The sequence below is a fragment of the Stegostoma tigrinum genome, chromosome 2, assembly GCF_030684315.1.
Source record: "Stegostoma tigrinum isolate sSteTig4 chromosome 2, sSteTig4.hap1, whole genome shotgun sequence".
NCBI classification, from domain to species: Eukaryota; Metazoa; Chordata; class Chondrichthyes; order Orectolobiformes; family Stegostomatidae; genus Stegostoma; species Stegostoma tigrinum.
In genome coordinates, this window is record NC_081355.1 from 115193217 (window position 1) to 115337395 (window position 144179).

General features: G+C 40.9%; 3 protein-coding genes across 4 annotated transcripts in view; all 3 read left to right on the top strand.

Annotated features, from left to right (window-relative positions):
* Positions 1-2828: 2828 nt before the first annotated feature.
* Positions 2829-68490, top strand: LOC125460319 (signal transducing adapter molecule 1). 2 transcript variants are annotated; one of them, XM_048547677.2, is made up of 14 exons: positions 2830-3579; positions 25033-25117; positions 30517-30592; positions 30835-30930; positions 39915-40061; positions 40260-40350; positions 50034-50223; positions 50474-50568; positions 50807-50895; positions 55962-56049; positions 58663-58717; positions 59754-59907; positions 61363-61538; positions 64914-68489. In XM_048547677.2, exons 1-14 carry the CDS (start codon positions 3540-3542, stop codon positions 65122-65124), a joined length of 1593 nt encoding a protein of 530 aa, XP_048403634.2. In that variant the 5' UTR covers positions 2830-3539; the 3' UTR covers positions 65125-68489. The 2 variants fall into 2 exon arrangements, with proteins under 2 accessions (XP_048403643.2, XP_048403634.2); XM_048547686.2 differs by lacking the exon at positions 30835-30930 and having other exon boundaries at positions 2829-3579; positions 64914-68490.
* Positions 68491-81257: 12767 nt separating this feature from the next.
* On the top strand, positions 81258-96805 carry LOC125466577 (transmembrane protein 236-like). Its single transcript, XM_048561232.2, has 4 exons — positions 81258-83034; positions 84156-84228; positions 85657-85783; positions 95080-96805. The coding sequence occupies exons 1-4, from the start codon at positions 82781-82783 to the stop codon at positions 95676-95678; spliced, it is 1053 nt and encodes a 350-aa protein (XP_048417189.2). The 5' UTR covers positions 81258-82780; the 3' UTR covers positions 95679-96805.
* A 17177-nt stretch (positions 96806-113982) lies between these two features.
* Positions 113983-144179, top strand: part of mrc1a (mannose receptor, C type 1a) — a 137214-nt gene continuing 107017 nt past the window's right edge. The window contains exons 1-3 of the mRNA XM_059638721.1: positions 113983-114174; positions 115475-115876; positions 121164-121334. Of these exons, the coding sequence (XP_059494704.1) occupies positions 114108-114174; positions 115475-115876; positions 121164-121334 (640 nt within the window). The 5' untranslated portion in view covers positions 113983-114107. The remainder of the gene's footprint in view (positions 114175-115474; positions 115877-121163; positions 121335-144179) is intronic.

The window sequence follows — 144179 nt, forward strand, 5'->3', positions numbered from 1 at the left end:
AATCCCAAGATATTCTACTAGTATATCAAAGGGAAAAGAATAAACAGAAGAGAATTGGGCTTACTGGGACCAAGGGGACAATCTAAGCCTGAAGCCAGGGGACATTGCTAGGGTGTTAAATGGTACTTCACAATTGTCTTCACTCAGGGAAAAGAGAGTTTAGGTGTAGGATTTGGGAAGATGATCTGTGAAATTCTTGAGCTGTTTAAAAAGGGAGAGAGGAGGTATTGGAGGTTTTGGCGGGTTTAAAAGTAAACAAATGTCCAAGTCCAGATGAGTTATATCCCAGACTGCTGTGGGAGGTGTGGGAGGAAATCACAGGGACTCTGACCCAAATTTTGAATTGCTGTTGGCCATGGGAGGTGCCAGAGGACTAGAGGACAGCTAATGTGGTTCCATTTTTCAGGAAGGGTGATGTAGATAAATCAAGGAATTACAGACCAGTGAGTTTCACATCAATCCTGGGGAACTATTGCAGAAAATCCTGATGGAGAGAATTGATCTTCATTTAAAGAAGCAAGGTTTGAAGAAGGATAGTCAGCATGGCTTTGTCAGAGGAAGGACAAGCCCAACAAATTTGATTGAGTTTTTTGAGGAGTTGACCTAGTGTGTGGATGAGGGGAGGGCAGTTGATGTGGTTTATAAGGGTTTCAGAAAAGCTTTTGAAAAGATCCCACATAGGAGACTGATAAAGAAGGCAAATGCTTTTGGATCTAGGGTAATTTGGCAAGATGGATCCAAAACTGGCGGACTGTCAGGAGACACACAGTGATGGGAGAGATTTTTGTATGACTGGAGACCAATGGTGTACCACAGGGATCAAAGCTGGATCCCTTATGGTTTCTAATATAGTTACATACAAGCGATATAGGGGAGAGTGTCGGGAAGATGATAAGTAAGTTTGCAGGTGACACAAAGATTGGTTGACAGTGAAGAAGGTGGTCTTTGGTTGCAGGAGGATATAAAAGGATTGGTCAGATTGATAAATCAGTGGCAGATGAAATTTAACACTAATACATGTGAGGTGATGCACTTTGGAAGAAGTAACAAAACAAAGGAGTACTCAATGACTGGCAGGACATGAGGAAGATCTGAGGAACAGAGGGATTTTGGACATTGGTCCACAAATATCTGAAGGCAGCAGGGCAAGTTAATAGGCACAGAATACCTGCCTTTATCAGTCAAATAACAGATTATAAGAGTAGGGAGGATATGTTGGAGCTGTATAAGACTTTGGATAGGCCACAGATATGCAGTTCTGCTCGCCACGCAACAGAAGACTGGTTGTACTGGAAGAGGTGCAGAGAAGATTCACCAGGATGTTGCCAGGGATGGAACACTTTAGCTATGAAGAGAGGTTGGATAAGTTTGGGTTGTGCTGTACCCCAAGGAAAACATTGAAGGGGGACCTGATAGAGGTATATATTAGGTTAGAAGCCAGCTGTTCCCATCTTTTGAAGGGTCAATGACAGGGGCATAATTTTAACATGACAGGTTTGAAGAGGGATAGTTAGCATGGTTTAGAGGGGTTGTGAGGAAAAAGAATCTTACTCAGAGAGTGGTGGGCATCTGGAATGCACTGCCTGAGAGGGTAGTTGAGGCAGCAAACCTCACAACTTTTAAAAAATACTTCGATGAACCTTGAAATGTCACAACATTCAAGACTATGGGCCTGTATAATTCTTTGAGGCTATTGCATCCAACATGTCTGCACTGGCTCTTCAATGAGCATTATGACTGAATGCCATTTATTTGCATTTACCCCATACCCTCGCACATTGGTTCTATTCGAATTACATCTTCTCTTGAATACCTCATATGACTCTGCCTTCACCAGAATTGCAGTCCAGACCCAAACACCTTGCTATGTGAAAGTATTTTCTTTTTTCACATCACTTTTGCTATGTTTGCCAATCATTTCAAATCTGTGCCCTCTCATTGTCGATCCTTTTAAGTGTGACATCAGCTTCTTCATAATTAGTCTATTCAGATTTTCCCAATTTTGAAAATTTCAGATCTCTTCTTAACCTTCTGTCCAAGGAGAACAGTCCCAAACTCTCACCTGACTTGTGATTGTAATCATTTCTATGCTCCAAAGTTCCTTTCTTCAGAAATATCAGTATTTGGGGAAATTGATTCACTCCGCATTGCAAAACAGTCGGAGAGAACCAGACACAGCAGGAGTCCTGAATATATCCAAGCAGCAGTACTAAAGGCCTGGACACCAGAGCTAATACCTCTCTCTGAAGAAAAGTCACGCTAAACATTAAAACAGGGCTGTAAGAACACACCCACTTATTTACTTTTACACTTTTGACTGTTAGCCAGCATTTAAATTGAGTATTATTCGATTTGCAAATTATGCGGAATGGATTCAAAAAGTCTGCCGTCTTCATATAGAGGCTTTAGTAGCGGGTAGTGCCTTTCTGATTTAAATTTAAATAGGAAAATTTGAAAGTAGTTTCGGGCCCTCGAGCCGAAGAAGATGCAATAAGGTCATGACTGATCCGAAACTTCTCACGTCCGCTTTCCTGCCCTGTTGTTGAAAATACTTATTACTTTCCTTCGTTAAAGCTATAAAATGTATCAATTGGTAATCATTGCGTGTAAAATAAAACTCACTGCATCAAATTTAATGCTAAAATTCAACATTTTAATGTAAATTGGAAGAGAGAAAAATGGGATCAGACTTTTTAAAATTGATTACCTTCAATATCGTCTACTGCTAAAGACAGGGGTTTGTTTTACGTAACCTGCGGGACAGTGTCATTTACTTTTACCGTAATCCTCGTGTTTTGTTCTTTTACAGGGTTTGGTATTTATTTAAAAAGAAAATAATTTATTCCAGTGCGTTTGTAAAGGGAGTATTCGTTGGTATCGTGCACGATTTTCGCACTTTCAGCTGGAAGAGACCCGCTGACCCTGATTACACCGACAGGTGGAGAAAGACAGCAGTATCTACACTTAGCGCTGGAGGCTTTGAGATACGTCGCAGGGCTATATTAGCATTTCGCCGGATTGGAAATGCAGTGAAAGGGGGTGGAGAGGCATGAGTGTTGACAATAAAATGCAAATGCAATTGGTTCGATTCAGTTTTTCTGATGCTTAAAAATACGAACCCGTATTGCATTTATTTTTATGCTTCCCCACCGCTAGTTCAGTGATTTATCACTAATCTCTTCTTTTCGCCATTCCGCTGCAGAGGTGCAAGCGGCCTCTGATTTCCGAACAATACTGCGTTTTGCCTGTGAAACGGATCAGCTGGCGGTAGGGCCGACACCACCAGGCTTGAGGCCGGAGTGGGGAAGGAACGCAGCCGGGGGGCTCGTGCCGGGCGCAGAACGCGGCTCGGGAGGGAGCGCGCGTGCGCCGCTGGGGCCGAAGCTGCCGTTGAAAGTCACTCCGGGCTCGGATGCGGGGCGATTCTTGGCGGAGGAGTGAGTCGGGGAGTGTGAGGCGTTCCAACCGACATTGGAGACACAACCTAGGGGGCAGTTAGACTGCAACAAGCCGCACGCACGTATATACAGTCTTCGGAGATGCCTCTCTTTGCCGCCAATCCATTCGATCAAGATGTTGGTAAGTCCTTTTGCGGGTTAAAATTGTAATCTGCGAATTGCTGGCCTGTGGGCTGTGTGTTCCCAGTGTTTGCTTGGAAGTTGACGATATGAAGGTACGATGCTTCTGTTGGAGAGGGATTCAGGCAGCGTTCGCAGATGTGGGCCTTTTGTTTGCAAAAGGACCGAGTGAGAAATTTGGGTACGATATTTTGGTCAAGTTTTGCTTTCCTAATCAAATCATTCAGCGTCATAAATGCACTTGAGGGGCAAAGAACACCGAACCTGAGATTAAACTGTCTCATTTAAATTCAAGCGGCTCAAATTTTATTTTGCTTTAAATACATCATTTGAAAGCTTCGGTTAAATTTTAAACGTAAAAGTCCAGTTGAAATATCGGTCTTAAAATCACAGCATGCTTCAGGTTCCTTATTGCAGGATCGTGTAAACAATGCAGAGCAGACAGGTTTGGATTGAAAAACGTAATTGATTTTTAAAAAGTGCATAAAGCATTTGTAAATGATATTTTAATATTGATTTAAGGTAAGTTAAATGTAAATTTTTGTAAGGAGTTTGAGAAACTAGAGATTGTGGTGCTTGTCACCTTAATTTTACTAATAATTGTCATGACAAATTTTGCAATTACTCCCTTCCCTCATGGGAGGTAATGGAAACAAGAGATGAACCCCACTGAGCTAACTGCCAAATCGTACTGTATTGTAATTGTAAGATTGAGGCAGATCCTTTTGGAGGTTGCTTATCCTGCCTAAATAAGAGCATGTGCACTTTTCCTACACTTGTGCTGATGAGGAGCAACAATTTTTCGAGTTTTTTTAAAATTTTGGGACAAACTGGGTGGAAAAATTGTGAAACAGCAATTTGAAAAAAGACTTGCAGTAAACTAGTTCCAGTTTATCTAAACAGAAACATGCTGGAAATAGGTTGGCTTCTGTAGAGAGTACATATAAATTAATAATGATTTAAGCAAAGTTTTTCTTGGAACTAGCAGAACTCTATCCATGCCATATAGAAAGGGATAGAACAAAGGGGAGTCCTCTGTATAAAAGGTTGCCCTCATGTCCTTGTTAAACCTTTCCTCTCTCACCTTAAATCTATGCCGCTGCTCTTTGACTCCCCTATCGGGGGTGGGGGAAGACCTTTGGCTATTCACCTTATCTTATGCCCCTTATAATTTTATGATTGTCTCCAAGGTTACTCCTCAGCTTGCACTCCAGGGGGGAAAAGGTTCCAGCCTACCACCTCATAACTCAAACTCTCCAGTCTCGGTAATGCTCTTGTAAATATTTTCTGCAGCTTTCACATTTAATAACATCCATCCTATAGCAGATTGACCAGAATTGTGCGCAGCTTTCCAAAAGGAGCCTCACCAATGTCTTGTTCGGCTGAAACATGATGTGCCAACTCCAATATTAAATGCTCTGACCAATGGAGGCAAGTGTGCCAAATGCTGCTGCCTTCACCCTGTTTCCCTGTCCTGCCACTTTCAAGGAAGAATGTACGTGCACCCCTAGGCTTCTGTTCGACGACACTCCATTAACTGTGTAGCTTCTATCCTGGTTTGTCTTACCAAAATGTAACACCTTACATTTATCTAAATTAAACGACATCTGCCACTCCTTGACCCATTGGCCCAGCTGATCAAGATCTCTTCAATAACCTTTTTACTTCACGATACCACCAATTTTGGTGTCATCCACTTGACTTATTTCATTGATTCAGCGATAGTAGGAACTGCAGATGCTGGAGAATCTGAGATAATAAGGTGTAGAGCTGGGTGAACACTGGGCCAAGCAGCATCAGAGGAGCAGGAAGGCTGACGTTTCGGGCCTAGACCCTTTAGAAATTCTTCATTTCTGAAGGAGGGTCTAGGCCCGAAACGTCAGCCTTCCTGCTCCTCTGCTGCTTGGCCTGCTGTGTTCATTCAGCTGTACACTAGGTTATGACTTATTTCATTGTTACATTGTGGTTTGTGGAATCTTACTGTGTGCAATTTGGCTGCATTTAAGCATGGTATGAGAGTGAAACCAGGAAAATTTGGATCAATAAGGAACATAGTTGCAGTAGGCCATTCCTCCTCTTGAGTCTGCTTTACTATTTTAGATTATCTACTCTGTTTATCAGAGAAACAAAACAAATGCTTTTTGCCTGTTTTCACCAAAGAAATTACTAAAACTGTCCCAGAAATAATGGCAAATCTAGGGACCAGTTAATACAAATTTTAAAAAGAAGTACCAGAAAATTTAATCGGACTTTAAGTAGACTTGAACCTGCCATGCTGAACATACCAGAGTTTTGAATGAGGTGGCTGTGGGGATGATGATGATGAGGTGGCCATCCTTCAAAATTCTGTAAACTCTGGCATGTTTGCTGTGGGTTTGAAAATGGCAAATGTAACCTCACTATTTAAGAAAAAGAGGAAGGAGAAAACAGAACTCTAGACCTGTTAGCCTGACATCAGTTGTGAAGACAATCTTAGAATTTATATTAAAGGATGTGATAGCAGGATATTTTGAAAATAATGGGAGGCAGATTGGATAAAGTTAACATGGATTTATGGAAGAGAAATCATGTTTAGCAAATCTCTTGGTGCTTTGATGGATTGTGCTTGTTGTGTCCTCTATCATGATATTCTTAATAGCAGAGCATTAGGTTAGAAGATTGCAAAGTTTCATTCCCCTCTGAGTTCTGAAATTCTTTCTTACCTTAGGCCTAAATGATTTGCTCCTTATTCTGAGACTGTCCACTAGTTGTAGAACTCCAGACCAAGGGGCAAGATCTTTCGGCACCTGCCCTGTAATACCCTTTACGAATTTTGTAAGCATTTTGCTTTGACATCTCTTGCTTCTATACTCTACAAAATACAGGCCTAGAGTCCTCAATCCCCCCTCATAGGAAAGTCTGCCTTCCTAGGGATGAATCTGGTGACTCTCAACTGCATTCCTGCTGGAGAAAGTATATCTCTTTTTTTTGATGTAAGGGGGCTGAAACTGCACCGAATACACCAAGTGCTGTCTCTCAAAGGTTCTAAACAGTTGCGATAATGGGAACTGCAGATGCTGGAGAATCCAAGATAACAAAGTGTGAAGCTGGATGAACACAGCAGGCCAAGCAGCATCTCAGGAGCACAAAAGCTGAGGGTCTCTGGGTCTAGGCCCGAAACGTCAGCTTTTGTTATTCACACTTTGTTATCTTCTAAGCAGTTGAATCATGTTAGGCTAATAGTTCAGAACTAAAGATTACATCTGTCAAACAGAAATTTCTAGAGTCTTCTATTAAGGAGAGGAGGACTGAGCCACTTAAATTTACAGCTGATCAGAGGGATTCAACGTGGATTTGTAAAATAATAATTCATGCCTGACAAATTTGTTTGAATTTATTTTGAAAATGTGAGTTAGCGGACAGGGGAAGAAATGTCTACGGATGTTACATTTGGACTTCCAGAAGTCATTCGAAAAAGTTCTTCATGGCAGGTTGCTAGTGTATGTTGAAATTCGTGGAATTGAAGATAAGTCAAAGACTTGGTTGGGAGATTGACTGAGCTGCAGGAGACAAGAGTAGGGAAGGTGAGTAGGTATTCTAATTGGCAAGTTGAGGCTAGTGGTAACTAGTATGTCTCTATATTGGTGGCCTGAATTACTCACCCCATTTATCAGTGATTTAGATCATTTGATAGAATACCACACGTCCAATTTAGTTGATGCCGAAGTAGGTGATGTTACGACAGTGTGTAAGTGTTACATCACAAAAATAAGGTGATTCGAAATGAATGGGCACCACAGTGAAGGTGGTGAATGGCTTCAGCACAACTAAGTGTGGTAGCAACTACTCTCGACGTGAAAAGGAGTAGAAAAGAGTTCTTTTGGCAAAGATTGAAGAAGTGGAGGCCCTAGAGACTTGGGAGCCCAGTTACAGTAAAATGTAAACAGCTACAGAAAGTAATCAGAAAAGCAAATGGATTACTGGCCTTTGGAGGGGTAGAAATCATAGTTTGGCAGGACAAAGACACACACAAGATCTGAAATGTTATTAGCAGCTTTGGACTCAATACGTTAAAGATGTGTTGGCCTTTTGAGAGAGTGCAATGAAACTTTTTAAAGGAGTTAGATATAATTCTTGGTGGTCGAGGGTAAAGTCATATGGGAGGGGGTACTGAGTTGAATGATTATTCATGATCATATTGAGTGACAAAGTTGGCTTGAAAGTTTGAGTGGTCCATTCCTGCTCCTGTTTTCTCTTTCTATGACTAAAGATTAAATTATGAGAAACCAAGGTCACAATTTTTGCAACTTAGGAGGTCTATTAGGTATATTTGATCTAGGTTTTCAAGATATTCAAGGCAACAGATGGGATAGATGGAAACTATATTTCCATTGTTTGACGTCTTTAGAATTGAGAGCTGAGTCTAAAAGTCATGATCAGGCCTTTCAGGAGTGAAATTAGGAAATAACTCCACAGGCAATGTTTGACACAAGTTTGGAGCTCTCTTCTGTAAATGACATTTGATGCTACATCTATTGTTAAATTAAAAATTGAGGTCGATAGGTTTATTTTTGTTCTTTTTGCGTTATGGGATATGGAGCAAAGGAGAATATTTTGGATATTATGGAGTTAGGTCATAGATTATAGATCATAGTTTGAGCAGAGACTGGCTTCTGTATAAGGACAGATTTTAACATTTGAAAGCACACTACTGTTACTTTTTGATTTTATGGAATTTGGGGGCTAACCTCACTTCGACCAACTTGTTACCTTGGACATTAACGTAAACTGTGGGAGACATTTAAATCTGTCAATTTATGTGGTTTTCTGATCCCTAAAATTGTTTGTTTTTCTTTGTTCCTTTAGTAATCTTAAGTGCTGTCTTGCATGAGAAACTGAAAACATGAACTGTTAAATGACACGTGCCTCAACCTTAGTACTGTTACTGCTAATCAAGTTGCTTTTAAAATATAACCACTGTTTTGTAAGGAACTGTCATTGTCAACTTGCATGCAATGGGATCAAGAAAAAAGTGAGTGAGATAAATAATCTGATTTTTGTTTTGCACAAAAATAGAAAAGATTGGAAATACTAAGCAGTTCTGATAGCATCTTTGCAGAGGGAAGCAGAGTAACCATCTTGCTACCTGATCTGTAACAGACATCAAAGTCATATTCTTATATTTTTATGGAAAATTGTCACACTCTAGTCTAGCTAGTGCAATCATCACTAGTTTGTGCCAATCATTAACAATTGTTTGTGGTCAGTTTTCAGTGAATTTCTTAGTGAGAAGGTACATGTGAACTCTTGTGACATCAGATCCATGCACAAATCCCTCTTGCTATATATTCAAATAAGACTAAGGTACTTTTAATAGACGTAGAGTCATAGACCATGGGAACAGGCACTTTGACCAAATTCATCCATGCTGACCAGGTATCCTGAACCAAACTAGTCCTGTTTGCTTGTATTTGGCCGACATCCCTTTAAACCTTTCCTGTCCATGTACCTGTCCAAATGTTATAATTGTACCCACGACCATTTTGTCTAGCAGCTCATTCTATACATGCACCATACTCTGTCAAAATGTTGTCCCTCTGGTCCCTTGTAAACCTTTCCTCCTCACCTTAAACCTATGCCCTCTAGTTTTGGACTCCCCCCTATCCTAAAGAAAACCATGATTTGATAATGAGAGGTATAGAGTTAACGGTACTTGTCTTTTCCCTCAGATGGGGGATTTCAAGACTAGGGGACACATTTTAAGATGAGAGGAGAGAGAGATTTTAAAAAAGACATGAGGCAGATTTTTTACACAGGATGGTTCGCATGTGAGGAAGTGGTGGATGTGGGTACAGTTACAGCATTCAAAAGGATTGGTACGTGAATAGGGAAGGTTTGGAAGCATATGGATTAGGAACAGACAGGTGCCACTAGTTTAGTTTGGGACTATGCTCGACTTGGACTGGTTGACTGCATAACTCTGAGTCATAATAAAGTATTGCTTTCTAACAATGTTTAAGTTGTTTGAACCTGTGTTGATTGGCCTCCTGTCATTCATTTGGAACTTCCATGGGCCCTAGAATTCAGAGTATATATCAGTGATTTGGGAGTGAGGACCAAATATAATGTTTCTATGTTGGTAGGTGTATGTTAAAAGAAAGCTATAAACTGGTGTTAAGAGTATTTTGCCAGACTTTGAGTGTGGGCAAGAACATGACAGATGGTATCTATTGTCAGAAAATATTAGAATATCCAACTTTTAAGAGGAACAGGTGTGCAAAATATTTCTCTAAGAACTGAGAGAGTGTAGATGTTTAAAGGGATCAGGGTATCCTTATCAACAGGTCACTGAAGACTAACGTGCGTTTGCAGCGAGCTATTAAGAAGACTAATGGTAAGTTGCCCTTCATCACGAGTATGAGTCCAGAGGAAGCAAAGTATTGCCTCAATTCTGTAGAGTCTTGGTTAGACAGTTAATGGAGTTGTACTGTGTGCAGTTTTGGTCCCCTTAGATTAGGAAGCGTATTAATATCATAGGGGGAGCACAATGAAGGTTCATCAGCATTGTGGGACTATCTAATGAAGGGAGACTCTGATTTTCCAGTCTCTGTTCTCTCGAATTTTAAAGAATCTGAGGTAATGTGAAGGTTGTCGGATTGCTCGCCGAACCGGATGTGTTTGATTGCGGATGTTTCATCACCCTGCTAGGTAGCACCATCGCTGTGTGTCAAGAGAAGCGTTGGTGTTCTGACCTGCTTGTTGTTTATGTGCCTTGGTTTGCTGGGGTGGTTGGCACCACTTCCAGTTCAGTTTTTTTCAGTGGTATGTACATCGGTCCAGTTCATGTGTTTGTTAATGAAGTTCCAGTTGGAATGCCACCAGGAATTTTGATAATAAAATGTGAGGCTGGATGAACACAGCAGGCCCAGCAGCATCTCAGGAGCACAAAAGCTGACGTTTCGGGCCTAGACCCTTCATCGGTGAGGGTTCTGGAATAAATAGGGAGAGAGGGGGAAGCGGACCGAAGATGGAGAGAAAAGAAGATAGGTGGAGAGGAGAGTATAGGTAGAGAGGGGATAGGTCAGTCCAGGGAAGATGGACAGGTCAAGGAGGTGGGATGAGGTTAGTAGGTAGGAGATGGAGGTGCGGCTTGGGGTGGGAGGAAGGGATGGGTGAGAGGAAGAACCGGTTATGGAGGCAGAGACAGGTTGGACTGGTTTTGGGATGCAGTGGGTGGAGGGGAAGAGCTGGGCTGGTTGTGTGGTGCAGTGGGGGGAGGGGACGAACTGGGCTGGTTTAGGGGTGCGGTGGGGGAAGGGGAGATTTTGAAGCTGGTGAAGTCCACATTGATACCATTGGGCTGCAGGGTTCCCAAGCGGAATATGAGTTGCTGTTCCTGCAACCTTTGGGTGGCATCATTGTGGCACTGCAGGAGGCCCATGATGGACATGTCCTCTAAAGAATGGGAGGGGGAGGTGAAATGGTTTGCGACTGGGGGGGTGCAGTTGTTTATTGCGAATCGAGCGGAGGTGTTCTGCAAAGCGGTCCCCAAGCCTCCGCTTGGTTTCCCCAATGTAGAGGAAGCCACACCGGGTACAGTGGATGCAGTATACCACATTGGCAGATGTGCAGGTGAATCTCTGCTTAATGTGGAAAGTCATCTTGGGGCCTGGGATAGGTGTGGGGGCATGTGTAGCATTTCCTGCGGTTGGAGGGGAAGGTGCCAGGTGTGGTCGGGTTGGAGGGCAGTGTGGAACGAACAAGGGAGTCACGGAGAGAGTGGTCTCTCAGGAAAGCAGACAGGGGCGGGGATGGAAAAATGTCTTGGGTGGTGGGGTCGGATTGTAGATGGCGGAAGTGTCAGAGGATGCTGCGTTGTATCCGGATGTTGGTGGGGTGGTGTGTGAGAACGAGGGGATCCTCTTTGGGCGGTTGTGGCGGTGGCGGGGGCGGGGTGTGAGGGATGTGTTGCGGGAAATGCGGGAGACACGGTCATGGCGTTCTCGACCACTGTGGGGGGGGGAATGTTGCGGTCCTTGAAGAACTTGGACATCTGGGACGTGCAGGAGTGGAATGCCTCATCGTGGGAGCGGAGGTGGAGGAATTGGGAATAGGAGATGGAATTTTTGCAGGAGGGTGGGTTGGAGGAGGTGTATTCTAGGTAGCTGTGCGAGTCGGTGGGCTTGAAATGGACATCAGTTACAAGCTAGTTTTTGATATATCTGTTTGGCTTGTGCTGGAATGGATATGCTGTCCTAGTCAAATTCATGTCCTTATTTGTCCATGTATATTGAGACCAGTGAGAATCAGGCGTGTCTCTTGGTGGCTAGTTGGTGTCCATGTATTCTTATGGTCAGTTTTCTTCCGGTTTGGCCTATGTAATGTTTCTCACGGTCTTTGCATACTATTTTGTATATCGTGTTAATTTTCATTGGTTGTGGGAATGTACGGAGTGTGAGAATATCCAAACAATATGCGAATCACCTGAAAATAAAAAGAACCAGACGTAATGCCAATCATCCCAGCAAACCGAGGCATACGAATAGCAGGCAGGACAGAACACCAACGCTTTACCGGAGGTGCACTGACGATGTTACGTAGCCGAGTGATGAAACATCTGCACTCAAACACACTGGCTTGGCGAGGAAGTCTACAACCTCATCCACAAACTGAGCTACAAATCTTCTCAAAAACTTTAAACTCCTGCAGGCGCAACACACACAAGCTGGCCTGCAGATGGGAGGTAATCTTGTTGAACCCTACAAAATACTTGGGATAAGACAGCATTTGATGCAAGTAAGATGATTATTCCCTCTGGCTGAGAGTCTAGATCCAGAAGCAAGAATTCTGGAATAAGTGTAAGCTGTTTATGATTATTTTGGGCTGACATTTTTACTTTGAGAATTGTGTATCCTTTGGAATTCTTTATTTGGGGGATATGGAAGCTCAGTAATTGAGTCTATTCAAAGTAGATATTCACATTTTTTTTCCAAATGCCCCAATGACCTAAGGGGATAACTAGGGCAAATATATTATAATAGATGACCAACCATGATAACTTGAATGGCAGAAGAGGCTTGAGGAGCTAATTGTCTTATTCCGGCTCTAATGTTCCTATGAATTAATGTTTTGAATCTGCTTTCAGCTAGCAGCAGTTTATTCAAGATCCTGCCAGTGGCGATATGGGAACATTAGGAGTAGGCCATTTAGCTCTTCAAGTCTGCCCTATCATTCAATAAGATCATGGTTGATCTGTCTGAGCCCTCAACTCTGCTTTTGTGACAGCTTATTATTGAGCTCAACTCCTTGATATTTCAAGCATCTACCTACCTCACTGAATACTTTATGATCTGGCTCTACAACTGTGAAGTGAAGCATTCCAGACACATGCTACCGTCTGGGAGAAGAAATTCCTTCACATCTTAGTTTTAAATGATTTCCCTTTGTTTCTGTCCCCTATTGTGAAATTCCCGCAGTAGTGGAATCAACACCTCAGCATCTACTCTGTTAAGCCCTCTGAGTCTAGTACACATAATAAGATCACCTTTCATTATAAAAGCCTAACCTGTTTAGCCGTTCTTGATAAGTTAACCACTTCATCCTTGAAATAAGCCTAGTGAATCTCATTTAAGCAGCCTCCAGTGTCTATATAACTTCTTAAATATAGGGACCAAACTGTATACAGGACTCCAGATGTGTCCTTAACAAAAACCTTATACAATTGTAACTCCAAGTCCCTAGCTATGAAGGTAAAATTCCATTTGCCACCTTAATTACTTGCTGAACCTGCATGCTAACATTTTTTGTTTTACTTTGCACAAGAACATCTGATCCGTCTGAAATTGGGTTTGGTATTGTCACCAAATGTAACCTGGCAAAATGTATTTAGGACCTATTCTCAACTTGGTGTCATATGTTTAGTAAAAGATCTACAGCTTAATGTGTTGTTTTCATTAATACAGGAAAAGCTTTCACTATATAAGGAAAGGGTAACTGAAAATATCCTTGGAATTGAAACTTGTGAGCAAGTTTATACTGCAGATTAGCTGCTTATGGAAAAATAGTGCTGACCTTTTTAAAAAAAAACACTTATTGAAAGCACAGTACAGCTCTGTGGAAAGAATTAATTGTAATCAAAGTAGATCTGTACTGTCAACAAATACTAAATCTGAGCCAAACAGTTAATCAGGATCTTAGATTCATCTATCGCTTAATAGTGTATTTATTTGCAGTGATGACAGATTAACTCTTAATGCGATGTTAGGTGTAGAAGCAGTTTGTTTATGACCTTATATGACTGGGTGATTTGTTCATCACCTGTTGGCAACTGAAGGTCGTTAAAAAATGCAAAATTTATTCCTCCAGGTATATTGTAGTTATTACTTGCAGAAACTGTTGGATAAAACTTTTTCTTTTTCTCTTCACTACAGTGTTTGAATTGACAGATTATCCTCTTGACTGACATTGACCTTTTTCTGAACTTTGCCTCTCTTTATGATGATTTGCCCAGCTAAAGCTCTCTGATTCATTAAAGGTTGCAAAATTCTGGAAGCTGAGTCAATTCCACCAGCTCTTGTACACCTTGCAACCAGTTGTGCTGACATTAGCAGATTGTTGAGTTGGCTTTGAAGGTAGCAGGACAAGGTTATAAAGCTCCTTTTGAAAAGACAAAACTTGAGATGTTGAACTTTATAAATGGAAGCCTGGAGTATAAAAGCATGGCAGTTACTGTATGTGTATTATACACTGGTTAGCCTCAGCTGGACCTAATGTCCAATTTGGGTATTGTGCTTTAAGGAAAGATCTTGGGAAATGGTGGAGAGAAAATTTTACTTTAATTTTTGAGGGCCATCAGTTGTGTGGAATGATGAAACCTATTTTGTTTTATGGAGTTGTTATCTGAGATGCATTCTGTGGCAGATGAGATCGGGAATGAGATTGACTGACTAGTTCTTTCAAAGGGCCATCATAATTTGCTGGCTAAGCGTCCACCCTGTAGGTGGTGTGATTCCAGATTTTGAGGTATTTCATTAAAAATGAGGATAGACGAGGATTAATTGGAATACTTTTGAGAGACAAGTGATGTGTGGTTTACATTTTCGAAGAGGGTTGTGAGCAGAGGTCCGCATATGTCTTGGTCTCTTGTTGAAATTTTGGCTTTCAGGGGCTGTTTTTACATAATCAGTAACTCATTAGGTTAGAGATAATGGGAACTGCAGATGCTGGAGAATTCCAAGATAACGAAGTGTGGAGCTGGATGAACACAGCAGGCCAAGCAGCATCTCAGGAGCACAAAAGCTGACGTTTCGGGCCTAGACCCTTCATCAGAGAGAGGGCTCTCACTCATTAGGTTATGTAGTCAGACAGCAATAAAGCCCACTATTTGTGTTGTATGGAGCATTTGGACACTCAGATTCAGAATTAGAACACTTAATATATTATTCTCACTAAACATTAACACTCCATTAAACCTAAAGCCCATCACAAGGAAAGTCTTAATTTCCTAGCTGCTACTATACTTTGGCACTTGACAAGAGGTTAGCAACGAAAGTTATTTTTAAAAAAGAAACTGACACACACACTTGTACACACAACCATCACCCTAATCGTAGCTTATGTAAACCTGAGGTCACAGCTAATGTGTTTCCATTGCATACGCACAAAACTAAAACATTTTAACCAGACAGTTGGCTGCATATCTGATTTCAATCCTAGATTTAAATATGACAGTTGATACAGTAGTTATTATATTAGCTTGCATTACATTTTCCATGTACTGTGGTTCTCGAACAGATGCAGCCTTACAGCCGTGATTCTACTTTCATTTGCGAGGCGTTCATTCCTCAGTCGTTTCACATTTTCTGCCTCCCCGTGAGCGTTCTTGACACGGCAGCCTCTCTCTCTTTCCTGTTCACACCCCCCACTATCAGCCATTTCATCCTGTTTCTTCCTGTTCCCCCTCCCCTTAAACCTTGATGACTCGACAATGTTGAAGGCTAGTGAAAAGCTAGAACTCTGAGCAATACTTTCTATGAAGAAAACACTACATCAATGATCTCATGTTTTGGAAGCACAAAATTGGATATTGTAAAGAAACAGGAGTGAACTAATTGCCACATGGAGATGAATTTCTAAACAGTTGACCAGTTATTCACAAAACCTGGAAGGTAGCCTTAGTGGAGAGAGAGTCTCATCTGATGTTTCATATCCTGTCCAACAGAGTTCAGGAAAATGCACAGGGAGCTTGAATTCCTCCTCCGAGAGTTGAGCACAGTCTAGTGGACTGTGAAGCCATTATAGCAGTTATCTCCAGATCAGGAATGAAATTAGATATTTAATGGGTTGGGGAAAGAAGTCTGAGATCTCATGCAGATAAAGTCATTGTCATGGGGCACAAATGTGGTTTAACTGATTAATATTCATACGTAATGTAGTGTAAGTGATTTGGAAATGATGTAAAATCACATGAGCAAATGGTAACAGTCGCTGTCTTTTACAGTCATGGCAGTGGTGAAATCTAGAGCTGTGTAGATTTTAACCTTTTTTTATTAATGTTGACCCTGCATCAAAAAATTCTGCAACGGTAATTATTTTCTCTTCTGTTCCCAACTAAAGCATACAGACCTTGAGTTTTTGATGAAAGGTGTTTCTGCCGTCAGAACCCTGTTCCCACTAAATTGTTACTACAGCTTCCTTTGCTGATATTGTGAGCAGTTCACTCTCTTTCTTTGGTTCTGTTCTGCTGACTTTTAATTCTGTCGTCATCACCCATCAGGAGGGGAAAAAGCAACTCCTGAACTCATCTTCCTTAAAAACTACTGCCCCCATCTCCAACTTTGCTCTCATTGAGGCTGATTAAAATTCTAACAGAACTGGACTAGGTAGATGTGTAACAAACACTCCTCTAAATGCCAGGACAGTACAGAACCAGGGTAGAGGGTTTAGGACTAAGATGAGAAATTTCTTCTCGCAGGGAGTGGTGGTCCTATGGACTTCATGATTACAAAGTAGTCAAAGCCAAAACACTACATGATTTCAAGAAGATTATAACACTTGTGGCTAAATTGCATGATCATCCATGATCATAATGAGTCGCAGTACAGGTTTGAATGGCTTGATTCTGCTCTTTATTATTTTCTGTTTCCAGCCTATAGAAATTAGTGCAGAGACTTGAGATATGAGCTTGTAAGCTATCTGTTTAAGTCATGAATCATGCATGTGACACTTAGATTACATAAGTTATTTTGCAGTTGTATGCCCATGTGGAACTTACTCGCGCAGAGATAATAGCAGGATGATATTAGCAAGTGCCCATTGAGTCATGTTCTTGATCAATTTTGCAGGGCAAGGGAAAATGTGATACTGCACACCTAACAATTACAACAATCATGATCTGACCAGGCAGAATACCTTGTGAACAATGTGTGGCACTTGAGCTATATAGGAATAGGTTGTTTATGTAATGTAGTGATCTAAGAAACTTTGTGTTGGAATTCATCAGAAATATTTGTAAGAAATAAATAGTTTTTTCTCTGAAAAATAACATCTCATTTTGCAACCTGAAACATTTGTTCTTTATAGATGTTTGACCAGATTTATGTTGTGAAGAAAAATGTTGCACAGGACTACCATATTATTTCTGTTTAGTAAGAACGGTTGGCAGCTCAAGGACACTGATCAGACTAAATAGTCATGACGTTGGTTCAGTTGCATGGAAGATTATGGAAAAAGTTAAGAAGTGGGCTCAGCAGAGGTTATTGAAATTTCCACAACAAGTAATAAGACAGAGCATAGTAAGGGTCAGAAACCGAATTTCAGACACAGCAGGTAAGACAACTAGAAGTGGGACAGTCAGTAAGAAGGGTGTGTACTTAAATGCACTCAGCTTACAAAACAAAGTAAGCAAAGTCGTAGCACAGATTGAAATCGGCAGGTACGATGTTGAGTATCACAAAAGACATGGTTGCAAGAGGATCAGGGCTGTGAACTAAGTAGCTAAGGATACATTTCCTATTGAAAGGAAAGGGTAGAGGGTTTGGGGTTGCCTTGTTAGTAATAAATGAAACTAAATTAATTGCAAGAAGTGATATTGAGTTAGAAGGCAGAGAGTCTGTGTAGGTAAGAGTTGAAGAACTGCAAAGTAAAAAAGACCCTGATGAGAGTTGTGTACAGGCCTTCCAGCAGGAGTCATGACAAGGTGGGGGATGGGGGTGTGGGTGTGGGGTTGGAGGAAGAGTGAAGAGATATTACACGAGAAAGGTAACTTTTCTATTACAGTAATTGTGGGGGATTTCAATGTGCGGGTGGACTGGGAAAATCAGGCTGCTAGTGGATCTCGAGAAAAGGAATTTGTGGAAAGTCTAGGAGACTTTCTTTTTTGGAACAGCTTATGATTGAGTCCACTGGGAATGGGCATTACAGGGTTTGGTGATGTGTAATGAGGTAGATTTGATAAGGAGCTTAAGGTGAAACCAACTTGAGGAGGCAGTGATCATAATATGACAGGATTTGCCTTGGAATTTCAGAAGGAGAAGATTAAATCACATACAACAGTATTACAATTGAAGAAAGGTAACTACAAAGACATCAGGGACAAACCTGCCAAGTTGATTGGAAGGGGAGCCTTGCAGGGAAGATAGTGGAGCAGCAATGGGAGGAGTTTCTGGGGGTAGTTCTGAAGACGAAGCAGAAATTCTTCCCAAAGAAGAAGAAACGGAGTAAGGGGAGGACAAGGCAACCAGGATGGACAAGGGAATTTGGGGGCAGCATAAAAACAAAAGAAGATGCATATAATGTGGTGAAGATTAGTGGGAAACCAGAAGATTGGAAGTCTTCAAAAAAACCAGTAGAGGATAATTGGGGGCAGAAGATGAATGAGAGTAAGCTAGCTAGTAATTTGAAAGAAAATTGCCTGAGTTTTGCTTTGGTAACTAAAAGGTGATAGAGAGTCCAGAGTGGACATTGGACTGCTGGAAAATGAGGCTGGAGAGGTAATAATGGGGAACGAAGAAATGGTGGAGGAACTGAATAGGTACTTCACATCAATTTTCAGAGGACGATGCCAGAAGCATACCACAACTTCAAGTGTAAGGGGACAGAGGAGGTTGTAGTGGCCATCACTAAAAAGGTGGTACTGGGGAAGTTGAAAGATTGGAAGGTGGATAAATCACCCAATCCAGATGGACTACACCCCAGAATTCTGAAGGACATAGCTAGAGAGATTGTGGAGGCATTGGAGGTGATTTTTCAGGAATTGCTGGAGTCAGGTGGGGTCCCAGAGGACTGGAAAATGGCTAATATAAAACCCCTGTTTAAGAAGGGAGGGAGGCTGAAGATAAGAAATTAGCTGGGAAAGTGTGAGGTTATTTACTTTGGCAGGAAGTATAGAGCCATAGACCATTTTTCCAAACTGGGAAAAGCTTGGAAAATCTGAAGGGAATTAGGAGTCCTAGTTTTGGATTCGGTTAAGGTCAACATGAAGGTTCACTTGTGGTTTGGGTGGCAAATACAGTGTTGGCATTTGTTTCAAGAGGGCTACAGTACAATAGCAGAGATGTCCTGCTGAGCCAATATAACGCTCTGGTTAGACCATATTTGGAATATGATGAGCAATTTTGGACTGTATCGAAAGGAAGGTGTGGTAGTGTTGGTGGAGGTCTAGATTAGGTTTAGAAGGATGTCCTAGGGGTGAAGGACTTTTCATATCAGGAGCCGTTGAAGACTGAGTCTGTAGTAGGTGGCATTTGGAATGACGGGGGGGGGTGGGTATCATTGACATTCTCAGAATATTGAGATGTCTGGATAGAGTGGACATGGCGAAGATGTTTCCACTGGTGGAAGAGACCAGGACCTGAGGGCACCACCTGAGTGATGTCTTTAGTAGTGGGATGAGGAAGAATTTCTTTAGCTAGAAGGTGGTAAGTCTGTGGAACACATTGCAGAAACTGGAAGCCAAGTTGCTGAGTGTATTTAAGACTAAGATTCTTGATTGGCAAGGGAATTGAGGGTTGCAGGAGAATGGGATTGAGAATAACGAATTGGCGATGATTGATTGACAGAGCAGATTCGATTGGCCAAATTGCCTAATTCTACTCGTGTCTTATGGACTTGTGTTTTAAGTAAATAGCAAAGACATCAGAACAGGGTTGAGGGGAAATTGTTTTTCATGATGGGTTCCCCTCTCCCCACCCCAAAAGCATAAATTGGAGCTTTCCACTCCCGAACATTCAAGATCTCTTCCTACTTTAAGGACCCACAACTTCTATTGATCCACAATGCCCTCCACTGCATCTCTTGCATTTTGGCTGTCAAACCCCCTTCCCCACCCCTAACAAAAATTAGGACAGAGTCCCCCTGGTTCTCTCATATCACTCCACCAGCCTCTACGTGCAGTGTATCACCCCCATCACTTCTGCCACTGACAGTCTGACCCCACTGCCTTTCATAGGGACTGGTCATTCAGTGACACCTTCATCTGCTCCACACTTCCCACTACACCTGACACCTTTTCCTTGCAACTGCAGATGGTGGCACACCCACCCCACACCTCCCCTCTCACTTCCATCCGAGGTCCGAGACAAACTTTCCAAATCTGAAAGGGGTTCGTTCACCTGTACACCTTCCAGTCCGGCCTCCTGTATCCGTTGCTCCTGATGTGACCACCTGTACGTGGGTGACACCAAGCGCAGGCTCCGGGACTGATTTCGTGGAGTATATGTGCTCTATATGCTGTAATTAACAACATCTTCCGGTTGCTAAACATTTTAACTCCCGCCACTCCTTTGGTGACGTGCCCATCCTGGGCCGCCTCTAGTGTCACAATGATGCCTTTTGCAAACTGGAGGAACAATGCCTCATATTCCACCTCGGGAGCTTTAATGCCTGATGGCCTCAACGTAGAATTCACCAGTTTTAAAATATCCCCATCCCTGGCCTCATCCTATGACCAACCCTCCCGCTCATCCCCGCCTCCTTGACCTGACAACCTTATCCAGCTTTTTTTCTCATCTATCCCACTGACCAATCCCCACCACCTGCATCCACCTACCAGCCCCACCCCGCCTCCTTCTATTTATTTCCAAGCTCCGTTCTTCCCGTCCAGTCCGGATGAAGGATGTAAACCTGAAATGTTGACTTCCCTATTCCTCTGCTGCCTGACCTGCTGTGTTCTTCCAGCTCCACGCTGCATTGACTGACTGCAGCATCTGCAATTCTTGCTGTCTCCAAGTGACAGGCTTATTATTTTTTTCAAAGTGAACTGGGAACATATTACCGGCTAATGATTTCCACCTATAAGAAACGAAAGGGAACTGGAGCAACTGAAAGTGCAGATTCATTAGGTCAAATAACTGCTTTGTATGCTGTGGTACGAGTGGATACTTTCCACCGTCCACCCCACATAACAACCGAGGCAAAAAGCAGAAAAAGAACCACAGAGCCAAAAAGGGAATAAAGTCTTGAAAATTCCTCTCTTCAAATCCACCATGCAATCACATCTAATCCAGGAGACTGCATTAACCATATTATGCCAGCTGTTCAGTTGGTTACCTTTTGTCTGACGTGATATCTATCTTAACCAAGAACTAGTTGGTCCAGCTCCTTAATAAAGGCTTTATACAATTAGCATGGACTACAAGCTGGCAATGTATTTCAAAGATTCATTATTCTGTGGGAAAAGAATGACTGTCTAACTGCGGATAACCCCTAGCCTGACCTTAGACTTTTATAGATTAAATGAGAGAACACAGGCCACGCAGCGTCAGAGGAGTAGGAAAGTTTGACATTTCAGGTTGGGACCCTTCTTCAGAAATGGGGAGGGGGAAGGGAGCTCGGAAATAAATAGAGGAAAGGAGGGTGGGGTTGGGGAAAGTAGGTGAGTGCAGCTAGAGAGTGGTGAGGATTGGTCAGTGAGGTGAGAGGTGCGGGTGGGTAGGAGAGAAGATGGACAGGTTGTGTAACGTCAAGGAGGTGGGGATGAGAGGGAGGGTTGGTCCTGGGATGAGGCCAGGAATGGGAAAATTTTGAAACTGGTAAAATCCAACTTAGGCCATTGGGCTGTAGGCTCCTGAGGCAGGGTATGAGCTGCTGCTCCTCCGGTTTCCGGGTGGTGTTATTGTGACACTGGAGGAGGCCCAGGATGGACATGTCACCAAGGGAGTGGGAGGGAGAGTTAAAATGGCTGGCAACTAGAAGGTGTTGTCATTTGTCATGAACACAGCGCAGGTGCTCTACACAGCAGTCTCTGAGCCTCCGTTTGATCTCACCGATTTTAGAGGAGGCCACATTGGGAGCATCAGATGTTATTGACCACATTGACAGATGTACAGGTGAACGTCTGCCTGATGTTGGACCTGCAGGAGAGGAAGAAGTGAAAGACTTTTAGGCCATCCACATGGGGAATGCAAGTATACAGGGATTGGACGGCCATGGGGAAGATGAGGTGTTGGGGGCCAGGAAATTGGAAGTCTTAAAGGAGGTGGAGGGTATGGGTGGTGTCCTGGACGTAGATGGAGAGTTCCTGGACTGGGGGCAGAAAGCAGTCCAAGTAAGTGGAAATAAGTTCAATGGGGCAGGGGCAGGTGGAGACAATGGATTGGCCAGGACGCCAGGTTTGGGAAGGAGATAGGTAGGGCGATGTGGGGTTGGGGAATGATGAGGTTGGAGGCTGTGGGCGGGAAGTCACCTGAAGTGATGAGATTGTGAATAGTTTGAGATGATGTTTTGTTGGTGAGTGATGGGGTCATGATTGAGGAGGAAGTTCTGAGGAAGGGTCACTGGATCTGAAACGTTTTAACTTTTTTTTTCCCTTCACAGATGCTGTTGGACCTACTGAGCTTTTCCAGCAATTTCTGTTTTTGTTTCCTGATTTACAAACTCCACAGTTGTTTTTCAGTTCAATCAAATGTTTATTGAAAAATTAAGGCTAGTTATGAGCTATTGTTATGTAAATGAGAGAGTTTCCTTTAAATAAATATTCCATTTATTTAAATGGAGCCATTTTATGAGCTATTATTATTTATTTGTAGTACACATTTGAAAATGTCTGTGTTCAAAGTACTTTGGCGTACATGATTAAATGTTTTGAGATTAAAGATGCAAAAAATCTTTCATTTAACAAATTTAAGAAACAATTATTACAGAGCAACAAGCAAATTAATGTCTAAATAAATCTTAGTCCAAAGATATTTAAACTTAGTTTTTGGAGACTTTCATCCCGTTCATACTCTAACCTTTTTGTCGCAATAGAATACTGTTGCAGCAGAAATTGCTCTGATTCATCCTTTTAATGTGCACTTGTTGAAGCGGATACAAAACCTATTCTACAATTTGCATGGAAACCTATTTAGCTGCTGCAGTTTCTGTTGGACTAGCGCTAATCATTGTAACTTAAAAGCTCGTCCCCTCAAAACATAAAAAGGTACTGTCATTAAATCTATATTAGTGACAACTTAAAGAATTGTGGATGCTAGAGATATGAAACAAAAATAGAAATTGCTGGAGTTACTCATCAGGTCAAACAGCATCTGTGGGAAGAAAGTGGAATTAATATTTGTGGGGGTGGCGGTGGGATGCTTTTGGTGGTGCAAACGAGGGTCAGGGTGGGGGGTGGTGAGAGAGAGAGAAAGATACGAAAGGGATAGATAAACAAGGAGTGGAGATAGCATAAAATTGTTAGAAATAGGTACCTTGGCCTAAGGGATTTCAGAAATGTTCATTATCAGAGGTGTTTGGTTCAGGTGATGAAGGGGCTATTTGATGCTGAGAAAGTTGTGGCTCTGTTTATATGATTAATCAAGGAAGAGGCTGTCAAATTGTCAAGACCAGGATTTAAAACTACAGATAAGTCAAACCCTACATGGGATTGAGAAGGCCATTCGCTCTGCTGTTTGAGACTGTAATAGCATGCTTTTGGGATTAATATGAATATATTTTTACTGCATATTTTGAACTCTTTAAATGCATCTAATTTGTAAATAATTTGGGTTATTCTAATGTTTTTCTTTTATTTCATGAAATAAGCTTCTGTTTTATTCTTATGAACAAATACTGAAAATTTGGCTTCATTTCAGTGAGACCACCTCACTAAAAACCAAAAGAAATGCAAAATATGTTCAACCCACATTTCATTCTGAGATTCGATTTGTCCACTAATAACATTAGCTAGATCTTAAATTACTTCTAGTCCATTTTATACATTTTTACGTTGATCTTAAATGTTACTGCATCATGCTCACTATCGCTGAAAAGCTCCCTAAAATGAGTTTCAGCACCAGTTCTCTTGCAGGACTTGAACAGCTGTCTTAGGTACATTTTCACCAGCACTCTTAAGCCTTTCACAATCGGTCCATCCTACTTTAATATTGGGAAAATTGAAATCCCCCACTGTTGTTACCATCTTTTCACACTTTTATTCAAAGATTTGTCTACATGTCTGTCCTCCTTTTGTCTCTTGCCATTCACAAGAGTGTGATTGCTCCCAAAATCAAAAGGCCTCATTTGCGGGACCTTTTTGAAGATACCACCCCACCGTACTGCAGTAATTGATTCTGTGATCAATGTTGTCACACTCTCATCCCACCCTCCCCTGCCACCTTTTCCACCAAGTATGAGGATTTTATACCATGCAGTACTGAGCTGTCAGTCCTATTAATCTTTCAACCATGTCACCATGATAGCAATAATGTATTAATCACCACCCTCCATTCTTCTGCTTTTCATGCAAGACTGTGTGCATTAAAATAAATGTCATCCATGCACCCTTGTTCCTTGGTTTTTCTTCTATAGTTGTCCATGCATCACTTTGTACTGCACTTGTACTCCATATCCCAACCCCAGTGTATCACAGAGTAGTGAACCAACATGCTGCCACTGTTGTACTCAGTCTTACCATAAACACAATGGTCCAGACATCACCGTCACTGAATGGAACCTGACCACTGCAGAAAAGACCAAACAGAGATGTTGTCATAGTGTTATCACAGTCAGGAGTGATGTGGCCTGAGTGTCCTGAACGTAGACTCTCACCCATGTCAAGTGTCAATCAAGCAGCAAACAAGGAAACCTCTTGCCAGTTGCAACATCCTCCCCACCACCACCAAGTTTCCCTCCAAGCTGCTTGCCTCCCTCTGGGAAATATATCATCATTCCTTCACTTACTGGGACAAAATGCTTAACATTCTTCCCCAACACTGCAGCAAATGGCCTGCAACAGTACAGTTTTCATCTACTCTTCTCAAGATGCAACTAGGATTGAGCAATAAATGTTGGTCCAGCAAGTAATGCCCCATCCTATGTAAGTTGTACCTCACTGTTTCACTTGATGGCTCAAATTGTTTTTTGTATGCTGAGTTTTATATATGTACGCTGCAGTTGCTATTAAAGGGGATTCTAGTTGTAATATGTTCAGATATTTTCTAATTGTGTTTTTGGAGTATGTGACCGCAACAATTTTTGTGTTTTTTTAACAATCTAACAGAGAAAGCAACCAGTGAGATGAACACTGCAGAAGATTGGGGCCTCATCCTAGATATCTGTGACAAAGTGGGACAGTCTCGTACTGGGTGAGTATGTTCTCTTCTTGAATACTGCAATTGAATTGTGCAGAATTTGCATCTGCCTTGCAGAGAGAATTCATGAGTAGTTGTGTAAGTAGAGCGTTCATCATCTGTTTGTAAATTAAACAGTGCCATGTCAAAGAGTTTGTGTAAAAGTAGGGTATAATCAAGTATAGCTCAGCAGTACCATTCAGTTGAATTGTTTGTTTTTTTATGTAGTGTGTTTTGATCTGGACTGTACGGCTTGAAAAGGAAGGAGGAACTGGAGAAGATGATTGGAATGCACAAATTGAAATAAATGGGTGTGAGTTATTTGCCAGTATAGAGATGTGGCTACAGGGTGACCTTATTAACTCATTAGGGATAATTAGAAATGGTTAACACTTCTAATGAGGGATGAGATCAGTACTTTGGTAAGAGAGGATCTTAGATTGCAGGGTCATGATGTAGAATCATCTTGGGTGGAGTTAAGAACTAGCAAGGCAAATGTTGGTAGTTGTGTACAAGTCACCAAACATTTTAATGGTAATGTATAAATTGGGAAATTAGGCCCTGTAACCTGAGTGGTACAGTAATGATGAGTGACTTGTGTTCATGTACAGATCGGGCTAATCAAATCAGCATGCACTGTGAGGGATGAGTTCCTTGGAATAAGTTTGAGATGGACTTATGGAGCACCAGGTTGTGAAGCATTGAGTACTTTGGATCGGGCTATTTTTGGATTTATTGTTGTCGGTTCCGCATGGTAGACTGGTTAGTAAGGTTAGATCACATGGGATCCAAGGGGATCTAGCCAATTGGATACAAAATTTTCTTGAAGGTAGGAGACAGGGTAGTTGCAAAAGGTTGTTTTCAGACTGAAGGCCTGTGACCAATGGTGTGCTGCAAGGATTGATTCTGGGTCCACTGCTTTTTTTTTCAATTATATATGATTTAGATGTGAATGTAGGAGATTTGCGGATGACTCCAAAATAAGTGGTGTAGTGTGTGGTGAAGGAGGTAACCTCAGAGTATCAGGGGACCTTGATCAGATGCTCCAATGGGCCGAGGAGTGGCAGATGGAGTTTAATTTAGATAAATATGTGGTGTTGCATTTTTGGCAAGGTGAATCACGGCAGGACTTAAACAGTTAATGGAATGGCCCTGGGGAATGTTGTGGAACAAAGAGATTTAGGGATGCAAGTGCATATTCCTTGAAAGTGGAATTGCAGGTAGACAGGGTGGCAGTAAAGGTGTTTGGCACTCGTACATTGAGTGTAAGAGTCTGGGTTTCATGTTCCATCTGTCAGAACGCTGGTGAGGGCAGTTTTGGAATATTGAGTATATTTCTGGTCCGCCTTCTTTCGGAAGAATGTTGTTAAACTTGATAGGGTGCAGAAAAAGTTTACAAGGTTGTTGCTGGGACTGAAAGGTTTGGTTATGCGGAGAGGCGAAAAGGCTGGGGGTATTTTCCCTAGAACATCGGAGACTGAGGCTTATTGAGGTTTATAAAATCACGAGGCATATGGATAGGTTGAATAGCCACGTTCTTTTACCCTGGGTGGGGGAAGTCCAAAACTAGAGGAAATAAGTTTTTAAAGGTGATAGGGTAAAAGATTTATAAAGGACCTGAGGGGTAACTTCTTCATGCAAAAGGTAGTATATGTATGAAATGAGCTGCCAGAGAAGGTGGTGGAGGGTGTTACAATTAAACATTTTAAAAGGCATCAGGAAAGGTATATGAATGGGAACCTTTTGGAGGGATATATGCCAAATGCTGGCAAATGGGACAGTATCAGATTGGGATGTCTGGTCAGAGGCTGTTTCCTTGTTGTATGACTGACTCTGCAAGGAGGGGTTAATTAATAACCTTGCTGTGAAGAAGCCTTTGGGAAATAGTGAACATTATCATGAGCAGTGACTAATATGATAAGATTTCACATTAAGTTTGAATGCATTGTAGTTCCTTCTGAAACTTTGGGTCTGTGATCTAAAAGCAAGGAAATTATGTAGGTATGAGGAGCAAGTTGACTAAAGTGAATTAGGAAAATACATTAAAAGATTTGACAGTAAACGGGCAATGGCTAGTGTTTAAAGACTATATGGTCTACACAAGATATACATTTCTCTTAAGGCACAGACACCCAAAGACAAAGGTACATCAAGGGTAGTTAATTGTGGTAATGAAAATACTTAAGATTACAATAGATCAGAGGAAGTCATCCCAGCAAAGGTGGTAAGCCTGAGCTTTGGTAGTATTTAGAATCCTGAAAAAAGATCAGCCTTTTTCCCCCTAATGGAAAAGAGAACAATAAGTTGGACTAGCATGGATCATGAAAGCAGTCTGGAAAAGCTTAGTTTTAAGTATTCAATAGGAAACAGTTAACCAGGGCAAATGTGTGCCCATTGCACATGGAATCAGGAGAATCCTACAAATTTTGGAAAAGTTCCTGTAGATTAGAATGTAGCCAGTGCTCCCACAATTGCAGCATTGATAGAGGAGCACCATTGGGTATCGTATATTTGGATTTTCAGAAGACTTTTGATAAGGTCTCTCACAGGAGGTTAGTAAATAAAATTAGAACATGTGGGATTGGGGAAATAGGCCAGTATGAATTATATATGGTACCAGACAGAAAACAAAGAGTAGGAATAAACTGATCATTGTCGGGATTGTGGGAATTTGCAAGGATCAGTTATAAGTTCACAGCTGTTGGCAAATTCTGTAAATAATGTGAATGTGAGGAACAGTTATGATTCATCCACATTTGATGATGCCAAGCTGTGTCAGAATTTAAGTTGTGAGGAGGTGAAGTGAATGATCTAGAGCATGGCATTTGGAATATAATGTAATTGTGAATTTATTGATTTTTCCTACCAAATTAAGAAAGGTAGAATATTTCTTTAATGGTGAGAGGTTGGAAAGCGCAGGTGTCCAAATTTGGATGACCTTGTTCATTAGTCACTTATATCAGCATATAGGTGCAGCAAGCAATTTGGAAGACAAATGATATGTTGACCTTCATTTTCAAGGGAATTGCAAGCATACAATAATGATGTTGTCTTGCTGTAATTGAGCCTTTGTTAGATGTTGCTTAAGTATTGTGTACAGCTTTAGTCCCTTTACACAAGGAGGGACTATAATGGTTCGTCAGATTAGTTGAGACTGATGATATTGAAGAATATGGAGATCTGTAGAAAAGTGGCATTATGGGAGATGGTCATCCATGCTCACTCTGAATAGTGAAACAGGCTTGACAGGCTGAATGGCCAACTCCTGTTCCTGTGTTCAATAAGATAGAAAAGTAAAAGAAACAAGTTTTGAAGTCTTTTTGCTACTCCAGATTCAACTGTAGTTTTCAAAAAGAATTGGGTGTTTAGGAAGAAAAAAGACGAGAGAGAAGCAGGGATTTTGGACAAACTAGGTAGCTCTTCCACAGACCTTGCACAGGCCTACTTGCCTGAAATTTGTTGTCTTTGCTGTGTAATTCGAAGACTTATTTGGAATTTGTATCTATTTTACATTTGTTGCTTTTTTTGTTCTGAAAGTGGTATTTTCTTTTACTGACTTGCTCTCACTTACATCGACTTTCACTTGCATCTCTCCTTACTCATTTCTGCTGTAATCTCCTTGTTTGAGCTGTGTCCCAAATTCCAGCATGAGATCCGTGCCAGGATTTTCTTAAGCCCTGCTCAACATCATTTAAATAGATTTATAATCATGTTTGCAATTATTAAATGTAACTCCTAACACCTCCTTGCAGCTAACAGTTCTGCCTGTCAGTTACTTTGATTTCAGTGCACATTAGCCGGTGGAATTCAGGAACTCTGGGTGAGTTTAGTTTACAGGATGTTATTTAGTTACCTGAGTGTAATCCAGTGAGTTAGACTGGCTGAACCTGCACCTTTCAGCAAATGACTTTTTCAGGCAGCAGAGAGACTACCTTGGTACGTCTGAACAGAATAAGTTTTTTTTTCCTCCCCCCCCCCCCCTCTTCCCCCCCCCCCCACCTTTTAACATGGATACTGACACGTGAGAGGCACTGTTTTGAGCTGGTCATTCCACAGCTCCATGATGATGGTATTCTGCAAAATTAACATGTTATCTGGTCAAAACATTCAGCAGTCACAAAATCGGAGCAGGACACTGACTGTGAAGGAACTAATAATATGTAGGTGCAGAGGACTGTCTGAGTAAGGTATTTGAATGTTCTTGACACATCTGACTGACCTTTACAATTGATTGTTATGGTTTTAAGCTGTTTGATCACTGACTGCATGTGGTTCTTTGCTCCCTTTTTGTTCAAGGCATGCGTTGCTTTGTCTTTGTTTGAACCCTGTAGGTGACTTAACATGAAAAGGTATACTTGCAAAATTCTGTACATGATTTGTGCTGTTACCAATATCAAGTCCCCATGGTCCAATCCATTACTATGTATGTAAATTAGTATATGATTAATGAAGGTGTCCGTCACCTATCCCCAGACAGAAAAGCAAAATGGACTTCAGAACTTTAATTTGGTCTGTCTTATTCTCTTATCTTTGCTATATTTCTCCTTCTACCACCTCATTTCCCTGTTCATGTTGAGTTCTATACAAGCTCACTTATCACGATACATTTCAAAACACTTACATTTATACACTTCATTCTCTTAATTTTTCTCCCTCAGGATCAAAGCTCAGATCGGCGCACTGGCTCAGTGGTTAGCACTGCAGCCTCACAGCGCCAGGGACCCGGGTTCGATTCCTGCCTCGGGTGTCTGTCTGTGTGGTGTTTGCATATTCTCCCCGTGTCTGCGTAGGTTTCCTCCGGGTGTTCTGCTTTCCTCCCACAGTCCAAAGATGTGCAGATTAGGTGGATTGGCCATGCTAAATTTCCCATAGCGTTCAGGGGTGTGTGGGTTATAGGGAGACGGGCCTGGGTGGGATGCTTCAAGGGGCGGTGTGCACTTGTTGGGCCGAAGGACATGTTTCCACACTGTAGGGAATCTAATCTAATCTAATCATAACTGAGTCCTTTGCATCTTTTGGTCTTCCCCTCAGCCACCTTCAACTTACTGACAAGAAATTTAAGGCACAGTAGTATTCAAGACTATTCGTTTGACTCCAACACTATACAATTCATTATGTCCTCTTCATTAAATCTTAAATTTCCATTTGTTGATTGCTTCTCTGCAATGCTTGGATATGTTAGGCACTGATTCTGCTAGAGTCTTTTGTTCTCTCTTAGTTCCATCGTTCATGTCATTTGTGGATTATGTATGATGTATGTTTTTCTTTTAAAATCTAATTCTCTGTATCAAATCGTAACTATCAATTCTTCTTGTCCAGTCAATTTGAATTGGATTGAGTTTGTTTGTTTAAGTTGGAAACATTTTGTACTTTCTTTCAATTGATTTACTTACTCCTGTATTATTAATCGTTAGGCCAAAAGATTGCTTGAGATCTATTATGAAAAGAGTGAATCACAAGGATCCGCATGTTGCTATGCAGGCACTAACTGTAAGTACTGTGCTATTTATTCTTTCCTCTGCAACAGCTTTGCCCCACTGCAAAGTTTCTCTCCTTTATAATGAAGTATTATTTGTGTCTTAGGGTTGCTGAACTTAGACATCCCTTGTTTGTTTTTTGGTATTTTACACCATAATGAGATAGCACTCATTGCTGTCGAGGTGGTGCTACTTTCACTGAGTGTGTATGTCGTAATTTTGAAATATGTTCACGATTGAATTATTTCTTCAAAGCTGCTCGGAGCTTGTGTGTCAAACTGTGGCAAAATCTTTCACCTTGAAGTTTGCTCAAGAGACTTTGCAAGTGAAGTAAGCAGTGTCTTAAATAAGGTAAATATTTTTGTACTACTTGATGCAATTATTTTACTTAATGATGCCAAAAATTTGCTATAATTTATGATCAGTTGTGTTTATATTATATCAGAAAAATAAGGCAGTGTCTCTGATAGTAGGAACTGCCGATGCTGGAGAATCTGTGATAACAAGATGTTGAGCTGGATGAACACAGCAGGCTAAGCAGCATTAGAGGAGCAGAAAAGCTGACATTTTGGGCCTGGACCCTTCAGAAATGGGGGAGGGAAAGGTGATTCTGAAATAAATAGAGAGGGAGAGGGAGGTGGATGGAAGATGGATAAAGGAGCAGATAGGTGGAGAGGAGACGGACACATCAAGGAGGTGCAGATGGAGCCAGTAAAGGTGAGTGTAAGTGGGGAGTTAGTGTGGGGATTGGTCAGTCCAGGGAAGATGGACAGGTCAGGAAGGTGGGATGAGGCTCTAGAGGGTGGGGTTTGAGCTGGGAGGAGTAGATATGTGGGAGAAAGGAGGGACAGGTCAGGGAGGCAGGGACGAGCTGGGCTGGTTTTGGGATGCGGATGAGGGAGGGGAGATTTTTGAAGCTCGTGAAGTCCACATCAATACCATTGGGCCGCAGGGCTCCCAAGCGGAATGAGTAGCTGTTCCTGCAGCTTTTGGGTGGCATTGTTGTGACACTGGAGGAGGCCTAGGATGGACACCTCGTCTAAGGAGTGGGAGGGGGAGTTGAAGTAGTTTGTGACTGGGAGGCGCAGTTGTTTGTCACGAACAGAGTGTAGGTGCTCCACAGGGGTTCTCCAAGCCTCTGCTTTCCCTGATGTAGAGGAGGCCATATTGGGAACAGCAGAGATAGTATACCACATTAACAGCTGTGCAGGTGAACATCTGTTTGATGTGGAAGATTTTAATGGGGTCTGGGATGGGGGTGGGTGGGGGTTGTAGGGGCACATGTAGCACTTCCTCCAGTTGCGGGGAAAAGTACCAGGTGTGGTGGGGTTGGAAGGGTGTATGGAGCAGACAAGGGAGTCAGAGAGAGAGAGTGGTCCCTCCGGAAAGCAGAGGATGGTGGGGGAAGGAAAAATGTCTTTGCTGGGGTCAGGTTGCAGGTGGTGGAAGTGCTGGAGGATGATGCGTTGGGTCTGGAGTTTGGTGAGGTGGTACATGAGGATGAGGGGGTTTCTGTTTTTGTTGTTACTGCAGGGAGGGGTGTGATGGATGAGTTGTGGGAAATGCGAGAGATGCGGTCGAGTGTATTTTCGACCACTGTGGAAGGGAAGTTGCGTTCCTTGAAAAATGAGGACATCTGGGATGTCCAGGAATGGAATGCCTCAACTTGGGAGCAGATGCAGTGGATACGAAGGAATTGGGAATCGGGATGGCATTTTTGCAGGAAGGTGGGTGAGAGGAGGTGTATTCTCAGTAGCTGTCGGAGTCGGTAAGCTTGAAATGGATATCGATTTCCAGGTGGATGCTAGAGATGGAGACACAGAGGTCCAGGAAGGAGAGAGAGGTATCAGAGATGGTCCAAGCGAACTTAAGGTTGGGGCGGAAGGTGTTAGTGAAGTGGATGAACTGTTTGAGCTCCTCATAGGAGCACGAGGCGGTGCCGATATAACGGAGGAAGAAGGGGGATAGGGCTGGTATTGCTTCAGACGAGGGATTGTTCCACGTAGCCTACAAAGAGGCAGGCATAGCTTGTGCCCAAAGATGTGTCCATGGCCATCCCTTTTGTCTGAAGGAAGTGGGGCAAATTGAAAGAGAAGTGGTTGAGGGTGAGGACGTGTTCGGCTAAGCAGACAAGGGTGTCAGTGGAAGTGTACTGGTTGGGCCAGTGGGACGGGAAGAAGCAGAGGACCTTTAGGCTGTCTGCATGAGAAATGCAAGTATGTAGGGACTGGACGTCCATGGTGACCTTGAAGTGTTGGGGACCAGCGAATTGGAAGTTTTGGAGGAGGTGGACGGCATGGATGGTGTTACGGACATCGGTGGAGAGTTCCTGAACCGGGGGGAGAAATTGGAGTCGCGATAAGACAGTGTATCATTTCTGTTGATCTCTTGTTAAGCTGATCCTCTTTTTGTAATGCATTTTCTGATCCTTACTTGAATATTGTTAAAGACTGCTTTCTCGTTACCAGGAATGTCATTGTCTGTTTTCTACTGTAGTTAGTTTCTTATTGTTAAGTGTTGTGTGAAGTGAAGATTTAAGAGTAGGGACAGGCTAATGAAATTATTTATTTCTGGTTCTATAATAGTATCCTATGATGCCCCGATCCAAATCTCTTTTGAATGTGAAGATTAAGTGGTGACTCAGTTCCAGGGATCTGGGTTTGATTCCAGCCTCTGGTGACTGTCTGTGTGGAGTTTGCATATTCTCCTCCTGTCTGCGTGGGTTACCACAGGCTACTCTGGTTTCATCCCACAGCCCAAAGATATGCAGTTTAGGTGGATTGGCCATGTTAAATTGCCATAGTGTCCAGAGATGTGCAGGTTAGATGGATGTGCTATGGGAAGTGGAGGGTTACAGGGAAATGGTAGTGGGATGGGCCTGGGTGGAATGCTCGTCAGAGGGTTGGTGTGTATTTGTTGGGCCGAATGGCCTGTTTCAACACTCTGGATTCTATATGATTATCAATAACGAAAAGAATTTTGAGAAGAAATTTCCAGACATTTTCAAAGTAGCCAAGGTATAACATTAATTAAATTATTTGCATTCAATCGTGACAATACTAGTTAACAGGTTAAAAATTGAATTTGAATGTGACAGCTAAAATACGGTCAGGAATTTATTTTTGGGACAGGAGTAGTTGCACTTATTAGAAAAGATTTGTTTGTTTTCTCTGACATCATTCCCTTTTTGTCGTCATATGCATCCATTCTTCATATCTTTTAGAGAGGAATCCATTCTGTTTCCCTGTTCCAATCAGTATTGCGCTGAAGCAACTTCTGCATGTTTTACAGTGGTTTATGACTTTGCTTGATATGTCATGGATAATTTTTAAAACTTCTGGGTAGGAGTGATAAAATTGTATTGTGAATTTAAAATAATATTTTTATTATTAAGGAAAGTATCTTTCCTCTGTCCACCCCTAAAAACAAGTTAGAATTGTATGAGTTCTGTTTCTGCATGGCAAATTGGCTCTTCTAGAGTCTACTTTCTAGGAATTCATTATCTCTCAAGGCTACAGAAGTCTGACCTATGAAGGAGTCACAAGAAATTTGTAAATCATCTGAGTATTATTTGGAACATAGCATGCAGTGACTGAAAAAAATTAAATGCTGTGGATTTCAATATTTATAGAATTCAGAGCACATTTAGTGCTTTCTTGCTTTGTATATGCTTAAGACACTCCTGTACTTATGAATATGTCTCTCAATTTGTCAATATTTCTGGGAGAGGGAATTGCCTTCTTCAAACAGAAGTTGAAGCCGTTGAGTTAGTTCCAGCTCTTTGGTAAAGCCCATTAATTGCTGTGTCGTGGCTTTTTATTGCACTCGCTGAATAAATAGAATATCCTTTTATTGTCACGCATACTCCATTGTAGAAGTTCAGTGAAAAGCTTTTACAAAGTCTGCATCTTATGGTACCATCTCAGCTCCACATATCTACACACAAATCTTGATACAAAAGAAGCATAAAAGCATTTGTATTACTTTAGAGCTTAAATAACTCTCTCAAATGGGGGGGCGCGGGGAACATATCTAAGACGTTGTTAAAGGCTTGACATTACTATCACTTAAAAAATTTCAAATAAACATTACATGTGTAGCTGAATTCCCATTGCTCTTAGAGTTTCACAATTTTGATCCGATAACAGTGAAGGAATGATGGTATAATTTCAAGATCGGAAGATCCATGGCATGAAGGTGAACTGAGTGATTTTTCCCATGTTTCTGCTTTGCCCTTTTGCCATTTTCTTGATAGATTTTAGAATTTGTGGCTTTGGAGGCTTGGTGAGTTGTTGCAGTACACCTTGTAGATTCTATGCACTGTTGCCACTGTGTATTGATATTAGAGAGAATGAAGGTTAAGCATTGTGCCTTTAACTTCTCTGAAGCATTGAGACTCTTTTTGGTAACTATTTGAAACATGCTAAATAAGTTTTCATCCTATTTTTAGGACCTACAGAGCACACCAAAGCATTTACAGGACCTCCAGAATTAATCATTTATTTCATTTTGCCTTAGACGTTCCTCTTTTGGGAAACCCAGTTGGTGCAATGGAAACCATTAGGAAAGACCTATTCTATCTAATCAAAATACTAAGCTGTACTATGATAATAAAATGTGGAGCTGGATGAACACAGCAGGCCAAGCAACATCTCAGGAGCACAAAAGCTGACGTTTCGGGCCTAGACCAATAGATGAAGGGTCTAGGCCCTAAACGTCAGCTTTTGTGCTCCTGAGATGCTGCTTGGCCTGCTGTGTTCATCCAGCTCCACACTTCGTTATCTTGGATTCTCCACGTCTGCAGTTCCCATTATCACTAAGCTGTACTATATCCACTACAGACATAAGCACACTGTATGTGACTGCCCCAGGAAATCATATTAGGGCATGGGAGATCTTTTTTCCTTTTATACTAAATCTGGTTCTTCATTTCAAGTAGAAGAACCTGTCCTATTCTTCTTTTTAATTTTGGAGTACAAATCTGTCTTTCAGTCCCTTTTTTTTGAATTAGTTACTGTTTTGAACTAGAGCATTCTTTGTTTGTTTCCTGTTTTCTTTGCTCTGCTGCTTTTTGCTAAAATTCGAGTTCCAAACAAAATTTTATGTATAACGGAGTGGACGCTATCACTTCATTTATAACCATAGAAACTAGGACAAGGAGTGTGCCAGTTGGCCCTTCGAGCCTGCTCAGCTATTTAACACTATCATGGCTGATTGTCCAACTGAATTGCCTAATTCTCCTTTTTTCTCCCCATAACCTTTTCATCCCTTTGGCCCACGTGCCAAATCTAGCTACCTCTTGAATACACTCAATGTTTTAGCATCATCTACTTCCTGTGGGATGGGATAGTGTAGGGGGATGGGCTTAGATTAAGTCACAGGTCAGCACAACGGTGAGGGCCAAAGGGCCGGTTCTATGTAATGAATTCCACAGGCTCATCACTCTTTGGGTGAAGAATTGTCTCCTTATCTCTGCCCTCAATCGTCTACCCCGAATCCTCATACTGCGACCCCTGGTTATGGACACACCCACCATTGGGAACCTCCTCCCTGCACCTACCCTGTCTAATCCTGTTAGAATTTTATAAGTCTCCATGAGGTCTCCGTCATTTATCTGAACTCTAGGGAAAGCAATCCTAACTTAGTCAATTTCTCCTCATACATCAGTCCAGCTGTCCCCAGAATCAGCCTGGTAAACCTTTGCTGCACTCCCTCGAGAGCAAGAACATCCTTCCTCTGGAAAGGAAACCGAAACTGCTCAGTGTTCTAGCTGTGGCCTCACCAAGGCCCTGTGTAACTGCAACAACATATTCCTGCTTCTGTATTCAACCTCCCACACACTGAAGGCCAATGTACCATTTGCCTTTTTTACTGCCTGCTGCACCTGCATGCTTTCCTTCAGTGACTGGTGCACAAGAACACCCAGATCCTGCTGCACTCTCCCCTCTCCTAATTTACAGCCATTCATGTTATAATCTGCCGCCTTGTTTTTGCTTCTGAAGTGAATAACTTCACATTTATTCAAATTATACTGCATCTGCCAATGATTTATCCACTCACCCAACCTGTCCAGATAATACTACAGGATCTCTGCATCCTCATCACAGTTACCTGCTCCCACCCAACTTGGTATCATCTGCGGACTTTGAGATATTATACGTTGTTCCCTCATCCAAATCAATATAGAATGTGAATAATTGGGGTCCCAGCACCGAACCGTGTGGCACCCCACTAGTTACAGCCTGCCAATTTGAAAAGGACCCATAAATTCCCACTCTGTTTCCTCTCTGCCAACCAGTCTCCTATCCATCTCGTATGCTTGCCCCAATCCTGTGTGCTTTCATCTTGCAGAGTAATCTGTTATGGTGGACCATTTCAAATGTTTTCTGAAAGTCTAAATACACAACAACTGGGTCTCCCTTGTCAGTTCTACTGGTTACAACTTGACAAATCTGTTGAAATGGAATAAAGCATGATTTCACCTTCATAAATCCATGCTGACTCTGTCTGATCCTGCCACTGCTTTCTAAATGTTCTGCCAGAAAGTCCTTGATAATGGATTTGATCACTTTTCCCGACTACCGATGTTAGGCTTACTGCTCTATAATTCCATGTTTTTCTCTGTACCTCCCTTTTTGAATATTGGAGTGACATTAGCTACCCGCCAGTCTGCAGGAACTGTTCCAGAGGCTATAGAATCCTGGAAGATAATCACCAATGCATCCACTATTTCTATAGCTACTTCCTTAAGTACTGTAGGATGTAGATTATCAGGCCCTGGGGACTTATCTGCCTTGAATGCCATCAGTCCTACACAGCCTTCTGTGGTGGAAAATTCTGCAGTTTTGCAATCCTTTGAGTGTGGCAACTTTGCCTCATCCTAGCCCTAAACAATTCACCCCACATCCTGAGATTGTATCCCCAGATTCTCAACTCCCTACCCAGGGGGGGGGGAAAAAAAATCCTCCCTACATCTAGTTTGTGCTATTCTTTTGAAACTTTGCATGTTTCAATCAGATCCCCTCTCATTCTCCTAAAGCCTATTGAATACAGGAATCAATCTCTTCGTAGGACATTCCTGCCATCCCTGTTATCAATCTAGTAAACTTCTACAGCGCTCCCTGTATGCCAAGTCTATCCTTTCTTAGGTACAGAGCCCAAAAGTACACACAATACAACAGTTGTGGTCTCACCAAGGCTCTGTTTTTTTTAAAAAAAACAGCAGTAAGACATCCTTACTTCTAAATGTTTAAACCATTTTGCCTTCCTAATTGCTGGCTGCACATGCCTGTTTACTTCCATTGACTGGCATATAAGGACATCCAAATCCCTTTGTATCTGCAAAGATTGCCTATAAAATCTAATGAGACAGTGATCCAAGCTACCCCTTACTCTCCTAGCCTTTTTTCCTTCCACTGCTCGGCTGCATTCTGTAAGTGAACAAGACCATCCTGTGATATTTGTTGGTATCCTGTGATATAGTCATAGACATACAGCACGCAAGTGGCCCGTTTGGTCCCACTTGTCTGCACTGACCAGACATCCCAGTCTGACCTAGCCCCATTTGCCAGCATTTGGCCCATATCCCTCCTAAATTGTTCCTATTCATTTATCGAAATTGTACTCTCCTCTATTACTACTTCTGGCAGCACATGCCATGCAGGCACCACCTTCTGCATGAAAAAGTTGTTTCTCAAGTCCCTTTTTAAATCTTTCCCCTCTTGCCTTAAACCTATACCCTCTGGTTTTGGGCTCAGCCACCTTAGGCAAAAGACCTAGACTATTCACCCCATCCATGCCCCTCGTGATTTTATAAATGCCTATAAGGTAATCTCTCAGCCTCTAATGCTCCAGGGAAAATAACCCCATCCTATTCAGCTTTTCCCTTTAGCTGAACCTTCCAACTCTGGCAACATCCTTAAATCTTTTCGGAACCCTTCTCAAGTTTCACAACGTCCTTCCTACAGAAGGAGGACCAGATTTGGATGCAAAATTAGAATTGCTACAGTATAGTAGTAGCAGGCCATTTGGTCCATCTAGTCTACACTGATCTTCCAAAATGCATCCCATCCAGACCTGTCCCGCTGCTCTAGGCTAATCCACTTAGCCTGCTCATCTCTGGACACTGTCAGCAATTTGGAATGGCCAATCCACCTAACCTTTTTGGACCATCGGGGGAAACCCCACACAGACACGGAGAGAATGTACAAAGGTTAGTTTTCAGACGTTTCGTCACCATTCTAGGTAACATCATCAGTGAGCCTCCGATGAAGCGCTGGTGTTATGTCTATTTATCTGTTTAGGTTTCCTTGGGTTGGTGATGTCATTTCCTGTTCTTTTTCTCAGAGGATGGTAGATTGGCTCATCGGAGGCTCACTGATGTTACCTAGAATGGTGTCGAAACATCTGAAAACTAACCTTGCAGCTCAGTGAGCAAACTCGCATCCAGAAACTCAACCTGAGCTACAAATCTTATCAAAACTCGCTAGAACGTACAAACTCCACACAGTCACCTGAAGGCAGAATCGAATCCGGGTCTGTAATGCTGTGAAGCAGCAGTGCTAACCACTGAGCCACCATGCTTACCCAACTATTCTAAAAGTCACCCCACCAGTGTCCTGTATAGCCACAACGTGATATCCAAACACATTTACTCAATACACTGACCAATGAAGGCAACCATGCCAAATGCCTTCTTCACCACTCTGTCTATCTGTGACTGCACTTTTAAGGAACTATGCATCTAATATGTTAGATAACTTATTCCATAACCTGAGCTTAACTGCTATCAACCATGGTAGAAGGGTTTGAGCTATAGGGAGAGGCTGAACGGGCTGGGGCTATTTTCCCTGGTGCATCAGAGGCTGAGGCTATTTGGCCCATTCAATCCACACTGACCCTCGATGATCTTTTTATAGGGGTTTATAAAATCATGAGGGATATGTATAGGGTAAGTAGACAAGATCTCTTCCTGAGGTGGGGGAAGCCCAAAACTAGAGCGCATATGTTTAAGATGAGAGTGGAAAGATTTAAAAGGGACTGGAGGGGCAACTTTTTCCACACACTGAGAGTGGTGTATATATGAAATGAACTGCCAGAGGAAGTGGTGGAGGCTGGTACAACTACAACATTTAAAAAGCATCTGGATGGTTATATGAATAGGAGGGGTTTAGAGAGTTATAGGGCAAATGGAACTAGATTAATTTAGGATATCTGGTTGGCACGGACAAGTTGGACAGCATGGTCTGTTTCTGTGCTGTACACCTCTGTGACTAAGATATATTAATGACCATTTAGTATGGCTTCTTTGTGTTCCATCTTTATTTTCATTTCAGGGTCACCCAAAAGTCTGTGAAAAACTAAAAGCTCTCATGGTAGAATGGGCAGAAGAATTTAAGAATGACCCTCAACTTAGTCTTATATCTGCTATGATAAAAAACCTGAAAGAACAAGGAGTTACATTCCCTGCAGCAGGTTCTCAGGTAGCTTTTTTTTAATGTTTGTATTGGCTAAATAATTAATTCACTGTAGCTTAAGCTCACCATTTGTCAGTTGTTGCTGAGGGAAAAAGAAACTGTCAAGGTACATATTTGAGACCTTGGTTTAAGTTTCTTAATCCATTTGTTTATTAATATCTTTGTTAGCAATGCTGTTTATCTCTAACCATATTGTTGAGATAGGCTGCAGAACAGGCAAAGGCGAGCCCTGCTCTGGTGGCAAAGGATCCAAATGTAACTGCAATCAAAAAAGAAGAGGAGGACTTAGCGAAAGGTGAGTTTACTCGAAATCCGAGTGCTGCATCAATTTAGATAAACATAGCTTGAGGTTTACGTTTTTAAAAAAAAACATCTTGAAGGTAGATAGCAGCATGACACAGTTTTATACCTAAGTTGTTAATAGTTGATCCAAAGCAACCTGAATTTATTTAGTATGTTTAAATATTGAAAAGCCCCAAAATGCCTTGTTTAAAGAGGATACCATGTAATAACTGGGTTAAAAATGTTACAAGAACGTATTTGAGGAACGACTAAAGATGTAAGAGTTGAGGATATTTTTAAATTGGGACAATGAAGCAAGTTCGAGGTACATGAAGGGCTTCCTGAAAGGTAAGATGATGGTTGACAATGTTATTGTATCAAAGTTGATAATTATCCTGAATCTGAGCTTTCTATCACTTATTCATATATTCAGAGGAAGATTCAGCATAACAATTAAGACAGAGTCTGTAAAATTACATATCTTTGGACTTGATACAGAATATTTATATCTTGGATTTTTTATGAACGTAGTGGTAAGGAACAAGAGTAGGCCCTTCAAGCCTGCTCTGCCAATCAGTGAGATCGTGGCTGTTCTGATTTTAACTCCAACTCTATGTTCCTGTATATTCCTGATAACCTTTCATCCCTGTAGTACTTGAATCTATCTACATCAGCTTTTAAAATCTAAAAATTCTGCATCTACTGCTTTGTTTCTCCATCTCTATTTTAAATGGTCACCCTCTTACTTTGCCATATTTGACCAGGTGACTGTGGTCTACTCTTTTTCCCATGGTGTATTTAGGTATTGTCTCTGTTTTATCCATGGCTTTCATTATCTCGACTGTGTGGCCTGTTGATACCCTGACTCCCTGTTTTCTGTACATCTGTGTTTCCTCAGTTCTGACTTTTTCCACTAGTTAGTTCTAAGGAAAAGTAATCCTCAATTTACTAAGACTGGTTCAAACTAAGTTTACATCCTGCCTTCTGGAGGTTTTAAAAAAAATTGTGGATGTTTGGATTTAAAAGAGCAGAAGTTAGAACAGGGAACTGCACTGGAGGAATTGAGGAGTATGGCCATTGAAGAGTTTTTTTTAAACAAGGTTTTAAAATAAAACTACCAAAGGCGAAAAGTCACTGGGTCCCAGAGTATACTCTGGTGATGGGTGACCAGGTCTGAGCCTGTGAAAAGATGCTGATGGCAAGAGTTACATGAGGAAGGCAGGACTTGCTAGGTGAGCAACAAAAGGATTATTTTTTGTTTTGAACTTTGTCTATTAACATACTGGTAGTTGCCTGACATAACATATATGGAGTTGTTAACTTGACATGGCAACCAATCTTTACCATTGTGTAAATGAGCCCTATATATGAAGGGAGAGATTCCAGGCCATGGTGGAATGTTTTGGCATCCATAAAAACGTATGTAAATTTTCACAGCCTCAGGATGGCACAACGCACTTTGCAAACAACAGATTTACTTGTAAAGTGTAACCATTGTCAGAAGCCCAGCAGCTTGCTTGATCATAACTCCCACAACAGCAATGTGAAGATGACAACATACGTTGATTTTTTTGATAATTTTTTAAAAAAAAATTATTATTCACAAATGGGATGAGGACTTCACTGGCTAGGCAGCATTTATTGCCCATCCTTAATTGCCCAGAGGGCAGTTCAGAGTCAACCACATGGCTGTGGGTCTGGAATCACATGTCGGCCAGATCAGGTAAGGATGACTGCTTTCTTCCACAAAGTGAGCCGGGTGGGTTTACTCCTGACAATCAGCAGTGGATTCATTGTCGTCATTAAATTCTTAATTCCAGATATCTTATTGAATTTGAATTTGAATTCGAATTCCACCATCTGCTGTGTTGGGATTTGAACCTGGGTCCTCAGCATTTTTTTCTGGATCTCTGAATTAACAGTCTAGTGATAATACCACTGTGCCGTTGCCTCCCCAAGAAAGGAGTAAATATTGTCTAGGATGTCAGAGATAAATGATGCTAGGACACAACTTAACAGTAAGGAAGCTGTATACCTGAGGGGACAGATAGGGTTTAATATCTCATTCAAAAGAATCTACCCTTCCTTTAGTTCTCAATTTGAACATCAGTCTAGATTTCTGCTCGGATCTCTGGAGTGCAACTTGGAACTTGAGTGAATAGGCTTCCAAGTGAACCAAGACTGACACTGTTCCAATACATTGGTCACCTATTTGTTCCAAGCAACTGCACCTAACCTATTTCATACAACAAATTGCTTCTATGTATTCTTTCATTAAAAGAAATAAATCTAACCTGCTTCCATTGTCTGATTGGGTTGCATATTCTGTAAGTTCATCAATTGCACACTGAAATAATTATTTAACATGTTAAAAGTTTCTGCGTTGTCAGTGATGAGGCAATTATTTATGGCCTATCTGCATTTGCTTTAGAGGAAGCAATGGTGCCTTCTTGAATCTTTCCAGGCCACCTGATTTAGCTACCTCTTGCCTCGGAACATGACACTGTTGAACATCTCCACCTCAGCTTCATTGATTTGATAGGGGCATGCTCTCCTTGCTGATCGTCGACTTTAGGAAGCTCTTTAGTTTTGCTGATGCCAAGGGAGAGTTTGTTCTCTCTACACCATGTCACCAAGCACTAAATCTCTTTCTTGGATTCTGCCTCATGACTTTTTGATATTGGGCCTACAAAGGTTATGTCATCAGTGAACTTGTAGATGGAATACAGAAGAAATGTGGCCACACAGTCCTAAGTGTAGAGGGAGGAGAGTAAGGAGCTGAGTACGCTGGTATTGAGGATTGTAATGGAGGAGGCATTGTTGTCTATCCTCACTACAGTCTCTAGATTAAGAAGTTGAGGATCCAGTTGCAGATGGCAGAGCAGAGACCTAATTCTTGAAGTTTGGAGGTTAATTATTTTGGTTTGGATTATAGTGTTGAAAGTGGAGCTGTAGTGAATAAGTAGAAGCCTGACATAGATAACCTTATTATCTAGATGTTCCAGCGATGAGTGCTTAGAAGATAGCGTCTGCTGTGGACTTGATGTATCACACTGTATTAAGCTTCTTCAATCTTGTAGCTGCAGTCATCCAGGCAGAATGTCAATGTCTGGGTTTGTTTAGAAACTCTAGAGTCTTGTTAGTTCTCAGCTTATTGGAATATTGCTGCTATATGACCACTTTGGTAGTCAGAAGAATAAATTGAGGCTTATGATGGAAACTACAAGATAGATTTCTTGAGCAGTTACATTTTTAAAAATGTAATTTGTGGGACTTGGGCATCGCTGGCGGGCTGGCCAGCATTTGTTTCTTGTCCCTCGTTCTTCTTGAGAAGGTAGTGGGGAGTTGCCTTCTTGAACTGCTCTAGTGCACGTTGTAGATTGATCCACAATGCCTGTTAGGGAAGCAATTCCAGGATTTTGACCCAATGACAGTGAAAAAATTTACAAAGTATTTCCAAGTGAGGACGGCAAAAAGCTTCAAGGGGAACTTAGAGGTAGTGGTGCTCCATGAATCTGCTTTTGTTGTCTTTCTAACTAGAAGTGGTACTGGATTTGTAAATTGCTGTCTCTGGATCTTTGGTGAATTTCTGCACTGCACCTTGTAGGTAGTATACACTGCTGCTCCTAAGTATTGGTGGTGGAGGGAGTGGATGTTTGCGGATGTGGTGCCAATCAAGTGGGCTGCTTTGTCCTTGTTGCTGTCAAGCTTCTTGAACGTTGTTGGGGCTGCACCCATCTTGGCAGGTGGGGAGTATTCCATCACACTCCTGACATGAGCCTTGAAAATGATAGGCTTTGGAAGTCAGGAGGTGAGTCACTCTGCAGACTTGCTAATGAATCTAATATGTGCACTTACAGTGAGCAGTATGTGGAAGATGGAACATAAAAGATGCTAAAATGTGAGGCTGGATGAACACAGCAGGCCAAGCAGCATCTCAGGAGCACAAAAGCTGACGTTTCGGGCCTAGACCCTTCATCAGAGAGGGGGATGGGGGGAGGGAACTGGAATAAATAGGGAGAGAGGGGGAGGCGGACCGAAGATGGAGAGCAAAGAAGATAGGTGGAGAGGGTGTAGGTGGGGAGGTAGGGAGGGGATAGGTCAGTCCAGGGAAGACGGACTTCACCTGCACATCTGCCAATGTGGTATACTGCATCCACTGTACCCGGTGCGGCTTTCTCTACATTGGGGAAACCAAGCGGAGGCTTGGGGACCGCTTTGCAGAACACCTCCGCTCAGTTCGCAACAAACAACTGCACCTCCCAGTCGCAAACCATTTCCACTCCCCCTCCCATTCTCTTGATGACATGTCCATCATGGGCCTCCTGCACTGCCACAATGATGCCACCCGAAGGTTGCAGGAACAGCAACTCATATTCCGCCTGGGAACCCTGCAGCCATATGGTATCAATGTGGACTTCACCAGTTTCAAAATCTCCCCTTCCCCCACTGCATCCCTAAACCAGCCCAGTTCATCCCCTCCCCCCACTGCACCACACAACCAGCCCAGCTCTTCCCCCCCACCCACTGCATCCCAAAACCAGTCCAACCTGTCTCTGCCTCCCTAACCGGTTCTTCCTCTCACCCATCCCTTCCTCCCACCCCCAGCCGCACCCCCAGCTACCTACTAACCTCATCCCACCTCCTTGACCTGTCCGTCTTCCCTGGACTGACCTATCCCCTCCCTACCTCCCCACCTACACCCTCTCCACCTATCTTCTTTGCTCTCCATCTTCGGTCCGCCTCCCCCTCTCTCCCTATTTATTCCAGTTCCCTCCCCCCATCCCCCTCTCTGATGAAGGGTCTAGGCCCGAAACGTCAGCTTTTGTGCTCCTGAGATGCTGCTTGGCCTGCTGTGTTCATCCAGCCTCACATTTTATTATCTTGGAATCTCCAGCATCTGCAGTTCCCATTATCTCTCACATAAAAGATGCTCCTTTTCAATGTATTTAGACACTATAATGGTGGTGATTTAGCCTTGTGGCTTATGAATTGGTGGGCTGATTTCATAACCACATAGGTATAGCTGTTAAATTTCTTTTCAGAGATTTGTAGAATGATTCATAGTTATAATTTCAAGCCCGATTTGTGTACATTTAAGAAGTTGACGTTTAAAGATGCTTGAATTAAATTTAATGGACTGACCCCACCCCATCTGAAAACTACAGTGATGTATTCCTATTCAACTATGTGATGTAAGAACATAACTAAGAGCAGGAGTAGGCAGTTCACCCCCTTGAACCTGCTCATCATTTAATTCAACCATGGCTGATCTCATCACAGTTTCCACTCCACTTTCCTGCCCATTCCCCTTTTGACCAATTACTAATTTAAAAATCTTCTATCTCCTCAAATTTATTCAGCGTCCGAATATCCACTGCACCGCGGGGTAATGAATTCCACACATTCACTACCCTTTGAGAGAAATCATTCTTCCTTATCTCAGTTTTAACCTAAAAGGAGGCAGATTTAAAACAATGACTCGCAATGTAGATTGCCTCACAGGAGGAAATATCGGTTCCAAGTCAACTTTGTCAATCCCCTTCAGCATCTTAAATTCTTCAATTAGATCTGCTCGCATCCTTTTAAAGACTAATGAGTATAGTCCTAAATGGCTCAAACTCCCCTGATAAGACAAGCCTTTTGTTTCTGAAATTTATCTATGAACTTTGTCTGAACTGCTTGTAATGCAATTATATTCCTAATCAAGTAATAGCACCAAAACTGTACACGGTACTCCAATGATTTTTCTCCCCAGTGCCTTGTCCAATTGCAACAACATTCCCCTACTTTTATATTGCATTCCTTTAGCAATAAATGCCAAACTTCCATTTGCCTTCCTTATTAACTGCTGTATCTGCATGCTAGCTTTCCATGACCCATACAGAAGCTCACCAAATCTTGAAGTTCACTTTAGATAATTTTGCTTTTTTGTTCTTCTGACTAGAATGGATAACTTCGCTTTTACCAACTTAAAACTGCCAACTTTTGGCCCATTCAGCTATCTTGTCCACATCTATTTGTGAATGTCTTAATCCTCCATTGCAACTAGCTTTCCCACCTACTTTAGTGTCATCTGTGAATTTGGTTATAGACATTCTATACTTACAACTATGTCTTTAATCGAGATTGAAGATTTGTAGCTCGGGTTGTAGATGAGGCTGTAGACTTGCTCGCCGAGCCAGGGTGTTTGATTGCATATGTTTCGTCACCCTGCTAGGTAACATCGTCAGTGCACCTCCAGTCAGTTGTTGGTGTTCTGCCCTGCTTATTATTTATGTGCCTTGGTTTGCTGGAGTGGTTGGCATCACTTCTGTTTCTGTTTCTGAGGTTTGTATATCAGATCCAGTTCAGTATGTTTGTTGATGGAGTTCTGGTTGAAATGCCAGGCCTCCAGGATGTCCCCAGCATGTCTGTTTGGATGTGCTATTATGGATGTGTTCTCCCAGTGAAATTTGTGTCCTTATTTACAGTTTGTATTGAGACCAGTGAGAATTGGTTGTACCTCTTGGTGGCTTGTATATCTCTTTGTTGTCAGTTTGCTTCTAGTTTGGCCTATGTAGTGTTTCTCTGTCATTGCATGATAGTTTGTATATTACGTTGGTTTTATTGGTTATGTGTATGAGATCCTTCACGTTCATCAGTGGCTGTTGCAGGGTTGTTGTTGGTTTGAGGGCTACCCTGATATCTGGGCGTCTGAGTAGTCTTGTGGTTATCTCTGTACGGTAGGGTGATTAGTCTGTCTGGCCGTGTTGTGTCGTCTTTTTGTGGCCTGCCATGGAGGTAACAGTGGATTGTGCTTTTTGGGTATCCATTCTTTTTTTTTGTATATGGCCTGTTTGAATAATGCCCTGATGCAGCTCTGTTTATGGGGTTGGAGTGGTTGCTGGAGTAATTACGTATCTGGTCTGTATGGGTGGCCTTTCTGAATAGGCTATTCTGGATTTCCCTGTTATTCTTGCGTTCTGCCGTTCATGTCTAGGAAGGGTAGTCTGTTATTGTTCTGTCTTTTGTGAATTGGATGCATTGTTTCCACACCTCCAAGAATTCCTGACCATCAAGGACAAGAGAATAGAAGAGGAAGAGGTAATGATATATCTGTCGATTGTGAACAGTGCTGTTACATCAATAAACAACCTAACCAAAGAGACAGTTGCCACACTGCTGGACCAATCAGGAAAGCAGGTACCCCATGACGCCAATGGCATCGACAAGAACAGCACCCTGAAACTACTGGATCTGTGCCTGTCAACCCACTTCAATTTCAACAACTGAAGATTCAAACAAATCAATGGAACATCAATGGGATCCCTAATATCAAAAGCGTTAATGCAAAGGTTAGAACAGACAATGCTCTCATTATACAACCCAATGACAGATGTTAAATTGACTCGTCTATTTTCCTACTTTCTCCCTCCCTTGTGAATAAAAGCTTTACTTCAGCATTCTTCCAATCCACTGGATCCTTTACATAATATTCCAAAGTTTCCCGGATTCTAAGTAATGCATCTTCGCGGCCACTTCCTTTTATAATCCTAGGGTGTATATCAGGCCGTCAGATTGTGGGGATTTGTCTGCCTTTAATCTTATGGTCAGTGTGTTTTCCCTAGTGATGGCAGTTGTCTTAAGTTCTTCCTTTTCAGTAATTTGCCATTACCTGTTAATGCAGGGATGTTTCAGTGTCCTCCACTGTGAAAACTGAGGGAAAATATTGATTTAGTGTCTCTGCCATTTTTGTGATCCCCTCTATTAACTCCCATTTTTCTCTAAGGTCATGGTTCCCAATCATTTTCAGCATAAAGGCACAACACAATGAGACGAAACAGCACACCATGTTTTCATGCTGGATGTGTGGTATTGGGTGTGGTTTTGTGGCACATGTTGCTCTGGATGCTTTTGCTATGCAGGCGATTGAGGCCGCTTGGGTCAGCAGATATTGCCTTCTATAATTGACACCGTGGCTCCAGAAGAGATTGGAAGCACAGACATGGCCTCAATACTCTGCTAAAGCATGCTGCCTCTTGTGAATTTCATGGCACGTCTCAGTGATCGTCACTGATCATTCCTATCTGTATCTATTAGTGCGGTTAACTTATTAATTTTATTCCAAAATCTTTGTGCATTCAGATACAGTTTTTTTTTTTTACATTTTGTCTTGATATCAGGTTTCCCTACTCTTGTACAATTCCTTGGTGCAATATGATATTTACATACTCCTTTCATTTTGTGGTAATTATCAGGTTCATCACTAACCTGCACGCCTACCTTTGTCCATACAGATTAAAAAAAAATTTCCATGCAGCTGAACCACCCTGCCACAACCACCACCAACATTCTGTTTAAATCCTTGATTACTGTAGATGTAGGATTAAGCAGCAATGGTCCTTCTAAGTGGCACATGTGTAGCCACTTTACTGTTTCTCACCGCACCAGTTGCAACTTCCACTTTTGGTTCCAGAATTCACTGTCCTGAAGCTTGGCAGCCTGTGCTGTCTGAGAGAGAAAGCTGTTCGCCAGGACTCTAATCACAGCATTGTTCAAGTGGACTCCATCCCATTGGAATAGCTCCCTCTTTCCCCAGTACTGGTACCATTATCCCATGAATTTAAACCCAATTCACCCACTTTTTGAGACATAGTTATCTTGTATTGTTGCTGTGCCATTTAGCTCACAGCTCAGTTAGTAATCCGGATCCTTTGGTGCTGCTTGTTAATTTTACTACTGAGCTACTCATATGCCCTCAGCAAAACTTCTTTTCTTATTCAATATGTATTTTTGGTACCTACCTGTATCATTTCACCTAGGTTCTTCTGCAGCTAAGGTGAGATATCCTGAACCCTGGTACCACATAGGCAGCACAGCTTTCAGTATTCTTGTTCCAGGCTACAGAGAATAGTGCCTATTTTCCTAACAATACTATCTCTAATTATGACTTGTTCTCCACTTCTCTTCTCTTCCCCACCCCCCCCAAAAAAAAACCTCGACTTGAATTGCTCCTTGTCCCAGTGTGCATTTCAGCACTGTTTTCATGGGGATCAACTAATTAATGCCTATCAGTATCCCCAAACACCACTTTCAGGTTAAAGTTTGCATCTCCTTTGCATTTTCCTAAAATGCCCTTTGCTAGTAGACCATAGTGCGTTCTTTGCTTCTTCAAAGAATGTCTCATTAGAACCCTGTGTGTGCTAATATCAGCAAGAAAGAATGGTCACTAAAGATTTAAAAAAAAACTTAGCATTATTTATTACCTGCAGCATTAAAACTCCATTACCAAAAGGATTTGATATCCTTGCTTTACACTGAAAGATCTTGTATCTCCAAATGTGCGGTTAACTTATTAATTTTATTCCAAAATCTATGTGCATTCGGATACAGAGTTTTTTTTTACATTTTGTCTTAATATCAGGTTTCCCTACTCTTGTACAATTCCTTGGTGCAATATGATATTTACATACTCCTTTCATTTTGTGGTAATTATCAGGTTCATCACTAACCTGCACGCCTACGAAACACTTATGCAGTGTTACTTACTATTGCCACTTGTAGGCTGAACACAAGAACAAAGTGTCTAAATTGAAAGTTTTACATTTTTGCAGAGACGTGGTAAAGATTTTCTCCACATAATCAGTAAGTTATGGTGAATAGAATGTTTCTAACTTTTTAACACTCACTGTCATTTGCTTTGTTTATTTTTAGCCATTGAATTGTCATTGAAAGAACAGAGACAGCAACAGACTGCAGTCTCTAATTTGTATCCATGCTCTCCAAGTGTTGTGACTAGTAAACCTGAAGGACGCAAGGTGCGAGCCATCTATGACTTTGAAGCTGCAGAAGATAATGAGCTCACCTTTAAAGCTGGAGAGATTATTACTATATTAGATGACAGGTAAATGGAAATGAATCGGGAAGGACTATTCTGAGTGAACCAGTCTTAAAAACACGTTAACTTGTAATATAGCCTCCTAGAAATTAAATGCAATTAAAGTTTGGTTAGCAAATTTATATAAATTGGAGCATGCACAAAAAAGTCAGTAAGTAAATGAAACAGAAGAGTGCATTAAAATACCGATTTAAAACAGTTGTGTTTTGAAATATCATGACACCAAATTATATAACCCTTCACTCATTGTTAATAGTGATCCAAATTGGTGGAAAGGTGAAACATATCAAGGGATTGGATTGTTTCCATCAAATTTTGTGACTGCAGACCTAACAGCAGAACCAGAGTTATGTGAGTAATGAAAATGTATTAGTTAGTGCGTTTATAGTTGCTTATCGAATATAAAAATGTTCTAAAATTTAGCATTACCAATAATTCTGCAAAATAGTATTGATAAATTTCTTCCGTTAATAAGATCTGCACCTGAAAGTATGCTCTCCTTTAGTTAAACACAACTGTGGAGTTTAACAGTATGTTTTACATAATTATTTATTTTGGCTGTTACTAAAGGATGATGTATTCTTCACAGTGAAAATTGAAAAGAAAACTGTACAATTTAGTGATGAGGTTCAAATTGAGACGCTGGAACCAGAACTTGAACCTGTTTATGTTGAAGAAGTAAGTGTACGCTATTCTTAACTATAATATTGATGATATTCATGCAAAACTGCAGCCACTTGTATTTGTGTGTCTGTTTATCTGTCTGTTCGAGATATGCATAGGAAAGACCTTTCAAAACAGCATCTTGAGAGAGGTAGGTCTTAAGGAGCATCTTGAGGGAGGATGGAGAAGTGGAGAGGCTCAGACAAGTGTTGAGGTTAATAGCAAATCTTAAACCTTCATCAGTTGAAGACACATCTCCCCGTTGAGAGCAATTAAAATCTGGGATCAGCAAGCATAAGATACACAGCTATCTGGCTGGATTGGAGAACTGTGGAAATTGTTCAGTTGGCAAAATCAAAACAAAAGCTGTAAGTGATGTCCTGTTGTTTAGAAAAATGAATGCCGTGCAGAGCTTAGAAGGTGATTTGCTTGTTTCCTACTGTGACGTAAACCAAAGTTGAACTAACCATGACGTCAGCAGAACTTGAACTGTAAATTTTGTACCCAGTTCTGATTTTGATTGTAGATATGCGTAATCCTTGTACTGAAAAAAAAAAAATCTTGTGGGTCATAACAGAATGCTCCTTTAGACAGTTGTGCCAGAATTAATTGAATGTTTCAATTTAGATGGAGATTCTTGCAATGTTTGTTTTAGGACATGTTGGAAGTACTAAATTTAATTGTCTTTAATATTTTGCTCTGCTTATCTACTTACAAGTTTGGAAATTGTTGAAGTATCTCCTGCACACTTGATATGTCCGTTCGGCTCCGTAAACTGTCTCATTCCTTCTTAACAATCTTGTCAGTCTTGCAGCATGTAGAATGCCTGAGCTCTAGCATAATTTGACATGCTGTAGTTCAACAAGGAAGGAGGATATATGCTGGTTCTAGTTCACAAAACAAAGCGAGGTGAAAATAAAGGAATAGTTAACTGCTGCTTAGATTCAGTTATTGGGCAATTAAAGCACAGTGTAAAAGTTGTTTAAATCGCTCTTGCATTTAAAATTAGAAAGGCAGTTCAGAGGAGGTTTACTTGAGACCTGGAATGAGAGAGTTTTTCTAATAAAGATAGGTTTGACAAGCCAGGCTTGTTTCCACTGAAATCTAGGATAGTGCGGGTGATTGATATGTATAAGGTTTTGAATGGCCTTGACAAGGTGGATGTGGAAAGAATAGTACCTCTTGTGGATCAGCCCAGAACTAAGGGCACTGTTTTTTAGAATTTAGGGACTGCCCTTTCAGGATAGAAATTAGAACTTTTTTTGGTGAGGTTTGTGTGACTTTGGCAATCTCTGCCTCAGAAGTTGGTGGAAGTACGGTCATTTGAATATCTTTAAGGCAGAACTAGTTAGATTCTTGTTAGGGAGGGGAATGGAGGGTTATCACAGCAGATAGGAATGTGGGATTTGAAATACAGATGGATCAGCCATGATCTTATTGAATGATCGCGCAGGCACTAGGGGTCAAATAGTCTATCTCTGCTCCTATTTCATGTGTTTCTATGAGAAGGAATGATTAAATAGATGTAAAAAAGCTAATTTCCACTAGGGCATAAGCATAAAAATTCAAACAGAATCTCCAATCCCTGTTGTTTAGTTATTAAAATTCAAAGAGTTCAAAACTAAAACAAAGCTAAATTAACTGCAGCATAGAGTCAGGCCTCACTTAGGTTTAGTCTTAGTATTCTTTCCTCAGTCTGAAGTTGTACATTCAAGGTCCATTTTAGGCTTGACTTCATTGCAATAGTGAGGGAGTGCTGTATTATAAGGAATCCCGATTTCTGGATCATATGGAATTATTAACAAGATCTAGATTTTCCCAAGGTTCTGAAACTAAAATCCTGCAAAACAAACAGCACCAGTCAGGTGTGGACTTCCTTAGCATTGAGGAAGACTTTACAGCAACCTTCTCTAACAATCCAAGTGCAGACAAGATTGCAGAGGCTCCTTCATGTAACTAATTAAGGGGAAGAAGGTTTTCTTTCATGTACGCCTGGTCATCAGATATTCTCACATAAGTGCCTCTATGCACAAGGCAAGAAGGTGCAGTTGAAACAGTATGAACTGGACTTATAAAGACTGTTATATATCCCTGCTGCTTTAGAAGTGTCTGTCTGACAGCAAGACCAAGATAATTATATCTGTTTTTCTCTGCCCTCCAAGCCGGTCTGAGCAAATAATACAAATCCCTTCAAGATCTGGTGGCACCTAGCATCCTTTTTAGCAGGTTTACAAGATGCCTTCAGGCAATAAACATTTTACAGATACTCTGCTAAATTTAAGCTCTTTTCACTAACAATATAACAGGTGGCTATTTAAAACAAAACACTGTTCAACTGTAGATAACAAGGTGTCGAATTGGATGAACACAGCAGGCCAAGCAGCATCAGGGGAGCAGGAAGGCTGAATTTTCAGGCCTAGATCATCCTTCACATTTTCTGAAGACGGGTCTAGGCCCAAACTGTCAGCCTTCCTGCACCTTTGCTGCTTGGCCTGCTGTATTCATCCAGCTCTACGCCTTGTTATCTCAGATTCTCCAGCATCTGCAGTTCCTACTATCACTGTTCAACTGTAGTTTTGTAATGCACTATGCATGTCAAGGTTGATTTATAAAGGTCATACCATAGGCTGTGTACTGTTGAAGTAATTTTTGTGAAATGCTGATGCTGCATGTCCACATACGGTTAAATGATTACACAACAAATAACTAAATATCGTGTAGGTGTGACTGCTGAGAAGTAACATTTTGTCTCTTTTTAAATATGCTGACCATTGTTTGAAATGTAGCATTGAGTTGAGTCTCACCTTGAATTTGTGAGCAAATTTAAAACAGGTTGTACAGAACGTAATATATCTTGATCGCAGTAGATGTATCATTATTGATGTCTGCCTTGCTTAACACAACTGGGCCCTTCGTAATTTGTAACCGAATGACATCCTAATCCAATGTCATAACACCATCAAACTGTTGAGTGTATTTATCCACAGAGATCTAAAATGGGATGTGCCTATTCATTCTGCTGTAAAATGAGCTGAAGCCATCTGCATGTGTTTTCAGGAGCTGAAATATCATTACCGCTCCAGCAATGATTGTGTAATCGTTTTCATTTCATTTATTCAACTTTTTAAAAAAAAATTCACTCACTTATTGCCTTAACCACCTTAGCTCCTTCCCTTGAGAAAGTGGTAATGAGCTGCCTTCTCAACTGCTGCAACCCATTTCCTCTAGGTCGGCTGTCACTGCAAATATATTGGAATATAGGACATCAGTGTGGTCAAATGATGTTACAAAGTAACAATGTAAAGTCCTTTAACTCATTCACTGAAGGCTTGCAAAGTCATTTTTGACTAATCACCACAGTAACTCTGATTTTTCTTTTGACTTAACGTGATTGCGGTCTTATCACACCTTGAGAACAGATGCAGTTGGTGCACTTCCTTCATAGTATTGCTGCAGATTTGTGGTTTTACTACTTGGAATGACAAAGATTTCGCAGTTACTGCTGTTTCACAGGAGCTATCTGTATGAAATTTTAAAACCGTTTACTGAGTTGAGACGTAAAATGATAGTAGTCAAGAATACTGTAATGCCACATTTCAAACTACAACAAGCAAACTCTCTAATGACTGTTAACCATTGAACCTTGATAGTACAAATACCCTAATCTAATGATCAGTGTACTTCGTTCTTTCTATTTTTTATATCACTTATTCAAAATAACTTATTTAGCTTCAACTGTTATCTGTGATATAAGTTGATTTTGAAATAAGCATCGTGTAGCCATTTTAGGGCTTTGGTTTTTCTGTCCTTTTGTTTGATATTTCCAACTTAACCACAAAGTATTTGACCTCAGTTTTTAAGGTGTTAGTATCTTGCTCTGGATTACAGAGGAAATAGTTTATCTATATTCACTTTTGTATTTCTCATCATTTTTAGTATTGAATTTGGATGAACTCTTAAGTCTGTTATCAGAATATTTGGGGAAATTATGCAATCTGTTAACCCTGTAAGCCCTGATTAATTTTAGTGAATCTGATCTGTTTCCTTGCCAAGGACATTAGCTATCCTCAGGAACTATATACGCAAAACTGATGCAGCTTGGATCTGACAAATGCTGTGTAGCTGAAATGTTACTTTCTCACTTTTCCATTCCAAGCACCGTCAGATAATGCCTGATTTTTCATTAGTTATTTCGCTTGTTTTCTTTGCCTTTGGGTCAGCTTTTAATGATTGTGTAGATATACAATTAAGTATTCTTGATCTTTCTAATATTTCACTGTTAAGAAAACTTGTCTGTGATTCAAGTTGGGTGACTTCATGCTTTTCCATGTGGAATTTCGTCTGTGATCATTTTGTTCATCCCTTAGTACATCCCTTAGTACATGTGTTTTTGTAACTTCCTTTGACAGATGCTGCTGTATCTCAAGACTAATTGTCATCTGTGCACTTTGATGTTTGACTGATCTGTTCTCTGTGAAAAATACTGGGGAGAATTTCTTATCACAATTTGTCAATGAACACTTAATCCACAAGCTTTGTCTCTTCTCTCAATAAATCATTTCATAAAGGATGCATCGCATTCTCTTAACTCTTACTCATAATCTCCTGCTTTGAATCTTACCAAATCTTCTGGAAATCTGTGAAGACCTTGTCCTAGTCATTCCTTAACCTTTGTGTTAGTGACTTCTCAAAAAAAAAGGAAATTCAAACAGATTATCCACAGTCGACCCTTCTCATTTAGTGTATTCTTTTGCACTGGTTATTCAATTAACCTAATCAAGAGGTAAATCTTGTTATCTCTGATTAAACTTCAGCAAATTTCCTAGAATTAATACATGGACAGGTCTATAGTTAAGTTTGTTTGCCTCACTCTTTCACTCACGCTCTTTTCAGTAATGGTGTGATGCTTGTATGCTCTCAATCCAAATACATTATTCTTTAACCTAGAAATTTTCAAAGTGATGGTTTAGCTGCAGTTTACTTGCTGACCTATTTTGGTACTGTGTATGGTGGATGGGCTTTTGTCTGTCTCAAGTTCCATTATTTTCTCTGGTACTACAGTGTTTTATTAATTTCAATAGGAAAAGATGGATCAACTATTACAGATGTTGCAGAGTGCTAACCCCACAGATGGTCAACCAGATTCACAAGAACTGCTTCATCTAGAAGGTGGGATGGCTCTATGATTTCTGTTATTATTTACTCTGTTCCGTAGTTCATTAGCAAATCATAAAATAACAGTGTGTTTAAATAGAGCGTTTTGCAAATGATGTACCAATACTGGCAATATTGATTTTAATGTAGCATTTGGTGTCTGAGTCCAACACAATTCGACCACATAAGGAGGATATTAATCAGATGACTGCACACTTTGCTGTAAGAGTTAAGAAGGTGGACCAGTTTAAAGAGAACAAAGCGTGGTGCTGGATGAACACAGCAGGCCAAGCAGCATCTTAGGAGCACAAAAGCTGATGTTTCAGGCCTAGACTGAAGAAGGGTCTAGGCCCGAAACAACAGCTTTTGTGTTCCTAAGATGCTGCTTGGCCTGCTGTGTTCATCCAGCACCACGCTTTGTTATCGCAAATTCTCCAGCATCTGCAGTTCCCATCATCTCTGAAGGTTTAAAGAGAATTTGTGATTTGGGGACTAGGCAGTTGAAGTAATGGTTGCCAGTGGAGGAGTAATTTTAAATTGGGGATATGCAAGAAACTTGAATTGTAGGAATGCAGAGATCTTGGCAGTTGAGAATAAGTTCTTCCAGCATTTATAACCAGAGAGATGAGGAAAGAAGAGGCCATCAATGAGACCAGAAATGATAATTTTAAAATTAAACTTCTTGACCAAGAGTCATCGAAGGTTAGCAAGTATAAGGGCTTTGGGACTTGATGTGAGTTAGGATATGGACAGACAGGGTTTTTTTTTGGATCAGCTGAAATTTATGGAGGGTATAAGATTTGAGATTGCCAGAAAGAATTGGAATAGTTAAGTGTAGAAGGGGAAATGTGTGGTTAGTGGGAGGACATGAGTGATGTTACTGAGCTGGATTTAAATTTCAGTGATGGCCAAAATTTCATTGTAGGGTTAAATAGAAGGATTAATTGTGTCTAAAACTGAAACAGACAATGGCCAGTGAGAATGATTGATAGAATTAGTGTTTAGTGGCTTTTGGAGTGGATCAAAGTCTATGGCTTTGCTCCCTCCTATATTTAATTGGAATAATTGTTTATGCAGTACTGGATGCCATACAGGAAGTGTGACAAATCAGAGGCAGTCTGGAGAGGTCCATGTCATCAACTTCATGCATGGAACCTGAAATTGTCATTTTGGCTGATATCTCCGGGGGCAGCGCATAAATGAGACATACCGACAAACTGAAATCCCAGCACAGATTAGGGGGAGCACGGTGGCCCAGTGGTTAGCACTGCTATCTCAAAGCCGGGGACCTGGCGTCAATTCCACCCTCTGGCAACTGTCTGTGTGGAGTTTGCACATTCTGTCAGTGTCTGCGTGGGTTTCCTCCCAGATGCTCTGGTTTCCCCCCCTCAGCCCAAAGATGTGTATGCTAGGTAGATTGGCCATGCTAAATTGCCTGTAGTTTTCAGGGGTGTGTAGATTAGGTGGGTTATAGGGGAATGGGTCAGTGTGGACTTGTCAGGCTAAAGGGCCTGTTTCCACACTAGGGATTCTGATATTCTATCATTATGCTCGTTAATGATTATTTATATAATATTTGTTATTAATGATCTGCAAACACGAACAGAGTGTAACATAGCAAAATCTCCATTGATACTGACATAGATAGGAAAACGGGCTGTGGTGAGAAAGTAGAGTTTACAAATGGATATTGACTGGCAAGGAGAGTGGGCCAGAATCTGGCAGATGAAGTTTAGGGATGTGGATAAGTGCGAGGTTCTGATTTGGTCAGAAAAATAAAAAGGCAAATTATTATTATTATTAAAAAGGGCAGATTCAAAGTGTGTCAGTGCAGAGGGAACTGGGCATCCTTCTGTCTGAATCACAGGAAGTAGGTATGCAGGAGCAGCATGTAATAAGAAAAGTAACTGGAATCCTGGCAATTATTACAGAAGGACTGGATTATAAAAGAAAAGTAGTATTGTCAGAATTATAAAAGGCATTGGTGAGACCACACCTGGAGTATTATTCCCAGTTTTGGATCTCCTTACTTGGCACTGGAGGTAGTTCAGAGGATGTTCACCAGATTGATTCCAGGGATGAAAAGGCTGTTGTATGAGAAGTAGTTGATTAGCTTGGGCTTCAGAAGAATGAGTGGGCATCTGATTTTGAGGTATACAACATGTTAAATGGGATTAGTAAAATGGATGCTGAACATGTGCTGCCCCAAGTAGGACAGCATCAAACAAGAGGGCATAGATATAGTGAGAGATGGTTGTTTGAAAATTTGAGCTGAGGAGAAACTACTTCTCAGGATTGTGAATCTGTGGAATCAGTTAATCAGCACATTTAGGAAAGAAATAGAGATGCTTCCGATGAAAAGCAGGATGAAGGGCTGTGTGGAGTTGACAAGAAAGTGGAGTTGAGATCAAGATAATTTCAGCCATGGTCATGTTATAAGGTGAAGCAGGCTCGATGGGCTGAATTCTCAATGCCTGTTCCTAATTTCTGTGTTCCAATTTATTACCATTAATTAGTTTTAAACTTTTCCATTGCTCTGTTTATTCAATGCTGATCTTTTCTGCCTCACCGTACCTTGCCAGAAGCAAGTTTAGAAAAATATTTCTCCCATCTCTTAATCTTTCCCAGGTATCTGTCATCAAATGGGACCACTCATAGATCAGAAGTTAGAAGAAATTGACAGGTAAAAGTCTTATTTTCACTGTTTGTTCGTTTCGTGCCATGCTGATGCTAACTTATATTTTGCATATAAATAACGTACGTACTGCATAAGTCCTCAAGGCATGACTGTGCTATAGCAGAATGACCAGAGCAGGGTGTAGGAATTTGCTATGAAGCCCACGTCCTCAGAATTTCAGAGGTTTTAAAAATAAAACTTCCAAACGTTAAAATACTGATGGTAGATGGTTGCTTTTTGGACAGAAGGCCTGTGACGAGCACTGTGCTGCAAGGATAGATGCTGGACACACTGCTTTTTGTCAATGATACAATTGATTTGGATGTGAGTATCGGAGGAATGGTTAGTAAGTTTGCATATGACACCAAAATTGATTGATTTTTGTAGTGGACGGTAAAGGAGGTTATTTCAAAATACAGGAAATCTTGATCAGATGCAAATCAGGAGCAGAACCAGAAGTTTCTGGAAAAGCTGAGCATGTCTGGCAGCATCTGTGAAGAAAACTTAGAGTTAACATTTCGGATCCATGACCTTTGGTCCTGTGGAACGGTCACCAGACCCAAAACATTAACTCTGATTTTTCTTCACAGATGCTGCCAGACCTACTGAGCATTTCCAGCAACTTCTGTTTTTGACCTCGTCATTTTGCTTCCTATGCCCCTTTCCATTGCCCTGTTTTTATCCTGGTGGCAGAGGACTACCTGAAGATAAGACTCCCTAATGGCTGCCAATTGGAAAATCAGCAACAGAACATTCTGTTCTCAGATGGATGTGTAAGTTATTGCAGTGAAGTTGTTTGTCTGGACTCATTCAATCTCCTCTGAAAAGTAGATGTCCAAAGATTGCCTGGTGCTTGTTGCCTTTACGCAGATGATGCTGTTCCATGAAGTGTGATGACTGGAAGAGACGATTGTTTCAAAATCTCATTTCACCCCCTTCTGTCTGTGGAAGGGAGCTTGAAAACCCTCAGCTCCACCAATTTTTCATTGTACATGCTGCAATGTCCTAGACTAACTTTTGTGCCTGTTTTTTGAAATTGCAGGAAACACTCAGAACTATCGGATTTAAATGTGAAAGTGATGGAGGCTCTATCCTTGTATGCTAAGTTGATGAATGAGGATCCAATGTATTCCATGTATGCTAAACTCCAGAGCCAACAGTATTACATGCAACCAGCTTCTGTAGCGGTTTCTCAGGTGTGTTCGAAGTTATTTATAGCAACGAAAAAATTAGTGTGGCAGTGCATTCTTGTTCTTGCTCCACTAAGCATTTTTGATACACTTTTTCCTGAGCACTTAGTTTCTTTTCAGGTTTTAAATAAAATATCATTTTAATTACCAAATTAGCTAATCTGATTTTGTGCTTTTACCGCACCGACTGTCAGACACGAATATCCAAAGCAATTTGGGGAGAAATGCTTGAACAGCAGTAATTCTTTTTGTAAGGCAGTTGATGGTTTTGAAACTTAATCAGTTGACTCAGTGGAACTGCTTTCTGCCTGTATCCTTTTGTACTGACTTGGATCATAATAGCTGGATCTTTCTCCTCCCACTTCTTCCAAGAAAAACATTCCAGCCGTTTTAATTTCTTCACGTAATAGATCTCCTTATCCCTGGCATAATTCTGGAAAATCTCCACTGTATCCCCTCCACATTCTTGGTAGTCTTGCTGAAGTCGACTGCACAGCACTAGGCACCATACTAAACTGAGGCTTAGCCAGTCATTTATCAACATTTAACTTCCTTATTTTTGCCCTCTTGTCTCTGTTTATAAACCCAGAAACTGAAATCTTCATTGTTTTGTGTTAAGAACTGCATCATCTGATCCATTAGCCCACAGAGCAACCAGAGTGACAGATACTTCCATGTTGTCAACTCTAGTTGTCATCATTGGGGAAATTCTTTTATCATTGTTTTGCAGTCTTTTAAAATGATAAGTTATATTCTTGTATGCACTAATACGCTATCAAGCACTTCATGCATTGTACTTTTGAAATAGAATTACTTAACTGTTGGCAAATATGGCATCAAACTTATGCAAAGTAAGATCCCTTCCACATTATTGTTTGCTTAAGCTGATTTAAGGGATGCTGTTTGAATGTTTACCACACCACTGGAATATGCCCTACTCTTAAAATGGTTCCAGGACAGCCATTGGAATGGGCAGGTACAACATTGGCTAAATATTTTATCTGAAAGACTACAGCTCATCCAGTGCAGCACACTTTCAGTACAGCATTGAAATGTGAGCCTAGATTATTTTCCTATTCCTATTCCTCATATGGTTATGAATACGACCTTCTGAGTAAGGTGAGAGTGCTTCCAACTCTGCTCATTGAGACATATTTTGGTTGCCTTTGCTTGTTTTTAATTTTGTTCTGTTGTTTCAATTTATAGGAGTGACATTTTACCCAAAGAGGCACAGCTGGCACCTATACAACTCTGTAATGAATCCTGTAACCTAATTGTGCTTGGCAGCCTGAGTCCTTTGCTGCTGCAAGTTCTCTGTTTACAGGCTAGAAATGTTTACTGTTCAGAAGACTCCATTCTTTTGCAAAAAAACTTTAAAAATGCTGCTTTCTTAGTATACTTCCATACTAAAAATAGATTTTAAAATGTTTCTGTTTAATTCTACTTAATCACTGCGTGTAGGTATATACAGGACAGCCTCCAAGTGGCGCATATGTAATATCTGGAACACCTCAGTTGGCTTCAGGCCAAGGGTACAGTATTCCATCAGATCAAGTTCCATCTCTCAGTCAAGCTGGTCTACCTCCAACTGTTAGCCCAGCCCTGTCCAGCCAGCAAGCTCCAACATCATATACCAGGTAAGTGATAGTTATTATGCACCATCTGTTCTAACCCATTTCCATCTGATATTTTTCATGTCCATTGCAAAACTAAATAGCTGTGAATCATTTTCTGGCATTGCATATGTTAATTGCTAATTTGAAGCTTTGTGCAGTAATATGAATATTATAATTATTTCCTTTCAAACTCTTGCAAAGGTTTTGTGTTTAAAAGAAAATGTCTAAATACACCCAATAGCCAAGTTCCATACCCATGAAGATAGCCTCAAATGTGATCTTGGGATCATGACGAACTACATATGACACCACCATGCTGTGCTGTATCTGTAAAATCTTCCTTGCTGTCCTTCCTGTTTTGACACCATCCCCTTGATAAGTTATGATCTCTCTACCTTAATTAGTTTGTACAGTTTTGGCTAGACCCTTGGCTTATGACTCATACCTATTATGTTATTCCATTCGTTTGGTTTGACTTCAGCAACAACTTATTTTTAATGTTTTATGATAGACTCTCTGCTTCATTTAATCGCATTATTATAAGTCATCCCTTCATTTGTTATTCAGCTATTGACACTTTACTGAGACTGTCAGACGCTCTTGGTCACTTGTCAACACCTATTATTTGGCCTGTTGGACACTCCGCTCGCACCATTTTTCTGATCTTTTGATCTCTCTGCTTATGAATTTCATACCTGTGTGCTTCTTTCTCGCTTCACCTGATGAAGAAGCAACACTTCAAAAGCTTTGATTTCGAGTAAACCTGTTGCTCTATTACCTGGTGTTGCCTGGTTTCTGAACTTGCCCATCCCAGTCCAACACTGGCACCTGCACATCAAATTTGTGCAGTCTTGTAAATATCTTCAGCTCCGAATAAAAGAACCTCTGATCCATTTGTTTGGGTTATTGACTGTATATTTCTGGTACAATGCTCTATTAGTAATAAAAGATAGAACATAGAACAGTACAGCACAGAACAGGCCCTTCAGCCCACAATGGATTAATTTTAAAAATTAGTGACTTTGTTTAAATACAGCTGGTTTTAAGGATGCCACTAATTAAATTAAAAATAAAATATACAATAAGTGCTTATAATTTAAAGTATATTAATTACCGTAAGTCTTCAGGTACTGAAAATGTGTAATTGTAAATTCAGATCTAACATCCTTGTGGTTTGTCAGCTTCTTACAATTTTATATTCATAACTTGAGTGAAGGAATCAAAAGTGTGGTTGCTAAATTTTCTTAAGATGCAAAGATACGTAGAAAAATGAGTTGTGAAGACAGCGTGAGACTGCAGAGGGATATATACTGGTTAAGCGAGAGAGCAAAGATCTGGCAATTGTGAGAAAATATGAAATTGTCTATTTTGACAGGAAGAATGGTGAGAGATTGTAGGACTCTATGCAGAGGAATATGGGTGTCATGAATGAATTGGTGTTCATTGTGAGAAGAACTGAATGCAAAAGCAGGGGTACTTGTGCATGAAGCATAGAAAGCTAACCCATGTGCAGCCAGTAATCCGAAAGGCTAATGGAATGTTAGCCCTTATTTCAAGGGCCTTGGATCGCAAGAGTAGGGATGTCTTAATGATAACTATACAAGGTGCTATTGAGGAAACATCTGGAGCACTGTGAGAACAAGGTGTAGAGCTGGATGAACACAGCAGGCCAAGCAGCATCAGAGAGCAGGAAAGCGGATGTTTCGGGTCGAGACCCTGCTTCAGAAATACTGAGAGCCATTTTGGTCCCCTTATTTAAGAAAATGTATTATTTCATTGGACAAATTCAGAGAAGGTTCACCAGGATGATCCCGGGATGGCTGGATGTTTTATGAGCGAAGATTAAACTGGTTTGGGATTCTACTCACTGAAATTTAGAACCATGGGAGGTGATCTCATTGAAACATATAGGATGCTTAATTGGTTTGACAGAGTAAATGCTGAGAGGATGTATCCCCTCACTGGAAAAGTCCAGGACCAGAGGTCACTGGTGGCAGTGTCTGGAGGGCACTCAGAAGGGGAGCAGGTAGTGTGAGACCAGGTATATGGCTCCAACTCAGATGTGATGGTTGTGGGATTGGTGACAAGAGGGTCGGTCCCTTAACTGAGACTGCAGGGCCCATAATGGAGATCCCGGCAAATGTCACGCAGACTCTATTGCAATAAAATCTTCATATATTCAGTGTTTCCAGATGATGCTGGAGCATGGTGATGCTTTTAATGTGAAAAAATACTTTTCTCTTTCTTTTTATATACATGTGATTCTAAATCTAAAAGCTAAATAGTCTCAGAATTAAGGAGTACCAGTTTAAGATTGAGATTAGAAGGAATTTCTTCTTTGGAATTCCTCGCCACAGAGAGCTGTGAAGGCAGAGTCCTCATGTATATTTAAAGCTCAGATTCTTCAGCAGGGGGAATCAGTAGGTCACTCAAGATTTATGGGGAAAAGCCAAGAAAGTGGATGTTAGGAGCACAGAACAGTTTCGAAGGGCTGAGCTTGACGGGCCTACTCTTATCCCAATTTTTATGGTCTTCTATTCCCTCAAGAAATGGAGAAAAGCTGTTATACTAGTTCAGCAAATCGATCCATTGCATTTTCTTTGCTAGGTGGCATGAGGTGTGTGTGTGTGCGTGCATATATGCAAGTGCACGATATACATTTCTAGAACTTGCATTTTTCTTGTGAATTCCAGTAATGTGTTGCTTCTTGCGGTAAAATAAGTGTTCCTATACAATAAATGAAAAAACAACATAGGATTAGCATTAAATTCTAGATTCCTTTAGATAGTATCATCGACCAGAGATATTTATGAATTTATTTGGCCAAGAGGGAGCTCTGAACCTTCCAAAGTGGTTTTGAAGATAGGGAGCAGGTAGAGGAAATTTTGAGCACAAGGTCCTGTGCTGTCACTAAGGGCTTTTGTGGTACAATGGTAGTACCTCCTGAGCTAGGAGACCTGGATTTCAAGTCCCACCTATCCTGGTGATAGTAAGAACCGCTGATGCTGAAGTCTGAGATAAGTGTGGAGCTGGAGGAACGCAGCAGGCCAGGCAGCATCAGAGGAGCAGGAAAGCTGATGTTTCAGGTCAGGACCTTTTTTTTTTAATGAAGAACGTTTCCGACCTGAAACGTCAGCTTTCCTGCCTCTCTGTCGCCTGGCCTGTTGTGTTCCTCCACTACTTATCGTAAAATGGTGTTATAACATCTCTGAACAAATTGATTAGAAAATACACACATCCTATCACTGAGAAACATACTTGACACTTCAGTTATGGGATCATGTCTTTTCATAAGATAACTATTAACATATTTACTATGTATGTTAAATAGAATGCAAGTATTGTAATGTGATGCAAAAGCAGGTAATTAATTGAATGTTTTTTTTTCTTCTTTAGTGCAGTGGACAGTACTGTGAATGCAAATACATACCTAACGCAAGCATCTGTCTGTAATCAACCTGTCCCTTCAAATGTTGACATGACTAGTTACCAAAGTACTGGCCTAAATGGACAGCAGATGCCAAACTATAGTGTTGCCTCAGCAAGCCTTGGGCCACAGTCCACCAGTCAGCAACAATCTTCTTACTCACAGAAAGCACTTCTATAGAGAAATATGATCTCTCCCTCTCATCCATCTTATCCTTGACATTGGCTAGGAACAAATAGGTAGTAGTGCAATTTACAGGAATTGAAAAGTCATCAATTTGCGCAGACTGCACCGAACTTTTTTTATAAACAAATCACCTTGTGCTGAAGGAGTACGTATGATAACCTGCCCCAGTCAAATGTTATGTTGTCACAATGACTGCAGCTATTTACAATGAACATAACTTCCTGTTTTTTGGGAGATTGTGGGACTGGTTGTTAGTTTTGTGTACGTGCATTGATTTATTGCATTAATGTTAAATTTGATAGCTATAAGTAAATGTGTGAACATAAACTGCTGCAGGTGGTATAGAAATTAATTCATGGTGGTTTTAAATTTAGATTATTAAAGTTTTGTAGTAATTTTAAGTTATATATGTATATTATAAAATTTGTTTTTCCCTACGATGTGAAGAATGAAATCTATGTAGTCTCATTTTGCACTTTGTCAAAAGTGACCTCCCAGATACCTGCAGTGATCTTTCTCCTTCGGACCAGAACGATTTCCCAAGTAAATAACCTGTTGCAATATTTTATGCACCCCAGTAAGCCCACTTTGGTGTTTAAAATGGAAACTATACTGCTAGCAGTACTAGAAAGATAACTTTATATGCAGTATGCATTTTTTTAAATAGCATAAGCTTTTGGGTTTAATTTCTCAGTGGAAGGCCAGAAGATTGACTTATGAGCCACTTCGCAACTGTATGTAGTTCAGCAGTACTCTTCTGATTTTCTCATTCTGTTATTTCCTCAGGGTCAGGCAGGTAATTACTGTTGTGATTAGAAAGTACTTATTTTCTAGAAGGAAGAAACTATTCTACTCCCAAGGTAAAATGAATGTGACAAAGTCCAAAATGAAAACTGGAATTTCAATACAGCTGCTGGGATGTAAACCTCCTATCAAATATATATGTATATAGTTCTGGTGTTGCTGTGGTGGTGCATGGAGTTTTCTTTTAACATAGGACTCCATTTTACTGCCAAAACTCCCAAATCCCAGCTTTGAAGCAAAGCCTGCTGTTGATACCTGGTCAGAATTGAAATAAACTGTGTGGAATTAAAAGTTTGAATTGATACTGTGATTCGATAGCTTCTGCAGTGATGGTTGAAAATGTTTTTAGAGGACAAATCGAGGAGTTAAATAACACCAAAGGAATTTTAATATGTCCTATCTTTATCTTGACCAACCGTTTGAAAGTTGTTGAATTAAAAGAGTTGGAGTACGATGGCTATGAAGACACGTGGCAGATTTTCCCATAGTCTTTAGGACTTGACAATTTAATACTGAAATGGTGGGCAAACATACATTCACTCAGCTACACGTTTCTGTGAATTGGCCATTTTTGTTCAGAGACCAGGTTTACAGTCCACTCAAAGCTGGTGGACCATTAGCAGACCCTCCTGCTTGGAATTTGCAGCACTGCAACAGCAGTGGGCGGGCAAGGGAGGAAAATGGAGGAGCCCCCTCTCCAACTTTTTATTCAAATGTAAAATAAAGGTCTGTGGCCAGGCCATTCATCAAAATGCAAATATAACCCATCTACAGGACAGCCAACCCATTGGGATGGCGGCAAAGCATTAAAAAATCTGGCTAAAAATTGAATATCCTTCTCATTTACAGTCTTCACTAGGGCTGTTGTATTAGTATTTAGTGCATTCGTGAACTTACTGGGTAATGCGAAGCAGGACATTCAGACTTGTATGTTGGCTCATTGCGATCTTTTCTTTTATCATGTTTAGAAACTTTATCTGAAAGGTAGGTGTTTGACATAGTCTTTTGACTCTAGAGATTCTATCCTTTTTAAAGACACTGCCTTCATGAAAAAAAGTACTTGATGTGACCTTGTTTCAGAAGGGACCAAAGCAGTGCATTTATGCAAGAATATCGCAGTCGGGTAACACAGTGATTTCATCTCCAACATTATTATTCATTCTGTTTGCAAGTGATTTTTAGAAAGATGAAACTTACATGAAGATGGCACTCTTTTGATTCAGTACTTTAAACTGGAGGTGTGACTTTATTTTGCAAATGGTGTATTTAAGCTTTTTTAAATGTCTTGAAATAAATATTTTGTTAGGTTTTCTAATGTTCAAAATGATTACATTGTTCACTTCAATGCCGTACAATGTCAAATTTAGTTGGAAGTGTGTGTTAGTTAAAGTGCAGGTTAACAGATGTAAGCATTAAGTTTTTCTGTAAGTGCACAACAACAGTACATTAATGGTGCATAATTTTACAAATTCAGTTGAATGTTTATTTAACACTAATCAGAGAACACGAAATGCTAATTAATTTGTGCTCTGTTGCCCATTTATAAAAATCATTTTCAAGGGTACTTGTAAGAAAATAAGCAAAGATCCATGTATAAAATGTGAAAACATTTGTGCTAGAGAATGCTGAAGTATGTTTCAACAATATTTTAAAAATTTGAATTTAAGAAAAAGCTGTAAAATGACTAGAACTTGTGTTTGTATTAACTTTGACTTGTTAGCTTTCAAATAACTCATAACAGAATGCCTGAATGCAAAAATTCCAAGACCATTCTATCATAACATTTCTTATTCTATTGCATGTCATGAGTTTTAAAAAAAAAGAAAAAATATCAGTAATCTTCATTTGGGAGATAATTTCACAGTTGACCTGTGATCAACCAAGAATAGTTTAAATAAATACTGAAACTCAAATGGTACTGGTGTCAATTAATTTAAATTGTTTCATAGGTCAGTACTCTAGTTCCTGTTTTCTGCGTAGACTTCAGTAGAAATATCTCCAAAATGGTTTAATGCTTCCTTGAAAAACATTGCTTTTATGCTCCTTTTCATTTTAAACTTTTAGTTTACCTGGTCATAATATAAACCATCTTAAGGTCACCACCAAATGTGAATTGGGTAATCAGTTCAACCCCACTTATATTTAACAAATGAATGCAGTGTGTTGCTTTGGTATTTTTAACTTTTTGTAGAAATTCATTTAAGTTGGGTCACAAGTCATACTAAGTATGTAGGCTTGTGTTCTTTATTTTTGCCACTGTTTTGACCTTTTTTTAATACCTAAAGCAGGAGCTGTGAATTTTGGTTCATTTGTCTTGTATTGCCTCCTCTTAATTGTAGGCATCCAGTCTTTGGGCCATTGCTGTATGAACTCCAAGTTGGATTTGGTTTGGATATTTCTGCACCAACGTATTGCTTATTTAACATGCAGTACTCAATGAGCAGAAATATCCTCCAGTCGGGCACGGTGGCTCAGTGGTTAGCACTGTAGCCTCACAGCACCAGGGACCCAGGTTCGATTCCCGCCTCAGGCGACTGTGTGGCGTTTTCACATTCTCCCCGTGTCTGTGTGGGTTTCCTCTGAATGCTCCGGTTTCCTCCCACAGTCCAAAGATGTGCAGGTTAGGTGGATTGGCCATGGTAAATTGCCCATAGTGTTCAGGGGTGTGTGGGTTATAGGGGGATGGGTCTGGGTGGGCTGCTTCAAGGGGCGGTGTGGACTTGTTGGGCTGAAGGGCCGGTTTCCACACTGTAGGGAATCTAATAATCTAATAACTTTGTCTTTGTTTTTGGTGCTTACTCTAAATTTTGTTTCCTTACCATTGATGCCATCCCTACCACTGACAACAGGCTAAGATCAAGCCAGTCTGTTCACAGTCTTGATATCACGTTTGCTCTTGAGATGAACTTGCAACCTTTCAGTTATGCCTTACTAGGACCACCTATTTCCACCTCCATAGCGTTATCCAAATTTGCACCAGTCTGAGCTCATCTATTGCTGAAAACTTCACGCATTCATAATTTTTAGGCTCAACTATTCCAATACTGTTGCGGGTCGGTTTCCCCACGTTATACTCTATAAACTTGACATCATGCAAAAGCCTGCAAGTACCAATTCCCCTACTCCCTGTCCTCACTGACTAGGTTCCTGGTCAAGCAACACTTGATATTAAAATGATTGTCCTTCTTTTCAAAGTATGTTCTGTTCTGATCTCCGTTACCTGTTGCAGGCTCCCAGTTCTCCCAAAATATCTACATCCTCTAATTCTTGCTTCTTGTACAGACCCAATTTTAATTGGTCCAGTATAGGTGTCTGTGCCTCAATTTGCCTAGGCCTCAGGTTCTGGAATTGCCTTTGTGCTTGTCTACCTCTCTCTTTCTCCACCTTTTTTAAGACACTTGTTCCTTTAAAGACTAATTTTTGGGTCAGACTTTTGACTGAATATCTCCAGATTCTATTCCACGATTTGTTAATATTGCTCCCCTGAAGCATTTTTTTCCTTCATTGTATTAAGGGTGCTAAATAATTATAAATTATTTTCATGAATAATTAGCAAGTCATTTGATGCATGACTGCTTATATTTAGCTTGCTTCAACTAATTTGTTGAAAGGTCTGTGAAGGAGGATTTAAAAAATATATGTCAACATTTCACCCTCCATTATTAGCACTTGCATGAAGCCAAAAGTTTTTTAACATTTTGCTTCACGGTGGTGTCTTGGCTAGCATGCATTGTTTGTCACTAATTGCTCTAGAAAAGGTGGTAGTGAGCTGACTGCTTAAACAGCTGCAGCCCTTTTTGGGGCGTACAGTGTGGAAACAGGCCTTTTCAGCCCAACAGGTCCACGATGATCTTCTGAAGACCATCCCACCAAGACTGTGTTTTCCCCACACACACACCACCCCACCCCCCCCCCCCCCCCCCCCCACCCCAACTTTTTCCCATATTTCCCATGGCTAACCTCCCTAGCCTGCACATCCCTGAACACTACAGGCAATTTAGCATGGCCAATTCACCAAACTTGCTTTGGACGATCTTTGGACTGGGAGGAAGCCAGACCGCTCGCAGAAACCCACGGGGGGGGGGGAAATGTGCAAACTGCACACAGACTATTGCCCAAGGGTGAAATTGAACCTGGGTCCCTGTGCTGTGAGGCAGCAGTGTCAACCGCTGAGCCACCGTGCTGTCTTTTTCTTTTGCACAGTGTGGAACAAGCTGTTCGGCCCATTTGAGTCCTCACTGATTGTCCGGAGAGTATCAGGTTAGGGAGTTGACTCTGGGTCCTATCTCTGTAACCATGCATTTCCCATGTCTAACCCACCTAACTTAAACATCTCCAGGCACTACGGGCAATTTAGCATAACCAGTCCACCTACCCTGCACATCTTTGGACTGTGGGAGGAAACTGGTGCACCCAGAAGAAACCCCCACACATGGGGAGAAAGTGCAAACTTTTCTGTTAGAAAGGGAATTTCAGTATTTTGTATCACTAAGTCAATGATTTGGCTCACTCTGTCTGAACCAGATGTTCCCTGGTGCATAATTCCTAATGCCAGCAACAGCGGGATGTAGAGGAACGAGACTTTTACAGATTTTTGGATGAGCTCAAGTGTCGATATTGAGACCAGTGCTTTTTCCTGATTTGTATTAATGATTTGGATCTTTGGTGTTCAGGAGATAACTGCAAACTTTGCAGTTAACAACATGAAATTTGGAAGACTTGTAAGCTGAGGACTGTGTAGAAGTACCAATTTGATGGAATTGGTGGATAGGTGGCAGATGAGGTTCATCTGAGAATTGAGTTGATGCACTTATTTGGAAAAACTATTAAAGACAATATAAAATAGGCATGCAGGAGCAGCGAGTCCTGGATGTGTGTTTGTGCAGATGATTGCAGGTAGAGCGAGCAGTGAGTAAAGTAGTGTTCTTCGCTTCCTTAATAGGGACATAGAATGTAAAAGCAAGAAGGTGACAGTGATGTTTGACCACATGAGCTAGAGTACTGTGTCCAGTTCTGGGCACCACAAGACTGGCTGAATGACCTCTTACTACATTTTATGGGTTGGACTTGCCCAGTTTTTCTGTGGACTATATGTATGTGGGCAATTTGGCCCATCATATGTTGGGTAGATGCTAATGTAGCTGTTCTGGAACAGTTTGGCTAGACGCACAGCTTGTTCTTGAGCATGTCTCCAGTGTGTATGCTTAAATATTTTCGAAGCCCATAGCCATTGCAATATTCAGTGCTTTCAGCCACTCTCTGGGTCATGTGAGGATAATCAATAATCACTGAAGACTGGCATCTGAGATTCTGGGGATCTCAATAGGAGGCTGATCATCCACGTGGGACTTCTGGTTGAAGATGTTTGCAAATGCTACAGTCCAGTATTTTGCATCGATATGCTGGGATCCTCCATCATTGAGGATGGGGATGTGTGTGGAGCTGCTGCCTCCTTTACAGAGGCAAAGCTATAGATTTTGATGAGGGCAAAGTCAAGTAAGTTCTTCCAATTTGTTCCCTCACCCTCTTCCAGTAACTTTGGCTTTTATGACTCGAACAGTTCAGTCATTAGTTATGGATGTAAGTTTGCTTGCTGAGCTGGAAGGTTCATTTTTTGGACGTTTCGTCACCATTCTAGGTAACATCAGTGAGCCTCCGGTGAAGCGCTGATGTTATGTCCACGTAAATAGAAAGCGGGACATAACACCAGTGTCTCACCGGAGGCTCACTGATGATGTTACCTAGAATGGTGATGAAACGCCTGAAAATGAACCTTTCAGCTCAGTGAGCAAACTTGCATCCAGAACCTCAACCTGAGCTACAAATCTTCTCACAACTTGCTAGTCATTAGTTATGCTAATAAGCAACTCAAGGATTCAAATTTATGCACTGCTGTCTAATTGCCTAATCGATTCCTGTAGCCATGTGCACCCACACCACTGGAGGGAAGAACATACCCTGGAATGTGCTGGTGACGTATAGATTATAGTTTATAAGGAATAATTCTGTGAAAATGACTATCAGGCTGTGTTTTCCTAATATTGACATGAGCTCCCAGATAATACCATTAACTGTGTAAGCCTGACAGGCCTCTGTTTGCCAATATCAGTCCCTATAACTAGGGTGATGCTGGCTCGTCAGTCAGGTTTTGTCCTTTTTCTTTAGACTTTGTAGTAGTTTTGATTAAAATTTGAATGGTTTGCTGGTCTATCTCAGAACACTTAAGAATCAACCACATTGCTCAGAGTTTGGATTTACCTGGTCTGGCCTACATGTAAGGACAACAAATTTCCTTACTGCAAAGGACCAGATGAGTTTTTTTTAAAAATGACAATCTAATGGTCACCATTCAGCTGGTTTTTAATTCCAGATTTTATTGAAATCAAATTTTATCCTCCTTTCTCAGATTTTAAACTGTGTCCCCAGAATATAAACTGAAGCGCTGTATTACTAGTCTAGTGACATTATCACTGCTGTTGCCTTTCTAAAGGGTTTTGAGCCCAAGGTACCTCAGTGGCTGATGCTTCAGTGCAGTGCAGAAGAGTGCTGCGGAATTGAGAATGCCATCTAGTGAATGAAATATTAAAACAAGACCCTGTGTGCCTGAACAGGCGAACATGAAGGAACCCATGGTATTATAAGGAGTGGTGCAAATTTTGCGCTGTGTTCTAGCCAACATTACTAAAACAGATTATCTGGCCTTTATCCCAATTTGTTTATGGAGCCTTGCTGTCTGAGAATTGATTGTTTGCTTGTGGCAACATGAAGCTGGTCATTGAGAATTTTCAGTGCATCACCAGATTAATTAGATTATTAGATTCCCTACAGTGGGGAAACAGGTCCTTCGGCCCAACAAGTCCACGCCGCCCCTTGAAGCATCCCACCCAGACCCATCCCCCTATAACCCACATACCCCTGAACACTGGGCAATTTACCATGGCCAAGCCACCTAACCTGCACATCTAGTAATTGGTCCATCTGCAACTCCTTCCTCTTAAACTGAAAATCTTGAGCAAGATTCCCTCATGGTTTGAAACCTATGCTGAGGTAAGATTATTTCTTAATTTTGTGAAACTTTACAAACTAAATTAGCATTGATGAAATCTTAACTACCCAGACTGCACAAGCTCAAATTTAAAATTTTAATGACAAATGGTAGTCTCCCATTTTCTTTCTCATCAATTTTACTCTTGCACAGTTTATCAAAAATAGAATTAAACAATTTAATCTGTTTTTAGATTTAGTTTAAGCCTATTCAACTTGGAGTGGGAAAAACACTCCACTAAATTCATGATTTTCCACAAGTTAAAGTTGCAATGCTGATAAATAAGAGTGGAAACACTAATTTTTTTTAATGCAAAATTCCAGCAATATTCTAGTTCCACAGTTGTAAATGGGGAAAAGTTTATTTTTTGAACTGCTGAACAATTTGCTATAGGTGTGTATTAGAACAGTTCATTGTCTAAATAATCAACATTTCTCATACCTAATTGCCTTTTCGGGGGGCATTAAGGTTCAATCATGTTCCTTTGGGCTTGCAGTTACATTGAGGCCAGACTGATGATCACTGTCATTTTTTTTTCCCGCAAAAGACATCAATGAACTAAATGAGTTTTTAAACAGTAATAGTAACCACTAATACTGTGGGTGGCACTGCTGCCTCGCAGCACCAAGGACCTGGGTTCAGTTCCACCCTTGGGTGACTGTGTCTGTCTGTGAGGAGCTTGCACATTCTCCCCGTGTCTGCATGGGTTTCCTCCTGGGTGCTCCAGTTCCCTCCCACAGTCTAGAGATGTGCAGGCTAGGTGGAGTAGGCATGCTCAATTGCCCATAGTGTTAAGGGACGTGTAGACTAGGCTGGTTATAGGGGGATGGGTCTGGATGCGATGCTCTGCAGGTCAGTGCGGACTTGTTGGGCCGAAGGGTCTGCCCCCATACTGTAGGGATTCGATGATGAGACCAGCTTACTTTTAACTCCAGAGTTATTAATTAAATTTAAATGTGACCAGCTGACATGTCCATTAACCTGGCCTCAGGATTACTAACCCAGTGACATTACTACAATGAGACCATTTTTCCCCCCCCATCTGAAAGGCAACAAAAAAATTACTGAAGATATAATAGGAACTGCAGATGCTGGAGAATCAGATAACAGGATGTGGAGCTGGATGAACACAGCAGGCCAAGCAGCATCTTAGGAGCAGGAAAGCTGACTGGTCTAGGCCCTTCCTGCACCTCTGATGCTGCTTGGCCTGCTGTGTTCATCCAGCTCCACCCCTTGTTAACTCAAATTACTGAATTAAGACTGTAAGACATAGAGACAGAATAGGCTATTTTCTCATCAAATCTGTTCCACCATTCAATGAGATGACAGCTCATCTAATTATCCTCAACCTCACTTTTGTGCCTTCTCCCCATAAACTTTGATTTTCTTACCAATTAAAAATCTGCCCATCTCAGCCTTGGATATGTTTAATGATACAGCCTTAACACTGTTATTCTTGATAAATAATAAGTGGCTTCAATGAGAACTTGAAGTTGCTAGTGTTCCCATTCATGTGCCATTGCCCTTCTAGATGGAAATTTGTTGTAGGTTTGGTGAAGGAGCTTTGGTGAACTTATGCAGTGCATCATTTAGATGGTAGACATCACTTCTAAAAGTGATCGAATGTTTGTAGATGTAATGTCAGTCAAGCAAGCTGCTTAGTCCTGAATGATGTCCAGCTTCTTGAACATTGGAGATGCACTCATGCAGAGTATTCCATCATACTCGTGACTTGTGGATAGTGGACAGGTTTTGGGGAGTCAGGAGGCGAATAATTGCTGCAGAATTCCTAGCCTTTCAGTCTAGTTCAATTTCTGGGCAGTGGTAACTTGTGGGATGTTGATAGTGAGATTCAGTGATTGTTTGCCCTTTGATATTAAAGGGTGGTGGTTAGGTTGTGTCTTATTAGAGATGGTCATTGCCTGGCATTTGTATGGCACAAATATTACTTGCCACTGTTCAGCCTAGGCCTGGATATTGTCCAGGTCTTGCTGCATTGGAACATGTACTGCTTCAGCATTTCAGGAGCCTCGAATGGTAATGAACGTTGCACGTTCGTTGGCGAATATCACCACTTCTGTATACAATGGAGAGAAGGTTACTGATGAACCTTGGACACAACCCTGAAGAACTCTTGCGGAGATGTCCTTATTTTGAGATGATTGAACTTAACTACCACAATTTTTCCTGTTGTGCTACGTATATCGCCAGCCAATAGATAATTTTTCCCACTATTCCTGTTGACTCCAGTTTTGGTCGAGCTCCTTGATATCAAGGGCTGTCACTCTCCCCTCACCTCTTGTCCATCGTTGAACGAAGGCTGCAATGCAGTCAGGAGCTGAGAGGCCCTGGTGGAACCTAAACTGGGTACTCTTGAGTTTGTTAGTGCTGTTCAGTTTGATAGCACTGACACCTTCCATCTCTTGCTGAATGGGGTGGTGATTGACCAGGAGACAATAAGGACTGCAGAGATAATAAAATGTGAGGCTGGATGAACACAGCAGGCCAAGCAGCATCCCAGGAGCACAAAAGCTGACGTTTCGGGCCTAGACCCTTCATCAGAGAGGGGGATGGGGGGAGGGAACTGGAATAAATAGGGAGAGAGGGGGAGGCGGACTGAAGATGGAGAGTAAAGAAGATAGGTGGAGAGGGTGTAGGTGGGGAGGTAGGGAGGGGATAGGTCAGTCCAGGGAAGACGGACAGGTCAAGGAGGTGGGATGAGGTTAGTAGGTAGCTGGGGGTGCGGCTTGGGGTGGGAGGAAGGGATGGGTGAGAGGAAGAACCGGTTAGGGAGGCAGAGACAGGTTGGACTGGTTTTGGGATGCAGTGGGTGGGGGGGAAGAACTGGGCTGGTTGTGTGGTGCAGTGGGGGGAGGGGATGAACTGGGCTGGTTTAGGGATGCAGTAGGGGAAGGGGAGATTTTGAAACTGGTGAAGTCCACATTGATACCATATGGCTGCAGGGTTCCCAGGCGGAATATGAGTTGCTGTTCCTGCAACCTTCGGGTGGCATCATTGTGACAGTGCAGGAGGCCCATGATGGACATGTCATCAAGAGAATGGGAGGGGGAGTGGAAATGGTTTGCGACTGGGAGGTGCAGTTGTTTGTTGCAAACTGAGCGGAGGTGTTCTGCAAAGCGGTCTCCAAGCCTCCGCTTGGTTTCCCCAATGTAGAGGAAGCCGCACCGGGTATCAGGACTGCAGAGACTCTGGTTTACAGTATAAGTGTGAGGCTAGAAAAGCACAGCAGGTCAGACTGCATCCAAGGAGCAGGTAAGTCAACATTGCGGATCAAAACCCTTTGCCAGGTCTGGTAACTGGCTAGGTTGGTTTGGCCTGCTTTTGGTGTACAGAATGTATCATTATAATTGTCAGGTAGATCCCAGTGTTTTACCTTAATAGAATAGTTCGACATCGTCATTGTAGAGGTATTCTCATTGTAAATAGTTTCTTATCTGGTGTGTTTATTGTCTTTTGAGTCCACATTGAAAACAATTAGATTTCCCTTGCACTATGAACCTTACTTTTTTAAGCAACATCTCAAATTATTTTGCTAAGCTTTCAATTAAACTGCTCTCAAAAAAAATTACTGCAGTGTGTGGCATATCTGCCTGGCCTCTGCCCTTACACTGGAAAGAGAAAGTAGAAAATCTGACATCAAGGCTAACGCTTGATACTTGGGCAGTGGCAGGTTTAACAGTTCAACTGAAATTCATGTAATTCCTTTCTACTTTTCTTTTGCAGGTGGTAACATGATCTACAATTATATACCATTTGTATATGCATTTTAAACAGTGACTCGTACTCTACTACTTAACAGAAGCATTACTAAATATTTGACAGTGATCCACGTAAGGAGAAATCGGGGCAGATGACCAAACATTTGGTGAAAATGCTAAGCTTTGATGGTTTAAAGGAGAGAATTTGGGGCAGCACGGTGGCTCAGTGGTTAGCACTGCAGCGTCACAGCACCAGGGACCCGGGTTCAATTCCCACTTCGGGCGACTGTCTGTGTGGAGTTTGCACATTCTCCCCGTGTCAGCGTGGGTTTCCTCCGGGTGCTCAGGTTTCCTCCCACTGTCCAAAGATGTGCAGGTTAGGTGGGTTGGCCATGCTAAATTGCCTGTAGTGTTCAGGGGTGTGTGGGGGGGATGGGTCTGGGTGGGATGCTCCAAGGGGCAGTGTGCACTTGTTGGGCAGAAGGGCCTGTTTACACACTGTAGGGAATCTTAAAAGTGTACAGGAGTTTGTGGAGGAAGTTTGAGCGCTTGGGGCTCAGTTAGGAGAAGACACTGCTGCCAGTGATACATCTGTTCAAATCGGGAAGTATGAGTTATTGTAATTGAGGGAGCCCAAGATCTTCTAGGTTTGTGATATTTGAAGAATTTGAGTTGGGCAGGGTAGATGCCATGGAACAATTTGAACCATTTTTTCCACTGTCCCCTACTAAGCACCAGGGGTAAGAAACCTGTTTTTAACCCTGATCTACAAAAAAACCCACGATAGTTGATGTCTTTGTATCTCAGTAGTTCAGAACTGATTTAGTAATGGGTACAGGTCCACTGAGTGTAATTGCCAGCCTGTTTCCTTTTAACTTACAGGCCGATGTTTTCTGCCCTGTTTCTGTGACTAGTAACATCAGCTTAAAACTTATTCTGCATACGTGCTTGAATGTTGTGCTTTCCAGATGTGCTGAGTTGGAAAAGCCTGCTTTGGAGTGAATAAACAGGATTATATTTTTTGAATTCTGAATATTTCCTTATCTTAGGAATTTGGGACTGGCGTGTTTAAAATGTAGTATTTTAAAAGTGATTTTTGCACAAGCTTAAGCAGAGAAGCAACAGAATTCACATTTAGTGCACAAGAAATAAACAGAAGAATCAACAATTCAGTCCTTAAAGCCCGCTCTGCCATTCAGTGAGACCATACGTGGTTCTCCCTGCAACACCAGTCTCCTGTACTACTCCTGCATCCCTTGATGGTCTTAACATATAGATACCTGTCCATCTTTGGCTTGAAAGTACTGAACACTGAGCTTAAACTACCCTCCTGGTGCAGGGAATTCTACCAGTTCAGCACCCTTTTGCGTGAAGATGTTTTCTCTGCATTTCAGTCCATGGCCTGCCCCTTTCTGTATCCCTGACTGTGTGTTCCTTGGTTTTAATCACCCTAGCCATGGGAAACATCCTGCACTTCACAAATTCTTGTAAAAAGGCTTCATACGTTTGTATGAGATCACCTCTGATTCTAAACTCCCAGAGAATATAGGAACAGTCTACTTAGTATTGTTTTAAGAGGATATACTTCTTCCCAGGAATTAGTTAACCTTTTTGAATTTGTGCAATGTTATGTATATTTGGATAAGTTAAGTTTGTTTAATATTTATTGGTTATAAGATTTATTAGTTATAAGAGTATCACACCTAGTTCTTACATTGTTTGAAATAGTGTTTTTTTTGTTTAAAAGTATGTTGTCATCCTCTTGTGAATAAATATTATGGTAAACAAACAGGTTCAATAAACCTAAAGATCTAATCAAACTGGATTTCATCCCTGAATTAGTTAATCTTTTTTGAATTTGCACTATGCTAAGTATGTTTTTGGATCAGACTAAGGAGCAGTGCTTTGAAAGCTTGACTTCAAATAAACCTGTTGGATGATAACCTGGTGTCGTGTGACTTCTGACTTTGTCCATCCCTGTCTAACACTGGCACCTCCACATCATGGTTAAAAAATAGTGCTGGAGAAGTAAATAAACGTTAAATTATTTCATTTGGTCAAGGGTTGGCTGGAGTTATTTGTGTTTATTACCTCATTAAACATCTTCCTCCTTGAATTTTGAACTACCTTTACTAGTCATCTTTAAATGAAACAGAATAAAATGAATGAAGCAAAAAACAGGTATTACTGTTTTCTGAGAAACTACTTTCCACCAACCCCTGGAGTTTTCAAAGCAAATATTGCCTAAAGATTTTTGTTTCCTTTCAAATTTCAATTTGCGTCATAGCATCATACACAGCACAGAAACAAACCCTTCAGTCCAACTTGTCCATGCTGATCAAGTATCCTAATCTCAATAACATGGTGGCTCAGTGGTTGATTATGATCCTCACCTTGTTTCACTTTCAATTCCACACCCATATTTTATTCCCTGCATTATAAAACAATAACTTGTGGAATTAAAACTAGATATAGTTTGGACTATGGGTCTGACGTTTCTCACCAGTGGACGCAATTTCAGCTGTGTACAAGTGATAAGACATTAATATCCAAAGTATTTCCTTATTATGCACAATCTTACATTTTTGTTTGCTGCACAAAGTTACTCGTGATTTTTAGCTTGAATCAAATTCTGCTTTTTTACTTGAAAGAATGCAAAAAAATTCTAAACAAAGAGTAAACACAAGGCATAATGAGCTTCAGTTTTGGCCTGAAGCCTGGGCAGAGAGTTCAGCATCAATTGCCTGCTGAACATTAGCTTTAACTTTGTTTACTTCTGACTCTGGCAAACAGAGGGCAGTGTTTCAAAACTTTCTCCATGCAGAGAGTCACTTGTAGATGTCATCCAAACAAATCCATTTTCCCTGAAGCACATTCTCAGTAGATATCTCATGCTGTACTTGGGTTGCTCACGTGAATAGAATTACCCTCACCAGAATGGGTGGGAACTCTTAAGCATATCTGAGGCAAATTGTGAAATGCTCAGAGTTCAGTCATTTTTTAAATGGCCTCCTGTGTTTTAATAATTTGATGATTCCCCACAATTTTAAAATTACCCAATTGCCCCAAGTCAGAAAAATCACCAACAATTATATTGTGGCAATGAAAAATTTGAACATGAAGGACAGGGCAGGTTCATTCTGTGTCTCAAATGGAGCTGGATCTAACTAATCAGGCTACAAAGTCGAAATCTTGGCATCTTCAATTCAAAATCAACAGTGCACTAATTGGTAAAAATGGCTGGGACCACATGCAGAGTTGGCGAAGTTATTGTTATTCTCTTTGGCAGCGTGGTATGTTTTCTAAATGTGAAGCTGTGCTAGGGACATTTATATTGATCATCTATCCACTAATTTGTAATTCCACCCATGTCACATCAAATCAAATTGCAATAAACAACTTTCAATAACATTTTGAGATATTTTAGACTGTAAGATTGGGCATTATGGAAATTGGGAAGAGGATTTAATTATATTGCAGGGGCAAGTGAGGTGATGAGATTTACCCCGTGTGGGGGTAGGAAGCACAGAGGGCAGAGAAAGTTAGTATGGGAAGATGAAGTGGGTAAGAACACTGAGTGGACATGATGCACGCACCAGTGGGAATTGCAGTCCGTGAGTTTTGGTGAGAGGCATGTACAGTGGCAGAGTTAGAGTGAATGCTGGCCTTGTGAGTGAGGTAGCTGAGTGAAAGTGGTGGAGAAGTCAGCGAGTGACATTAAGAGGGTATTGACACTGGTGGAATGGACAAATGTGGGCTAATGTAATTTAATACAGAACAGTGTAGATTGACACATTTTGATAAGGATAACAAGGGCTAACATATTCTCAAGAATATGCTTCTCAGAGGTGTGCATGAAACAGAGACCTGGAAGTACAAGTGTTGAAAAATTAAAGGTCAGATTGTGAAAGCGGTTAAAACTGCTTTGATCTCAACTGGAATATTGCTTTGAGTGCTGGACACCATTCTTGAAGAAGAATGTGGAAGTAATGGAGAGAATGCAGACCTCAGCGAAGTAAAGGTTGAGAGAATATTTAGTAGCAGCGTATAGTTTCAAACATATCTAGACAGAATAGAAATCTCTTTCCATTGTTGGAAGGGTTAAGGACTGGAGAACAGCTCAGGGTATGGTGCATTCAAAAGTGAAATGGATAATCATCCAAACAAAAAATTTGTAGGGTAATGGGGAAATTAACAGGTAAGTAGGTTTATCTAGCAGACAGCCAGCACGAAAACAAAGGGCTAAATGGCCTCCTGCATTTAAATCATTCTATGATTCCCCATAATTTTAAAATTACCCAATTGCCCTAAGTCAGAAAAATCACTTAAAATTATATTATGGCAGTGAAAGATTTGAACAAACTATTTTCCAAGTTGACTTTCAATCCCAAACAACTTGGTTTCAAAGTCATGAATTTCTGATCGTAATCCAGAAATGATAACAATAGGGATATGCTTTAATTTGCAGTGAAATATGGATTTAGTCATGGAATGTTTTAGATCAAGCAGGGGTTGACACCACCCCCCCCCCACCCGAGAAACTAAACTGAAACACCCCAAATAGGACCACCTCGTCCGATTAATTTGTTAAAAAGAGTGTGAAAAGGTGAGTAACCTGTCTTTCAGCAACTTCTAGTGGTTACTCAAGTAAGCCCCTGACATTATTTATCTAACTCTAACAGTGAGCAAATTAACTAAATTATTAACAAACCTTCTAACTACTAACTATTCCTAAATAATGTATGGGAACACGCCATTTGGCCCAACAAGTCCACACCACCCCTCTGAAGAGCATCCTACGTAAAACCATTCTCCTACCCCTGTATTTCCCACATCTAACCCACTTAACCTAAATGTCCCTGGGCACTATGGGTAATCTAGCATGGCCAATTTGATCTACAATGTGCATCTTTGGCCTGTGGGTGGAAACCAGAGCACCTGGAGGAAGTCCATGCAGACGGGGGGAGAATGTGCAAACTCCACACAGTCGCCCAAGGGCGGAAACAAACCTGGGTCCCTGGTGCTGTGAGAATATCCTCCCTAAATGCAACCCTTATGTTATCCCTAATCAAAAATGCCACTCCCTTTCCTCTCTTGCCCACCTTTCGAACCTTCCAAAGCATCAATACCCTGCAACATTATGCTGCCAGTCCTGTATACCCCTGAGCCACATTTCTGTAATTGCTATGATATCCCAGTCCCATGTTCCTAAGCATGCCCTGAGTTCATGTGCCTTACCTGTTAGGCATCTTGCATTGAAGTAAATGCAATTTATTCTGAATTTCACTTTATTTATTTTTTGGAAGGAACACCCATGTCCAGAGATACTTGAAAAAAGACAACAAAGGAAGCAGCTATATAGGCTATAGGTGGGCCAGACTGCATTGTAGGTTTCTTCCATTTGAATCACTGCTCCTGTGGTCACCACCTTTTGTTTGTGTTCCTCTGTTTTGTAGAGATATTTCTTCTACAAAGTTCCAAAACAATGCCATAGCTTATAAAACAGTAACTACTGCTAGAATTTGAGGAGATCAGCTTCCACACTGAAACATCTCAAAAAAGAAGCAGCTCTTACAGCCACAATTTCTTTTGCATCCTCCATCTTGGATTACCCAGAATCCATGTTCACATTTTGAACACACTCGTGAAATCATTATTCATTGAATTATTACGTCTATGGAACACCTAACAAATTGCTGTTTATTTATGAGAATGGGGAACTCTATATTTGTTGGAAACTTGTTTACCAACTTTTCTAATCCTTAATATCAGGTTTTCATTTTATTTTCCTGAACACTGTGGTGTTAAAAACCTGTTTATCTATAAAACAATTATTTACTTGATACATAATTCAAAAAGTTAGTATGTTACTATGAACCTTTCAAAGACCAGCTGGCAATTTAAGTTATTCAATAACCTTTTTATGATGCAGAAAATGACATCCTCAAATCAAGGGACAATAAAAATCTATATTTAGCCTGTAACTATCATAGTCTTAAACAGATAAACCCAATGCAGACCACAAGGAAGGAGCAAAAATAGTGTACATTCATTACAGCTGAGTGGAGTTCACAACAAAGAAATGATTTCAGTAACAAAAATTAATTTTTTTGTATTTGAAGTCCTGCAGTTTGCTGCTCTATGTGTTCCCACAATTGTGGTTGCAGAGCACTTTGCCTTCATTTTCATGGAAAAAAGTGAACCTGTGGATTTTACATCGTATCAACTTATATTGGCCTGTTCAGTGGCTTATGTTGCGTGTGTGTCTTTGATCATCTGGGTTCCAGTGAAGTTTCTGATATTCAAGAAGCACATTCTGTCTGAAGTGAAAGAATGGTAAGTGTTTGGAAATTACTGTAGTCAAAATGTATGACACACACAGTTAGAAAATATTTGGTATTTATTGCCTTATCCATTCCACAATTAATAATCGAAGGCAAATTCACAGGTGACTCCCCATATGACTCTCATCAACATATTTTGTTTTCTCTGAAATGCTTGCTAGTAAAAAACGAAGGGGAAATCTTGTAGACTTTCATTTCTGGATATAGGTTTAAATCCACAATGATGGGATACATGTTTTATTTTTCTGCTCAGTATTAAACTAACTTAGCTAGTGTTCTTAACTTAGTTCTGAGCTGAGTGTGTAACAATAGTTTAATACAAAATTGAAAGTTTTTAATTGTGTAGCACTTTTTTCTGCACCACTGAAGATGTTTATTTTGCTGTTGAGGTTATTATTTAGGTTTGTTGTTTGCAAGAGCCAAGATAAATTTTAATGTATGAATTCACCACATAATCACTGTCTTAGTTAATGTCAAGATGGAACATTCTAAGAAGACAATGTTCTTTGTTGTTATAATTATGGACTTTTTTTTACCATTTAAGTCATCCAGCTTGACACTAAACTTTAAATTATGGGTCTGTTGTTAAATTCTGACTTGTTCAATGGAAAGCTGGCACTTCATTTAATTTTCTGTGAGAAAATCGGCTGCCATGTTGTCACATATCCATAGTTAATGCAATTCAACAGTGGGGTGCCTCAAAAAAATGTAAGAATGTGATTAAATCATTAAGGAATTAATTTTTTTTTAAAAAAATCTTTCCTTTTTATTGAAATAAATTTAAAAATCATAAGTTTACAATTTTGAAAGTAAGGCCTGTTGCTCCTTGTTCAAGTATAATAATTAATGAAGCTTGCAGTGTCAAGTAGGTATTATGTAACTTTTTTGTTTAGTTTACCTGTCCGCCACATTAGCATTTCAGAAAGTTTCGGCTGATGAGTTTATAAGCTCCGTTGTGAGAACATTTTTGTTCAATTTTATTAAAATTGCTATCCTACGTTTTTGAGGCAACAGGTCAATAAAATTTATTGAATAATTATCTGATAATAACTGTGCCATTGTGGTATACCAGGATTAATAATATTTTTCAGAGGTTTTATATTTATGTTTCAGGCAACCAGCCTTGCTCATGCATCTGATTTTCACCACGTTACCTTGCTTTGGGTTTATAATTGCCGGTTCTCAGGTAATGGATTCTAAATTTTTCTCATTATATTGCACTATTATCTAAAATTCAACCATTTTCAAGAAATATACAGTAAACACAGGAATTGCTGGGGAATATCAGCAAGCCCGGCAGGATCTGTGGAGAGACAGCAATTAATGTTTCAAGTCGAAGTTCTTCAGAACCTTTAAAGTTTTTGAGAAGATTTGTAGCTCGGGTTGTAGATGAGGCTGTAGACTTGCTCGCCGAGCCAGGGTGTTTGATTGCATATGTTTCGTCACCCTGCTAGGTAACATCGTCAGTGCACCTCCAGTCAGTTGTTGATGTTCTGTCCTGCTTGCTATTTATGTGCCTCGGTTTGCTGGGATGGTTGGCAATACTTCCAGTTCTATTTCTCAGCAGTTTGTACATCAGGTCCAGTTCAGTGTGTTTGTTGATGGAGCTCCATTTGAAATGCCAGGCTTTCAGGATGTCCCTGGCATGTCTGTATTTAGTATATGCTATTATGGATATGTTGTCCCAGTCAAATTTGTGTCCTTACTTGTCAGTGTGTATTGAGACCAGTGAGAATTAGTTGTGTCTCTTGGTGGCTGGTCGGTGTTCATGTATCCTTATTGTCAGTTTTCTTCCGGTTTGGCCCATGTAATGTTTCTTCACAGTCTTTGCATAGTAGTTTGCATATTATGTTAGTTTTATTGGTTGTGGGTATAGGATCCTTTACATTCGTCAGTAGCTGTTGCAGGGTGTATGTTGGTTTGTGGGCTACCCTGATACCTAGGGGTCTGTAAAACTTGTTCCCTTCAGAAAGACAGTCGAAGCAATATCTTACATAATATCTGCCATACATTATTGATAACATTAAAACTAAATCTGATTCCGGGGATGGCTGTTCTGACATATGAGGAGAGATTGATTAGGTTAGGATGGTTTTTGCTGGTGTTCAGATGAATGAGGGGGGTTTTAAACAGACTTATGACAATCTAACAGGACTGGACAGGTTAGATGCAGGGAGGATCTTCCTGATGGTAGATGTGCCCTTAACCAGGGGGTCATAGTCCGAGGATATGGGGTAGACGATTTAGAACGGAGATGAGGAGACATTTTTTTCACCCAGAGAGTGGTGAACCTGTGGAATTTGTTACTACAGGAATTCGTTGATGCCAAACATTGAATTTATTCAAGAGGCAACTAGATATAACACTTGGGGCGAATGGGATTAAAGGATATGTGGAGAAAGCAGGATTAGGCTTTTGAGTTCGACAATCAGCCACGATCGTGATGAATGGCAGAGCAGGCTCGAAGAGCTGAATGGCCTCCTCCTGCTCCTATCTTCTATGTAAGAATTTAAGTCAGATTACACCACCGTTTTAATGCAGAAATATCTCACAGACACAGGGGTTTGCACTTGCATTAATGCTTTAGGGTGATTTATCTTTTTTTCTTCAAAAGGTACAGTCTGACCCAAAAAAAATGAAAACCTTTTCAGATTTTCCTGTGTCCCTGGTCTTAATGTGCTTGATTGTTGTGGATATCATTGAACACCTACGTAAATGGCGGCTGACTGGAAACATTGATGGTAAGCAATTGCTAGGTCATTTGCCTGATTAGTTTTGGTTAAAAAAAGCAGCCCAGATCTTTCCAGTACTAATGAACTATCTTACTTGGTACTGTAGGGGCAGTAAAATCTGTGAGGGGGAAATTGTAGTCAGATGGAACATTTTTCAGTTCCTGCCACCTCTTGGGGTGAAATATTTCTCCTTATGACCCTCGATTCTTTGCCAATGATTTTGAACCTATTACTTTTGGAGGAAATGTGTTTTTGTACAGTAGACAGAATAAACTATTAGCATCTAATAAGCATCTTCAACTTTTCTGTTCCAAAGAAAAATTTTAACTATTCCCAATCTCTTCTGACGACTTAAATCCATCATTCCTGGTAAAATCCTCATATCCTCTCATGTAAACGTTTTTTTTAAGATTTTACATTTTTCATGAAATTTGGAACTGCCCGCAATACCTCAGCGATGCTAACCAATGAGTCATTAAAGCTGATCTGACTCCAAGTAACACGTACCATTCTAATCAACTTAGCTACTTTGAATGTCACCTTTAAGGATTTGTGGATATGAACACCAAAGGCCCTCTGCTCATCTATATTTTCAAAATAGTGCCATTCATAGTAAAGAGTTGTAACAGCTTCATTTGCCCAATGGACATTATTTCTCATGGTGAACTCCACTTTCTGTACATTTCACCATCCTAAAGCCTATGACTGTTCACATTAATATGTATTACTTTCACATGTTTTACATCATTTGCAAACTTCATAATATTGCTCCTGACCTTGAGTTGTTTACACCTGTTGGAAAGTACAACATATCCTTATAGAATGCCACTGCAAGCCACTTGGAGTATGAACAGCATCAACCCAGTATCATCATTTGTGTCTTGTCTGTGAACACATTTTTTGACCATACTTGCTCCTTGATTCAACTGTCTTCCATCTTAATGAGATTCTAATGTGCCACTTTGCCAAATATCGAACAAAATTCCATATGTACTATACATCATACTTCAGTGATCAAGTTTCCCTCATTCATTCAAGAGAATGTGGTATTGCTGGTTAAGCCAGCATTTATTGTCCATTCCTAAACATTCAAACAATTTAACAAACTTTAAACATTAGTGACTTTCTATTTCTTCAGTATTACTCACATATCCAGTAAGGATTGAAATATTGTGCCTAATGACAATTATTTTGGCCTTTGCTACTAACATACGCTCCACCTGGATGATGTGACTCATCAATGTTTGTAATGCTAATCTTTTGAGTTCACCTTCCTTATTGCTCTCCTATCTAACACTTGCCACTCCTGTTTTACTATAATATTCATATCATCCATTTCCTTGTGATGACATACAGAATGCTTATTTTTAAGACTTCAGCCATACTGCCTACCTTTAAATGAAGGTTTCCCTATGGATTCATAATGCATCTGATTTATTTCCAAAATTTGTAACCCATAATAATAGCACATGAAAATGGTACTGAACTAATGATTCTGGAGGAACGCTTTTGAGGCATTGTACAGGATTTTCTGGACCCACCTAGGTCTTCTCAGAGGCCAGGTGAGGAAACCTAATTGGGCAGGAGTCAAAATTTAGTTTGCTGTCAGTGGATTAAGGTTTTGCTATGAAGAGCTCAGAATCTTTCAGGAGGGTCAGGTTTTGCTGCCTTTATCATTGAAACCTGTTTTGCATTCATTAGCAGAGCTATGGATATCATTAACACTCCAGTCCATTGGAATAATGCACATGGGAAAAATCTTCGGAGCCAAAACCAGGATCAGGTCATGAAATAGTTCAGTCATATGCAGTTTGACTTGTTGATGTTGCACATTTACAGTGTTAAAGATGAAGTCTAGTTGATGGGCAGCCATACTGATGAGGGAGAATGTAACAATCTGCTAGTAATTATAAAAGAACTGATTTGTGGTATTCAGTCGGGATTAACGTGAAGTGCTGCATCTGCAGGCCAAAAGAAAATAATATGTTTAACACAATAATTTGTTTTTAATTCACTTGTGGGTCATGGGAGTTGCTGGCTGGACCAGCATTTATTGCCTGTCCAGAGTTGCCCTTGAGAAGGTGCTGGTGAGCTGCCTTCTTGAACTGCTGCAGTCTACCATAGGTTGCCACACAATGCCATTAGGGAGAGAATTTTAACTCAGCAACTGTAAAAGAATGGTGATATATTTCCAAGTTAGGATGGTGAGTGACTTGGAGGAGAACTTGTAGGTGGTGGTATTCCCATGTATCTGGTGCCCTTGTCCTTCTAGATGGAGGTGGTTGTGGGTTTGGAAGGTCCTGCCTAAGGATATTTGCTGAAGTTCATCCTGCTTTAAATTCTGCTTCCACACTTTAAGTACTAGAAAAGAAAATCCTGTCCATAGGTTCAATTCCCACTATGGTAGCTGAAACATTTAAGTTCAATCAACTAAATACATCTGGAATTAAAAGTCTTGGTATTGGTGCCCAAATATTGGATCATCTTAAAACTCATCAGGTTCATCAATATTGTTTAGGGAAGGAAACCTTCCATTCTTCTCTGTTCTGGCCCATATGTGACTCCAGACCTATAATAATATGATTGATTCTCAGTTGCCTACCAGAATGGATGTGGGAAAGGTATGATATTGATAAAGTCTCCTTATTAATATCGGGTGACATGCCAGGATTAGGAGAACTGTTCAACACTAATCAAACTACAGCCAAAATACTCATACTGATGGAATTATACCTTAGAACCCAGGTTTCCTTGTCAGACTGACAAGATTGTGCGGCAAAGTGGAGTATATTAAGGAGGGAGTAACCCTGGAAGTACTCAACATTTATTTTGAATCTGATGAAATCTCATGGCATTAGAGCAAACCTGGGAAAGGAATCATCCTGCTAATCACCTTTATCTGAAAAATCTGCTTTTATGTTGCAAAACACTTGGAAGATGCACTGAGAGTGGCTAGGTTGCAGAATGTGCTGTGATGGGGGACTTCACTGTCTAACACCAAAGGTATTTCAGTATTACATTACATACATATCTGCCATATTATCTTTTGAAGGTGGTCTAGAGGACAAACACAAGGGAATCCCTGCTTAACCTTGGCCTGACTGCCACACATGCATTTTCATGACAGTATTCTAACATGTGACTACTTCTCAGTCATAAAGTTTCATCTACATACTGAGGATACACTCTATCACCTTGTAACGCATTATCACTGGGCTAAATGGTATAGATATAGATCACATCTCGGAGGTTACAACTGGGCACCCATGAAACCCTGTATGCCATCAGCAGCTTCAGAATTGTATTCAATCACAATTTGTAATCCCATGGCCTGGTATATCCCCCAGCATGCCATAATCATCAAGCCAGATGATCAATCCTGGTTCAGGGAGAAGTTTAAGAGAACATGCCAGGAGTACCAATAGGTTTACTCAAAAATGAAGTGCTAACCTGATGAAGCTACACCATTACACTTGCAGAGATGGCAGGAACTGCAGATGCTGGAGAATCTGAGATAACAAGGTGTAGATCTGGATGAACACTGCAGGCCAAGCAGCATCAGAGGAGCAGGAAAGCTGCCGTTTCAGTTTGAGACTCTTCTTCTCTAGGCCCGAAAACGTCAGCTCTCCTGCTCTTATGATGCTGCTTGGCCTGCTGTGTTCACCCAGCTGTACACCTTGTTATCCCATTATACTGCATACATGTTAAACAGTGCAGAAAGCATATGATAGACAGTGCTAAATGATCCCACAACCAAATGATCTGATCAAAAATCTGCAGTTCTGCTCCATCCAGTCACAAATAGTAATAGATAAAGAAACACCTAAGAGGAAGAGGATGCTTCACAAATAACTCGATCCTCATGGGTGCCAGTGCTCAATAAGTCAGTGCAAAAAAATGGCTGAAACCTTTACAATTATCTTCAGCCACAAGTACCAGCAGAATAGTCCATCGCGGCCTTTTGCCAAGGTCACCAGCATCGCAAATGACTGTCATCAACCATTTCAATTCACTCCACATGACACCATGAAACAGCTGAGTGCACTGGCAAAGATTGCAGACCCCAACATCCCTGCTCTGGTATAGAAGACTTCCTTCCATCGAATTAGCTTATCCATAGCCGAGCTGTTCCAGTCCAGCACTGGCAATGACCTGACTGTCCAGTCCACAAAAAGCAGAACAAACCCAATCTAGCCACTTATGAATGGTCTCACCAATTCCCTGTAAAGCTGTAGCATAACATTTTGACTTTTATATCCTATTCACCCTGCAATCAATGCCATTATTTCATTTCCCTTCAAAATTACTTGCTGTACTTGTGTACTAATGTTCTATGATCCATGAAGTCTGACATCAAATGCCTCCACCTCAAAGCTCTGTAAACATTCAATTGAATCAGCAAGGATTTTTTTAAACAAATTATCCTGTTGATGCACAGTAATAAAGTATGATAAGATGTAACATACATTGCAAGACCCTCTGCAGTATATGAAAATCGTATAATTAAACGATACTACAGTGGCTGACCTGATGATGTCCTGTGTTTGGAGTAGAATTCCGATAGAATTTGAGAGGGAGCTTGCAGAAGCACTGCAGAAAATATGATTGCTGCTGGCATTTCAAGGTGTTTAACTGTAGGAGCTCATGTGGCTCTCTTAAATAATTCAAGCAGAAACATAGTGATAACTAGAATTAATTTGAGTTGTGTTTGCAGTGCAGTGCTGGGTTTCCTACTATAACAGGGATTAGATGCTCAGAGCCTACATGGCTCATATGGCAACCAGCTACTTTTGTGACTTCTGAACAGATAGAGCATTGTTTTCTCCATTCTAAGCTATTAATAAGACCCAGCTATTATCCAAATCTTGTAATAACCACAGCAATTGGTGATGAGTGTTTTTTTTAACTGGTTCATGGGCTGTGGGCATTGCATTTAATGTCCCGTTCTTGTTGCTTTTGAGAATGCGATGGTGAACTGCCTTCCTAAACTGCTGTGGGCCTTGGAGCAAGTACACCCACAGTGATGTTAGGAAGGAAGTTCCAGAATTTTGACCCAACAGAAATAATGGAACAATGATATGGTTAGCCAAGTCAGGATGGTATGTGGCTTGGCAAGGAAATTGCAGGTGCTGGTTGTCGATGCCTCTGCTGCTGTGGTCATTCTAGGTGATGGTGTTCATGTGTTTGGAAGGACATTATTTCGAGGAACTCCCGCAGAAATGTCTGGAGCTGAGATACCAGACAGACAATAATCATAACCAACTTCCTCTGTACCAAGTATGACAGCAACACAGGAAATGTTTCCCTCTCATTCCCATTGACTCTACTTTTGTAGGTGATCTTGATGCCATACTTGGTCAGATGTGGCACTGATGTCAAGGAAATTGCTGTCACCTCATATCGAGAATTCAACTCTTATGTCCATGTTTGAGGTTTTAATGAGGTCAAAGCAAGACTCTTCAGGTACAGGTCCAAGGGATGTCTTGCTACAGTTCTACAAGGAATTAGTGAGGCCTCACTGGAATATTACGTGCAGTTTTAGCCTTTTTACATGAAGAGAGATGCACTTGCTATAGAGGGAATGCAGCAACTGTTTACAACTTGTTTTCTGGGATGGCAAGATTGATCTATGAGCAGCGATTGATTCAGTTAGGATTGTATTCACTAGAGTTTAGGTAGGATCTCTTAGAAACCTACAGAAAGTCTCACAAGCCTAGACAGATTAGATGCAGGAAAGGTGTTCCTGATGGCGAGGGAGTCCAGAAGTAGGGCAGCACAGTGGCTCAGTGGTTAGCACTACAGCCTCACAGCACCAGGGACCCTGGTTCGATTCCAGCCTTGGGTAACTGTCTGTGTGGAGTTTGCACATTCTCCCCGTGTCTGCGTGGGTTTCTTCCGAGTGCTGCAGTTTCCTCCCACAGTCCAAAGATGTGCAGGCTAGGTGAATTGGCCATGCTAAATTGCCCGTAGTGTTCAGAGGTGTGTGGGTGAAAGGGGGACGGGTCTGGGTGGGATGCTCAAAGGGACGGTGTGGACCTGTTGGGCCGAAGGGCCTGTTTCCACACTGTAGGGAATCTAATCTAATCTCGGGGCCAAAACTTAAGTGGCATACTATTTAGGACTGAAATGAGCAGAAATTTATTCATCCAGTGAGTGGAATTCACTGCTGTATAAAGTGGTTGAGGTCAAAACATTGTGTTTTCGTGAAGGAGGTAGTCATAGCTCTTGTGGCTAAAGGCATCAAGGAGTATGGAGCAAGGACAGGAGCAAGGTATTGAGCTAGATGATCAGCCATGATCAGCCATGATCATATTGAATGGTAGAGGGAGTTTGAAGCCAATTTGCTACCATCTTCTGTATATCTATGAGGTCATGAACTGAGTGGCCATAGTAGAATTCCTGCTAAGTGTCAGTGAGCAAGCAGTTGCTAAGCGAGTGCTACTTTATAGCACTGTTGATGACACCTTCCATCACTTTGCTGATGATTGACAGTCAGCAGATAGGGCAGTAATTGGCTGGGTAGGATCTTTTGTTTTGTATATAGGATGTACTTGCAACATTTTCCAAATGGTGAGGTAGAAACCACTGTTGTATCTATCCTGGAACAGCTTGGCTAGGATTGTGGCAAATTATGGAGTATACATCCTCATTATAATTGGCAGAAGTTTGTCAGGGTTCATTGTATCCAGCGCCTTTAGCCATGTCTTGACATCAGGTGGAGTGCATTGAATTGACTGAAGACTGGAATCTGTGATGTTGGGGACCTCTGAAAGATTTTGAGATGGATTATCCACTTAGCATTTCTAGCTGATGATAAATGAAAATGTTTCACCATGATCTTTTTCACTGATGTGCTGGCGGTTCTGTAATTGAGGGTGGGAATATTTATGGAGCCTCCTCCTCCAGTGAGTTGTTCTGACTACCATCATTGATGACTGTATGTGTTTGGACTGCAAAGTTTAGATCTGATCCATTAGCTGTGGAATCACTTGGATCTATCACTTGGCGTTACGCATTTTGGCATGTAAATAGTCCTGTTTTGTAGGAATTTAATAGTTAGGTATTTCTGGTATTTATCCAGGTATGCCTTCTTAGGCTCCTCATTGAACCAGGGTTGATCCATTGACTTGATGAAAATTGTAGAGTGGGGGATGTGCTGGGCCATGATGTTGTTAGAGTACTATTCTGCTACTGCTCCTGGCCAACAATACTTCATGGATGACCAGTCTTGAGTTGCTTGAAGCCTAACAGCAATGTCCTTTCAGACTCATCCTGCTTGCTCAGTAGTGCAGCTGCCAAGCCACTCTTGGTGCACATGGAAATTGCCCACTCAGTGTCCCTTCTGTATCATTAACATCTTCAGTGCTTCCTCCAAGTGATTTTTAATTTGGAGTATTACCAATTTATTGGCTGAGGGGTAATCACCAGGACGTTATCTTGCCTGTGTTTGACCTTATACTGTAAGACTTCCTGGAGTCCAGAGTCAACATAGAACATAGAAAAGTACAGCACAGTACAGGCCCTTTGGCCCACGCTGTTGTGCCGTGGAATAATCCTAATCCAAAAGTAAAATAACCTAACCTACATTCCCCTCAATTCACTGCTGTCCATGTGCATGTCCAGCAGTCGCTTAAATGTCACTAATGACTCTGCTTCCACCACTACCACTGGTAAACTATTCCATGCGCTCACAACTCTCTGCATGAAGAACCTCCCTCTGATGTCTCCTCTATACCTTCCTCCTAACACCTTAAAACTCTGACCCCTCGTGGCAGCCAATCCTGCCCTGGGGAAAAGTCTCTGGCTATCGACTCTATCCATGCCTCTCATTACCTTGTACACCTCGATCAGGTCACCTCTTTCCTTCCTTTTTCTCCAGAGAGAAAAGTCCGAGCTCAGTCAACCTCTCCTTGTAAGACAAGCTCTCCAGTCCCGGCAGCATCCTGATAAACCTCCTTTGCAACCTCTCTAAAGCCTCCACCTCTTTCCTATAATAGGGCGATCAGAACTGGACACAATATTCCAAGTGTGGTCTCACCAGGGTTTTGTAGAGCTACAGCATAATCTCGTGGCTCTTAAACTCGATCCCCCTGTTAATGAAAGCCAGAACACCATAAGCTTTCTTAACAACCTGGGTGGCAACTTTGAGGGAGCTATGCACTTGAACACCAAGATCCTGCTGTTCCTCCACATTGCCGAGAATCCTACCTTTAATCCTATATTCAGCATTTAAGTTCGACCTTTCAAAATGCATCACTTCACATTTATCCAGGTTGAACTCCATCTGCCATTTCTTAGCCCAGCTCTGCATTCAGTCAATGTCTCGCTGAAGCCTGCATTAGCCCTCGATACTATCAACAAAGGTTCAGAACTGCTCGGGCAATCCTCTCTTGACCATATACAGCTATGCTACCATCTATGCTGGATTTGGCCTGCTGGTGGGACATGCCATATCCCCGGATGGTGATGGTAGTGTCTTGGACAAAATAAGGTATGGTTCCATGAATATGACTAATGCCAGGCTGTTGCTTGGCTGGTCTCTGAAATAGCTCTCATTTTGACTCATGTCCCCAGATATTAGTAAGGAAGACTTTGCAGAGATGACAATTGTCATTTCCGGTGCCTTAGTTAATGCAAGTGGTCTGCCCAGATTTGCTGGATGGATACAGCAGGCCAACCAGCATCTTAGGAGCACAAAAGCTGACGTTTTGGGCCTAGACCCTTCCCGAATTGTCAGCTTTTGTGCTCCTAAGGTGCTGCTTGGCCTGCTGTATCCATCCAGCTCCACACTTTGTTATCTCGGATTCTCCAGCATCTGCATTTCCCATTATCTCTGCCCAGTTTTGCTCCTCTTATTGAGGTTTTTTAGCAGTTGATACAATTGAATGACTTGCCAGGTCAGTTCAGGACCTGGTCAATTAACAGTCAAACACATTGCTGTTGGTATGGAGTCACATGTAGGCCAGACCAGGTAAGCAGGGCAGGTTTTCTTCGCTAAAAGGATATTAGTGTTCAAGATGGTTTCTTGTGACAATTGACAATGGTTTCTTGGGCTTCATTAAACTTTTGATTCCAGATCTTTATTGAATTCAAATTGTACCATTTGCCATGATGGAATTCAAGGCCAGGGCTCCAGAACATTCGAAAGGGAAAAATGAAAATTATTTTTCACTTGTATTTCATCACTTTACAAACGGTGAAGATCTCTGATGCACTGGGTTGAAATTATACTGTAGAATAGTTAAAGCCTATCTGTTTTATTGCAGTTCATTTCATGTTTACAAATGCCTTTATTGTGCTCCCAGGTACTTGTAGAGATGGTGATTTTGCTTCCAATGGACCTGTGCTCACAAACATAGAACAAGTCTCAACTGTCTCGGCACATCAGAACAGACCACATGAAGAAAACCAGGCACCTCCAGGAGTGACAGAAAATGAGTTTGCTTCATCTGTAGCACAAAATAAATCTCACAATGTATTGCAGTATGAATATTCAGAAATTACTGAACACAATGTTCCAGACTGTCTCAAAGTTTTAGCAGTGAATGATTACAGAGCTAAAATATTTGTAACGAGTATTATTAATTGGTTGGATACTGTAGAGTTAGTGAGAGTCGCAGGCCTTTCAAACGTGTTCTTAACAGGATGGATTTACCCTATATATATATTCAGCTATTTGTCACTTCTAAGAATTATTTTACATTCAGCAAATCCATTTTTACCTTTGTTGACAGTTGTGTTTCAGGATTTCCCATTCCTTTTTATTCGTATTAGCATAATTGGAGCTATGGGTTTTGTAACTCCAATTTTATACCCATTAAAGAATATTATTGTTGTTGTTACATTTATTTATTTCAACTATGTGACAAAAGCTAAATGCCTCAATCGCACACAGCGATTTTAAAAATTGCAACCCGATTGTTTAATACTGTGATTTAATATTCATTGTACAGTTGTATTTATACTTTGCTAAAAGGCAATGATCTTATTTGATTGCTTTGTGGTTTGGAACGTTAAGTAGTGCAGCATTTGTTCAATTTATGAATTCTGACTCTCAGGTTGTGGGAAGGAGCTGAAAACACCAGTGTCTCCCCAAAGCAAAAAGGAAACTTGAAATGAGATATTACAATACTTGGTTTGATTTTTTTTCCAAGATCCTAAATATTTTCTGCAATTGTCATTGATTGGATTTGATTGCTTTTTGCTGTCTTCTACAATATGAGTCCACATATAATATTTCTGAGAAACATGACCTGAAAAGGTAATGTGTGAAGAATGAAGCAACAGGATGATATCTCGCTTGAGGTGGACAAGTGGTCTTCTCTCTCAAAGAAACAATTAGTTGTGACAGGGAGTTCCTTTTGATAAGCTGTTGTACTTTTGGTGAGAGTTTTGTGGAAACCTCAGCTCCATTTCTTTGCTATAGAGAGCAAGAATATACCAGACCTGCAGTGCTCAGTTGAGCTGGCCCTACATCATGTTGAGATAGTTACGACTGGATTGGGCTGGTCACGTGACCAGAATATCTAATGTTTGCTTACCAATGTGGATCTGCAACGGAGAGCTTGAGTGTGCAGTGTCCACTCATGATGGCTTAGTAAAATGCTACAGAGGTATTCTCAAGGTTACACTGAGGAGTATTACTGTTGACAATTTACTGTTGCGACAAGCTCCCAGGATCATAGTAACTGTTGCAACTATACAAACACTGGTGCAGCCTTTGTTGCGAGCAAGCACATGTCAGAAACTGAAAGGATATTCAAGTACAGAAAGTCCTGAACCAAAAGCTCATCTAAAACTGTCTGAACTATAGTATCCAGTTCTATTTGCAACTGAACCTTCTGGGGTAAAAATCTACTTACCACCAGAACCTGACTGATAATGGACTGGTCATCTTTGCCCCAAATATATATTGATATATTGATTTGTCCGTGGGTGACTATTTGTATAGCAGTTCATCATGCATCACATCCCATTAAATACTTGTTTTTTAAAGTATTTTGTATTAAGATCATCAATGATGTTATTCATCTGGACAAATTGTATTTATTCCAATAAATGGAAATAAAACCAAATTTCCAAAATATTGCACTTGTCTTCCATTTAAATTTTTTTTTGAACTGCAAGCGTAAGTTAATTAGGATGCTTTCTGAACCAGTGTACTCCAGTTTTTTGCCCTCCCAATTATGGGTCATCACACTAAACAAGGTCACCTTCTAAAGGTAACACAGTGTGGAGCTGGAGGAGCACAGCAGGCCAGGCAACATCAGAGGAACAGGCAAGCTGATGTTTTGGTTCGGGACCCTTATTCAAGAATTTCCTGCTCCTCCGATGCTGACTGGCCCGCTGTGTTCCTCCAGCTCCACACTGTGTATTCTCTGACTTTAGCACCTGCAGTTCTTGCTCTCACCTTCTAAAGGTACTGTCCATTAGCTGAACAAAATGGTATGAACCAAAGGAATATATAATGGTCAATCCAACCCATTTTATTCTATCAATTTTGCTAGCGAAGCACTTCACTGGCAAACGTGAATAGGAGTAAAATCAGAAGTTGCTGGAAAAGCTCAGCAGGTCTGGCAGCATTGTGAAGAAAAATTAGAGTTAACATCTCAGGTCCAGTAACCATCAGAAGTGGATGGGAGTCGTGGCTGTTGCTGCCTCTCTTTACTCCAGGATCACCTATGTCCCTATATTGCTTAAGTGACGATCATAAAACACACAGAGAATAAGTCATACAGCCCCTCAAGCTTATTGCATCATTAAAATAGATCATGATTGACCAAACTCCCTCAACCCCCCACTTGCCCATCATTGATCATGTTCAGTTAACAAAAACTGGCAGAATGCAAAATCCAACCAAGGAACTTGGTTGATCTATGTAGTAATTAACCGTCAGATAAACTATGCGTTATTAACCCTTCACTGTCCACCAGTATTATTATTATGTTGCACTGACACTTCAGAGTTTAGAGAATTGACTTTAACATTCACAGCCTCTTCTCATCTTTGACTAATCCTTCTGCAAATAACAATAATACGCTCTCTGGAATGATGTAATATATACAAGTCAATTTTATTTTGTGTAATCAACATAGACAGATAATAATAAAGTTTAATTCCCTGCAAGGTGTTTCAAAGGTAAGTGCAATCTGTATCTAATATCAGCCTTGGCTGATGAATGGAGCTCTGCTGGATGCAGCACTGTTTGTCCAGGGATAGGACACTAAGTATGCAGGATTGAACTTAAGAACATATGGACTAGGACCAGGAGTAGGCAATTCAGCCCTTTGAGCCTGCTCCACCATTTGTCACTATCATGACTTATCTCATGTTGATCTCTATTCCACTTTGCCACCCACTCCTATAACCCTTCAACCCATTATTTAATAAAAAAATCTGTCTATCTCCTCCTTAAATTTACTCAATATCCTGGCATTCGGTGCACTCTGTGGGAGTGAATTCCACCAATTCACAACCCTTTGAGAGAAGTAACTTTTACTCATCTCTACTTTAAATCTGCTATCCTTTGTCCTAAAACTATGACTTCTTGTTCTTGAATGCCCTATATGTGGAAACGTCCACCCTACATCAACTTTGTCAATCCCCTTTACCCTCTAATCTGCCAAAATTAAAACTCCCTTCATTCTTCTAAACTCCAGAGAGGATAATCCTAAACTGTTCAACCTCTCCTCAAAAGACAAACCCCTTGTCTCCAGAATCAATTCAATTCTTCTGAACTGCCTCCAATACATCTATATCTATAAACTGTGACTTTTAAATAATACGTCACAGGGCTTTATAAATCTGAATCAGTCGTCCTGTGCCTCTTCAAACATATGGAAACGCCTGGAAAAGGAAGATTGAGAAGCGGCATTCTGATCAGCAAAAGAATCATCTCAAAAATCCTGTGGACAGGGACTACTGAATGGCTACCTCATCCTCCCCTCCGTTCAAAACGCCATGGTCTATCTGTGTGTAGTGTTGAAGGTTTATAAAGTGGTTCAAGTTTTAACTAGTTGAATTAAGTGTTGACTGTTACTAACTATTTATCAGTAGTTATATCATTAAATGTGCTATCATCACTATTTTACTCAGTTTGTTACAGATGGCACATATCTTTGTGGAGCATTGTGAAACATCCCCTTCTCTTACCATTAGACCTATTTTCCATTTCTATTTTGCCGAACTATGCCTTCATATCTTGCATGATGTCACAGTACCGGTGTTGGACTAGGGGGGGGCCACGTCTGAAATCACACGCACTGGGTTACAGACCAACAGATTTACTTGAAAACACAAGCTTTCGGAGCCTCACTAGAAAATCTGCAGGGCTGTGAGAGAAAAGTGGAGAATTGAAACTGTCTGATGTGCACTTGATAACGAAGTGCGGAGCTGGATGAACACAGCAGGCCAAGCAGCATCTCAAGAGCACAAAAGCTGACGTTTCGGTCCTAGACCCTCTGATGAAGGGTCTAGGACCGAAACATCAGCTTTTGTGCTCCTGAGATGCTGCTTGGCCTGCTGTGTTCATCCAGCTCCACACTTTATTATCTTGGATTCTCCAGCATCTGTAGTTCCCATTATCACTGATGTGCACTTGAGTTGGCATCAACACGGTAGGATGAATAATGTCCTTTTACACATTAACCACTCTGATTCTGTGGACAGCAAGTGCTAACCAAGAAGATACTGAATGCAGCACATTGCAGGCATCTGGCTGATCACATTGATATTGAGTAACATGGGTCCCAACAGTCACAAACCCAGCAGACTTCAGTTATAAATATGGGGGCAGATTCTAAGGATCTGTTCCATTGATGATAGTAAACAAACTGGTGTTATGAATGCATTTATATTTATGGATTATGAGAACAACAAGTTCTAAGATCTTGGTCATTGCCAGGTTGTAAAGGATTTAACATGACTTTTCAGAACACTAAAGTCAAAAAATCAGCAGAGCTGGGATTATCTGCTACTTACTAATGAAAAAATAAATTGCTATGAGAGGAAAGTTTTGAAAAGAAAGTGAAGAGTGGACTAAAATTGTTAGATAAACAGATTGAGGTTTGGAAGGAAATAATAAGGTGCAGAGCTGGATGAACACAGCAGGCCAAGCAGCATCAGAGGAGCAGGAAGGCTGACGTTTCAGGCCTAGTCTAGCCTATAATATTTGGTGCAACAAAAAAGTTTATGTTTGAAATAATTTGACATAATGTATATAATGAAGGAGACGGCAACACTACAGTTAAGAGCATCCAGTTAGAGCAATGTGCTTTTTTCATGATTCAGACATGGGCAAACAGGGTTAAATTAGTAAAGGTAACTTAATGATAGCAAGCATTTAGTCACAAAATGTGTTGTCAACACATGGAAGACTTTCCAGGTCAAGCTTGAAGTGAAAACTCTGGACCCAATGAAGAAAAAATTACGATTTACAATGGGAAACTGTGGATTGCTTCTATATGGACGCATTAATATGGGCCAAATCGTCTTCCTCATTCAAAATATCTTGAGATCTTAAGAATTAAAGGCATAGCCAAAACTATCAAGGAGCTGAACTGCATGGTCTTTTCTTTTTACTACTGTGCGTTTCTACAGTTGCTTTATTTCACATACAAAGATATGAAAAATATAATTTATCCACATTTAAACCTTTCGGCTTCCCCAGCTCCTTCTCCTTACTGATGGCCACTATGTTTACCTGTGCTCTCATCTCTGGGACGCTGCTGGTGTCTTTCACTCTGAAAACTGTTACAAAGTACCTATTCAGCTCTTGGAGACAGTAAGGACTGCAGATGCTGAAAGCCTGAGTCAATAAATGAGAAGCTAGAAGAGCACAGCAGGTCAGACAGCATCCAAGGATCAGGAAAGTTAATGTTTCAGGCTGAAACACTTTGTCAGCACTGCAGAGGGGAAGGAAGCACAGAAATAAATAGAGGGAAGGGCTGGGGCTGGAGGTTAGGGTGGGTGGGATGGAGATACATGGATGCAGATGCGGGGTTTATTGTGGTTGGTCAATGGGAAAGGTGGAGCGGATAGGTGAGTAGGAAGATGGACAGGTTGGGGACAATGGATACAGGAGAGGAGGTTAGATGAAGTGCAGGTGAATCTCTGCCGGATTTGGAAGGATTTTTTAGGGCCTTGGATGGAGGTGGAAGGTGTAGGGGCCAGTGTTGCACCTCCTACAGTAGCATGGAAAGGCACCGGGTTGTGGAGGGGTTGACGGGGAGCTGATGATGGAGATGCAGAGTGAACAGTCCCTGCAAAAAGTGGACAGGGTTGGGGAGGGAAATATCTTTATGTGGTGGGGTCTGATTGTAAGTGGCGGAAATGTCAGAGGATGATGCACTGCATTTGGATGTTAGTGGAGTGGTGTGTGAGGACAAAAGGGACTCTAATCTTACTTTTGTTTTGGGGAGAAAGTTCGAGGGCAGAAGCATGGGCAATGGGGGAGATGTGGTTGAGGGCATCCTTAACAATAAAGGACAGGAAACAATGGTCTCAAAAGTAGGAGGATATCTGGAAGGTCTAGAGTAGAATGCCTCATCCTGCAAGCAGATGTGGTGTAGGAGGTGGAATTGTGAGTACAGGATAGAATTATGGCAGGAGAGTGAGTCAGAAGAGCTGTAGTCGAGGTATTTGTGGGAGTCAGAGAGTTTGAAATGGATGTCTGTGTTGAGTGGGTTACCGGAGATGAAGATGGAGAGGTCCAGGAAGTGGAGGGAAGTGTCAGAAATGGTCCAGGTCAATTTGAGGGTGGGGTGGAAGGATTTGGCAAAGTTGATGAACTGTTCGAGCTCCTCGTCGGAGCTTGAGGTAGCACTGATGCAGTCATCAATACAGTGGAGAAAGAGGTGAGGAATGGTGCCGGTGTAGTCGTGGAAGGGGGCTGTTCCATGACTCCTACAAAGAGGAAGGCATAGCTTGGGCCCATGCAGGTGCCCATGGCCATCCCTTTGGTTTGTAGAAAGTGGGAGGAATTGTTGAGGGTGAGGACCAGTTCCGCCAAGTGAATGAAGTGTGTGTGGAGGGGGACAGGGTGGGTCTATGGGACAGGAAGAAGAGGAGGGCTTTCAGGCCATCCTTGTGGGGGATACAGGTATACAGAGACTGGCCGGGGAATTGAAAATTTTGGAATAGTTGGAGTGAGTGGGTTGCATCCCAAATGTGGGTGGGGAGTTCCTGGACCAAAGAGGAAAGAATGGAGTCGAGGTAGGAGGAAATGAACTCAGTTGGGCAGGAGCAGGCAGAGACAATGGGTCATTTGGGGCAGTCGGGTTTATGGATTTTGGGTAGGAGATAGAAGCAGGCGTTGGGGGTTGGGGAACTATCAGGTTGGAGGCTGTGGAAGGGAGATCTCCCGAGGTGATGAGGTTGTTGATGGTCTGGGTGATGATGGCCTTGTGATCAGAGGTGGGATCATGATTGAAGGGATGCTAGGAGGAGGGGTCAGCGAGTTGGTATCTGGCCTCGATGATGTAGAGGTCATTTAACCATACTACTACCATGTCCCCCTTGTTGGGGGGTTTAGTGGTGAGGTCCTCGCATACCACGTCAGCAACCTCTGAATACAACACACCATCCTCTGGCATTTCTTGATGTGGTCTGCTTTATATTGAGGAGACCAAGAGCAGGCTCAGGGACCGGTTTGCAGTGCATCTTTGCTCTGCATGCACCAACCAACCCAGCCTTCAGGTTGCCATCCACTTTAACTCCCCATACATTCTCTTGGTGACGTGTCCATCCTTGGCCTCCTCCATTGTCAGAGTGAGACCAAATGTAAACTGGAGGAACAACACCTGATATTTCATCCTGGTAGATTACAGCCCAGTGGCCTGAATATTGACTTCACCAGCTTCAAAATCTCTCCTCCCCCAACAAGCCCTTCTTCCTACTCATCTATCCACTCCACCCTTCCCATTGAATGACCACAATACTCCGCGTACCTGCATCAGCAGCTTCTAAATCTCTCCAACCCAAAACTATCCATCTTCCTATTCACCTATCCATAAAGGAGAATGCTGTACAGGTACTGATTAAGTCGAAAGGAGATGCTAAACAGGTTGAAATCTTTTAAAGGTAACTGATCCTCTGGGTCAGATGGGATATATTCAGTGGCTGAGGGAATTTAGGGTACAGAGCAGACAAACAATCCTTCAAACGTCCTGAGATATGGGCATGGTAAGAAAGGACTGCTGCAAATGGTGCATCTCTTTTCAAAATAGGAGCTGGGGCAAGGAAAACCAATGAACTGCAGTTGGATTAGCCTGACATTATTGATGCAAACGCGACCTGAAGACATTTCTAAAAAAAAAATTATTTATGCATTTGTGGGATGTGGGAGTTGCTGATTGGCCAGCATTTCTTGCCCATCCCTAATTGCCCTTGAGAAGGTAGTGGTGAGCTGCCTTCTTGAACCACTGCAGTCCTCCTGCTGCGGGTTGATCCACAATGCCATTAGGGAGGGAATTGTCAAAGAAAAAAGTAAGATTTCACTTAGAGAAGCATAAGTTAATAAAGGACAACCAGAAAGTTGTTTCTGACTGCCGAATTGGCTGTATTTCATAAAGTGACAGTGGGTTCATGAAGGTTATGCAGTAGATATTTTACATGTGGCTTTTCATTTGGCATTGACAAAATATTGAACATTAAGATATGCTTTAAATGAGGGAACTAAATGTAATATCTGCAAATTTGCAGACAACATGAGGAGGACGTGGAGTTGCTTCAATGAGATTTTGGATAAGTTGAGTGAATGAGCAAATACATGGTGGATAATGTGAATAAATTTGAGGTTACCTGCCTTGTTCGCAATACCAAGAAGGCGGATTCCTGTTTGAATGGTGATAGTTTGGGAGAAGGAGGTGCAATGAGACCTGGATGTCCTTGTACACAGTCACTGAGGGAAGCATGTAGGTGCAGCAGGTGGTGAAGAAGGCAAGTGGCCTATCGGCCTTTAGAATGAGAGGATTTGAATACAGGAACAAGAATGATTTGCTGCAATTATACAGGATCTTGGTGATGCCACATTTAGAGTATCGTGTGAAGAAGGATGTTGTGGCTATTGAATGAGTGCAACTGAGCTTTACAAAGGAAGTTCCCAAAGACCAGGGAGTTCAGAACCAAAGTCTTAGGATAAAGAGTAGGTGATTATGTCTGGGGTGAGGAGAAATTTCCTCACCCAGAAAGAAATGACTCTGTGAAGTTCCCTGCCACAAAAAGCAGTTGAGGCCAAAACATTGAGTGTTTCCAAGAAGAGGATAGATATACTTTTTATGGCTAAGGACTTCAAAGGGAAAAGGGTGAAAACTAGAAGCTGGTGGCACATAACAGTGAAGAACATGATCTCAAAGGGATGGTGATAACCTGGCTATTTATCGGCAAAAGGATTTGAGGTACATTCTAACAGTGAGTAGTGTTGTCTGTTTGGATAACCAAAACCAGAGAAAAGTGATAAACTGTTAGACAGGCCCATCCTTTTTCTCTTTTATTCATTCATGGGATGAGAACATCGCTGGCTAGGCAGCTTTTATTGCCCATCCCTAATTGCCCTCTGGGCAGTTAAGAGTCAACCACATTGCTGTGGGTCTCGAGTCACATGTAGACAGGACCAAGTAAAGATGGCAGTTTCCATCCCTAAAGAATATTGGTGAACCAGATGGGCTTTTCAAACAATCAGCAATGGATTCATGGTCAACATTAGACTCTTGATTCCAGATATTTATTAAATTCAAATTCCACCATCTACCATGGCAGGATTCAAACCCAAGTTCCCAGAACGGTATCTGGGTCTCAGATTAACAGTTCAGCGATTATGTCACTCGGCCATTGCCTCCCCATCTTCAGCTACCATATGGTATTTTGGGCACTAGATTTTAGGAAGGATGTCTTACACTGGACTTAGAGAAGGTGCTGAGGAGGCTTATCAGAATGAATGAAGGATCAGGGAACTTAGTTATGTGAAGAAATTGGGTAAATCAAGATATTTGTAGTTACAGAAGAAAAGTTAAGGGGAGATCTAATAGAGATATACAAAATCATCAGGGGTTTTGACAAAGCCAGGAGGAGAAATTGTTTCCTCTGGAAAGTAGGTTGGCAATCAAAGATTACAGGTGTTAACAGGTAGTGAAGCTAAAACACAGGACTACTTGTTATGCCAGTACTATGTGGTAACCATGACTAAGCAATTCCACAAAAAATTAATCAAGTTTAAGCTCTGTGGCCCTGCCATATCTAGTCATGAATGATAGTGGACAATTAGACAACTCAGTGGAGAAGGATGCTCTACAAATATCCCCATCCTCAATAAGATTGGAGACACATGTGTCAGTATAAAAGACAAGGCTGAAGTTTTTGCTGCAAGCTTTAGCTAGAAGCGCTGAGAAGGTGGTCCATCTTTGTCTCCTCCAAAGATCTCCATGATCTCAGGTGCCAGTCTTCAGCCAATTTGATTATCTCAACATGATGTCAGAAGCAATTGAAGGCGTTGCAAAGTTAATGGCCTGTGACAACATTCTGGCGATGGTACAGAAGACAAATGCTCTGGAACTTTCTGCTCCCCTATCCAAGCTCTTCCAGTACAGTTTCAACACTAGCATCTACCTAATGTGTGGAAAGTTGCCCAGGTATGTCCTGTACACAAAAAGCAGGGCAAATCCAACCCTGCCAATTAACCCCGATTAGTCTATTCTCGATTATCAGTAAAGTGATAGAAGGTGTAATCAACAGTGCTATCAAACATACTCAATAATGATCGATTCAGGTTGAATTTCACGAAGAATGATCAGTTCTTCATCTCATTTAAAGTTTGGTACAAACCTGGATAAAAATATTGAAATCCAGAGGTGAGGTAAGAGAAACAGCCCTCAACATCAGATCCACATTTGACTGAGTGTGACATAAAGGGGTCAATGGGAATTAGGAGAAAATTATTCTGCTGGTTGCAGTCATACTTGGATATTGTTATGGTTGTTGGAAATCAGTCACCTGAGCTCCAGGACATCTTTGCAGAAGTTCGTCTGGAACTCCTAGGCTCAAGCATTCACAACTGCATCATCAATGACCTTCCCTCCATCATTAGATCAGAACTAGGGATGTTCACTGATAACTGCACAATGTTCAGCAATATTTGCAGATCCTTATTGAAGCAGCCATGCCCAAAAGCATCAAGTTTTGGGAAATTTCCAGGCCTCCGTTGACATTTAGCAAGTAACTGCCTGGCACCTGTGTGGCACATCTCTGATGATCAACAACACATGAATACAATCATTGTCTTTGACTTTCAATGACATCGGTATCATTGAAACTCTCAGTATCAACATATGGAGGGACTACCATTGACCAGGAAATGGTCATCACTTTCTGCTTGTATTCAGCAAGAATATGCTGTGTTGCAATTGCCAATCATTAGTTCCTCTCTGATAATCAACAAAATGGTAACTTTGATAAGCTCATCTGTCAGGGAGCTTCTGTAAATTGGGGTCTGCAGGTATGATGGCATAGAGTCATAGAGATGTACAACAGATCCTTTGGTCCAACTTGTCCATGCCGACCAGGTATCTTAAATTAATCTAATCCCATTTGCCAGCATTTGGCCAGTATCCCTTTAACCCATTCAGATGCCTTTTAAATGTTGCAGTTGCACCAACCTCTACCACTTCCTCTGGCAGCTCATTCCATACACAAACCACCCTCTACATGAAAAAGGTGTCTCTTAGGTCCCTTTTAAGTCTTTCTCCTTTTACTTTAAACCAATGCCCTCTAGTTCTGGATGCCCCCACTCTGGGGAAAGATCTTGCAAATGCAATGCTTTCTTCACTATTCTGTCTACCTGGGATTTCACAGTCAAGGAAATATGAGCCTGGACTCCAAGTTCCTTTTGTTCAGTAACACTCCACAGGACCTTACCATTAAGTATGTAAGTCCTGCCCTGTTCTTCCTTTGCAAAATGTAGTAGGTCACATTTATCTAAATTAAACTCAATCTGCCTCTCCTCAGCCCATCGGCCCATCTGATCAAGATTCTGTTGTGCTTTGAGGTAACCTTCTTGGTTGTCCACTACACCTCCAATTTGGTGTCATCTACAAACTTACTAACCATACATCCTATGTCCACATCCAAATAATTCATATAAATGATGAAAAACAATGGACCCAGCATTGATTCTTGTGGCATGCCGCTGGCCATCAGCCTCCCGTCTGAAAAGCAACCCTCCATCACCACTCTCTGTCTTCTACCTTCAAACTAGTTCTGTACCCACATAGCTTGTTCTCTCTGTATTCCATGTGATCTAACCTTACTAGCCGGTCTACTAAGAGGAACCTTGTCAAAATCCTTGTTGAAATCCATATAGGTCACATCCACTGCTCTGCCCTCATCAACCCTCTTCATTACTTCTTCAAAAACTCAATCAAATTAGCGAGAGCTGACTTCCCATGCTCAAAGCCATGTTGACTATCCCTAATAAGTCCATCCCTTTCCAAATACGTGTCAATTCAATCCCCCAGGATTCTCTCTAACAACTTGCCCACCCTTGGTCAGGCTCCCTGGTCTGTAGTTCCCTGGTTTTTCCTTATCACCTTTCTTACATAATGGCACCACATTAGCCAAGCTCTGGACTTTCGGCACTTCACCTGCAGCAATCAATGATACAAATGTCTCAGCAAGGGGCCCAGCAATCACTTCCCCAGCTTCCCACAGAGTCCTCAGGTACACCTGATCAGGTTCCAGGGTTTTAACTACCTTTATGTGTTTTAAGATGTCCAGCATCTCTTCCTCTATAATATAGACATTTTTTAAGATGTTGTTATTTATTTCCCCACATTCTCTATCTTCCATTTCCTCATCCACAGTAAACAATGTAGTATTTATTGCACTCATTGAACGGTATTCTGTATATGCAGTGAATGCAATAAACATTACATCAGACAAACAGGGAGGAAACTGATGACCAGCGTACACGAACGCCAGCTGGCAGTAAAAGGACACAACAAATATTCAAGATAATAAAATGTGAGGCTGGATGAACACAGCAGGCCAAGCAGCATCTCAGGAGCACCAAAGCTGACGTTTCAGGCCTAGACCCTTCATCAGAGAGGGGGATGGGGTGAGGGAACTGGAATAAATAGGGAGAGAGTGGGAGGCGGACCGAAGAGAGAGATTCCCTGAGGTTGGTCCGGAGGGAGGAGGGTAACTTCTTCAGGTTGGGCATCCCTGGAAGAGGCTTCGCAGTGAGGTTAAAATAGTATCAGAGATAATGGGAACTGCAGATGAACAACAAATATTCACTTGTCTCAATACACACAGACAATGAGGGCCATCAGTTTGACTGGGACAAAGTGGCTATACTGGATCAAGCAAAGACCAGACATACAAGGGACTCCATTAACAAGTACGTTGAAATAGACCCTGTATACAGACCGCTGCTTAAACAACAGAACCTGAAGTGACAAGACCATCACACCAGAGGCTCATATAAATCCAGAAGGAAGCATAACACTAACACTTCAATTAGAGGTTGCACTGATGATGTTGCCTTGACTGGTAGTGAGTTGTCTGCACACCACAGGACAACCAGCTTGGTGAGCTGACAAACACCTACATTATAAGGTACTCTCTGGCCTCTTGGACCCTTGGGTCTTCCTCACACCATTTTATTACCTTGTGGCCGAGTGCTGTAATCTTACGTTTTCACATGTATAATGGAGATGGAAACTGCAGTTCCAATATCTAATCTCCTAGTAAGCTTGAAAGTAATATCTCATTCTGTAGTGGCAAGAAACATTGACTCAATAGAGCCAGCTTGAGGCCTTCATTTTTCTTAAATAAAGTTCTTACTAATTGTGACACACTCTCAGCCTTCCCGCTTATGGTGAGGACAGTGAAACAAGCTGATGAGCATGAAGAAAGACACACTAGCCTGCAAAATTTTGAAAAAGTGTATTTTAAATTATGATCCATCATCTGATGCTACTCAATGCCCAAGATCCCATGAGTGAAATAAATTCCTTTGAGGAATTGCATAATTGCATCTGCTTTGATACTTGCAAAATAGTGTCAATCCTTCATGTAATCAATAACAATAATGAATATTCTTCCCTTGAACTTGAGTAATTCCATTCCCAGATATTCCCATGGTTAAAAAAGGAGAAGGCAATAAGGGTTTCTTCCATTTCTGACTGTTTATAGCATAAGGAATGCTGTGATGTTGGAGTGTAATGTTGGATACTTTGAAGAATATCAAGTGGAATGGCCTTTGGGATGTCTAACCTGATCTCAAAGACTAGTAAATCCTCAGTGAGATTGAGGTGCTCAGGCCATTCAAAGTACTGGTGTAATATTACAATGTTGGCTATAGTTTGACCATCTTTCCAGGCAATGTTTCCAATTTGAAGATAATCAGTATTCTATTCTCAATCTTGTCTTATTTCTTGTAACTTCCCTTCAGTAACTGGTAGCTTCTGAGTGATTAATGATATACAAGCTTCATCCACCTTAATGAAGTCCAAGATTTCCTGTTCAATTCCATTTCTTACAATTCTTGTGAGTGTTTCAGCTGTCTGGTATTTTCTCAGTAAGAACTGCTGAATGAATTGTACCTCATGAGTCTTAGTCTAAATCACCAGATTCTGGGGAGCAACTTAATCACATCTTTCCTGTGCAGAAGAGTGACTCATAAGCTATAGTCAGCTTCAATATTGAACTGCAATCCCATTATACGATCTGAAAAAAATTCACATGCGTTTCTGAGGAAGGGTCACTGGACATGAAACAATAACTCTGTTATTTCACCTTCACAGATGCTGCCAGACCTACTGGGCTTTTCCAGCTACTTTGTTTTTGCACATGCCCATGTTAATATTAAAACCATGTCCTATCTCAAAACATAGCACCTGTTCTGGCTCTGTTGATGATAGTAAGAACTGCTGATACTGGAATCAGATAAAACACAGTGTGGAGCTGGAGGAACACAGCAGGCCAGGGCGAATGAGAAGAACAAGGTCAGATCGGGACCCGAACACCAGCTTTCCTGCTCCTCTGATGCTGCCTAGGCTATTGTGTTCTTTCAGCTCCAACTGTGTTACCTGGGTCTGTTGATGGCGCAAAGGCACAGTAGACTTTTCCACACTTGGAACAGCACTGCTTCCAGTTCAATAGATGATGCTGCTGCTGCCGCTGCTATAGTGATGTCAGAATAAATGGAAATGGACTAATATTTTTGAACAGGTCAAGACTCGCTCAATCTTTTCAAAAAAATTTTGTTGGTCCAAGTTCCAGCAATATTGTTGATCTTGTCCCAAAAACTGTCACAGGGCTCAAAGACATCTACCAAATATTCTAGAAGCTGCAGTACCAAGACGCAATATCAAGGAATCTTTGAAGTTCTGTGGCATTTCTACATTATGTAAATTCTCCTAAAACTTTTGATCCAATTCATTTGACTCTCATTTATCAATAGGGCTTAGTCCAACATTTTTTATGACTTTGCAGACAGGTCTGCCTCTTTGCTCATATTTACGTTTCCACGGATTCATGAAAAATTACAGGGAAGGGAACAATTTCAAGATGTAATTAGTTAAAAAGTGCCCAAAGGAGTTATGGATGTAGTCAACAATCTGGATTCTTCATTCAGAGGTCATTGCTAGAATCCAGTGTTAAAATCCTATTTGGCAATTAGGGTTTTCTTGGCTAGTTTTGGATAAGCTTTCATGCATTGGGTTAATCTAGCCTTCTACTTCATTTAATTGAGGCAAATTGAGTGGATTTCATGCTTCCTTTGAGCTTTTTGTTAGAGAGAAGAAGGTTAAGAGGTGACTTAATAGCGATATACAAGATGATCAGAGAATTAGACAGGGTGGACAGTGAGAGCCTTTTTGCTCGGATGGTGATCGCTAGCACGAGGGGACATAGTTTTAAATTGAGGGGTGATAGATATAGGACAGATGTCAGAGGTAGGTTCTTTGCTCAGAGAGCAGTAAGGGTGTAGAATGACCTGCCTCAACAGTAGTAGACTCGCCAACTTTAAGGGCATTTAAATGGTCATTGGATAAACATACGGATGATAATGGAATAGTGTAGGTTAGATGGGCTTCAGATTGGTTTCATAGGTCAGTGCAACATCAAGGGCCGAAGGGCCTGGACTGCACTGTAATGTTCTCTGTTCTCTGTTCTATGCGGAAATGTTCCTGCACCTATCACTGTGTCCACCCTGTTGCTCGTGGCTTTGGGCCTTTGCTCGCTGCTGACAGGTCTTCAGATTTGTAGGTCACCTAGCTGCTGTTGCTCCTGTAACATTCATGTAGGAGCAAATTACTGCAGATGGTGGAATCTAAACTGAAATCAAAAGATGCTGCAGATCACAGTGAGTCAGGCAGCATCCACGGAGAGAAAGCAAGCTAATGTTTCAAGTCTAGACGAAACATTGGTTTACCTTCTCTCCTGTAGCATTCATGCTGTCGGAGTGAATGTTCAGAAACAAAAACAAATTTTTGGAAAACCTCAGCATGTCTGGCTGCACCCGTGGTGAGAAATCAGCATTAAAGTTTTGGATCCAGTGATCCTTTTTCAAAACTGATGGTAACTCAGTAAAAGTCGTTTTTATGCAGAAGTTGGGGGCTGGTGGGTAGCCTGGGGTTGGTGGTGGGAGAAGAGGGGAGGGGGCATGGGTGTTAAGCAGAAAATGATAGATGGAGAAAGAACCCTAAAATCCTTTCGCAAGGACCATTCACTCCTGGCCAAACTGCTCCTCTCTTCCTTTTTTCCCAACACCACCCCCCCCAACTGCAAAAGAGCCCCCACTGAACCTACAGAAGGTGTAAGGCCTGCCCATTTACTTCATCCCTCCTCTGTATCCAAGAGCCCAAACACACCTTTCAGGTGAAGCAGCATTTTAGCTGCACCACACAATCTAGTCTACTACATTTGCTGCTCACAATGTGGTATCCTCTTCCTTAGGGAAATAAAGCATAGACCGAAGGACCGCATCACAGAATACCTAATTTCTGTCCACAAAAGTTCCCAATTACCTGCCACATCAATGCAGCATCCTGTCCACTGGTCAGTATCTCTGTCTCAGTCTTGCTGCAGTGCTCCCGCGCAGCTCAGTGCAAGCTGGGAAAATAGCACCTCATTTTATGCTCAGGTACTCTGCAGCCTTCTTCAGGACTCAATATCGAGTTCAATAAATTTAAAGCTAAAGCACCTTCTTTCATATCCTTACCCCAAGCCTCACACATCAGGTCTTGTTATCACATGGTATGCTATTACACACTACCTATTGTCAGCCATTAATAGCCCAAATTAGCAGTTATTTATTCTCTTCGGCTGACTGTCACCCTTGTCTGTTGAACAATTATTGTCTCTCTTTGGACACCATCTCCACTGATTATTTATTCCTTACCCTTGCCCCCTGCCTATCCCACCCCTTGCCCTATCCTTTGCATAAAAATCCTTTATCCTAGCTGCAATCAGTTCTGAAGAAGAGTGACATCAAAACAGATAACATAGGAGCAAGAGGTTCTCTGTGATCATGCCGATTGTCCAACTCAATAGCCTAATCCTGATTTCTCCCCATAATCTTTGATCCCATTCACCAAAGTGCTATACTTATTCACATCTTGAGTATATTCAATGTTTTGGCATCAACTACTTCCTGTAGTAATGAATTCCAACGGCTCACCACTCTTTCAGTGAAGAGATGTCTCCTTATTTCCGTCCTAAATTGTCAACCCCGAATTCTCATGCTGTGACCCCTGGTTCTGGACACACCCATCATTGGGAACATTTTCCTTGCATCTACCCTGTCCAGTCATGTTAAAATTTGATGTCTCTGTGAGATCCCACCACCCCAATCCCCAACTACCCCACATTCGTCTGAACTCTAACAAAAACAATCCCAACCTAGTCAATCTCTCCTCAAACGTCCCCCTTCCCCTGGCATTAGCCTGGTAAACCTTCACTGCACTGCCTCAAGAGCAACAGCATCCTTCCTCAGGAAAGGAGACTAAAACTCCCCACAATACTCTAGGTGTGGTCTCACCAAGGCCCTGTACAACTGCAACAACACATCCCTGCTCCTGTACTTGAAACCTTTCACAACGAAGGCCAACATATCATTTGCCTTCTTTACCTCCTGCTGCATCTGCATGCTTACATTCAGCAACTGGTGCCCAAGGATGCCCAGGTCCCGCTGTACACACCCCTCTCCCAATTTAGAGCCATTCAGGTAGTAATCTGCCTTTTTGGTTTTGCTTTCGAAATGATTATCTTCACAGTTATCCAAATTATACTGTATCTGCCATTCATTTGCCCACTCACCCAACCGTTCGAGGTCATGCTGAAGCATTTCTGTATCTTTGTCACTGTTCACCCTCCCACCCAACCTGGTACCATTTGCAAGTCTGGAAATGTTGCATTTTGTTTCCTCATCCAAATCATTAATATATATTGTGAATAACTGGGATCCCAGCACCGAACCCTGTGACACCCCACTAGTTACTGCCTGCCAATTTGAAAAGGACTCAAAAGTAACTGGATGTGATACATTAACTCTGATATCTTTCCACAGATGCTGCCAGACCTGCTGTGATTTTCCAGCAATCTCTGGTATTGCTTCTGATTTTCAGCATCTGCAGTTCTTTTGGGTTTTTTTTACTTAATTCAGTGAGTATTCATTTTTATTTTTATTTCACCTCTTAACCTTGAGATTCTCTTCAACTGCTAGCTTTGTAGCTTCGTTTTGCCTTTGCCACGCCCACAATATTTTGTTGAGTAGCCAGATTTGAAATTTGAGTGTGTGGTATATTGTGCAGGAGGCTTTTATTTATCTCTTCACAGGAGATGAGAGCTTCTGGCCATTCCAGATTCCTCTGTCCACTCATATATCTCTGAAAGCATTGTTATGTCATTATTGAGTGTACTTCTGACACTAAATATAATTAATTTACAGAACTCTCCAGAGACTTAAAAGGGTGATATTTTCTACTTAAACAGTACTGGAGCAGTGTTTTCAATCACAATAAGGAAAAAAATCAAAATAAGTCTGAAGAATTTGCTGCCTGAATGATGCATATCACATCCTCTGTGACAGGGTAAAGGAAGTGAAATATACATATGAAACAAAGCTGATGAAAGCAAATTTTCTTGACTGGATTCCTGTTATTGATGGTCCATCATGTGACAGGATATTCCACTTGGGCATCTGTACTTATCAGCTCAGTCAGTGCTAGGAGTCAGTGCTACTTTTAATTAGGAGTTTCCTTCATCACCAACTACTGTTTTTTTGGGAAGGGAAGATCGTTTAAAACCTTATTACTCATCCAAAAACAATAATGAAATGCCTATGATGTGTGGAATCCTGTTTGCTGCTTTACTTTGTTTTATTCAAACCGTCAGATGTGGGGGTAAGTTATTTATGTTTTCTTTCTTGTGGTACTCTTTATTACAACTCGATGGAATTTTAGAAATTGATGTTTCCTCTAACAACTTCCTTCTCTGAATGCTATCGCATATTGGAGCTGGGATTTATCTTTGCATAAAGCTTGCTTAACGTAACAATATCAAAACTCTTACTAATTGAATGGCTGTTTCAGAGAACTAACACAGGTGGGTTACATTGAACAATTTCTTTTCATGCTGTAAATATCAACGAATCAATAATTACTCATTATGCAACAATTGGTTGTTGGTCTTTGGTTCGAGATTTGTTTTTAGTCTGACTGGCAATGTGTTAGAGTTCTTGCAAGCATTTTAGACTCAGTCTTTTTTAGAAGATGGTTGAATCTGTTGTTATCTTTGGAAGCCAAGGAATGAGTTTTTATTTGTGAAAGTTTCCTTTGTACAGGAGCTTACTTTGGAAAGTAAATAAAATTCAGAATACATTCTTTATTCAGGGTTGAATCACATTTATTTATGCATAGACTGCAAAATGATATACTTCAAATGTCTTCTATTAATGAAAGGGAGGCTTGCATTTAATAAAATATACTTTAATCAGAGCGTTTGCTAAAAAGAATATATCTGACTTAATTTTAGAAATGGTTGTGGCTACATCTTCAAAGAAGCATGAAAAAATTAATGTCAGATATAAAGTATTTATCACTCAATCTCTGGGTATCAGATGCAAACAAATAGGATATCAACATAATTCTTAAAATTAACAGATGGAATTTTAATAATGGTCTTAAAATATGCATATAGTATATTATAGAAGATATTGGTGTTTCCAGGCATTATTAAGGGGCTATTTCCTGATATCATTATGCTTGCTTGTGTGTTAACTATGAAGTCGAACCAGCCAGGTGATGGGTTGAAGGACACGGTAAAAAATATGATTGACATGAATTAAAGAATCCATCTAAGGACTTGCATAAGTCAGCAATAGGTAGCTCAAATTATGTCTAGCTACCAGCATTTTGTTAAACATGTGGTACTATTGAAATACTTTTTGAAAATACCGAAATTTCCAGGTGGATAAAAATTGTAGTGCTGCAAATAAATTGTGCAAATAAACCTCATACGATTAGTCAAGTTGTGTGTTTTAGTGGCATGTAACAGAAAAGGAAATCATTCCAATCTGAGTTTAAACATGGACATTTTTAATCAAGATCAGTTTGAGTCATAAAGCAGCAGCAATTTTTTAGAACTGTAGTTCAATTAACAAGGTGTAAAAGAAACGTAACTATCTTCCTGCTTATGTTTCAGATCCCAACACCTTCCTAATATACAATCAAGATCATAAGAAGTGTGTGGATGCAGAAAATGAACGGTCTGTGATAGCAAGTACTTGTGACCCTGCTGCTGAATCACAGAAATTTAGATGGGTTTCTGGTCAGAGAATCATGAGCATCAAGTTCAAATTGTGCCTTGGAGTTTCTAGCAAGGTAAACTGGGTTCCGATAACCCTCTTCCCATGCAACGAAACAAATGATCTACAGTCATGGAGATGCAGGAATGACACACTCTTAGGAATTGAAGGGGCTGACCTTTACTTCAACTATGGAAATAGGAATGAGAAAAATATTATGCTGTACAAAGGATCAGGAAGTTGGAGCAGGTGGAAAGTTTATGGCACCGTAAATGATCTTTGTTCGATACATTATGAAGGTATGGAAAACTATCTAACAAGTGAATGAAAGAAGTTATTTATTGTATTAATGCAATTTAGAGGGGGGCATTGAGAAAGTGGTGTTATTACAAGGCTATTAATCCAGAAACTTGCCTAATGTTCTGGAGACGTTGATTCAAATCCCACCAAGGCTTATGGCAGAATTTGAATTCAATACATAATCTGGATTTAAGGGTTTAATGATGACCATAAAACCATTCTCAATTATTGGAAAACTCCATCTGGTTCACTGATGTCCTTGAGGGAAGAAATTTCCAAGGGCGTTGACCAGGGGGAGCCAGTCGATGGAGTATATTTGGACTATCAGAATGTGTTTGACAAAGTACCACATAAATGATTAATGTGCAAGATTAAAGTGCATGGGATTGGAAGGAAGTGTATTGAGATGGATAGGGAGCTGGTTGGCAGAGAGGAAACAAAGTGTAGGAATTAAGTCTGTTTCAAATTGGCAGGCAGTAACTAGTAGGGTGCCATGGGGTTCGGTGCTGGGACCCCAGATATTCACAATATTTATTAATAATTTGGATGAGGGAACAAAATGTAACATCTCCAAATTTGCAGATGGTACCAGGTTGGGTGGGAGGGTGAACGGTGACAAAGATGCAGAAATCCTTCAGCATGATCTTGACAGGTTGGGTGAGTGGGCAAATCAATGGCAGAAGCAGTATAATTTGAATAAATGTGAGGTATTTCATTTTGGAAGCAAAAACAAGAAGGCAGATTACTACCTGAATGGCTCTAAATTGGGAGAGGGGAGAGTGCAGTGGGATCTGGGCTTCCTTGGGCACCAGTCACTGAATGTAAGCATGCAGGTGCAGCAAGAGGTAAAGAAGACAAATGGTATGTTGGCCTTCATTGCAAAAGGTTTCAAGTACAGGAGCAAGGATGTGTTGTTGCAGTTATACTGGGCCTTGGTGAGGACACACTTGCAATATTGTGTGCAGTTTTAGCCTCCTTTTATGAGGAAGAATGCTGTTGTTCTTGAGGGAGTGCAGCAGAGGTTTACCAGGCTAATTCCGGGAATGGCAGGTCTGACGTATGAGAACAGATTGACTAGGTTGAAATTGTTTTTGTTGGAGTTCAGAGAATGAGGAGGGGCCTCACAGGCACTTATAAAATTCTAATGGGACTGCACAGGGTAGATGTAGGGAGGAGGTTCCGAATGGTGATTGTGTCCAAAACCATTGGTCATAATGTGAGGATTCAGGGTAATAGATTTAGGATGGAGATGAGGAAACATTTCTTCACCCAAAGTGTGGTGAGCTTGCGGAATTCATTTCCACATGGTGTAATTGATGCCAAAACATTGAACGTATTCAAAAGGCAACTAGATATAGCACTTGAGGTGAATGGAAGCAAAGGATATGGGGAGAAAGCAGGATTAGGCTACTGAGTTGGATAATCAGCCATGATCGTGAAAAATGGTGGTGCAGGCCTGAAGGGCCGAATGGCCTCCTCCTGTTCCTATCTTCTATGTTTCTATGTTTCTGCCATCCTTACCTGGTTTGGTCTAAATGTGACTCCAGACCCACAGCAATGTGTTTGACTCTTAACTGCCCTTTGGGCATTAGGAATGAAAAATGAATGCTGGCTTCGTCAGAGATGTCCACATCCTGTGAGTGAATATATATAGAGTTGTAGAGATTTATAGTACAGAAACAGACCCTTCGGTCCAACTTGTCCATGCTAACCAGATATTCCAAATGAATCTAGTTCCCTTTGCCAGCATTTGGCCCATATCTCTCTTAACACTTCCTATTCATAGACCCATCCAGATTCCTTTTAAATGTTGTAATTGTACTAGCCTCCACCACTTCATCTGGCAGCTCCTTCCATGCATGCACCACCCTTTGCATGAAGAAGTTACCCCTTAGTTCACTTCTAAATCTTTCACCTTTCCCTTTAAACCTATGCCATCTAGTTTTAGATTCTCATGCCTTGGAGAAAAGACCTTGTCTATTTACTCTATCCATATCCCTCATGATTTTACAAACCTCTATATGGTCACCTCTCAATCTTTGACACTCCAAGGAAAATAGCTCCAGTCTATTCAGCCTCCCCCATGGCTCAAACTCTCCAACCCTGGCAATATTCTTATAAATCTTTTCTGAAACCTTTCAAGTTTCAAAACATCCTACCTGTAGCAGGGAGATCAGAAATGTACACAGTATTCCAATGCTGGTTTAACCAATGTCCTGTACAGCTGCAACATGATCTCCTAACTCCTAAATTCAATGCACTGACCATTAAAGACAAGCATACCAAATGCCTTCCTCACTATTCTATCTACCTATGACTCCACTTTCAAGGAACTATGCACCTGCACTCCAAGGTCTCTTTGTTCAGCAACACTTCCAGGGCCTTGCCATTAAGTTTATAAGTCCTGGCCTAGTCTGCCTTTCCAAAATGCAGCGCCTCACATTTATCTGAATTAAACTCCATCTGCCCATTGGCCCATCTGATCAAAATCCCATTGTACTCTGAAGTAACCTTCTTCGCTGTCCACTACACCTCCAATTTTGGTTTAATCTGCAAACTTACTAACCGTACCTCCTACATTCACATCCAACTCATTTATATAAATGAGAAAAAGCCAATGGACCCAGAATTGATTCTTGTGGCACACTGCTGGTCACAAGTCTCCAGTCTGAAAGGGAACTCTTCACCATCACCCTCTGTCTTCTACCTTAGAGCAAGTTCTGTAGCCACATAACTAATTATCCCTCAGTATCTAACACATAATGAAATTTCTGCACATTTGAATTTGTATATTGTGATTTACTATTTTCAGTATCCATCATAGTATTTATAATTTGAATGTCTACTGATGTATTCGCATAGTATTTGACTCGAATTCTATATTGTTCCCTAATGGGACTGATTGGCAAGTGTATGTTGAGGGTAGCAGTAGGTGTGCTATGTAAAATTGGGTGATTGGTGAAGGAACTGTTCCTGTTCCCCACTCACATCCAGTAGTACTTTATCAGCAACAGATGGCTCAACTACATTTGGACTAAATGAGTTCCTTAAATGAACAATGAATGGTTAAGCCACTATCATGTGGGTATCCATAGAGACATTTCTCAATTAAAGGCTCTCAGTGTCTGATTGATAGACCCAGTATCAGAATGAACACCTTGAGAACTAGTTCCCTTTCCCTTCTGCTGAACCTTCTCACTCTTACTGTCATTTAACAACCCTCATCCCAATCTCACTGAAATTACTGGCGGTGTTGGGAGGGGAGGCCCGCAGCTCTCAGGGGTGGAGGTGTTGGATTTCCATCCCCAGGTCTTTATCATGTAGGAAGTCCACCTCTGCTGGGTTAAGCGCTTAAAAGACAGTTTATGGGAGTTTCTCAAAAGGAGGTGATACAGAGTTCTCACTAGTCTCTAGTTGTAGGGTGGGAGCCCCATCATCTACATTAAATGCCAGACACATCAGTTTGGGGTGTATGTGCTTGCTTCTGTTACAAAGGTACATTAAACACTGGCTCCTATCAGCTTGGGATGGTTATGCTGGCTGCCATTATACACATTTTAACAACTATGTTTATGGTAATATTCCATCAAACAGATGTTGCCATCATTGAAGAGATCTTTGAGCAGATTCATTTTTATTAAGCAATGCAAATATCAGTTCTGATCTTTGTTTGTAGAGCATTGGGCTGCAGCCAGTAAATTGTCTGTGTGTAAAATTTTGGTGCATAGATTGAAGTGTTTACATTATCTGTTTCTCAAAATACCATAAAAATAACAATTATGTCGTCTGTGGTTTAATTTTATCATGCTGTTAATAGCAGTCATTGGAGTGTCAATAATCCTTTGGTTTTTGTGGAACAATGTGTTACCATAATCTCAGTTACATGGTTAGACATTGCAGTGCATTATAACACAAGCAAAACTGAGCTGGGACTGATGTTCTAGTAAAAAGGGTAAATTGGGTAGTCAACAGGACTTGAAACTAGAAAGCCAAGAAGAAGGGAAGGGTAAGAAGTATAATGGCAAATGGGATACAAAGCAGCAGGTTAACATCTGTGGAAGTGGGTTCAGCTGCATTGAAAAAATGAAAAGAAAGGAGAACTCTGGAGACGTTAATCCATTCGCGAACCATTTCAACTCCCCCTCCCATTCCTTAGACGATATGGCAATCCTGGGCCTCCTGCAGTGCCATAATGATGCCACCCGAAGGTTGCAGGAACAGCAACTCATATTCCGCTTGGAAACCCTGCAGCCCAATGGTATCAATGTGGACTTCACCAGCTTCAAAATCTCCCCTCCCCCCACTGCATCCCAAAACCAGCCCAGTTCGTGCCCGTCTCCCTAACCTGTTCTTCCTCTCACTTATTCCCTCCTCCCACCTCAAGCCACACCTCAATTTCCTACCTACTAACCTCATCCCGCCCCCTTGACCTGTCCGTCCTCCCCGGACTGACCTATCCCCTCCCTACCTCCCCACCCATACTCTCCTCTCCACATATCTTCTCCTCTATCCATCTTCGGTCCGCCTCCCCCTCTCTCCCTATTTATTACAGAACCCTCACCCCATCCCCTTTTTCTGATGAAGGGTCTAGGCCCGAAACATCAGTTTTTGTGCTCCTGAGATGCTGCTTGGCCTGCTGTGTTCATCCAGCTCCACACTTTGTCATCTTGGATTCTCCAGCATCTGCAGTTCCCATTATCTTTGACTACAAAATAGGACAGAGTGTTTGGTAAGGGTCAGGAATCTAATTTCAAGCTGACCAGATAAATGAATGACAATGAGAAGAGGGATGGTAAATACAAGACTGAAGGTGTTGTATCTGAATGCATGCAGTATACAGAAATAATGTAAATGAGCTTGCGGCACAGATTGAAATTGGCAGGTGTGATGTGGTCGGCATCATGGAGACGTGGTTGCAAGGGGATCAGAACTGGGTGTTAAATATTCAAGGATATGCATCCTATTGAAAAGACAGGCAGCTGGGCAGAGGAGGTGGGATTGCCTTATTAGTAAGAAATTAAATTAAATCAATAGCGAGAAAAGATGTAGGCTTGGATGATGTAGAATCTGTATGGGTAGAGTTGAGGAATCACAAACTTTTTAACATATACAAATTGTACCATGGGAGTTGAGAGAACACAATTAAATATATTTATTCAAGAAGCGACAGAAGAAACATTTGCGTAACTAGGACTATAAAATCATATTTAACAATCCAATGGTCTTTAAAGCAACATTTCTAGTTTTTTAACTGAGCAGTTCTTTAGAATTCTGTTTCTCTTTCAGATTTATTTACAACATTTGGAAATTCAAACGGACAGCCATGTGTACTTCCCTTTAAGTACCATAAGAAATGGTATACAGACTGTACAACTGACGGCAGAACTGATGGTCTCCTATGGTGTGCAACTACTTCTGACTATGCTGACGGCCAGTGGGGATTTTGCCCAGTAAAATGTAAGTGTGTCAAAATATTATCACCAGTTCCATAATTACATTACTTTAATGTATGTCCATACTGTATTTTGAAATCTTTGCCACTCTATTTCTTAGACATACAGGCTTGCACACTGTTAACACAAGATCAAGTATACAGCAAAAATATTGAGTTATTCAAGTAAAAATAACCATAATTTTTGTAAATTTACCTGTGATCCATCCATCAAGTAAATAAAACATACATTTCTGCATTCAGGATTTTAAACCCCATTTTGTAAATCAAGAGTCCCTTCAGTGATGACACTATCCTTGGTAAATGAAACTTTTTTACTTCTTTGTAACTTTGCCTATTAATGACTTAGACAAATACTAAGAGAGTAATGTATCTAAATGTGCTGATGATACAAAACTAAATGGAAATATAAGTCATTAGATGAAGTCATGGTCAGAATTCCCATCATTTGCAGAGGAAGGTTTAGGTCACTCCTGTCTACAGTGGGACATGGCAGACTCTGTAACAACGGCCATGGAATGCCTCTATATGGGTATTTAGTGGATTTTAGTGGACATTATTTCAATGTATGCAGCTCACACAGTGGGACTTTGTAAATGCAGGAGAATTACTGAAACCTTCTGCCCTTGCCCTACACACCCACTTTGCCCAAGCAAAGTATTATTGGATCACTTAACTACTAATTGTCCCTACTTTCTACTTTTCTTTCAAACTGGCTTTCTATCATCCAACCCTTTGTCATTCTCTCTCTGGGCTTTGTCTGCACCTATCCACTCATTTATTTCTCCTTGCCGCACCCTTCCCCCACTCCACTACCCACCCCCCCCCCCTCCCCCCCACCCCGTCTTCAGCTGCTGTCAGTTCTGAAGAAGGGTTTCTGGACTCAAAATATTGTCTTTGCTTCTCTCTCCACAGATGGTAAAAGAACTGATGTGTTTCTGCAGCAATTTCTGTTTCTGTTACTTTCATTTAAATCTTCGTTTCTCACTTTACCCCAATGCTCGTAATCTGTGCCAATCATTGTCATGTACAGCTCTGCACCATACCTCTGTACATACACACACACACATACACGTACTTACTTGTAAACACACACACACATACACGTACTTACTTGTAAACAAACACACACATACACGTACTTACTTGTTAACACACACACAGATTCGTACACACACATGTACATACTCTTACACACGTACACACAGTTGTAGATGCATACACACACACACACACACACACACACACACACACACACACACACACACACACACACACACACACACACACACACACACATACACACACTCCTGATTGGCTTGGAGGAAAGATCCTGACTGGTCTCTGTGTAGCTCCCCAGTTGACTTACTCCAAATGTTAACCCCCTGAATGGCAGTTATATGGGATTTCAGACCCTGATCACTACAAGTCTAAGACTGAGATTGGGCAATACGCTTGACTATTACCCCTGACTGATTGCAGCCTCACCCTTGACTTAACTGAGAACAGACTTTGAGATGTGTCATTTGGTTGAAGAAAAAAGCAGTGTGCTCGCCACATAAGTTGCTGCTATATGCTGTAGGTGTGACGCTGTTATAACACAGTGCTGTATGGCAATATGTCCACCTCTTGTCTGATCACTGCTGACAATCATAATCAACTGCCTGCCTTTATTTCTCCTCTAAAGTGCAAGGTAAGGCAAAACTACCGTGAGCTCCTAATTTGTGAACAGAATGGCAAAATGCAAAATTGCAAAGCAAGGAAGGAGGAAATGCTCTGATCATCCTAAAACGCATGAACTGAGCAAGCGCTAAGTGAGATGTTAAAACCCCTGAGATGCTCTAGGCTCTGATAAATGAGATGGGTGTCTGTCCCCAGGCTCAAAGCAGCCTGACTGTAGAATCATAATTTAAGGTGTTGGTACACTCCAAAGTGCAACATTGAAATGTATTCAAAGTGAGTCAGAGATGTTCCGTGATGATCTGATGAGGCAGATATGTGTCCAATGCCAACATTCATGGATGACAGATGCAAGTGGTTACTGCCCAGGGAGCATTCCCTGAGACGTTAGATACTGCTGTCCAAGCTGGTGGCCCAAAGAAGTGAGCAGTGAGCAAGTACAGTCAGGAACTTTCTCTGAGTATCTTAGCAGGAATTATCATTTAGGAATTGAATGCAATATCTCCAAATTTGCAGTTGACACTAAACTGGGGTGGCAGTGTGTGCTGTGAGGAAGATGCTAGGGGCTGCAGGGTGACTTGGACAGGTTGGCTGAGTGGGCAAAAATTTGGCAAATGCAACATAATGTGGATAAATGTGAGGTTATCCACTTTGGTCATAAAAATCAGATTATTATCTGAATGGTGGCAGTTTAGGAAAAGGTGAGATGCAACAAGACCTGGGTATCATGGTGGAACAGTTGCTGAAAGTTGGCTTCGTGGTGTAGCAGGCAGTGAGGAAAGCTAATGGCATTCTACTTTCGTAGCAAGAGGATTTGAGCATAGGGATGTCCTGCTGCAGTTATACAGGGCCTTGGTGAGGCCACACCTTGAGTATTGTGTGCAGTTTTGGTTTCCTAGAAACCATTCTTGCTACTGGGATAGTCTGGCAAATGTTCACTAGATTGATTCCTGGGAAGGCAGGATTGACATACGAAGAAAGATCGGATCAACTGAGTTTTGACTCACTGGAATTTAGAAGAATGAAGGGGATCTTATAGAAACACATAAAATCCTGATGGGACTGGGCAGACCAAATGTGAAAAGAATGTTCCCGATGTCGAAGAAGTCCAGAAATAGGGGTCACAGTTTAACTAGAAGGTGTAAGTCATTCAGGACTGAAATGAGGAAGAATTTCTTCACTCAGAGAATGAAATTCTCTCCCACAAAAAGCTGATGAAGCCAGTTTGTTAGAAATTTTCAAGAGGAAGCTGGACGTGGCCCTTGCGGCTAAAGGGTTCAAGGGCTATGGAGAGGAGGTGGGAGTGGGTTAGGAAAAATGTTTGATCAGCCATGATCATATTGGATAGTGATGCATTTTCAAAAGGCCAAATGGCCTACTCCCACACCTATTTTCTATGTTTCTCTCTGCTGTGTCATAAAACAGAAAAGTGCTTACAAAAGAGCTGAGATTAGGTACTAATGAAATAGAAATGCATCCAAATAGGCCACTCACTTCTCATAAGTTAGATTCACTTCTCATCACTTCAATGTTTTTCATTTTTCTGATCTCACCACATTTTTCCAGCTGACTCACCATTCCCACTTCATTCAGGGCCCAGGAAAATTCAGTTGATTATGAGGTAGTGGCGTCTTCACCACCTCAAAAACAGGGAAGGTCCTGCAAAAGGACATTTGCCAGAGAACTGGAAATCATATGATAAGGAAAATGCTGACTAAGTTAAAGATACAGAATAAAAGATAGAGACAACATTCCTAGATAAGGTTAAAGAGAATCAAACAGATTCTGGACCATCAATACCATAGTACTAGGATTAGAAACATAATTTAAACTCAGCAGGGTGGAGTGGGTGAGAGGCGGACAACTGTTTTATGGTTGGTAGCATGCAGTGGTTGAAGTCTGTGAGAGTCAGATCTGCGAACTATATTTTACAAGGTGCAGAAACCACACGTCTCTCTGGCATTGGCTAAAAGCATATATTAGAGCAAACACAGATTGAACTAATGGTAGGCATTTATAAGCATTGGAAACAGAAGTAAATAACATTTGAAAAATGAAAAGTGAAAGGGGTATTAGGGAAATAGCTATGACGATTTTTTTTCAGAAATGTGGTATTGGGACCATAAAGTAAAAACCCACAGTTTATGATTCTGTATGTGTTTTCCTTAAGCTTATCGAAAAGTTCAGCTGTTATTTCCTGTTTTCTTGTGTTAATGATGATGGCTTCAATTAATGGCATTTGAAGTTAAAATGAGATGCTTTATCATAGCCTACCAGTAAGCAGAGTGCTCCATGCTTCATTTGAAGGTCCTTTCATTGGCACATGAGCTGTTTTCTACCATTGTCTTTCAAAGCCACGTTCAATCTTACATCGCCATGAGTCAACATGAATAAATTGCTGACAGAGAAGCTTGGATGTTCAGAGGCATGTTCTTGTTATGAATGTTAATAAAGCCTAGGAAAATGTTCACAAATGATCGGTAAATTTGGTTGCTCTTTTGCAGCCTCTGATCATTTCACATTTGGAGTTAAGGTTATTACGACTTATAGTGCAGCTTGCTTTTTATTGCTTATAAACTTTGTTTATTTAATATATTGTCACTAGGTACAGCGAAAAGTGGATAATGTTGCCATGTTCTGGCACCATCTTGGATTATAGAATAAATTACTGAACAATAATAATTATTAATGATAGTTATTCTATTTTGACATAGAATTCTAATTCAGTAATTATTTTCCTAATAACAGAGCATATGAGTGCACATACTACCCCACGACGACATGGTTAGAAAATATTGTGACAATTACATACGGACTTGCACTTTACATTCACCTCTCAATTCTTCCACTCTCTTTCAATGTTCTGACAGTTTGACCGATGGCCCACATTGGCAGAGCACGAATCTAAACTCCTATTCTGTGAAGATTTCTGATATACAGTTGATATGTTTGCTACATTCGAATCCACAGTTGCACGTACAAATTTCCTTTCTCATTGTAATGTACTCCAAGTTGCCCTTTAATTTTCCTTTGACAAGGAGCAGTCAAATAAGCTGACTTTCCCTGAAGTCCTTACTGAGAAGCCAATAAGAAGTCTTTGCTACTGTCAATTGCAAACCAACCTTTACTGGTCAGCATACACCTTGGCAATCCTACGGTTCCATAGGCTGGAAGATTGGCCTCTTCGGCAAACCTGTAAATAAAGCCCAAGGTATTCATTTACTGTGCAAATTTGATGCGGAAATAGACCTCATCAAAACTATCCTGCAGAATAACAGCTGTTCTTCTCAGGTAATTTCTTGCTCTGTACAGCACGAACTCATTAATGGCCCTAAAGTGGTTACTCTTCAGTCCTGAAAAGTGCCTGGTTTACTGCGGGTTGGTTATTTATCTGAAAATATTGAGCTACAGGTGAAACTTGGAAGCAACTGGTCATATTTGCCATAACCAAATGCTGCAGTCAAGCCAAAGAGTTGTGCTGCTTCTCACACAATGAGTCATGTGATATATGAATTTTGGTGTGGATGTGATGCTCGGTATAAAGGCTATTGGTCCCAAAGACTGTCAGAAAATTTCAAGCAGCATGTCCCTGAAGCTGTTTGCAAGATGCAAAGGACTGACCATTACAAACCAAACCTTGCTTTCACAACTGAAAACACAGTGATAAAGAATTGATCTGATTCTGTGATTTTTCAACATTAGTTAAACAATCCCGAATGAGAAGTACTCTGACAACCAACTTAGGCACTTCAGTCAAGCTCACAATATAGCTTGCTTGTGTATAATGGAAGCTACATATATTAATTTCATAGGGACCTGTTCTTTGCAGGCTAGGAAAAGAAAACATATGTACATGCTGACGAAGGGTCGAGGCCCGAACCATCAGCTTTTGTGCTCCTGAGATGCTGCTTGGCCTGCTGTGTTCATCCAGCTTCACAATTTGTTATATGTACATGCTGCACCTGTTTCAGCTCAACGAAATGGATGATTGCTTTTCTCTGGATCATTTCTCAGAGCAGTGCAACGTTCAATCAGAATAAACCCACTCTATTTAAGATTTACATAAAGCTGGCAATCAATCTTCACTTATCAACTAAGAAGCACTCTCTTTTCATACCAGAAAAATGTTATCTTTTTCTTCTTTCATTGGTACTTGCTGTGAATTTTTTTCTTTATTCATTCACGGGCTGAGGGTGTTGCTGGCCAGGCATTATTTATTGCCCATCCCTGGTTTCCTGGAGGACAGTTAAGAGTCAACCACATTGCTGCAGGTCTGGAGTCACATGTAGGCCAGGCCAGGTAAGGGTAGCAGTTTCCTTCCCTAAATGTCATTAGTGAACCAGATGGGTTTTTCCAACGATCGACAATGGATTCACAGTCATCAACTGATGAAAACAAAACAAATACTTTGATAAAATGTGTCCTTTTCCAGGAACAGTCAAATTAAAAATGAGAGTGTTACAAGTTATTCAGTTCTCAGTTCCTGTCCCAACCTCCGTCCCTCAGCTGCCAGCTACAGGTTTGCTCTTGGCAATGTTTGAACCTTGTCCAAAACCTTGGTGTCATATTGTGTCAGAATCCCGCCCTTTGTTGGCTTTCTGTAAGGAGCATCATTTGGGTTACTATTAAAGTGATTCAATGAATTAAAGCCTTTCCTCCCTGGATTTCTTCTTTGACATAGAATGTGCTGCATCTGCACCTCACCAGGGTCACCAAAGTGAGTGCACAGTTGGGAACACTCCTTTCAGTGATACTGATGCATCAGAAACATTTTGACCAGACTTGCAAATCCATGAGCTCTTGCCCTTGTTCAAAAAGGCAGGGGTGCAGAATGTAGGAAGTTGCAGGATAGATAGTATAACATCTTTTGTTGGGAACTTTTTAGAATCTATTATTAAGGAAGGAATATCAGGGCATTTGGAAAGACAAAACATAGTCCATAAGACTCAGTATGATTTTATGAAGAGTAGATCATGTTTGACTAATCTGATGAAGCTTTTTGAAGCTGTAATAAGCAAAGCGAATAACAGAGATCCTGTTGATGTGGTATATCTGGACTTCCAGGAGACATTTGATGAGGAGTTGCACAAAAGGTTAATATAAAAAGTAAGATCATGTGGGTTAGGGGTAATTTATTTGCTTTGCTAGAGGATTGGCTAACCAAGAGAAAGCAGAGACTGGAGATAAATAGACCTCTTTCTGGTTCACAAGGTATAACTAGTGGGCTGCCACAGGGCTCAGTTCTTGGCCCAACTATTCACAATCTATGTTAATGATTTGGATGCAGGGGTACAAAGTATTAAAGCTGAATTTGCAGACAACACTAAAATAGGTGGGAAAGTAAGTTGCAATAAAGAAACAAGAAATTTGCAAATTTAAATGGATCCGTTGGTGAATGGGCCAAAAAATTTGATACATGGTGTTTAATGTGGATAAATATGAGGTTATGCATTTTGGTGAGAAAAATAATAGGAAACTTTTTATCTGAATAGAGACAAACTTCAGATTGCCTCAGTGCAGAGGGATCTGGGTGTCCTCATACATGAATCACAAAAATCTGATATGCAGGTACATAAGGAAAACAAACAGAATTTTGTCATTTATTGTTAAAGGAACATAGAACATAGAACAATACAATGCAGAACAGGCCTTTTGGCCCTCTATGTTGCACCGACCTGTGAACTAATCTAAGCCCCTCCCCCTACACTATCCCATCATTATCCATATGCTTATCCAAGGATTGTTTAAATGCCCCTAATGTGGCTGAGTTAACTACATTGGCAGGCAGGGCGTTCCACACCCTTACCACTCTCTGAGTAAAGAACCTGCCTCTGACATCTGTCTGAAATCTATCACCCCTCAATTTGTAGCTATGCCCCCTTGTACAAGCTGATGTCATCATCCTCGGAAACAGACTCTCACTGTCCACCCTATCTAATCCTCTGATCATCTTGTGTGCCTCTATTAAATCCCCTCTTAGCCTCCTTCTCTCCAATGAGAACAGATCCAAGTTCCTCAGCCTTTCTTCATAGGGCCTGCGCTCCAGACCAGGCAACATCCTGGTAAATATCCTCTGCATCTTCTCCAATGCTTCCACATCCTTCCTGTAATGGGGCGACCAGAACTGCACGCAATATTCCAAATGAGGCCGCACTAGTGTTTTGTACAGTTGCAGCATGACATCACGGCTCCAGAACTCAATCCCTCTACAAATAAAACATCTGATGAAGGGTCTAGGCCAGAAATGTCAGCTTTTGTGCTCCTGAGATGCTGCTCGGCCTGCTGTGTTCAGCCAGCTTCACACTTTGTTATCTATAACACACAGTAAGCCTTCTTAACAGCACTATGAACCTGAGTGGCAACTTTCAGGGATCTATGTACATATCACCAAGATCCCTCTGCACATCCACACTACCAAGAATCTTTCCATTGACCCGGTATTCTGCCTTCCTATTATTCCTCCCAAAGTGAATCACCTCACGTTTATCTGTATTAAACTGCATTTGCCACCTTTCAGCCCAATTCTGCAGTTTATCCTAGTCTCCCCTGCAACCTGCAACATCCTTCCACACTGTCCACCACTCCACCGACTTTAGTGTCATCTGCAAACTTACTAACCCATCCAGCTATGCCTGCGTCCAAGTCATTTATAAAAATGACAAACAGCAGTGGTCCCAAAACAGATCCTTGAGGCACACCACTAGTGACCTGACTCCAGGCTGAATATTTTCCATCAACCGCCACTCGTTGCCTTCTTACGGAAAGCCAGTTTCTAATCCAAACAGCTAAATCTCCCTCAATCCCGTGCCTCTGTATTTTCTCCAATAGCCTACCATGTGGAACCTTATCAGAGGCTTTACTGAAGTCCATGTACATCACGTCAACTGCCCTTCCCTCATCCACATGCTTGGTCACCTTCTCAAAAAACTCAATGAGGTTTGTGAGACACGACCTGCCCTTGACGAATCCATGCTGACAATCTCCACTCAAATTGTTGCTTACTAGATGATTATAAGTCCTCTCTCTTATAATCCTTTCCAAAACTTTTCCTACAACAGACGTAAGACGAAATGGCTTTAAAACGTAGCAAAGTTTTGCAGCAAATGTACAAGGCATTAATGAGACTGCATCTGGCACATTGTGACAATTTTGATCCTACTTGCCCTTATTTGAGGAAGAATATAGTTGCATTGGAGTTCAGAGGAGGTACATTCAATTTTTTCCAGAGATGAGGGGTTTGTTTTTTGAAAAGATATTGAAAATTTAAAGCATGCACTGTCTGGAGCTTATAAGAATAAGGGGAAATTGATTTAAAGTATGTAGGATGTTAGAGGAGATTGACAAAGTAGACATTAAGAGGAAGTCTTCTCATTTAGGGCAATCTTGAACAAGAAATTACAGTTTTTGGATAAAGGGTAACAGAAATGAGAAAGATTTACAAGAATCATGAATCTAAAAAATCACTACCTCAGAGAGTGGTGGATACTGGGACTTTGGGTAAATTTAAGTAGGAAATAGATTTTTAATTATAATGGGTTAAAGAGTTATGGGGAATGGGCAGGAATGCAGAAATGAGGCCAGGATGAGATGAGCCATGATCATATTAAATAACATAGCAGGCTCGAAGGGCTGAATTGCCTACTCCTGCATCTAATTGTTATGTTCTTGCAGTATTAACTCTTCATGCAGCATTTCATTGAATGATGTTTAGAAATCCAAGTATCCATGTAACTTCATTAACTGAGATAATGGGAACTGCAGATGCTGGAGAATTCAAAGATAATAAAATGTGAGGCTGGATGAACACAGCAGGCCAAGCAGCATCTCAGGAGCACAAAAGCTGACGTTTCGGGCCTAGACCCTTCAGCTCTCTGATGAAGGGTCTAGGCCCAAAACGTCAGCTTTTGTGCTCCTGAGATGCTACTTGGCCTGCTGTGTTCATCCAGCCTCACATTTTATTAACTTCATTAACTAATGGTTTAGCTTCATCTACTCTGTAAATTACACCCTTAAAGAACCCTAGTACTATTGTCAAACTTAATCGCTCTTTCATAAAACTATGTGACTGTATTTAAACATACTTGGAGTTTCTAAAATGCATTGTTAAGATTTTTTTGATAATAGATTCTGGCACTTTTCCAAACAACTGATGTCAGGCTAATTGGCTAATAATTTCTTACTTTCCCTCTCTCTCCTTTCTTCAGTAGCAACTTTACATTTGTTAACTGCCAATCTAGGGGGACCATTCTAGATCATCTTTGCTTTTAAGGGACCACTATTTACTTTAGCTACCCTGTTTCTTTCTTTTTGTGCACTTGTTAAAATTCTTATAACTACTTTTATTTCCAGATAGTTTATTCTCACATTCTAACCTTTACCCTTTTTAATCAACTTTTTGATAACCCTTTGTAACTTTCCTTTATGTGACACTGGCACTTTAAATTTCCTGATTCAGAGGCTGGGTGTGTTACTGATTAAGTTGTAGCTGAATGGAGGAAGCTAAGGTATAGGTACAGATCATCTAATTCAATTACAAAATAGGTTAGACCTCTACCCCTGTTACTTTGCTCCTATGGAATCAAAGAAATGAATCCCATTTTCCATTTGTTGATCCTTATAGGTTACAGCATTTATGTGAGTTACCAAATATTTTTCCACGTACAATGAGGATTTCAGCCTCTATGACTGATACAATCTGTATTTCAGATCCCATCCCCCACAAGCACTGGGTGAAAAGAGTTTCCTCAGCTCCACTTGAATCTTACCATTAAATGCTTTATATTTATGCCCCTTGTTGTTGACTGTTTTTGCTCTCTACATTACGTTAGTGAGACCCCGATTATTTTATGCTCTGTAATTAAAACTCCTCACAGTCTCCTTAGTTCCAAAGACAAAACCCCAGCCAGAGTAACATTTTCTAGTCTTGCCAATGTTCCTCTCTTTTGTATCTGCGCTAGTGTGATCACATCATTTGTGTAGTACACTGACTAGAACTTTAACTAGTTATGGCCTAACTAGTGCTTTTGTCCGTTCTTTGGACAATTATGCCATGTGCATTCTTAAATACCTTTTCTACCTGTCTTTCTACGTTCAGGCATCTTTGGGCATATACCTTTATGTTCTTCACCTTGTGTACACTTCTGAATGTCCTACCACTTCACCAGAGATTCCAAACCCATGACCACTTCCACATAGAAGGACAAAAGTAGCAGATACATCAGGACATCATACCTGCAAGTTCCCCTCCAAGCCAATCACCATCCTGGTTTAGAAATATATTGCCATTCCTTCAGGGTCACTGGGTCAAAATCCTAGAATTCCCTCCTGAATGACGTGTGGGTCTATCTACAGCACATGGACTGCAGTTGTTCAAGAAGGCAGTTCGCCATTAACTTGTCAATAATGGACAATAAATGCTGCTCAGCCAGTGGTGCCCACATCCCACAAGTGAATAAAAAAAATTGTATAATACATATTATTTTCCTTTGGTCCACAGATGCATTGCTTCACATAAATCCAAGATGGATATCATGTACCATTTCTTTCATAATTACTAGCAGTTGACCACTTTCGTCCTTGTCATTAATTACAGAAACAATCATGTGCAAACTTCACAGTCATGTTCACTACAATTAAATTTAAATCATTGATATATACCATGGAAAATAGAGAACGCAGTATTGAATCCTTTGGAATACCACTGGAAACTGCCTTCTTATCACAAAAAGAGTCAGTCGTCATTACCTTTTGCTTCTTGCCACTGGATCTATTTTGGACTTAACTTTCAGCTTGTCTTTCGGTCTCTCAGATTTGAACTTTCTGACCAATTTGCGATATGGGATCTTGTCAAAAATAATGCCAAAATACAGGTAGCTTAATTCAAATGTGCTGTCCTCATTCTTGTTACCATCTCAAAAAATTAAAACAAATTAGTCAACCTCAGCTTTCCCTTAACAATTCCACGCTGTTCTCCTTGATCAATTTGTATTTTAAATTACCATTTGAACTTTCTCTGTGAGTTTTTTTCCCCAACAAATACCCGGGACTAAGCTGAGGCTGACTGATCACTAATTGTTTAGCTTATCCTTTTACAACAATGATAGACACATTAACTGTCATCTCTTCCTTGTTTCTAGAGAAAATAAGGGAATGATAATCAATGCCTCCAACCCTTCTTCCATTTTTCCATTAAGAGTCTATTTCATATAATCCTGGTAATTTATTACCTTTTAAACATATTCATTTCGCTAATACTTATTCTCCTTTCTATTTTGCCGCAGCCGATTTTTAACAATTCTCCTTTGCTATGAAGCATACTTGTTCTCCTATTCCCTTTGTTGCTTTTATTCCTAAACAGATCTTCAAATTAGATATCCTGCATCAGTGAAGACTTGTGCATAGGACAAGGATTAGTGAAAAAAGCTGAAACAACCCGAATGCATTGTCACACAGGGAACTTTCTCTTGACATCCATATCTGGAAATTGTCTCAATAGTCTTTATTCCTGTCTTTTCCCTCTGCAGCCTTTCAGAGGCATTTGTTTTGCATGCAAAATGTTATGATGTCAGCCTCATCTCTGAGCCAAAATGAAAGGAACTACAAATATAAAAGCAAAATTCTACAGTTATTAGAAAATAACCCAGAAAGTCCTGGAAAAAGAAACCATGCCTGACGGCATCTGTTGAGAAAAAGAATTAATTGAATATGACCCTCGGCTAATTTTTAATACACCACCCCACAGTGAGGATTGTGGGAAGAGAGGGAAAGAGAGAGAAAGAAAGAGAGATGGAGAGAAAAGGCAAAGGCTTTTGAGGTCATCACCTTGTCCTCCATGCATACCTTCAATTGTCCCCAGATTGTGGCAACTTGAGGAGTGGTCTCCCACACAGCCCTATAACCTGGCAAGTGATTTGGCAACGTCTCCCAGTTTAGAAACAAATCACTTTCCTCGTTTGTCAGGGATGGAGATGACTGGGAAGGCAGTGAGTTTAGGCCCTTCAGTGGTCATTAGTTAACTATTTTAGGTCATCAATTTTTTGTGAATCAAAACAGGTCTTCCGTAATATTTCCCACTGGTAGTTAATTGCTGAAACCGTGAAAAGAGGATGAGTTTCTCTCCAAGGTCAACTCACCCTATTATTCCCTTTTTTCCACCTTTCCCACCCCCTCTAGAGTGGAAAAAGATCACACTCCTCTGTTAAGCCTAAAATGACTCTTCCTTGTCATGGCCATAGGACATTCAGGGTGAGAAAATGACAAAGTAGACAAGGACCCTACTTTTTTATCTGACGTCATGTGGAATGTGTGCTTGCAGGTAGTGTTAAAGATGGCATCAGGCAGAGATAGGTCTTAAGTCTGATCTTTTAGAAAACGAGGATAGGAAATAGGGTCGGATTTGGCCATTGAAGGGAGCATTGCAGTTAGAATTAAAAGAAAATAAAAAATGTTGTTGATAAAGTAATGTAATGTTGTTTCTGTGTACTGTTTAAGTTACAGGTGTTTGAATATGTAAACTGATATAAAATCCCATTGGGGATAGTGATATTTTCTGACAATATAATTGTGGGAAATTCTGCAACCATCCTCAAAGCTGCTCAGGTCATTGTTCCCAATGATAAACAATTTCCTAAGGAACCGAAGACTGTGCAGGGCATGCAAATGACAGATTGATCTCACGTGTCTGAAAGGCAAATTACATTGAAAATAAAAGTTTTCCGGCAGAAATTTACAGCAAGCAGTTTGATCTTATCCAGCTTTTGTGAAAAGACAGCTGCAAAATAAACAGCTTAGAGGTCATTGAGAAGTAAAACAGAATCCTTGATTCATCGTCAGCAGCAACTGTCTCAGTGAATCCAAGACTTCTTCCTTTCATTGTTCTCTAGAACTATATAATCGCTGTGTAATCCAGACACATACAAGCCACGCTGTGTTCAGTAGCAATTATGTGGTGCCTAGAAATAAATGGTTAAAGAGAAACATGGAAAATAGACCTGATACTTTTGATCATTGATGCCTGCGAAGATTCTGAACGGCATTGAATCATACCAGGACAATCCACCAATGTGTTTTTCTTTTTGATGTCACTAAGTCTGCCTTTCTTTGGGCATTACACCAGAACATTTGTTTCCAGAGTGTCTACCCAAATTCACAAATTATCACCACTGTTGAAATCATATGTCACAGTTGCACAAAATGCTATGGATACCACACGTATGGGACTAGATAATTCAGCTGGAAGTGGCATTTTCATCAGAATAGAACTCACCCCAATATGCCAATGTTTCTTTTACTCCAGTTGAGTCTATCCCTGGAGCTCATTTAAATGTTAGAAGTGAACTATTTTGCCAAGAAGTCATCTCAGGCCAAACTATGAGATCGCTGTGGCTAGGAACAAACCTTGGGAGAAACAGACCGCTGTCAACCCAGTAAGCAGAAAAGACCCTGTCTCCCTACTGATGTGACCTGTGTGCATACTTGCACTGGCATCACATGTACAGACTATAATATCATAGAACCCCAGAAGTTTCTCTTATATACCTTTGAATGCCGTACACCAGGTCTGAACTAGCAAATTGGGCAACCATCTGATTATGATTCTCAGATCTCCCAGTGCTGTTATAGGGTTTATGAGTTCTGGTCGTTGTGAATTCTGGATTTCTATGTGGTGCCCTCACAGTCCTGTTAGTAAGGGAATCCTGAGAAGGCATTGAAGACCATTGGGAATTGCTGATCTCAGCATCCATAAGCCTTCATAGGTGGCAGTGGCCCTGATGGTAGCTCACTCTCAACTTCCTGAAGTGAAAGTATTATATTCATGCATTTTCCCTCAGCCTTCAGGAAGTTGATGACCATGAAACCATTGTGCATTGCTATAAAATCCATTCTCGTTCACTAACAACTTACAGGAAAAGAAAATTGCCATTCTTACCATCAGATCAGGAGATAATAACATAGAACAGCAGGATTAGACCATTCAGCCATCGAGTCTATTCCCCCGTCGATCATAGCAGATGTGTTTCTCAACCTCATTCTCTTACCTTCCCCACAAAACCCTTGGTCCCCTTACTAATCAAGAATCTATATATCTCTGAATAATTATCCTCAATGATTTGAAATCCACAGCTTTCTACAACAATGAGTTCCACAGACTAACTACTCTCTGGCTGAAGAAATTCCTCCTCATCTTAAATCTAAAGCGTCATCCCTTAACTCTGAGACTCTGTCCTTGGGTCCTAGTCTCTCTTATTGTGAAAATATCTCCTCAATGTCCACTCTACCCAGATCTCTTAGTATGCTATAGGTTACAATGCAATCTCCTCCTCATCTTCTGAAATCCATTGAGCAGAGGCTCAGAGTTCTTAATGTTCCTCATGTGACAAGCCCCTCAACCCTGGAATCATTCTTGTGAATTTCCTCTGGACGCATTCCAATACCAATGCCTCCTTACTTAGATACGAGACCCAAAACTACTCACAGTATTCCAAATGTAGATTAACCAAAGTCTTATACAGCCTCATCAGTACATCCTTGCTCTTGCATTCTAGCCCTGTCTCATAGCATGAATACTAATATTGCATTTGCCTTCTGAACTGCCAACTAAACTTGTATGTTAGCCTGAGGAGAATCCTGAACTAGGATTCCTATTAGCCATTGTGCTTCAGATTTCTGAAGCCTTTCCCCGTTTAGAAAATAGTCTATGTCTTTAGTCTTCCAACGTGCATAACGTCACACATTCCCACACTATATTCCATCTACCACAGCTATGCCCACTTTTCCAGCCTGCCCAAGTCCTTCTGCAGCCACCCCACCTTCTCAACACTTCGAGTCCATCAAAGAAACTTTGCGTCATCTGGCGACTTAGCAATAATGCCCTCAGTTCTTTCATCCTGATCATTAATATATAATTAGCTGGTCAGGCTACATGTGATTCCTGACCAAAACAGAAATCTGATTGAGTCTTGATTGCCCTCTGAAATGTTCTAGCAAGTTACATAGTTGTATCAACTACTATGAAGTCTCAAAACAGAAATGAAATCCATCAGACCACTTGGCATTGTCTAATGCACTAGGAATAACAATGATGTACTTAGCCTTGTTGATGCTGCAAAGTCCTCATTCCTAACATCTGGGAACATCTAGCAGTTTCCATCCCTAAAAGATGTTAGTGAATGATTGTGGACAAACTCACTGCAGAGGAGACTCCACAAATATCCTCGCTCTCAATGAATAATTGAATAAATGAATTTAATAAATAAAATAAGATCTCTGATTCACAAGGCAATGATGAAAATACCGCCCAGTGTAACTCTGCCCAGGCAATGTGTTTTTTATCTTCAGGAAAGGAGCAGTAAATAATAAAGAAAGCAACAACATTTGGAACTGCAGCTGTATAATTAGAATAGGCACATTAAAGCTTTATATGATATAAACTTGCATCAAACACAAGATTTCTTAGCATTAGATTGTTTCTTAAAGTAATATATTACTTTTGTTTCAAATAAGAGGAAATGAGAATTTCATAGCTGATTAATTACCAATAGCTTTAAGAACTCTAATTTCTGTCAGTGATTGGATGAGGAGCTTGATGTGATCGACTGGCATTATTAATTTATATAACATCTCACAAAACCTATCACTTTTAAGACAATGGACAAAAAATAAATATTGACTCATAGAAAAACCTGATATCGCTGTCAGCTCTGAATGTCTAAAAACGAATATTTCAAAATAACCCAGAGACATTTACTAAAGCTAGCACATAAACATGGAGGGACCTCTGCTGTTTGTCATATATATATACTATATATATAAATAACTTGGGTGAAAATGTAGATGGGTGGGTTAGCAAGTTTGCAGATGATACAAAGATCGGTGGACTTGTGGATAGTGTACAAGTTGTCAAAGGATGCAGTGCGATATAGAACTGTTGAAGATATGGACAGATGGCAATTGATCTACGACAGTGTGGTGAGCTGCACTTTGGGAGATGAAACGTTAAGAAAAGTATACAGTTCATGGCAGGCTCTGAACAGCCTCAATGTGCAGAAGGATCTTGGGGTTCAAGTCCATGGCCCCCTAAAAGTGACATACAAGTAGATACGATGATAAAGAAGACATATGGCTTGCCTGCCTTTATTGGTCGGGGAATTGAGTGCAACAGTCAGGATGTCTTCTGGATGGTTTATAAGACTTTGGTTAGGCCACACAAGAGCATTGTGTTCGTTTCTAATTGCCAAAATACAGGAAGGACGTGAAGGTTTTGGAGAGGGTGCAGAAGAGGTTCAGCAGGGTGCTGCCTGGATTAGAAGGTATGAACTATAAGGAGAGGCTAGAAAAACTCAAGCTGTTTCCTCTGGAGTGACGAAGACTGAGGGGGGATTTGATGGAAGTCTATAAAATTATGAGATGTAAAGATAGGGTTGATGGTCAAGATCTTTTTCCCAGAATTGAAATGTCTCGTACTAGAGTTCATGCATTTAAGGTGAGAAGGGGGGTAAGTTCAAAGGAGAAATGAGGGGCAAGTTTTTTACACAGAGAGTAGTTGGAGTCTGGAATGCATTGTAGAGGCAGTGGTGGAGGCAGATGTGATAAGGTCATTTAAAGAACTTTTAGATAAGCACATGAATATGCAAGGAATGGAGGGGCATAGACCCAAGGCAGGCAGAAGTGATTAGTTTCATTTGGTGACATGTTTGGCACAACATCGTGGGCCAAAGGGCCCGTTCCTGTGCTGTACAGTTCTGTTTGATATAAAGTTGTAGAAATGTTGTATGAAAATGTGTAACTAGGAAGATAAAGTTCTGCTCATAATTATGCAATTTCCTTTAACAGTTTATAACTTTCACTGTGTCAGAAAGTTCAGCCAAGAAGGAAGTAAGGAATTTCAATGGTTGGCAAATGCTGCATAGAAGCAAGATAACCAATACTAATACAATACTGAAAAAAAACCTGCTTGTGATTTTAGTTGTTGGTTGAAACAATTTGCTAGTGATTTACCAAACAAAATAGCTGCTTTTCTTAATTATTCCTTCAAAATATGTGACATGTTATACAGGTTAATTGTGCCTTGACTGTATTGTGCAACATTAAAACATGATTCCAAAAGTATTATAAATTATGCATACACTTTTGCGATCCTATCATTCAATTCCAACTTTCCTCCAAATTCCCCATAAAACTAAGATAGAACATAGAACATAGAACATTACAGCGCAGTGCTGGCCTTTTGGCCCTTGATGCTGCGCCGACCTGTGAAACCAATCTGAAGCCCATCTAATCTACACTATTCCATTTTCATCCAAGTGTTTATCCAATGACCATTTAAATGCCCTTAAAGTTGGCAGGTCTACTACTGTTGCAGGCAGGGCATTCCACACCCTTACTACTATCTGAGTAAAGAATCTACCTCTGATGTCTATCCTCTATCTATCACCCCTCAATTTAAACATATGTCCCCTCATGCTAGCCATCACCATCTGAGGAAAAAGGCTCTCACTGTCCACCGTATCTAATCCTCTGATCATCTTGTATGCCTCTATTAAGTCACCTCTTAACCTTCTTCTCTCTAACGAAAACAGCCTCAAGTCCCTCAGCCTTTCCTCATAAGACCTTCCCTCCATACCAGGCAACATCCTGGTAAATCTTTTCTGCACCCTTTCCAATGCTTCCACAGCTTTCTATAATGCGGCGACCAGAGCTGTAAGCAATACTCCAAGTGAGGCCACACCAGAGTTTTGTTTAGCTGCAACATGACCTCATGGCTCCAAAATTCAATCCTTCTCCCAATAAAATCTAACACACCATACGCCTTCTAACAACCCTATCAACTTGGGTGGCAACTTTCAGGCATCTATGCACGTGGACACTGAGATTCCTCTGCTCGTCCACACCTCGAAGAATCTTACCATTAGCCCAGTACTCTGTATTCCTGTTACTCCTTCCAAAGTGAATCACCTCACACTTTTCCGCATTAAACTCCATTTGCCACCTATCAGCCTAGCTCTGCAGCTAATCTATGTCCCTGTGTAACCTGCGACATCCTTCTGCACTATCCACAACTTCACCGACTTTAATGTCATCCGCAAATTTACTAACTCATCCTTCTACGCCCTCATCCATGTCAGTTATAAAAATGACAAACAGCAGTGGCCCCAAAACAGATCCTTGCAGTACACCGCTAGTAACTGAACTCCAGGATGAACATTTCCCATCAACCACCACCCTCTGTCTTCTTCCAGCTAACCAATTTCTGATCTAAACAGCTAAACCACCCTCAATCCCGTGCCTCCGAATTTTCTGCAATAACCTACCATGGGGAACCTTAACAAATGCTTTACTGAAATCCATATACACCACATCAACGGCTTTACCCTCATCTACCTTCTTAGTCACCTTCTCAAGGGACTAAACTTGGATTAACAGATGCATCTGAAAGCTGTCTTCTGTTTCAAATGAATTAATTTAGCAAATTTGTGGACAGCTGCTGACCATTTGTCAATGGATCTTTAGTTTACTAATTTTCTTCCAATAATGGAGTTGGAAACTGACGTTGAATCTAATACTACATTGATCCTTATAGGGCCATTATTGTCTTCAACCCATAATGTATGCATAATTGCATAAAATTGGGATAAAATGAAATTGCTCTGTCATTTGATTTAGTGTTCAGATTGTTATCGGTTTGTGCAGACAGTTTTTTGAGGTCTGCTGTTTTGAATCATTTATTTTTGTGTAAACAAAATTTTATTTTGCGAAACAGCTGTTTTAATTGCTTACTTGAGTAAGTTAAATTGCTGATGCTATATGTTTTCCCAAAGATTCAGGATGGTCTTCCTTTAGCAGTCATTGATAAGAACTAAAATAATTAATGGAATGTTTATGTAGCCAACTTGCCATGTCGCCTTAATGAGCCCATAGCCAGTAATGGATTGTAACAACAAAATTGTGTTTAGCCAGATTTAATAGTGATGGAGTCGATGACAAGTGCAAAGAGCTTTTCCGTCCTATATCATCTGACTTTCCAAACTTTGTTTACTGTAAGTTACAAAGAGTGTTTTCAGTATATTCTGCACTGTTACTTTGGAATTGGTGAGCTTGTCCTTCTGACATAGTGTGCTTGCAAAATATTCCAAGCAGCAACAGGCTCACAGCTATCTAGAATTTCCCAGAAGCTGATGGATTAGCACTTACTGGAGTAGATCAGGCAGGAAGCTCCACTTGCGATGTGTTCGTAAAGATAAAGTTGTTACCCGAAGCACTGAAACTGATTTAGAAGTGCACCATCTCCAGATTTAAATCTCATCAGTGCTATTGTGCTTCCAACCAAGTGTTTGTGGAAGTTAACGCTGATGATTCGTTGAATTTTTTCACTTACGGCCAGCTTAGGGACTAAATGAACCGGTCAACTGCAAATTTGTTCAAAAGCAATTTTTCCAATTTAAGTGTTCAATAAAAGCCGGAAAGATCTCCTATTTGATTCAATTACACTAATTGGCAATCACAAGTGCACATTACTAAACACATCAGCCTTAATTCTACCTGATGGGGTCTTAATAGTAAATAATAATTTAGTAAGACAATTTGTGGGTGGCACGGTGGCTAAGTGGTTAGCACTGCAGCCTCACAGCGCCAGGGACCCGGGTTTGATTCCAGGCTCGGGTAACCATCTGTGCAGAGTTTGCATATTCTTCCCGCGTCTGCGTGCTCCGGTTTCCTCCCACAGTCCTAAGATGTGCAGGCTAGGTGGATCGGCTATGTTAAATTCCCCGTAGTGTTCAGGGGTGTGTGGGTTATAGGGGGATGGGTCTGGCTGGGATGCTCCAAGGGGCAGTGTGGACTTGTTGGGCTGAAGGGCCTGTTTCCACACTGTTGGGAATCTAATCTAATTTTCATTTGCCTCTGGAAGAAGACCGTCAGCATACCTGGCCCAGTCAGACATGAGCACATGAGGGGTCACCTGACCAAACCTCTCAGGCGAATGGGCACCATTGCCAAGCAGCTCCCTCCACCTCAGCTACAGGACCAGAGATTGCATTGAAACACAGTGGGCAGGTGAGAAAGTAAAACCAGGCCTTTAGAGAGCACTTTGGTGGCACAGATGACAAGTACCACACATGCATGACTTTGAATATGTTTGTTCTACATCTGTGTACATGTGATTGTAATTGTGGGTGCATGATGTCCAATTCCACATCCACAAAGTATGCACAATGGATTGATTTCTGTGTTGAGAGCCTGTTGCAGCATGTGGAAGCTTGAAAAACAAAATATATCTAGAGCTACAAGATCTACTGACATTATTGTCTCTCATTCTAAAATATCACTTTTTTTTGCTGACCTCCGTCGTCAAAAGTGTTGGTATGAATGAGGTGATCAATGACGTGTGGGGCATGTGCAGTGCAAAAGGAGCCAATGCATTAGGATCACCTGGAATTAGGGAACATGCAGTTCTGTGACCAACACAGTGCATAGGTTTGTGTCTAATGCAGTTTCTCTTTAAAAGTCTTCACATTGATGGGTCTTGTAGCCTCCTCCTTCACCGTTTGAGACACGCTGCGCACTCCAGGCATGGTCATAGCCTTTTCCCATCCCATTGTGTAATGTTGCATTCCAGCGTGGTGGAAGGCAACAGTGAGCGCTCCTCAGCCAGCAGCTTCAGCCTTTGCTGCTACTTGTTGGTATGACCATAAATATCCAAATGTACCTCATGGTAGCCTTTGCTGTGAACTGCATAGGCTTCGTCCTTCCCCAGGTCCTCAATCTGCCTGTTTACATGAGCATGAAGCTATCCACTTTTCCTCATAACCTCTGACATAGGAGGTGGCCATGCCAGCTGTGGTCATACACACAGACACATGTCATGTATTCAAAATATACCAGAGTTTACATATAAGTGTTTGCATCTGAGAAATGCCATGTTGGTTGTGAGAAGTTGACAAACATTGGATGCCAATATTTGTGGTAGAGGCCTGCGCACAGCTGGTAGCCATAGATCTTCTCCGGAAAGGCTAAACAATTTGTAGACTGTTCACAAGCAATAGTGAGCCAAAGTCACTAGGCACGTGCTCTCAATTTCATGTCGAGAATTCTCAAAGTCGAGCTTGCTTGATGAATTTGATAAGATAGCAAACTGAATATTAATGAGGGGAATTGCATTGTTTATATGTCATTTAGCAAGCTATTGTCTCCCGTAATCGACAACTTGTCCTACTTAGCGAGGAACTCACCTCACTGCTCACAAATGCATAAAAGATGCAGTGAGTTGCTCCTAATGTTGAAATGGGCCTTGCTGGATATCGGGTCTGATTCTGCCACAAATCTCACCATAGACCGTGTCACTCAGGAACCCATAAGATTCTGCCATTGAACTACAAAAATGGTGGCATTCATTACATTTGGATACTTGTGGCTTTCAAAATACAGGTTCCATATGATTCTCTTTCCCATGTTCTAGCCAACTATATATAAAAAAGGTAAACTTTATTGGTTTTGTTGACCAGTGAAGAGGCTCTTTCTGCGATCCATACTTGAGTTTCTGGGGAGTGAACGTTAGTTTTCAGAAAAAGCCCTTGTTTCCGAAAGTGAAAAATATCTGCTGCAGCTCAAAAACGTGGATAGCAATTTTGTTTTACCATTTAGTCATTTTGTATTCAATACTCAGCTCATATTACTAATTTTGTACGATGTAATGCATTGCAATTAATGAATTAAAATTGTTTTGCTGTGGAAGTATTTTGGAATTTGTCTATGCAATGTTACAGTGGTTAAGATTAACAGTTTTTAAAACTGCAAACATGCATTATTCTTTTGTTCACTTGTTTCATGTTTTGTTTCATCCTGATTGCTAATTGCATATTGCAATCCCTTTATTTTCCTGTTTATAACACTTAGCACTTTACAAGTTACCCCAAGAAAATGCAGTTTCTCTTCTTTCTTAATCTTTGGCACAGCTTTCCTCCCATTTAAGGATCAGAGCAGTTTTAGTTGTTTGGAGACAGGAAGAGGAAAGGACTCCATTCATATTTTCACAAACATATCCTACATGTCTTTAGCCTCTATTTGTATGATTTTCTTCTTTGAAGTAGAGGAAAATCTGCATTTTATACAGTATTGTTCCTTGCTTGCGTTTGAAACAACTAAGACACTGTCAAGATAAACTGTATACTGATTTA

Coding starts and splice junctions, on each gene's coding strand:
- LOC125466577 (XM_048561232.2), top strand. CDS start 82,781: ATGATTTCAGTAACAAAAATTAATTTTTTTGTATTTGAAGTCCTGCAG. Junction 83,035..84,155: donor CTGTCTGAAGTGAAAGAATG/GTAAGTGTTTGG, acceptor TTTATGTTTCAG/GCAACCAGCCTTGCTCATGC. Junction 85,784..95,079: donor GCTGACTGGAAACATTGATG/GTAAGCAATTGC, acceptor TTGTGCTCCCAG/GTACTTGTAGAGATGGTGAT.
- LOC125460319 (XM_048547677.2), top strand. CDS start 3,540: ATGCCTCTCTTTGCCGCCAATCCATTCGATCAAGATGTTG. Junction 3,580..25,032: donor TCCATTCGATCAAGATGTTG/GTAAGTCCTTTT, acceptor ACAATCTAACAG/AGAAAGCAACCAGTGAGATG. Junction 30,931..39,914: donor TAAGCAGTGTCTTAAATAAG/GTAAATATTTTT, acceptor TTTTCATTTCAG/GGTCACCCAAAAGTCTGTGA.